Below are 141,311 nucleotides of genomic sequence, written 5' to 3'. Positions count from 1 at the left end.
AAAGCAGATCCAATAATTACTCCATACATGACTAAAGTGACCATGTTTACAGTAGCAACATGGATTATTTTCAGTAGGAACTATTTACTAGCCTAAATATAGACAACAAAGGTTTGCATTCACAATAATAACAACAGAGGGAATAGGAAGGAGATAAATTTCAGTAGATATTTATTCGAATCTACTGTAAATTGACACACCAACTGGTTGTCTTCAGGCCCCCTCACTTTTAAGAAACACTTCCTCTCCCTGGCTGAGTTTCCAACAGTCTGTCCAACACTAAACCATATCTGCTGTGAGAGGGACTCTGATTAATTTATGGATGCTGTGATGCTCTATAACATTAATAGCTCTGGACTGGTTGTGCTTTTGTGTCTGTATGCATGTATGTATGTGCGGTGTGTCGTCGTTTCCATGGCAGAGTTTCACAAAGCTTTTCATTCTTGTCTCTTTTCTCTCTTCTCGCAACACCTCCCTGCATCACAGCTTTCAGACTCCTCCGCTCCTTGTTTCTCAGCTTTTTGATTGACATGCACCAGCCTACAGCCTTCAACTGTGTCTTTTATGCCCCGTGGTTCTCTGCACTCTCTTCCCCTCTCTCTCGTTTCCATTTTTAGGATGGCTCAATGATGTATCTATCTACCATCTCTTACTTCCTCGACAAGCCAGAGTTCCCTTTTCATTCACACATATGTGACTATGAAAGCTTACAAAATCCCCTGCATTGCAGGTACAGTGCATGAATGCATGCTGAATTTTAGAGAGTTTATCACCTTATGTGTATCCTTGAGTCATTACACTTTTCTCAACTATTATACCAATTTCTCCAAAGTGCATACAGTATCTGGCATTCAGTTGTCAGAACTAGTACCCCATGTTTAAACATTAAACTCAATGACTTGAAAAGAACTGAAAAAAAAAAGACGCATCTAGGGCACCCTGACGGCTGAATGGTTTTAGGGGAGCATACACACAACAGTGTGTGATGTTGGTGGTTCAACATTTATTGCAGCTCTTCCTTGTTTCCTATCCACCTTTTGGTTAGCCAGTGGAAAATAATGCAAAATGCCCAAAAACTTAACAGAAAGGATGTATCTAGTCATGGCATTTTAACTGCAATGTGTGTTTGTGAAGAAACTAGTTTTTGTAAAAATTCACAGTGAAACAGTGAAAAAAAAACTGTCAAAGTGTTAATTAACAAAAAAGTTAACTTTGAAAAACCTGTTCAAATGTCTTTGTAGATGTTAGAATTTGTACATCTGCAGGTTTATATAATACAAAATCTTATGCCAAGAAAAATATAACACAAAATTGATTAGGATGCTAACAAAAAATACTTTTAATACTTAAATTAAGCACAAGGACTGCTCACTGCCCACACCATGGCAGCTGCCTGCCAGAAACCAAAGTCTGGGTGTAAACACAACTCAAATAACCCCGTTTGGGTTTGTTCTCATGAACAGGTGCAAGGATCACTGTCAAGTCTTGCAGTTTTCCTAAGCAAAACCCAACTCAAACAAGCCAGTTTGAGTTCTTGAGAGAGGGTTGGAGGGAAAAGATGCGTCTCTTTCAAGAAAATAAAATCATGATCATGGTTTCAGTTGCAGTGAAAATACCACAGAGCTTCCTGGACTCATGTGAAGTTCTGCAGCCAAAATTGAAGCAGCAGAGGTCGCGTAATACATCTCTATTGTCTGTGATTACATTGTCGCAAAACTATAAAATCCTGTTTTATCAAACTTTTTTTTTTCCATCCCCGTTATTTATAAAACTTAAGGTTCTTCAGAGCTACAAATGAAACTCTTTATGTGTAAAATTAATTTTTCACTTGTAATACACAGGGAAAATATGAATAAATTTTCCAATTATCAGTTGCTTGTTTCATTGCAACTTCAAAAGCATTAAGGTGTTTATGTGCCTTAAGGTGTTTTTTAATATAGTGGCAAAAGACTAATAGAAATATTTAGTGTTTTACTGGACTGGACTGGTTGTGTATTTAGTGTTTTAATTTATGTTATTTATTTATGCAGCAGTTTAATTCTTCAGGCAGACATTATAATTAGGGTCCATTTATATTGATATTTGTCACTTTATTACAGTTAATGTTAGATAATTATGTCTCTTTTATCACAATCTCTCACTATTAATTAAGACTGATGACAGACCAGAGTTTTAAATATATTTCAACCAATTTTTTTTTTTTTATATCATTCTAAAAAATGCTCATCCTTTTCATCATGAAAATAAACCTGTCTTCAGAGCACTGAACATTTGTTATTTGTCATGTCTGGTAAATATATCTACATTAATAGAATTACTTCACAGATCTCCAACACCCGGTCACTCCTACCCACCAGACTGAGGTGGGTGGAGGAAGTGTTGATGTATTTAATCATTTGTTGTTGGTCATAAATTATTGTACATTAAATCAATAAAAGAGTTGGTGACAAAAAGGAAAATATTCAGTCACCAGTCACTGTTTGCTTGCATGCAAGCAGAGATGGGGAGAAATCAATCCAGTGGGGAAAAATGTTAAACATAAAGATTATACCCAACAGAGACCCATTGCAATAAATTATAATCTGCCTATGTTGATGCAAAATGCATTCAAATAATATGGGTGCTTGTCATTGAAATTAGGAAAAATGTATTTCACCCGGGTTCTGCTACTCTACAGCGTTCATGCCAATAAAGGGCAGATTTAGAGATAGGCAACAACACACCCTCTGTCTTGTGTCCTTTCAACTTCCCAAGTTAGGGGTGGAAGACCTAATCTTTAGCTCCATCAGCAATGCGTACACAGCAATGATCTTTGTCTTTGTATCAAAGACAAAGCACAATGTGTACTGCTCTCTCCATTGGGGACTTGTAGGAAATGAACTGCTGCTACTCTCAGCTGGCTCATATTTTCCTTCATAATCACTGAGTGAATGTTCCCCCTCCCTACATTCGTGTCTTTGTCTCTCCCTTTTTGTCTCCCCTCTCTTTGTCTTCCTGCACTGAAGTGTTTGCTAATTTGCATCCCTACAAGCAAATGAGTACATGATATATAAAGTGCCTGGTAATACAACTAGACTACATTTTTGAGGGTGCTGCTCTGAATACATTCTGATAATACATTACATCATCTCAGAAATACCATTTCTATTGCTTCCTTTTTTAATGGATATTGCTAAAAGGTGCTAAACTCTACCTGTCTCTGATGGGCACCAAGTTTGCTCACAATGCTTTAGTCACATGACAGTGGTAATCCTGCTTGGGTCTGAATCAGCTCCTAAACCCTCACAGTGCAGATTAGCACAGGAAAAATAGTAGTAGGAGACTCTGTAAGTATAGGATTTCCCTGCTACCTGTTGCCATATACCTGACTACATTACATCTGTTCCTGCGCCACTCTGACCTGAGTTCCCTCATTGGCTTTGTTACAATAAAAAGGTTTTTACAATCAAATGGAAATGAGAAAGATGTGAGAGGACAACACCTAAGTGTCATCACAAAGAATTGCAACAGCCTCTGTGCAAGTGAATTCATTAAAGTCCAGCTCATAGGATACAAAATTTTACATTTTTAAGTGAATAGCCTTATCTTTTGAGATCTCCTGTTCGCGACTCTCTGCTTGCTTCCACTCTAAGGTGTCTATTTGAAATGGAGTGTTCTTGAGGAGTGAACGGAGAAAGGGAATCTCGCTTCAATTTGGTTACGATGGAGTGAAGAAAATCCTAGTTCAAAAAACTCTGTATTTTCAGTCTTCAATGACAGAAAAATATAACAAATTTGAAGCAAAGATATGTTGTTTATTTAAGGAGTGCTCATCCCACAGAACATAGGTTTTAAATTTTGTAGTTCAAGAAATAAATAAATAAGATTACACTTTTTAGAGCCCCAGGAGTGAAATTAAGTTTTACTGCAAAGGAGCAAATTTGAGAAAGTGAAAAAAAGACATACTGTATATTTCCTAAATATTAATATTTTGGTATAGAAATATCATGGCAAATTAATATACAATCAATATTAATATGTGAATATATTAATGTGAAATAAACATTATATTGTAAAATTATATTTTATAGATTATGCATAATTATTGTATCTTAAATAATGTTGATTCCTAATCAATAGTTATTATTTCAATTCAGAAGTCAATATTATAACAGAAAATATTTCTTATGAAGCAAAACAATAGAGCTCCTCAATAGTCTACACCACACCTTTGTCTGTATTCTCTCATCTCACTGCTGCTGAATGCTCTTTACATTTGTATGAAAAAATATATTTTATATGAGCAGCATGCGCCTCCGTGCCATTGTGCACACAGAAAGCGTGACCATAGTATGTAAACCTACACAAGGCAATACCTGTTGCTAACAAGCCCCTGGCTATGGCACATGGCTTACATGTTAAAAATAGAGCATCTGTCTTGTCTTGTATCCACCGATGTGCATAATTATGAGTCTTTGTGTTCTTCACATGCATGGGCAGTGAGCCCATTACCTCCATGGAAACAATAAAGGATTATGAGAAGGCGTCCACGGTAACCCGGTCTCCCTGGTAAAATGAATGTCTGTTGCTCATATCCTCTAATAATGGGTTATATTTGTAAGCCGCCTTTTCATGCCGCTGCTTATTGTCCTTCAAGAGTGAGTCACTCACCTTATTCCCTAAAGTGACACTGATCTGTTGATTTAGTGCTCCCCCTTGGGAACCATTTCAATGTTGATGTGAGTTCAGAGTTTGTATGAGATAATGAACATCCAGTTCATATATCAATCCTTGTGGAGATTCACAGCAACACCTGCATCTCTGTGTAATTTCAAAATCATTCTTAACAAGCACTTACTTCCTGCTGTAAAACAAAGATATTTAAAATTTTTAGCTTTAGAGTGGCTCCTAGGTTTATTCATATTTGGACAAAGTGCATTATTCCTAGACTTTGTGCAAAGCTAGACATCATATTTAGCGTACGTATGTGAAAATAGAATTCATCTTCTCATCTAACTCTCAGCAAAAATTGAAACAGGTATATTTCCCCAATTTATTTATTTATTTATTTTATTTGTCTGTTTTGGTGTTTTGCTACTTTTAATTTTTTTAAGTTTTAAAATATGAAAATTCTTGTGGACTCAACGTAACACACATAAACACATATATGAGTTGTCGTGCTCATTATTAAGTTAATTTAGGTTTTTTTGTTTGTCTCTGTCCATTTGTCAGATTTAAAGCCTTGCCAGTTTGTGTTTGATGAAATTAGAGATAAATATGTCAATGAGTGGCTCATATTGGCTCATTTGTCCTGGAGACAGACATGGAGTCACTGTTTCTCTCTTCACTCTTATCTTTACGAATGACAGGAGAACCACTGTCGCAGGATAAAGATCCTCGGAGATTGTTACTACTGTGTGTCTGGACTGACCCAACCCAAGACTGACCACGCACACTGTTGTGTAGAGATGGGTCTGGACATGATCGACACCATAACGTGAGCAATCATAGTTGTTGTGTCTATTATTATACAACTATGTACTTTGAGATAATGAAATTGTTCTATATTTTATGAAATCATCACTATAAGTCCATCTAATATGCTTCCAAACAGGCACTATAGAAGCTGAAAAAAAACTATAATCTCCTTTTTATTTAAAACCCAGTGCTAGGATAGGGCTGGTCATTTTCTCTCCCTGTAGTAGATGAGTCAATGATGAGAGATTTCCTTCAAGCAGGGCAAAACTGCAAATTGCAGCCTGATTAGCCATGTGTGCTGTGAGTGAATTCTAGCACTGCACATTTTGAGAGAGCAGAGCTACACTTGGCTGAAAGAAAAAGCTTTCATGGGGGGGGGGGGAAAGCTATTTTGGTGAGGTTGAAAATGCGGGTTTGCTTGTTTACACTGCATAGTTTTGAAGTGGGGAAAAAAGGACCGAAACCAAGTGAGAAATTCAGATCCAGCAAATACTAAATCAGATGCTTCCATGACTTGACTTGAAGCCTGATAACAGTTAATTAAAATTAGACACTGATTAAACATAAATGCTCAACTTAGCAGTTTCTCTTGTTAATCAGTCTATTTTGGTGTGTTAGAGCAAAAACACAGCATTTTTCAAGTGTTTGTTTCCTGTCCACCTCTTGAACAGCGTGCCACAGCAATTTACAAAGAAATGCTTGTGGTTAACTTTGACATGTTGACAAACTAAGAAAAATAAATCAGATTATAGGTTTGTCTGATCTAAATGATACATGTAGAAATCTTTGTTCAAGTCATAATGGAGTTTTTTTTTTTCTTTTTCTTTTTCATGGTTGTCTTTTTATGCATTTTCTAAATATAGATACAGAGACAGAGATGTGACTTTGCATCCTTAGTCCAACCTTCCATGTGTTCTCCCCCCTGCAGGTCAGTAGCAGAGGCCACAGAAGTCAACCTAAATATGCGTGTGGGCTTGCATACAGGTCGGGTGCTGTGTGGCGTGCTTGGCCTCAGGAAATGGCAATATGATGTTTGGTCCAATGATGTGACCCTGGCCAATGTGATGGAGGCTGGAGGACTACCTGGGTCAGTACTGGATATTTTACATAAATATCAGCCTCAACAACTATGGACATTTGATTTAAGTAATGGGTCTTCACTTATTCTCATGTTTGCAAAAGGATTTGCTCAGAACAACTTATGCCAAATGCATGTAAGTGCCACTGCTACAATGGCTATGAGACTGTGTTGTGTGTTATGCCTGACCTGTCTCTACAGGAAAGTCCACATCACCAGATCTACTCTGGAGTGCCTGAATGGAGACTATGAGGTGGAGCCTGGAAACGGCCATGAAAGGAACGCCTTCCTCCAAAAACATAAAATTGAAACCTTTTTTATAGTGCCATCTCACCGTCGGAAGGTATTGTATTGTTATCCTCTTCACAGGAACATATAAAGTAGCATGTATTTCTAGGAAAATATTTAAGATGAGAGCAATAGTTCTAAACCAGATGTAACTTAAAATGAGACTTCCTGATAGTTCTTGCCCTGAGATGAACCTTTTAATACCTAGACAGTGTACACTTTAGCTAAGCTTCTGCAGGTCATATGTTATTCCATGTCAATGGACATGCAGCTGTAACTAGATCTACAACCATCTAACCATCCTTCAAACAGAAATACAGTGTGACTACAGCATCCACCATCATATGATGGAGCTCTCACACATTTGTTGTTGAGCTGATCTCACATGCAGTAATGGATTGGAGTGGGGCTATAAAGAGAGAGAGAAAAAAAAACAGCCTGTGGCATCTATCATCTCAAATCTGCACAGAGCGACAAACATACAGAGATATGTGTGTGTGTCAGAGCAAACACATAAACATTCGCATCTCCAACAGATGTGCTACAAGCAGCTGGAGAGGGAATTTCAGTCTTGTTTCTGTAGGCCTCCTCTCCTCTCCTCTCCTCTCCTCTCCTCTCCTCTCCTCTTCTCTCCTCTCCATTTCTTGCAGCAGGTTTCATGTTATGCAAGATAAGGCTTGCACATAACTTACACAGACCCCTATGTGAACCTGTATTATCCCAGTTGCATGTATTTTTCTTTGATATGCAGGAGGCTTTGCTAATCCTCTTAATGGAGGTGATGGTTAGACTTCATCAAAGATATGGCTCGGAGAAATATGTGCCTGACTAAGCTGTGTTGGATAGGCTGCTACTCACTCTGCTATATTGTCTTCAATTACTCCATATTAGGGACACACTTGCAACATAACAAATTAAACCATATGTACAGTATATACATTTTTTACAACTTCACATGTTTAATCTGATGTTTTCTAAAATTGCTTTAGGAAAGAGAAACAAGTGCATCACAGTACTAAAACTATCAAAATCACCTAAGGGGCTGACCTACCTTATTTAAACCACACTAGTTAAATTCTTGAGCTTGATAAAAAATGATTGCATGCCTGTGTGTACATGAGCATGTGTGCACTTGCATATTGTCCAGTGCATGAGTTATAGACCCTTACATAATACATATTACTGTGTGGGGTATCATGACTTAATCCTTGTTCCCATTTCTTATCTGGTGACAGATATTCCCAGGATTGATTCTTTCGGATATAAAGCCTGCCAAAAAGATGAAGTTCAAAACTGTGTGCTACTTACTAGTGCAGCTTATGCACTGCAGGAAGATGTTCAAGGCTGAGATTCCCTTCTCCAATGTCATGAACTGCGAGGACGGTGATAAGGTATAAACTCTGTGTCTGTGTTGACATTTCTGTGTTTGTTCGTGCTGTGATTTACATAAATACACTAAAAGCTATACAAGCGTGACTGTCTAGTGTTTTCTACAACACTGAAAAATAGTGCATACTAAAGGCTTCTTTGAATTAACTGCATTTTTAAATGCTCCCAAAGGTGTCCTTATTGCTTTTGTTATCTTTGTTCATGCTCCTGTATAAGCATTGCAATATATGAGTTACAGGAACATAAGAAGTAAAATTACAATAGTACTTTTAAGGCAAATGCTCACTTTAGAACTGTGCATAATGTACATTTGTATAAAATTATGAATATGAGATTAAGCTCCACTAAAGACTGGTCCAAAAAACAACTGAGGAGCAACAACAGAGCCTGTGTTTCATATTATTAGCTAAGTTAGCCACACCCAGTTTAGGTGAAAACAATTCAAGATTCCAGGTAATTCAAAAAATGCTCTGCAAACATCTACATGACCTAGAAAATAAACAAATATATGGCGTTCACAGGAAAATGTGAGATGTGTTCAGAGTGCGCAGTCCTATCATCTGCAATAACGTCTACATGTTGCTCCTGCCAGAGATCAACATACCATTTCCCTTGCATATAGTGTCAGTGACACTGGCAATCTGGCTGAATGTCAAAGAGCTCATTTGACCTTGTGTGCCTGGAAAGAAATTCTGCAGCCTGGCAGCTGTACAATTCTTGCACCAGCTGTTTTAATCCAGATTTGCAGGTGTGTGTTTGTGTGTGTGTTGTGTGTGTGTATTCACCACAATGGCAGGTCACAATTTGGGTTAAAGTATAAGACTGAAGATTTTTCATTTATGCAATTTTTCACAAATCCCATTCAGAGACTAAAAACAATTGTGAATTTTTTGTACTCACCCTGATGTCTGTGAATATAGAACCTGGTGTAGCTTGTGTCTGTTATTAAAAGGATTGCTGCTCTGGATGACACAAAGAACTGCATCAAATACTCAGAGTAGCCATTACTTTTTACAATAAGCATGTCTTGGTATGTTTTTAATAGGTTTTGGACAACAATCCATTTTTACAGTATAGACAAATAACCTAAACCAGGCTATAAATTCACAGACATTAAGGTCAGTACAGGAAATGCAGTGCTAGCTTTAGTCTGTGTGGGGGGTTTGTGAGAAATAAAGACAAAAAAAAAATAAAAATCATGGCCTTATCGTTTAAGGTCAGGAACATGCATCTGAGGAATTAATTTATGTCAAAAAACTGTCCTCACAAATAATATAAATGTGTGTGTTTGTGCAGCACAACCAATTTTGAATAGAAGCAGACCAAAAGGGTGTTAGGTACATGCTGGAAGCTGCTTTGCTGGAATTTTGAACACTCAATTAAGCATTATCTTCCCGGTTTTAAAGTGTTGACCTCAGTAGCTGCATCCAGTGTATCTGTCTACATTACCAGTAATGACAACATCCTCACAGCAGACAGAAGGCACATTAGTATAAAACAGACAAATGGAAAAAGGTAAAGTGGCGACAGCTTAAGTCATACATGCTGTACATGTTCCACTGAATGGTTCATTTTACATTTAGACCACATGCTCTTCAACTGTGTGTGATGATATGCATTCAAGGTATGACTGAAACAATGTGAGGGACGGGGGATGAATGAATAGGATTTTATGCGCAGCACAAATGGCTGCATGATACGTCCTGTGATACGCTGAGCACAGTATGGAGCACACAGACTTTCTGCACGTCACCATGTTGCTGCCTTGTAAATAACACACATTGAGGGTATAAGGGATGGAAATCGAGAGAATGAAATCTTAGTTAGAGGGAAGAAAAAACAAATGGCCAAAAATGGTGGGAAAGAAATCAAGCAAGGAAGCAAAGATGGAAGTAAAAAAAATATATATATACACTATTATACACTAGTGAGGAAGGCATTAAGGAAGAACAGAGTATGGAAAAATACCTAGAAGCAGGGAAGGACAGAAAGAAGGAAGGAAGAAAAGAAAGAAAAGGATAAAATCAAGGAAGTCAGTGAGCTGTGCACATCTGTTTCATGTCATGAGCTCATGAACACATTGGTGGCCCTGACTCACCCTCTGCCCCTCTACTGCACCACTAAGCTGCACAATACTTCCAGTTTTCTCACTTACAGTACATGTACACATGCCCACACGCACACACCTCCCGGACACACAAAAACATCCAGTCTGCCATGTTAACTCTCTGGCTTTGCTCCAATGCACAGTGTTTTGCAAAGGTGCATCACTTTACCTGCCAAAGATACTGATACACAGCAGGTGCATTCACTAATGAAGTTAAATGTGCAGACAATGTCTTAATTTGAAAGTATAATCAGCTGCCTGGGTTTGTTGTTGACTTTTTTTCACCCTTGTTTCCAAAATGATTATACTCCAGTGATGTAGACCGCATTTCTGTTTATTTATTACGTTACTGTTTTTCAAGTTGTACTTTTTCAGTGAAAGTCTCTTCCCCCCCCTCCAGCGGAGGGCCATGCGGACAGCTCCACAGAAGCTGAGAAATCGTTCAAATGCTAACCAGGCTAACGTGATCCAGAGCAGCCCTAGAACCCGGGTCAACCGCTACATCGGCCGGCTGATCGAGGCCCGCCAGACCGAGTCAGACACAGCAGACCTCAACTTCCTCACACTCATGTATAAGTGCTCAGAGCGCGAGCAGAGGGTAAGGACGAACACAGTGAGAGGTTTTGGATGAGCTCTCTAAATGAATCTTGTCATGCAATAATGCGTTATTTACTTTAATCTGGTCTCTGTCATCACATAGTACCACCAGGTTCCTGATGAGTACTTCACCAGCGCAGTTGTCCTCTCTCTGATCCTTGCTGCCTTGTTTGGCCTTGTTTATCTTCTCATCATACCACAGTATGTACAACAGAGTCTACTGTTGTCCATTGTTTTTTCTCCTTTTCCTTTCCTCTCTCTATTTATCTATTCATCTAGTCTTTGTCTTTCTAACTAACCCTGTCAACTCCTCTCCCTTTTCCCCCCACACGCAGGGGCACAGTGGTACTAGTCCTTCTCGTCTTCTGCATCTGCTTCCTAGTAGCTTGTATCATGTACTTGCATATCACTAGGGTACAGGTAAGTGAACATGCTTTCTTACCCTTACCTTACCTGAGTAAAGATTTTTCAGCTGTTACTACTGACAGATTGGTCTTATCTGATCAGACTTTAGTCATTTCATGCTTTTGACTTTTTTTTTTTTTTTTTTTTTGCTGACCAAGAAGAAATATGTAAATGTATTTCATACAGCCTTGAAGTAATGACTGGATATTCATATAGCTTCAAGATGACTTCCTAAGCCCCTACATTGTATTTAAGCTCAGTTCTCTAGTCTATTAATTTCAGCGTTTATTGAGGTCGATGGTAGTCCTCAAAGCTTTACAGCTTTTACAGGCTCATGATTTGCTTTTTTTTTTTTTTTAATCTTTCTGTACTTTACTCACTTTACTTAGCTCATCCTACCACAATTCCTGTCTGCACATTGTTTAAATTGAAGCTGTTTCTCCACACAGCTATCAAAACATCCACACATCCAATGATAATCTTGCATATAGTAATGTGCATTATAAATGTTTTATTTAAGAAAAACCATATAATATTCCTCATGCTGTCAGTCCCCTTTATTTACTTGTTTTTGTCTTGTAGTGCTTTCCAGGGTGCCTGACCATTCAGATTCGCACTGCTCTCTGTGTTCTCATAGTGCTCTTAATCTACGCTGTGGCCCAGGCCTGTGTGGTAAGTAGTAAAGCAAAAATGACCCACTTTACTAGCTATTAGTGTTACTTTTTAAATATATTTATTAATATAGTATTAGTATCTGTGCTGTAGATAATGATGCAGCGGATTGGGAAAACATCCCAGCTAAAAAAAATTATCAGATGAGGACATACATGTTTTCAACAATATTGTCAAAACATAGACTAGATATTTTGAACAATAGTGCATACACTAATTTATTTCTGATGGACAATAAAACAGATCTTGTTTGTGTACATGTTAAAAAGGGTCCAGTACAGACAAGGCAGGCTCTGTAATAGGCTTATGATCTTTATGCTCATGTATCTTTCTGTTTGACAGGTGGGCTGTATGCCCTGGTTATGGGGTAGTGCCAACACCAACAGCTCCATCATTATCATTGATGTAGACAGTGGCGCCAACCACACCATGGCAGAGCTGCCTTGTGACGGTGCCCGCTATGCCTTTCTGTCCTGCGTGGTGGGCACACTCACCCTGGCACTTTTCCTGCGGGTCTCCTGGCTGCCAAAGATGGCTCTAATGCTCCTTCTGGGTGTGCTGTACGTTACTGTGTTGGAGCTCAGTGGCTTTCGCAAGAGTACAGGGTGAGGTTCATGACTCAACGTGACCAGAAACACCAGACTCACACAATCTTGCAAAAATATTTCAAAGCTTAATTTCCTGAAGCTACATGAGAATAACACACAGACCCTATCAGAGATTAAAGCGAGAGCCCGCTGATCCAGTTCTGATTGTGCGTCATTCAAGTATTGGAGGCTGTGACTGGCTGTGAATCTCAAGTAACAGTTTCATGTTTGATGCACAGAAGGAAGAGATAACCAGGAGTTTAGAAGAGCATTTACAGTACATTTGCTGAGATGTATGCGTGTTGAGTCCTTGCTTGTCTTCAGCCCACACACTCTTTCATTTTCCAGCCTTTGAAGCAGCACATGTGCTCATTAGTTCCAAATCAGAAGCCTGAAAGGACAATGTGGGCTGGATGACGGGAGCATGTTAGCTGTTTCAACACAGTACTGAGGGTCCTGGTCAATTTTGGAGCTCAGATCATAAATGTGCTCCTGAAAAATTATTACATTGAAATTGTTAAGTTTATTAGGATAAAGATCCATTTTGAAAAACTAATTTTATTACATTATGCATTAGTAAAAAATATCATTTTTGTATGGTCCAGACTTTTCAAGCACATTACAGTGCTTTAATTTACATAATGTTTCACAATCATGTTGGAAAGAAAGTCATGCTTTTGTTTTAACACAAAATTTTACTCATGATTGCTCACAACACTGTGGGAGGTCTATTCAACAACCCTTCTGTGTGGTCCAGTCCAGTGCTGACTTCTATGTTGGTCTATTCCACAGTGGGGGGTCCTTCCACATCCGGGGCTTTGAGCCCATCCTGTCTCTGTTGCTCTTTGTCAGTGCCCTGGCCCTCCACTCCAGGCAACTTGACCTCAAACTACGCTTGGACTTCCTGTGGGCTGTGCAGGTCAGGAAGTGTATGCCCCTATGTGCAGTGGAGGTTTATGGGCTTAAATCTCATTATCATAAATTTTAGTCAAAGTGTACTGTTGCCATTTCAGCTTTGATATGTGTAAACTATTGGTTTATCTATGCAGGAGTAGTATTTATAGGCTGCTAGCTGTCTGTTATAAGGGTAAACAACTTATTTTGTCTTGGTTTCATTTGGCAGAAGTGCAAAAATAAGTATTTTGTATCATGGAACTGAAGTGTTAAAGCAAGAGCTGAATTAAATTAAGATATTTAACCCTTTAATTAGCAGCATTAATTGCATAATGTACTCAAGTCTATTTAAAATCCAACAATGACACATACAGTAGTCCATGGTGCAAGGTTTGTGAGGGGTATTACTGACCCCATGTGGTGAAAATGTGGACCACACTAGTCCTCATGGCTGTCTGTGTATTTTGTGTGTGCTACACTTGCTATCAGGCGGAAGAGGAGAGGGACGGCATGGAGAAAGTCAAGCTAGACAACAGGAGGATTCTCTTTAACCTCCTGCCTGCACATGTGGCCCAACATTTCCTAATGTCAAACCCCAGAAACATGGTGAGCCTCACTAATAAACAGGCAAGCAGACAGACAGACAAACAGGTAGATAAAATGTCAGAAAACCCTAAGTGAAGAGCATCAGGAGTATCACAGTATACTGTTATATAGACTGTTTTTCCATTCTGTTCTCCATTAGGATCTGTACTATCAGTCCTATGCACAAGTAGGTGTCCTTTTTGCATCCATTCCAAACTTCAATGATTTCTACATCGAGCTGGATGGGAACAATATGGGAGTGGAGTGTCTGAGACTGCTGAATGAGATCATTGCTGACTTTGACGAGGTACAAAGCTGGTTTTCTTTTTCTGGACTCTGAGAATGCCCTTCTGGGACATTTAATTTGGTTTGTATTATAGTCATGTGTTTATCTGAATATCTGTTTTGCAGCTCATGGATAAGGAGTGCTACAAAGATATAGAGAAAATCAAAACTATTGGCAGTACATACATGGCAGCTGTGGGCCTTGTCCCTACCATTGGTACCAAGGTGGCATGATATTTTGTGTTGTTTCTGTTTGCAAATATGTAAATGGATGTATTGCATTAAAATTGACATAATATGAATGCTAATTTAATGCATATATAACTACTTGATCTATTTACCCTCTTCAGGCCAAAAAATCTGTTTACGACCATCTGAGCACAATCGCAGACTACGCCATTGAGATGTTTGATGTTTTAGATGAAATCAACTATCAGTCATACAACGAGTTTGTCCTGAGAGTAGGTACGTCAAACCTTATATTAAACTGTGAACCCAAAGTAAATAAGAAACCTCAGCCTGATATTGTTTAAAATGTGTGTCTATTTGTGCAGGTATTAATGTCGGTCCAGTGGTTGCAGGGGTGATTGGAGCACGGCGACCTCAATATGACATCTGGGGGAACACAGTGAATGTGGCCAGTCGCATGGACAGCACTGGAGTACCTGGGAAGATACAGGTACCTAGAGCTCCTTAAATTACATTTTAACCAAAGATAGTTTTCTTACAAGGGAAATTTGGTTTACATAGCAGATAAATAGGAAAAATAGCCCAAAAAATACTAGTGTAAATATGAAATTCATATGTCATAAATACACAAACATGCACAAACAACACATGCTACACATTTAAGTGGACCAACACAATGAATGAGGATCAACTAAGGAGTCTATATTGAGATGAAGTATAGGTTCTTCAACAGGGATATATATTCTCTCATATATTCTTCAATCTGCCAAATTCACCAAATACAAACAATCTGATCTCAAAAATGTATATATTTGTATAAATTGTAATGCAAAAGACCATCTCTTGTGTATGTATGTGTGTGTGTGTTTTTTTCCCCCCTTGCTTCCAGGAAGCATTACATAAAAAAGGGGCAGTCAAGAACTGAACTGACCTTTTTCAGTAAAGGACTCACTTTTCAGTTGGTTGATCATGGCTCACACCAGAAACCTGCTGACTCTGTAACATAATTTGAAACATGATGCAAGTGTGATGTCTACATGATTTCTACATAACCTGTCTGCCCCAACAGAAATTTGAAATTAAACATATCTGAAGTACAACATTTGCGCTCAGAATATCACAATTAAAGGTTTTGAAGAATAGACAACTTTCACCACTGGAAACACAACATATTGAATCTGACTTGGAATAAAAACTGGAAGCAGCAGGAAACAATTAGTCTGGCACTGTATAAAGTTTAAAAATATGTCAGCTAACCTAAAGTTTGGACTGCTATGTCTTAATGGATATAAATGTAAATATGTCTCCTTGTTTTGATGACACAGGTGACTGAAGAGGTCTATCGCCTACTGAATACCAACTATGACTTGGTGTGCCGTGGCAAAGTCAGTGTTAAGGGTAAAGGTGAGATGCTGACCTACTTCCTCGAAGGCAAGGTTCAGGGTGTGGGCACTGCAACCACTTCTTCAGTAGTGCGTTCTGCCAGTCTGGCACGTCGGATCCACTCCTGTGGCAAAACAAGCGTCCCGAGCAATCTAGGCAGCATTTCCTCCACTGCCAGCCTGACGGCTCATGCCAGCACGGGCAGCAACATTCAGATGAATACTGCCAACAGCAGCCAAACGACATTCCTGCCAGCATCCTGCGTGCCCACAGTGGATGAGGAGGACGAGGAGGGCATAGAGGTGACAGAGATTAAGACTGAGGCTGTGGTAGCTGTTGCAGACATAGCAGTGTAAGAAGGAAGCCAAAACTATAAACTTCCATGAAAAAAAGGAAAGCTACCCCTGGTTGGAAGTCTAGAGAAATCAGGACTGTCTAGGCATTCTCTCTAACTCCTGAGCTACTGGCGAAACCCAGAATATGCTCATTCAGGATTTGAACTGCTGGAGAAATGACACGGTGGTATGGACAATTATATTCATTTGTAGTGATTTTTAACTGCTTGCCACTCTTGGAAGACAAATGCGGAGTGAAGAAGAAAGATACTCAGAATCTGAAATCCTTATACCACATAATTACATTTGTGGTGTTCCTGGGTTCTGTCAGATCCAGGTATAATGTGCATCTTCATTTTATAAGTAGTACATATTCCATGTACAATTGATATGTGCACTGATATCCAGAAAATGACTGATCATGCTATTGCTTTTGCACTGTCTTTCTGATTATGCCAAGGATACATTGCATTATTTACAGTGTAAAATGGTGTTGGTTCTTTTTGGTGTATGTAAGCATGCATGTAATTGTGAGTGTGCGTATGCATGTGTGGTTAATTCTGAATTGTAACTAACAGCACAAAGTACTTTTTTTATACTTGGAGCTCACTGAATAAAATAGATTTTTCTGAGACATATTTACAGTTGATAGTGCATGACTTTTTAAGAGTTAACAGCCATAGTAACAGTACTCCTGTTGAACGAAAACCAAAGTATTGAGCTTTCCAGATATTCAGTTTCACTGCTTATTTTGCATCATCCTACAAGAGAAGAGGGAGAATGGGGCAGTAGGTAAAATATATTTGGTTAACCTAAGGCTTAAAAAGTGTATTTTTGCTATTTGAAGAGAGAAAATCAGAGTCCCTGAAAACATAGTGATTGTCCTAATTAATAGTGGTTTAATATAATGTTGCATGCGTTCAGTCCGTACACAAAGGTTAATTATAGGAAAAGAGAGCTCTGTTAACCTAAAGAGCAACTCCGTAATGCTGGATGAATGCTGCTATGGAAACTACTGTATTTAATGCCAAAACTGGACCAGTCACAAAGTATTAATTGCAAACCTATGATCGTTATGAATATACATGAATACAATCAAAGGAGTCGAGAAAGGCTTTTATCCACACAATACATTACTTAAGCACACGCAATAAGCACACAACCTCTACACACAACCCAGTCCTTCACTCATAACCTCTGCAAATGCTCCATGTACGTTTTCTTAGTGCAGTGTCTGGCTGCTATCGTCTTTCAGGCATACATTACTGTACCCCAGTTTTTTTTTTGCTATATTTAAGTGACACTTTTGAGTTTTCCTCAGAGAAATCAGCTTTAGCACATTTCTCAGATACACTCAGAATTGTGAGGCGCTTTAGATATCTTTATAGCCTATATCTTTATCAGTATATAAAACTTTTACTTGATCTGCAAAAGTGTAAATACATCATGTTTCAAGTTTTTGCCTTACTCAATAAGCTTAAAGTGATTGCAACCTGCCTTTTTAGATATATTCATTTTGATATGCAGATCATACTTTTTGTAAATAGCCAAATGCTGTAAACTATGTTGTATCTTGTACAGTGTAAAGTCGAGTTATTGAATATTTTGTAATAAAGACAATATTGGTGTACAAAATATCATGTGGCTATGAATGTCAGTAAACATTTTTGGCTACCAGGATGTGAAAGAAGCACTTATGTTGTTGTGGCTGACGGTGCGAATGAAGCGCTTATGGATTTTGAAGCATGTGTAATACTGTATGGGAATTTCCAACCTGAAAGAAAATATTTTCAGCTTGTTTCCCTGAACAGTAAATAATCAACAGATAACAAATATAACTTTTAGTGTGCAGTTTTCCTCTAATCTCCACTCTATAAATTTATGTCTTTTACACTGCAGTTTATGACTCTTGAAATAATAGCTTTCACTCTAGACAGCAAAATATGGCAGAAAATGACAGGTTCAGTGAAGCCAGAGGCTACAACCAGATGAATGTCACCATGTCCCAAATGCCAAATAACAGCCAAATTTGTTTTCCCAGCACTGTTGTAGTGTTTGTCTAGGGGTTTGCTCAGTGTGATCGTTAAGTCAACAAATGCCTGGCTTGCTCAACACTTTCAGTATTGAAATTATTTTATGATTTTGAATAAAATACTATACATTCTGGTCAATTATTCAGAATTTGCAATGGAGTGTAATGATGTATCCTGAAGGAGTCATTTCTTTACAGACAAAAAAAAAAAAAAAAAGCTAAACTGCAGCCGTTGTTATCACCAACATGGACATGTCCTCTAAATCCAAAGTTGACATTATGCAATAAAGGCAATCCAAGGTAAATGATGGTTCACAAACAACACTCCCCCTGGTGTCATCAGGGCTAAAAAGGGTCATGATGAGTAAATAAGGTCATGACATGCATTAATAATTACATCTACATTAGGGTAGACTTTTTAGGGAATTTTAGGGAAAAGAGAAAATAAGTTCAGAGAATGTTAAAAACTGTTTAAACCTACTAAAATATCGATTCATTGGTCACTTATTAGTGGAAAATTATACACATACCATGATTTTTGATAAAAGTCATAATTTGGCATCTTCAACTAACCAAATGAACACTACTTTTTCTATAGTCAGTGCCATAATTTTAGAAAAAAAATGACTGCAGTCTGTGACTGGAATGGATCACATTCTTTTTGTTTTTATTTTTTTTTTACTTTTTTACTCTCATATTCAGGCTAAGTGCTATTTTTTGTGCCAAGCAGTCTAAACTTTATGTGTAAATTTGGTGGAGTGCTCCTTTAATATTCTTACCATATTACAAAGCTGCTGTTCAACACAGACACATTGCATTCATAGAACCTAGTGTCCAGTGACCTCCACCTGCACCTGTCATCTGTTAAGCACTCACACCTGATCTGAATTATGAGCTAACGAAACACTGAAACTGGACCCATTACAAAAGGTCAACCAGCTGAATGGACCTTCAGCAGCAAAAAGTAGGTTTTTATCTGCTGTTTTTTTTTTAAGTACCTTAAATTTTCATGTCTGAAATAAGTCACAGTTCAAATGTCAACCATTAAACTGGCTTTCTATATCAATTCTGCTCTGTATTTGAAAACAACGTGACCGTAAATGTTGGGACAGCGGCCATACCTGGAGCCCATTCAGGAAGAGTCAGAGCAGGAAGATGAAATCGAAGGAAGCAAAACAGCAGAAGAGCAGGAGAATTTTTTGGAGACAGAGGAGGTAATGGCAGAGGACGAGAGCGAGGAAGAAGATGATGGTGCTGCACTTAGGGTTCTGAGACCTAGAAAACTGCCTCTTTTTCTGAGGCGAAAGCGTTTCCAAGAAATGCAATCAACCTTCGATCAGCTGAAGGAAATACAGAGTTTAACTGAGTCAGACCCAACCAGTCATGCCCTGGATTCAAGTGATGAAGCTACGTTGCCTGACCCACCAAGCTTAGAAAAAAAGAAGTGGCCTACTAGTGGGAATCTGAAACTAAAGGTTAGTATTTTGTGAAAGTTATATAAAAAATCTAAGATTTGACCAGACATATTTGAACAGAAAAAAAAATGTGATGCTTTGTTTTAAGATCTCCAGCCTTGGACAGCGAAAACACCAACCAGTACAGAGGACAAAGAGGGGAAAAAGTAATGAGAATATGGCTGTGAGTGGTTTATTTTAATTTCCAAAACCTCTTGCTTATAAATGTAGTTTTTTGGGGATTTTCTTTTCACCTATGTCCTCACAAATACTTCCAAACAGGGTCTGTTTCCTCCGTGGGTGGTGGACTTGATGGTCAACATTGAAGAGGCAAAAACACACCAACTGGTGTTTGAGTAACCCTCATCATCGCAGGTTTCACGAGGCAAACGTGAAATATGTCTGGCACATCAAGCAATGACCTCGCTGGTGAATACCGAATGTAGAACAAACCTGTCACAGCCAACACGCTGCTAGAGAGTAGTGTCCAAGTCCATGTGCAATGTGCAAGTCACTTTCTTTTTTGTCGTCATCAGTGGATAAACATTCGGTGCAGTCAGAATTAATACAATAAAGAATTTAGTTTCACGATGAAAACATTTGCTTCATTTTGTGTTATTGTGTTCATTTAATTACATGTCCTCATACATCAGACACATACCTAACTGTTAAACTATAGGCCTATATATATATTTTTTTGTTCACTGTTATTAATGTAAATTTCAGCTAAAACGGGCCTTTTGTCAGCTACAGGCTGAACCCATCTACCTTTTTCATAGCTGACATACTTTGATTTCAATGCCAGTGTAAAATGTTGTGTGGGTTATCAGATCTTTCTCTGCAAGCACAGCCAAACACGTAGTTGGTTGTTTAAGGGAAGAGCTTATCTCAGCTTGACTTTAGGACTGGTACAGTATGTTAGCTGCCAGATGTGACTGTGATATATTAAAATAACTATTTTTTTAAATACATTTTGAATATTTGTAGGTGAGTGTTAAATATATTTTTGGAAAAATGTACACTTGCATCATCTTTCAATACTATACACTAAAAAACAACAACAAATACTTTACCCAAATCATTAATAGTTTTCCATACAGATCTCTTTCTCAGTGGTGAAGTATCCACAAAAAGTAAAAGTAGCAACACAAAAATATTCCAAGTATTTAAATGTTACTTAAGTACCATGTTCCTCCTCCATCCCCACCACAGCCAACCAGCGCACATACTGACACTGCTGAGTCAAGCCCCAACACCAGTTGTGGTGTTTGTATCTCTCTTCAACATGTCAACACAAACACAAACACTATCACCAATGCAACAGATAACACCAGATGCACTGCAAACAGCAATTATGGAAGTATGAACGCACTGAAATTAAACACTGACTTACCACTAGAAGTGTCTACGCCTGGTCTTCCTGAAATCAAAACCCCCGATCAGCTCCATGACCCATAATCACCGGTGCTGTGGTCAGCGGCCTGGCTCAGTTTGGGCCCATACGCACAAACGACGTCATATCCCCATTAATCCTGGGCGGTGTTGTATAGATCCTGTGCTTTGCTGCACTGGGCCTTGAAGGGACCATCAGTGTTGTTTCCAGTTTGCAAATGCAGCGACAGAAGCTGCGCGTCAATGTCTTGAACAGAAAGTTAGATGTTTCCAAATGTTTCGCCCCAGTGTTTAGTTCAGTACGGTTGTTCAGTCATGTTGCGATAAGGAGGCCATCTTGGCTAGCCAGCAGCTAGCTAACAGCGTGACCAACCTCATGCTAACACGTTCATACAGAGGTGTCCAGCTGTGCTCATTCTGGCCCCTGATCTTTTTCATGAAACGTATAAGTTTAATGAAAGGACCAAGGACTGCAGGAGACTCACGTGATCTTAGATACAATCTGAATTATGTTTATTTTTTTATGTATTTTTTTATATTATAAAAATAACTACAACTATCCCATCTTCGGTGTCTGCAGTTACCATGGTTACAGGTGTTGTGACGCACAGCGCTTCATTCATATTTTGACTACACGTGTAGTTCAGTAGTAAACATCTAGAGGGAGAGTTACACGGTTGACCGCCGACATGGAGTACGACACAAAGGATATCCCTGTCAACTCTATGAATCTGTTTGAAACATTTAGGACAACACAATAGATGTAAACAGAAAATGGAAGCAGTCAAGTAGAGTACTGCATATGTAAAATGTCCACACTTTTATTCTCCTTTTATTCCCAAATCAGAGAGCTGGGTTTTATAGTTATTCCTGTCATTGTATCTAAATCCAATTTAAAATCAGCAATAGCCTGTTTTACAAATACATGTAGTCGTGTGTTATATACACAGACTATATCCTCAGCACTATATTGTTTTTCTTTATGCTGGAGCTTCATGTCCTTACCAACAATACCATCCAGGTCACTAAACAATCCTGCATTATGATAAGGTTACTCTCCATCATCTCATCTATCTGCTTAGTAAATAATCCCGATTATTTTATTGGACTTTCTTGGTTAAAGATTTTTGAATTGTGAATGGTTACAGAATTCTTTATTTTGCTCTGGTTAAGCTCATTACATCATACAAAATGAAAAGCCATAAAAGTTACATGTAGTACAAAATGTGAGTGCTGCTGTCACACCTTGAGTAAGTTGATAGTTATGTCAAATACTACACTGAGGATACAACCAATTACTATTATCTTTCTTCAGACAAACATGTTGTGATTCTAGCAGTGCCTTCCATAATGTTAGGGTTATGCAATGCTAAAGGGGAATGATCTTGTTTATCTGTCTGCCTGATAAAAGAAACCTTTACCAAAGAGACTAAAGGTACAAACAGGGTTTAAGTGTCAAAACACAATCTGTCAGCATTACATTGCAAAAGACGTGAAATTGTAACAATCACTGACAAGCATCATCTCTCATCTCATAACCTTGTATCATCTAGCATGGATGTTAAGCATTAGTTAATACTTTATTGATAAAATTCTTCAAAAAGCAATATTCATGCGATCATAAGATTTCATAACCTCAAATGTAAAGCCAAAGATCAGAAATGTGATGGTCTAAAAACAGGGTTGTTTTGATGTACAATCACTTCACTTTCCAGAGTCAATATTGACAATAGACCTTGTGAACCTGGATCTTTGTACGTCATGCAGGGTCATCAACTGTTTACAGCCGCTTTGTCCAAAATATTTTATATCTCTGGTCACTGTGTCAATTATTAACTTTGCTGGAGGCCAGATCTCCATATAAATATTGGTGGTTCGAAGAAATCACTTTAGAAGAAAAACTAGTCATACAGAGCAGTTAAGCAAAGGTGAGCATAAAACAATAGAATTATCCGAAGGCTGGAGATGATTGGATTATATGAGAAGTTGATAACAGCGGCAGTGGTGACTGTGGCTGTCATAGCTGGGGTGAAGTCATCCCCAGTGGTGGGACCGGAGCCTATCCGCTGTGTGCCCTGTACGCAGGAGAAACTAAACAACTGTCCTGCCGTCCCAGCAGACTGCCAGCAGGTACTGAGGGAGCCTGGCTGTGGTTGCTGCATGGCATGTGCTCTGGAGAAAGGAGCATCCTGTGGGGTTCACACAGCCCACTGTGGTGAGGGTCTCCGCTGTACTCCCAGGCCAGGTGAGGCCAGGCCTCTCCACGCTCTGACCAGAGGACAGGGCGTCTGCACTGAGGACCTGGGCCAAGGTATTCCAAGTTCTTCAAAGTTTTCTTATGGCTCCACTGTTATAAAATGATACATGTTAATCTCAAAGCAAATAATTTAAATAATTATTTTTACATGTACAGAGGAAACAGATGGAGTCCCTGACTACAGCTCCCTGCACTACCTGCTGGGTCTGAATCTTCCCCTTGACCACCAGGACACCGCTGAGGGCCATGAGAGCATCAAGGTCAAGATCAATGCTATCCGTAACAAACTGGTGCAACAGGTAAGAATAACGCGTACTGTGAAACAAAAATACCTTCCTTCCACAAGAGGGAGCAGTTGGTATTGAGGCACTAGAAATACTTCAATGTACATACAGGTACGTAGTTGTCACTTACTATTTTTTTTTTTTTTTTTTGGCTTTTGCGTAGGGTCCCTGTCACATTGAACTACATGCAGCACTGGACACGATAGCCAGCTCTCAACAGACACTAGGAGAGAAGTTCACAACTTTCTACCTCCCAAACTGTGACAAGCACGGCTTCTACAAGGCCAAGCAGGTCAGAACTGCAGGATTTTACACACATACACACACACAGAATTTCTCCACCTGTAGAAAGACATTCATCTTTAGCTACTGGGTGATTTTTTTTCATGTGGTTCCCATCTCTGTTGCTTACTTAGTGTGAGTCATCTCTGGTTGGACTGCCTGCTCGCTGCTGGTGTGTTTCTTCCTGGAATGGGAAGAAGATCCCAGGATCGAGTGACCTGCTCAGTGACTCAGAGTGTCATCAAGAAGTCACTTACTGAGGGGATGGATACTATTATCACTCATAAACACATTTACACATGCGCACACAATTGCATACACAAACATAGACACAAAACATACAAAATGTAAAAACCTATTTCAAAGAGGGAAATTTCCTCTCATTTTATTTGCATGACATATGTATCAAGACTTATTTATTCACTACTTGTATATTCCTGCTATCATTAACCATTTGTCATTTTTAGATTTTTTTTTATATGTTTGCCTTTTTTTCTGATTGTAAATAGGGCAACACTGTATATATCTGTGCTTCTGACTAAATAACTCCATTGCTCAAAACCACAGGTCTGCAGCTATGCCAAGCCCATTTCAGAGTCTGCAGGATCTTCTTTTTTTTTAAAAATTCATTCAAAACTGGAGCTGTGCACAGTACAAAACAACACAGCTGCTCATTCATTCAACATGTTGACATTGTTTGAATGTATCTCCATTGGCGTTTCCTCAGTGGGTATTTGGGGAAATACTTAAAGTACCACAAATATGCACACAGTGGTCAAGCACAAACATATCAGGGCCATCCAAGCCACTGTGAGGTTTGGGATGGGTTATTCTGCATGTCTACCTCTACTAGTCTTTGCAGGTCCACAGGTTTAGTAGAAAGTTGCTGGGGGCTCTTCTCAGCTTGTATTTGTTTAGAGGGTCAGTGTGGTCTTTTTTGACTTATTTTAGCATCTATTCTAATATTTATTATGATTCACTCATGTGTTTATGCTTTTGTTGTTGCGATCACATGCAGTGTACTGAATTGATTGTGGATTCTTTTTTTTTTTTGGAGAATGCTGCTATTCTATTATTGGTTTTATTGAAACAATGTATGTTTTCTAATTCTGTGAAAGTACATTCAATTAAAATATCAGTCATTATGATGGGGTTATGTTTCATTGTATTTTACTAGTGCCAAAGAAAACCTTTAGTCATGCTCCAAAAATGAAAAATTCAATACTTGGATAATTTCATTCTGCCTTTATTAAGTAAAAATAGACCTCTGAGGGTTGCATTGTACATGCAAACAGCATATTTGCAAGGCAAGTGATGAATATTATCACCAGTTAGACAAAGACCAGAGATAACAGTTTGTGGCCTTTATCCCAAAAATTCAGCTTATGCAAAGTGACAAACAGAACACCAACAACCACAGTACACATAACAGAAAATGGCCCTTTTTATTGTGGCTGGAGAGCCAGCATAAAAATTTTATATGCACAGTAGTGTTTGAGCTGCACAGTTGTGGCCAACTCCCTGAGGAGCAGCAAGTAACCGGAAAAAATGGAATTCATAGTAAGGCACTGCATGTTTACTCTGAGAGGCAAATTCAAACATACATACATTTTACGGTTGTCAGGACCACACATGTCTTTATAACAAATCATAGGCATACAAATTATGATTAAACATCACAAGCATATATACATGTGCAATGCCACTTAATTGTGCGTAAAGAGCACTCTCATCCATATGTATGACAAGTACAAATGTCTCTGTGTTTAAGAATCAGAATAAGGCCTTTGAGATAACTTCTTTACATGTATCCTCTTCTCAGAAGCTGTCCAGGTTAGGTCAGAGACAAACACCTTATAAAGAATCCAGAAAAGTACAGACTGTATCTGCAACACTGAGACTTTTTCCTCTGGGTAGTCTTCTTCTGTTCCCCTTGCTCTGCCTCAGAAAATAGGTCCCACAGGCAACAGATAGAAATAGCAAACATCCATATATCGGCTGAGCCATCTCTTGACCTCTCTCCCAATATCCTCAGTGTCTCCATTTGTTTACAATTCTTCTCGCGCTCACTCCCACCCTCCCTCCCTCCATCCTGCTCTGCTCCTATTGGCTCTCTGAGTTGTAGTATGGGGCGTCTCCTTGCTCCTTCCCATCAAAAGCTGGCAGAGGGTGTCCGTATTTGTCCACACACCAACAGAAGCCTCGCTTTCTGCCTTTGGATGGACGGCACTGAAATGAAGGAAGGGACAAGGTGAAAGCAGGGAAGAGAAATGGGGGGTGGAAGCAGCTAAGTGTGCAGTTGAATATGCAGCATTATGGGTAACAAGCCACTTTACTCAATGAAGTAGAACAGCAATAGTTAAGAGGCATTAATGGTCAGCTTGTGCTGAGTCAACGCAGCCTTGGCTATCCAGCACAATCCAGTATTTTGAGCTGCTTTTATGGTCTACCTCCTGTTATGCACACATATAGAGACCTTTAAGGTAAACAGAAACCTGGTAAAATATTTGCTTAGTCCCGTTTGTGAACAACTGAGAACCAAGATCTATTTTCAGAAGCTGGTGGCCAGTACGAATCATCTGTTGCTGATTATACCCCACAGCTCCAAATTATGGGTAGCCTACTACAAATGACTTACAGAGTCTGTGGAGCTACCCAAGGGCTGTTATTTTACTGCCAATTTTACTAAAGGTCAACCTCCACTCTAGTAAAACATGCAGCCATTCATTTCAAGTCCTTAAGCAACTATGCTGCTGCTCCAAAGAGGAATCGGAGCTGATCAGGAGGAAAGACATAATTATTTAGTTCAATATTTCAAGGGGTGTGACTGAGAGTCTAATCTGAGCTGAAATAAGGCTCTCGTGCTCTCAGATTGCTGTTGCATAGAAAGTGTAGAGGTAGAGGATCATTATGTATTCACTTTGCAAAACTCTGATCTTATCTTCACTGCATTTTGTGTGGCCACAAATGTCAGAAAAACAACTGTAGCAATCAAAAATTTAAGCACAATTTACCAAAGAAATTTATCTGTTTCCACCATGAAATCTGTCCAAAGTGGGGTTTTTTTCTCTAAAAAGACATTTACTGTTATTAAGAGCTGTAATAGGAGATGTTTTTGCTTAAAATCATGCAAACGTCCAAATTAAACTGACCAACATGAAATGTCTGCCACTCCTTCAGTGCCTGAGGGCTCGGCGCAGCATACTAACTCTATTCTACATAAACAAAGACAATGAGCCTGGCGTTGTGAGGCTGCTTATAAGATGATTGCAGGTCAAAGAGAACACTTGCATTAAGCAGGAAGGACTCCTATGTAATAAGAAAAGCTTGGCGATGCAGACTCCTAAGTGCCTCCATATGAATGCGTCAGAACCTCTCATTTATTACAACCCGATCGTGGGTGAACCATGTGAGTGTGGGGATGGCTGCAACTCTATTTCTGTGCATGCTTCTCAAAAGTCCAGCAATTATGGGGCGAGCACATCGGGTGTTGGTGGCCACCTTGACGTCTGTCTCCCTGGGAGGGTTCCCGTTATACGGCCATCGTCCCAGCCGTCAACCCCACTGGGGTTTGGCCCCTGTGATTCCTGTCTCCAGAGCCAGTGGCTAGGGTCTACCTCACTGGTGTGGTGGTGCAATGATGAGGCTCTAATAACTACCAATGAACACAGGAGGACAGCTACAAATCTGTAATTGGGCTGCAGGAGACCTAAAGTGTGAGTCACTAGACGTCAGCACTGAATCTTTATTAATGGAGCCTCTAAAAAAAGGATGCTGTTTTTGCTTATTACAAGTTGTAAACATGTTTTGCCAAATCAATTTTTAAGTAACGTTTAGGCTTTCATGAAAATGATGCAGGAATATATAACTATCATAAAGTCAGTATGAAGTGATGGGCTTTTGGATGTGCATTTTTACCTGCTTTTTCTTATAGAAGCCATTCCTGTCACAGTTTGGTATGCGGAAACCTCTGGGGTTGAGAATATTTGCAATCTTGAGGCTACTGAGAAGGCTCTCAATCTCTCTCCGACAGGGACCCTACAGATGAGGAAACACATAAGACGTTACTGTACTAGTTCCAGTACTTAAATACTTATTTCCAGCTCAAACGTAAAAAGCACTTCAACACCTTTGCAGGTAATTCCATTAACACAAGGTACTTTATTCAGCAGAGTACATGTAATGAGTTTGTAAATAAAGATGCTAAACAAAGCTGGCTCACACAGAATCACATCACACCACACTGCCCTGCTGTAATACCCAAACAATGGTGGCTGCGATATGAAAGAGGCGACAGTCTCAGATGAGAAATGAATGCATCTGACCGACTTATAGGGGCTTAACAGTTTGCCAAAGCTGCTTACAACTCTTACATTTTAGACAAAGTGGGGGATGAAGTGAATTCAAAGAGCTTAAAGAAGGAGCCAAAAGGTTTGTTCTCAAATCCAAGTACTCCAGTCACTAATCAAAGCAGCCAGTCAAAGTCCGTTACTAGTGTGTGTTCCCTTCTCAGTCCGTAGAGAAGATGAAAATAGCAGCAGGGCTTCCCAACAGGCACTCTCACATAGGCCAATCCATCATTTGTTGGCTCTCAGTACACCCGGCACGCGGACGCCTTGTGGCCAAACAACCGCCTGACCCAGGTCAGCCGCAGGGACACCGTACCCGCTCGCTGCCATGCCATTCTGCTGCTCATGATGCCTGCCAACTGTCAGCACCGCTACCCAAAACATTTCATCACCCGCAGGGGGGAGAAAAACACCAAAACACAGAGGATGAGGAGAAAAACATTCCTCCAGTGTGCACTGAAGACAGAAAAATATTGGTTGTGGTACTTACATACTCAGGCTCCTGTTTGGTCTCTAGAGAGAAGTTTTGTTGGTCTGTGATGAGTGGTCCCGGGAGCTGCTCCATTTTAAAGCTCTGGGTTTTCTTCTGCTTCTCACGTCTCAGGACTTCTGACTTGGCAGAGGAGACAAGGGGGTGAAGCGGAGGTCTCAGGGGTCCCATGGGTCTGTGAGTGCTGTATGAGGGCTGAAGAACTGAGCTGCTGGAGTTACGCTCCTTGTCTTGAGTATCAATATTCTCTGCTGAAGTTTGAGAGCAAACAACTGTTTATAAACAAACAACTAAAAAGTACAGCAGGAAATTTAAGGGAACATTTTTTTTATGTTATTCAGACACTGATTGAAGTTTTAGTATTTCATTTTTCAGAAGCATTTAGTAAAGTGATGTAAAATATATGTTTAGATTTTTCTAAAGAATTAATTGACTCAGCATGACTATTGATTCTAAATGTGCTTCCATTTTAAGCTCCTGTAGCCTTATTCATCTAATCTCAAAGTATAGTAGATTTGAAAAATCATCCTAAACTGAAAATCAACACCTAGTCAGTGATTGTGGCTTTCACACAGGATTGTGTTGTGTATTTTGGAAAAGGTGATTGCTGTTCAGTTAGAAATCCATAACCTGACACATTTTCCTAAACTGACAATAAATACTGATCCATTTCTGCTTCTAATCAATAGGTACATCCTTCTTCGTGATTAGGAATTTTATTGATTCAGTGAGTTGAATAAATAAAACACTGTGCTGTTGCATCAATATGCGCATCCATCACTGTAGCTGTTCCTAAGCTAGGAAGAACTCTGGGTTTTAAAGTGGGCAGATTTACCTGGTAGTTCATTGACTGGAGGAGTTGGTCGGTTATTAGTAGCATTTGCACAAATGCCCCGTCCCTCCAGTAGCGCCTGCAGAGGTTTCGTCTCACCGGGCTGATGCTGACAGGTCAATCCGGAGCCACATCTCCCGGTGTACACGCCGCACGGCTGGCCGAAGCTCAGAGCGCAAGTCATGCAGCAGCCGCAGCCCGGTTCGCGGACTTTCTCCGCGCAGTCCTTGGGCACAGGTTTGCACAAAAGGCGCGCTCCAACGTCGCACGGGTCGCATCTGATAACCGGTTCGACCGCACCTGACCGCCGGCTGAACGATGCCAGGACAAAAGTCATGCAAAGTGTGCGAAAACAGAAATCCATAGTGGCGTCTGAGAACATATGGCATCAATATGAAGAAGCGCAATGTTGTACTGTGGTGACTTTTCGCTGGCCAGCTTCTCTCTCATTCACATAAAGCCACCGGGCAAAACATCTCAATATATAGACCCCGGTGACTGTAGTCACACCCCCGAATGGCTTGTGGTCTGCTGATGAATTGCCTCGACGCCGTTATTCCTCCAAACCATCACCATGCTGGGGTTTTGCAGAGCAGAACAACATTTACGGTATGAACGTTTAAGATTTTTTTTGATTGAAAGGAATTTAAGAAAAAAAATCTTTGCATTAGCTGGAGTATTTAGTCAAACTCTAATTATTCTGCATACATTTAATGCAGAATAAAGCTGCCAGGCCATCACACACAGACAAATTCAAGGAAATAAGAAGCTTTCACAGAAATGTTTTTAATGTGAGGACTATTAGATCCATACACACAAGTATCCATCCAAGTTTCTGCTATACGCGATTTTAGTTGTAGGGGGCGCCAACAGAGAAACACAGAGTGTCTTTGTAATTTTTCAATGAATCAGTGACAGTTGCAGTCAGGTGGATTAAATGACCTAATCTTCCAGGGTCTATGCGTGCGTATTTTTCCTTGGTGCGTAGAGGCGCGTTTGTGTACAGTGTTTTAATAAATACATGTAACCATTTTACTTACAGTTTTGTAGTATATCTACTACTTCCTACTTCTATTTCACTCCATTTCTGTAACAGCTAGTTTGCATAATAATATTTTACATACCAAACAAATGATACTTGAAAACCCATTCTGGAGAACTGTAACTACAACAGGTTACAAAGAGTCAATGAGAAATTGCCACAAGCTTCATTCTACATGTAATTTTATAGTAAAAAGATTCAGGTTGGCCAGATGTGGGTCAGAATGTAATTCAGCTGCATGATCTTCTGCCACCAGCCTCTAACACAATCATTTCATACAAAGAATGCACCTCATGTACAGGTGTGTTTCTCACATGTACAGTAAATCAGTGGTCTCTGAACTTGTAGTTGGGACATGTGACATAACTGGGATTGTTTTGGTTATTTGTCAGTGCCATAGCATAAAGCAAGGACACGTACATGTGAGAAAATTCCTGACTAATTACATCTGTAGAATTTTTGGGTTCACAATTAATTGGTTACAGATGAGAGAGGGAATACATCAGCACAGAATGTCCAGAATACCTCAAAAGAATAACAGGAGAGGCGAGGTGTACAGTTTCTCTTTGCTTTTGAAATTTCTTGGAGGCCAGTGTCAAATCAGTTGCCAACAAGCCCTGGCGTAGTGCCGCCTGTTAACAGACAGGTCTACAGCAGAGCAGTGCTCAGCGGAATGCCAAACATTTGTTTCATATGCTGAAAAAAGTCTGCTGATTTTCCTCTCTCTCTTCTGCTCAGAGAGCTCTTTGGAAGTGTGTGTGTGTGTGGGGGGGGCTGCTCTCGGCCACCTGTGCATATTCAGCATAGCAGAGGAGAGCGTCGGGCACAGGGAGTAATGTGGTGAAGGAATGTCGTCCCGCAGAGCAACCACTCAATAAAGAGGGAGTGTGAAGAATTTGCTTTTGCACACACAGGATATTACTGTACATGTGTTCAACATAACCTGCTGTCAAAGGCTACACTGGCCAATGGCAATTGCTTGTCAAATCCTAATCTGGGACAATTTTCCACTGTTTTAAGATGGTTTAGCTTGAAGCTAAGAAAGGGGCCTGCTTTGGCAATAAACCATAAAGCTATAGGTTCTTGTTTTGAAGGGATATAAGCATTTATTTTAAGTGGCCTTTAGTATCCCTGTATTTATCATTATAACACAGTAACTTAACACAGGATCGGTTCATTGCAACAAAAGTTCTGCATATTGAAATTTATCATTTTAAAAATGCAAAGATAAAATCCCACTTGCATGTGGTCTATCTATAATTCAAAATGAAATAATAGGCTATTTTTTCTGTATTTGGTGAACTGGCCCTTTACTTAAATTTATTGTGATACAAAGTTCATTTTTGAATTGAATCGTTTGCTTCATTTGAGTTATTGAGAATTAACATTCCTTTATTACCATTCCAATACACCAATTAGCCTTCTTTTCCTTAAAAAGCAACTAAGGTCTATTATTTTGATAATATGAAATAATGCTTCTCTTGGCAGCTTCCCATATTCTGGCCCTGTTAGTGTGATTTTGTCCATGTTCAGTGGATGGTGTTACTGTACTGATGGGCAAAAACACAAGAATCTGCAGCATGGGCCAAAACTCACAGATTAAGAAGCACATAGTTTAATCAGCTGGAGGTCTGAAGAACATGTCTGGGTTATCCCGGGAGAAGGATGTTTGTATATATGTGTTTGACCTTTCAAACAACAATCAACTCTCAATCAATGGCTTTTAATGGCTTTCATGGACTTTGAGATGGCAGTGGGGGTCCGTGTGTGTCTGTGATTGTCCGTGTATGTCTGTGACTGTCCGTGTGTGTCTGTGACTGTCCGTGTGTGTCTGTGACTGTCCGTGTGTGTCTGTGACTCTGGGTAGCCACTGTATGGAGGTATGCTGCAGTAAAAGAGTTAGGGGGTGGAACTGTTCAAGAATGAGGCTGCCACAAATCACATGACATGTCTGGTACGGTCACTGTTTTTTTTCCCTCCCATAGTCTCATGACTCTCTGTCAGAGCTTTTCAAGCACCACAAATGAATTGGACACAAAGGTCTCTATTATGATTCTTATTCTACGTTGATTGGCACCCATTTGGAAGTTGTCTGATTATTAGATGGAAATTGGTGATAAAAAAGAGCAAAAACGTTAATGCAACCTTTGAAATAATTCTATGGTTAATTAATCTCAGCCTGACAAATTACAGTCCTTGGACATGGGCAGAGACCGGAGTCACTCACTCTGGGGCCAGAGTTACTGTCTCACACGTCAGCCTTTTGAACACATGTATATGTACATACATTTCCTCATATATGCAAAACCTACTGATTCTCATTCTTGCTATAATTCATTCACTCCATCACTGAGCCTTGCTATTTAAGAAATATAATAAACAAACTGTACGGAAAGCATGATTTAAATGTAAATGTCAATTCTTTAAAATGCTTCTTATTCAGTCCATAGCAATTTTCCAATCATGTTTCATTTATAATTTTTTCTTGGAGCGTTTCTGATCCACAGCAACTTCACCAGATGACTTAGATACAAATGAAAGAGACAAACCTTATTCTTGCACAGTCATGTATCATTTTTCCACTGACACACCATTACTCACAGTAAACAAAGACAAAAATCGCAGTTGTGGAAAAGAAAGTATCACTTGCAGATGCAGGCCCTACTACAGTCCATTTATTTTATAAGTGATGATGGCCTGGGATTTGAAAGCGCTGCATGCTGTAATGGAGAGAAAAGACAGGGATTTATAAACAGTAACAGTGGTCTCTGATCAGTTCACCCAACTGTTAAAAATCTACACTAGTGTCATACTTTCTCATTTTATTTGTGCCATATTTTCTACATTTTATTTCTTTTTTTCTATTCTCTTTTTATGTAATTATATGTAGTTGTTAATATGTAGTTTATTGTGGTGTTGATCTTTGTAGCTGAAACATGCAGAAAAGGTCTGACAAGTTGTTAAATTGCACTTTATATAATAAACAGCTTAAAATACATTTGAAAACCTGATATGTGGTTTTGACAAACGGGTGCTTAAAGCTCATATGTTAGGGTATTTCATTTTTAAAAAGTGTTGGCTGCCATCCCAGAATGAAATTTCTATTTTTACTCCTCAATCTTTGTTCTGCCTCTAAGCAAAGAGATGAGCCTTGTCCTTCTAATTACGTGGTTGTAAGAACGCTGCAGCTCTGGTGTGATCAAGGAATGAGATTAAATTCCGTCAGTCCAATAAACAGGGCCTCGATATTATCTACAAAATGAGCCTTAATTGGCCTCAGCCTGCTGGCAGGGACTGGTGTAAATTCGAGAAGTTTATTGGAAAGATGGTATTTGTTGAGACAGGCATACTGTGTGTGACAGAATTAATCATCGTCTGTTATGGATACTTGCCGAAGTCAGACATGTCAACACAACAGCAGCGATTATATTACAGAAGCTCATCAACTACCACCTCATGTAGATTAAGGGTTGGGAAATAAGCCTAATGCTCTTGAACAATTTCTTGTCTGTTTTTCTTTGTAATAGTTTTCCTTTATTAATGATTGTCATCATAAAAGTTAATATTAAGATATGTAAATTAATCTTGATGGGTGTGTTATTAAGTTACACAGTTCTTTCACGCTCACACATATTGTTATTATCTGTGTGAAATATTGCGTCTCCTGACATGTTCTTCTGTAGTCTAATGATGTTGCTTGGTTTTCTGGACTTGCCCCAGCTTCATTTATTTTGAGGCTACACCACACTAAATAACAGAGGAACACAGGCTTTGGGCTCCTGCAGTCACCACACCTGGGCCTTTGCTTCCTTCCTGCCCTCCCCGGGAATTCTTCACTTTCACCACCTGCAGAAATACAGCAGTGAAGGTGTAGGAGAGAGGGCCTACCCCTTTCCTCCCTCACTGACTAGTCTCTGCAATTTTATCCCTTCTGAGCACCTGTAGAGCAACCTGTCCAGGCTTGTATGGAAGTGAAATTCTCTTTCTGAACTCCCCAAATGAGACAAAGGGACATGTGTGTGTTGGAGTAGTGCATATGTACAAAGAAAGAAAGACACACGCACAGAGTCCAGGTATGTCAGCCTTATTAAAGGATGTGCTGTTGGCCCACTTTAATCTTTACTATTCTACTTTTAAACTACAGCCAGTGAAGTTAATTTGACTAATTTTGACGTCACAAAACTGCTCCACTTGTGCAGGTTCAAAGGACTTGTGTTTCTAGTGTCCTCTGGTGGTTGAACTTTTTACTGAACCTATTGTATCCTGTAATGTTACAATACGTTTTTAGCAGGGCTTGGCAGTAGTAGTAGTGTTATTTTCTTTCTAACCTCTTCACTTTCTGATTTGTATTAGGAGGTTATAACTACTGTTGGAAGACACTGAAGCTACAACCATTCATGTGAATAAAACCCCAGTTGCTGAGGCTGAGCAAGATATCCAAAATTATTATAAAGGTAATGTATATCAAATTTTCATCAAATGAAAAGAAACCCTAACTTTACAGCATCCTGTGTCTATGAGTATTTCTTTCAGTATAAATATTATAGAGCCCTAATGAAGAGCTGGCAAAAGCCCATAACCATTATAGATAGCTAAGATACACATAATCAATAACACAGTTAAGAGGAAACGAGTATAAAAGTGTTTGTTGCTGTGAAGCTACATCACCAACAAATCTCTGTGCTGTAGTGTCTGATGGTTGCTTTGCGACTGGTCTTTCCTGAATATGTCAGACTTTTTAACGGATCACCAAGATTGTGCAAATGTTTCCTTTTGTTTATTTACAGAACACATCAAACAAATAAACTGTTTGCATGAAACATGATATAATAACAGAGGGCACAATATTGGGTAAATATAAGGTACAGATAATAGGTCATGAAATAATGATAATAAATGTGTACATGACAAGTATAAGACTATCACAGAGTTTTATGGTGATATGGCTCTGCTGTCCAACATGCAAATAGTTAAAAAGAATTTTACGTCAAGACACACCTATGGGTACTCATCAGCTTATTCTTTCCCCAAGTAGACTATATTGTATATGCCATTGACAGATGACTAGATAAGTATGTCAAATACTAAATTTATTTGTGCAGTTCTAGCACTGAGCACTTTCTTTCTTCTTAGTTTTCCTCTAAGAACTAAAAACACTAATGTAATGACAGCACTGGTTTCCTCAATATAGCAGCCTGTGTTTAAAAAAATAATGACATTTAATGTACAAAATTATGTATACTAATTTTTGATACTGAAACACTGCAGTGCTGTTAGTAGACACAAAGAGGATGATTTGGCAGCTATGAACGCAGCAATCTTCTACACAAAGTACCAACATGTTTTTAACTAACTCATGTCAATATATATTAGGGTTTAATTAAAATATCTTTCTATGGTTTTTCTCATTTCATCACACACACACACAAGCACACCCACGCACAGGCTTGAATTAAAACGTTGCTAACAGCTTTATAAGTGGTCATATTCATGTACAACTTAAAAAGAACATGATTTAACAGTTTCCTAGAAGCCACATACATGCTGGACATGTGCAGACAGCTGTGTTTAAAAAAATAAAATTTGCATAGATAGATTATATTAAAAAAAAAAAAAAAAAAAAAAAAATCCTGTATCAGAAGTAGCCAGTCCAAGAGTCCAAATTATACACATTTGCCACACATTGCTGCACATTTTAAATTCCACAGGGACACTGCCTGTTGAACAGATGCAGCACAAAGGTGCTTCTGCATTGGCTACAGCTGAACAGGATGTTAATAGCTTGAATGAAGACTGTTTTGGTTAAATATTTGGAAAAAAGTTCCACGCAACAAGGTAGCTTTTTCTTGATTTGTCAATAAAAATCTTATCCATGAATAACAAAAGTAGCCTTTGTATTATGTACTTAAAATATGTTCAGAAAGAATATATCTTGCTGTATGAAATGTTACAGTTATAAAACAGCAGAAAAAGGCATATACTTCTTATGAGTTTGACATTTTCTTAGTTGGCAGTTCATTAAATAGGACAAAATAAGAAATTAAGAAGAGGGCTTATATTTTATAGCAATTAATATATGTAAATGCCCTGGTGCTGGTGACAACTGTGTATGTAACATCCAAGGTTAATGTCCAGAAAATCACCATCTTCAGCCCTTATGTTTTGTCCTTTTTTCATCCTTTCAGTCTTTATTCTTTCATGTTTGTGTTCTAGGTGAGCAGAACAGCTCTGCCCTACTTATTCTTTTGTGAGCCAATCATTACCTTGGAAACAAAGTTGACAATGGCGCTCGCTGGTTGTTCAGGGTCATGCTCTGCAAACAGGTGACATATATTGTCCATGGAGGTGCCAGTTTTCCTCGCCACAAAGCCGAAGATCCTGCAGAGAAGAAGCAAAAAACTGAATAGAAGCACTGTCGTCTGCTTCACAGTGACCACTTCCCTCTTAAAACAACTGCCTTTCTCATCATAGCAGTGTAAAGAAATAACAAAAATGTACTTACTTTGCTGAAGGGTAGCCATCTTTTCTCCACCTATATTTTGGTGTAAAAGGATAAGAGATTTGAGTTACTGTCCTATTAGAGCTGATCAAGTACACAGACTCTCCAGATTAGAACTGAAATCATAAATTTTATGTTCACAGGTCAGTTTGTTGCCTATGTATTTCCCTGCTCAACTTGCAATTATCTTGAAAACATTTTGTCATACCACACATTCTTGGAGTAATAACAGGGTTTCCTAACAGTAGCTATGATCACCACTCTAAAAACCCTTCAATGACATGTGTTCAAACTATACATTAGCAGTACTCACTTTCTATCCTGAGGGTCCAGTGCACAAAATATGACTGTATTGACATTGTAATGCCGCCTGAAGAAAAGCCTAAAAGGAAATGGAGGGGATAGTGAATATTGTGAGAAAATGTTTTTAGCAAGTACATGTAGGGTATGTATGGTGTTATTATGCCTGTGTGCTACTCACTTCCTCTGGTTGTCAGTGAGGGTGATTCCCTGGGAAGAAACTTTGAAGTGGACCACAGTGGAGGTGGGTGGCGGGTTGGCGCTCAGAGTCATACTGGTAGCTTTCTGTACTGCCTGGACGCCTGTCAGGGACTCCATCTCCACAGAGCCCAGGTACCACACATTACAGGCTGCAGCAACAGAGGTTCAAATTACACTTTCATCACACCTGCTAACTCTAGAGCAAGTCTATTCAGTGACACAGTGACCAAGTGCCAGACCATAATAACAGGAGCAGAAAAAATAGCCATGTGTGGATGCACGCATTTCCAAGTGTTACAAAATTGCATGCAAGGGCTGTGTTAGTGTTTTATGCACAACGCTATCATTGCTTTGTCATAGTGTCTATTCATAGCAAGTCATGTTAGACGCTTTATTACCTGCACCCTGTTTTAGCAGCTCAGCAGCAGAGTTGCTGACTGATTGTGAGGTATTCTCCACAACATCCTCAAGAGGATCTATGAAGGAGGAAAGCAAAAACATCAGTGAGATTATCTAGTGAAACCATAACAGCTACATAAACAAATTAAATGACTAAATTGACCAGACAGCTAGAATAGCCAGTGGCCACAAAACCTCACTAATGTTTATTTTCTGCTCTTACCAAAGGACAGGAAGAAAAAATAAGAAGTATAAAATCTCTGTGTTTGTGTGTGAATGTTTACCTCTGTCAGGTATAATAAGTTTACAGGGCAGGGCCAAGGGGGTGATTGAATGTTGGCAGACCAATGCAGTCAAGCTTCCTGTGAAATAAAAGCATTTGGAATCCAAAGTATGGTTAGATTTGATGCCTTATTGCCAGATAAACTTCTTTCTATGAGTCTTTATTAAAAGGATGACAAAATTAATATAAATGTAAAAAAGTGTGTATTTATTCAAAGTACATAGAATCAATGAAAAAGACAAACCTGCTTATTTAATTAACCATTCATGTAATCGCTCAGGCACATCAAATTTAAAAGTCTCCACACAAAAACATCAACAACATGAAACAGCCAGCTAAGGATACAGTTAGGATACAGTTACTCAGTTACCCAACAGTAGCTACTGGTAACATACACCACAGCCCAGTAGAGGACAGTGTTGTACATGAATGCTGTGGTGCAGTGTAGCCAGACAACCCAGAACTGTTGCTGTTGTAGGCACAAGGTTTTAACAGAGCAGGCACTCACCAAAATAGGGCTCATTGGGGCAACCCTTCAACCGAACCCCTTTCTGTGTACACTCAATCAGGAAGTGGCGCACTAATTCATTGGACAGATCACCTCCTGTTAGACAAAAGTAGAGATGGAAGATGCAGAAAGAGATATGAGAAAGATTAGGTTGATCACAACAGTCTGTGGTCTGTTCGAGCAAAATTGTCCTCTGTTTGATAACATAGATTTACAGCAACCTAAATAACAGCTACAAGCATTTATCTCAGTACAACACGTAATTTCCCAGCCTTGAAGAGTTACATAAAACATATTAAATTGCTACATTCAATCTCTCAAGAGATTAATGGGATTATGATTCAACAGAAGTGTCTCTGAGGGGGCAGGAGGAGTCTACGTGAGGAATGTCTCAACACAAAGGCTTGGAGAAAGGCCCGCTCCTTAAGGTGGGTTGGGTTTCACACTTATAAGAAACCACAATGCCCTAAGCTGAAAGTGTGGAGATGGACCGTGTCATGATGTCACCACAGGTGCCCTTGGACTGCAGAGAGGTGAAAGCAAACAAAAGGATGGGTCTGAGTACGGGATAAAATGAAAGGGCTGAAAGCTGTGGTGGGCTGGTAGAAATGGGTATAAAGATATTCTTTGTTCCCTCATGTTGTTGTTTTTCTTTTATAAAATATACTTTATAACTAGTCCAAGTTGTTTGTGTCATGCATTGTGTAAGATCAAATGTTCTATGGCCATTTTATGAATAAGATAACATGCTGTGTGTATCTCTACCATCCCTCAATCAGCCTTTGTTTTCATACTGAACCATGGCCAGAGAATGTTATGTGGGACATGGAGCTTCCCAGGAAAAGGCCCTGGGATCAGGCTTTTGGACCCAGCACATCTTTTGTTATGGAATGAAACATTAGCTGTACACCTAAGACTATCAGGCAGTAGGGGGCTGATTGGCTTCATCATGATGATGCCCAGGAGAAAAACACAGTGAAGAGCTCTTACACATAAACAGAGGAGGGTACTCTCATATTCCAGTAAAAAGGTGAGTACAGTGGGCTGTAACTGTAGCTGGCTTTGTGTGGGATTCAGTGATGTATGATTCACATGAATTCTAGTAAAGCAATCCCTAAAAATCTTTACTGTGAAAATTGAAAGAACACCTCTCAGCATTTAAGGACAAACACATTTAATACATATTTTATTCTTTTCTGAGAATCAGATGAACATACCAGTTCTGTGCATTAAATACGAAAATGAAGGATGTTGTTAGATTAGCATAAAGATTTAAAGATGGGAAAAAAACTTTAGAAGTATAGGTAGGAATATTTTTCACTTTGGACAAAGTTCGTGCTTAAACTGTTTCTACTATTCTTTTTTTCAATCCTCATCCACATGTATTGTACCTTTCTTGGTCTGTTGGAGAACGGAGGGTGGGGGTGTGGCCACCTTCATTGCCAGTCCATAGGCCCCTTTGAAGGAGTGACTGTCCCTTACAATGAAGCAACCAGGCTCCTTGTCTTTCAGGATTGAGATGGCTGAGGGAAGAGAAACATGGGAAGCTGCTCTAAAGGTCTGCAGAAATGTTTCTTTTCTTTTATTTCTTTGGAACAAAAGCAGATAGTGGAAACCAACCTTGATCCCTTGAGATATCTGGTTTGTACCAGAATTTTGATGTGTCCTGCACAAATTTTACTGTAACCTGCTTGCTTGCAAGAACATCTGGAAAACACAAAATAATTAGCTAAAACTGCTATAGCACCATTCATATGTATGAATGTGTGTGTGTGTGTGTGTGTGTGTGTGCTAATGAACTAACTGAAACCAGTAAGATTATTAGCTTCTCTAGGAGACCTTAACATACCTGGCAGAGGTGAGGCCATGCCTGGCATCTGAACTGACAAGTCAGGTAAGACATTGGGGAAGGGAATACTCAGGGAGCTGCCACTGTGGGGGCTCGAGAACCCACTGAGGGCTGGAGATGCTGTTCCCAGCGAATGCTCCCGCTCCCCATCCGAAGCCCTCTTCTTCTCAGGCAGAAGTGGGGGCTGCATCCGAGACTGATTCTGCCCATCAATGCCGTTCAAAAGATCCCTGTCCATGCCTCCATTTCCCAGTACAGAAGAAGTGGAATTTGGACAGTCAGTGCTGTAGCCAAGACCAGAGTCTTCCTGCTCATCAAAGCTCTGAGCAGGACTGCGGCTTAAAGCGTAGTGAACCATACGGCTCCGCTGGCTGCTTCGAGGAGAGCTGTGGGCGTTGGGGGCAGGGTGGATATGGGTGTGGTGCAGAGGAGGGGAATGGTGGCCATAGTCCAGTGACATTGAGTGTGGTGGTGGTTGTCTGACAGAGGTGTAGCTACCTAGAGAGGAGTGGCGGCTCAGGATGGGATGCTCTGGCCAGGACTGGTTCACAGATGAGCTTTAGTTAAGAAAAAAAAAAAAAGGTCATAAACATATATAGCAAATTATGTTACTTCCATAAAGATTTGTAGACTTTAAATTAATATGAAAAAACTGCTATTGCTGTAGCTGAGAATTCACACTAATTATTACGTGTCGCTTTTCAGTGGTAAAAATGGTTAATGTTGCTTTAGGTTTTTGTATTAGTCTCATCTTTACCTGTCTGATTGCTGAAGGGTCCCAGCAATGGAGGCAGAGTGTGTAGTAGTTAGTGTCCTGTGGCAGTTGATGGAGGAGTCTGGCAAAGCTTCAACTCCAACATGACTGATCATCTCTGAGTATCCTCGGGGCTCTGTAGGAGCGAGAAATTGAAATATTTAGACTGATTCAAGTACACATTCACCGTTAGATTAGAGCTGCTTTTGTTTTAAATGGTGCAAAGATGAACAAAAATATATAAATACACTTATTCTAAAACATAAGGGGAATTCTAAGATAAGATAACAAAACTTTTATTTGTCCCACAATGGGGAAATTGCATTGTTTCAACAGCAAATACAAATACACAGCAGAGTGCCAAAAGTACCCAAGATATGAGATAAATAAGGAATTAAAAATATTAAAACAAATACTAAGTGGAATAAAATTTTAAAGCTACAAAAACTATAAGTGTGTACAATATGTGCCTATGGGTATGTACAGTAGCCTATATGGACATTGAAATTCTAAATAAATTTAAGGAAAAAAAAAAAAGCAACAAACTGTAACAAGCAGGACTCAAAAAAATGGCCACAGAAAATGGAAAATATCCCTCAGGAAAGAGTTCTTGGTTCCTTAAAGTAACAAACTATCAATATTGGAATTGAAATTAAATTTAAAAAAGTCCACGTGGCCTGAACCCAACCGTCAGTCAATATAAAACCAATCAGTCACGCATGCCACAACCCACAGAGTCCACAAATCAGACTGCAGCTAGAAATTAAAATGCCTTTGACACAGTTATGAAAAAGTATCATCAGAATCAGTTATAGTCTGGCGCCACGGACAGCCCTATATTCAAAAGCCCATGTTTTCTCTGGGTTACTTTTAGTAAGAGGTGCAAAGCTGAATGAACTGTTGGTTTATTCCTTGTTTCTTGGTGCTGGTTTCTTCCTGTTCTTGTTTCATTCTGTGTACACACAAAGACACTTTCATTGGGGAATAAAATTTCTTTGGGTCATGCTTCCTGTCCTACAGTCACCATGGAGATGGTGCATGACTAAATGTGGTGATTCTTGCCTGGAAGTATCAGGTAGAAAGAAGCACAGCACAGGCACTGCTTCCAGGCCATACTACCTTTAGACATACTGTGGATCTCTAGGAAAACAAGTCAGTACGAGTCACAGTAAAATGAAAATGAAAATACAAGTTAGGTTCATGGAAACTTTATCCATATGTGGGTTTGTTCCTGACGTAAAATGCTTCAGAGAGAGAGATGATAGTTCTGTGATTAATATTGAGTTAACAATAGAAGGAAAAACATGAATTTGGAATTTATATCCAAGTCCACAAATGCTGTTTTTACAGAGTTCTATAAAAGCACAACTTTTTCCCCTCTCTGAACAATCTTACAGCCAGGGTGTGTTCCAGCTCAGATAAACACCACAGAGAAAAAAAAAAAACAAAACAAAACATCCACACAAAAAGAAACAAAAAGGCCTTAGTTTTAATTTTAAAAAAAAACAACACTGCTATGTCTAAAACAGTCTCCTCTCTGAGCTGTGACCACACAGACATTCTCTAAAAAACCAAACAAAAAGGGCAAAGACTGGTTAGGAATCTCCCTGCTTTTGCATTTATGAGACGTCTTTGTTTTCGGTCCCTGTCTAAAAAAAAACAAACAAAAAAAACACTAAAATGCCACAAACAACAATGTCACCATTATTAAGTAAAGCGAGAGGGACCTGAAATAATTCTGTTGTAATGAGACAGCGGACCCAAACAGGCATTCAGTGGGCAGACGGGACAGAAGAACTCCCATTCACTCTGTGTCTGTGTCACTCACTATCTTTAATTGGTTCAGAGGGAAAACACAAGTAAATTAAAAGAAGAATAAGGGCAATGTAAAATATGTTTCCACAAACAAAGTGGTCTTAAAGATTTTTGTTCTTCATAGCAGTTCAGTCATCTGTTTAACTTCCTCTAATGAGGTGCCTCAAATCCACAGTCTTAGAAAAATGTCTGTATTTTTAGATCACAATGGAATGACATTTCTCTACTTTAAATACATGCTGTCAAATTAGAATTACAATTGTTTTTATATACTGCTGGTCTGTTTTCCAGCATCTATTCTGCTGAGTTCTGTGTCACCAAGAAAGCTTACTTTTTTCTTTTAGACTGAAGAATTTTCATAACAGCTTCATGTGATGCTCCATTTTCCTGTAATAATGAATTCTGGTCATATTTTGATGAGATCTGAACCTACCATGGTCTGTTCTGTAGCCTCCATAAGACTGCATACCAAGAGATGGCATTTGCCTGGGGTGAATCAGTTCTGACATATTTTTCACTGAAAACAGAAAGAAAACAAAGGCAAGGGCATTGGATTAGACGTAGCGATAATAGATGGTTCGAAATGCATCCAAAAATAATTACACCAACAAAAGAAATTGCATTTACCATAAGGTGTAGGTGGAGAGATGGGGAAGGAGGGAGTAGGTGGAGTCATGTCACTCCTGGACTCAATTGCACTGTCCATGTCCAGGCTTTGGGCCCTGTAGTCAGCACTGTCACTCCTGTACAGCATGGGATGCTGGAAAACACACACACAAAATATATAGTATTCTGTATAGTATTTCATGACATATTCATACAAGCACTGCACAGCTGCACAGATGCTGCATTTACCTGGGACTGCGGCACACAGGGAGAGTACGTCCGCTGGCTTTTGTATTCTTCTGCCCCACTCCACCCAGAATTACAAAAGCCCGGGTGATCTGTGACATCACTTTCTTGGTGACTCAGACTCCGTGTGACACCCACCTGCTCCTCACTGGACTGGACAGCTGGACACACACAGGTGGACAGTAACAGGCAAGTCAAGTATGAACAGATTAACAGGCATCTCTTATTTAAAAAACAAAAAAAAACAAAAACACTTCATTAAAAAAAAACTTGAAAGGGATAATAACATTTTTCTAACAGTGTACATGTATTTTCTTTTAGTTAAGATACTACTAATATATCTGTTAAACTGAAATAAAGCAGACTATAATACAGTTGAAAAAGATGATGTAAACAACTGAACTCTGGTGGCTACTTTTATTACTTCTTTCTGTAAAATGTTTGGAATTGATGCAACTCTATTTTGGTCAGTCCATAAAGTCAGATGACCACATTGCTAACCCCAGGGTATAGCCAGAGGACAACTGAGGAATCCCAGGGGTGTAGTTGATGGGCTGGAGGGTGCGAAGTATGTAGCTGGGGAGGAAATCAGCACCAAGGTGTTAATTTGAACCCTCCCAGTGAGCTACAGCCTCTCAGCCTTGAAGAATGTTAATGGTGCAGAAGTGCTAATGCCCAGGATCATTACTCATTTTGTCAGGGATGAGTATGGATGACACAGATTGTGTCATGCATACTTGACATTGCTCCTTCATGTATGCATCACTGCAAGTTTTTTCTCTTTAATCACAGACGTGTCAGATTTTGTATATCTGTTTTTTCAGATCCAGAAAATGTATGTTTTCCACCCTTAAATTCCCTAAAACTTGTATTTATATATTGCAATATACATCTATATGAAAATGTTACATATATTATTATATCAAATTTGTATACATTGCAATTTTATGCACTACGTGCAACCATACCCAAGAGTAAGACTGTGTCATACATTAAATTAACGTCCTAAAAACGTAATAATAATTGTATTGTTCTTTTGGGTCTGGGGTCAAAATCGTGTTTAAAAATAGACCACCTTAAACACAATACAAATAGAACTTTTTGTTTTAGCACATTTCTGCAGCAGCCTTCATTTTGGCCTCATCATCCCCCAGTATCTGTCACCTCTCATCAGTTGCTTTCTGTCAGCCATTGTTTCCATAAATTCTGTAACCTTCCTGCTTCATCTATCTCTTCTCATTTAATTCACCTCCTTAAGACACCAATGGGTGTTTAAGTGAACTGAAAAGAGGGGAATTTTTGACAGAATGGTGAAAAGTTAGTAGAAAATGATAAGAAATTGTGGCTACATGCAAGAGTACAAGCAGGAAAATCATACCTTGTCTAGTTGCATAGGTATTAAATACAAAGTAAAGTCAAAAAGCAGCTATTTGGAATACATAAAATATTTATTAAATAGAATTTACTCATAAATAACTTCTGCTCCAATTTATGTTATAAAACTGAACGAATCTAAGCCACAGATCCTATCATCAGTATAAACTAATTAAGGTCTACATGAAAAACAAACAATACATTATTTACTACAGGGCATTTGCAAAGACAGAGCCTTTGCTGTTTGCTGTTTGTTTCTTGGAATGCTCTTTTGTGTAGATGATATGCACAGACAGGTATGCCTTTCAAATCGAATGAAAAAACCTTTGCCTGCGGGCTCACTTGTTCTTCGTTTGGAAATTCCTCAGGCCTCCCTATCTTGTGCCCCTTTGCAATCATACATACACGCTGGAGGTGATTCACGCACTGACAGCTTTCTGCATTTCTCTGCCTCACTGGGTTTCAGCTAAAAAATAATAGGGTAATGCTATTGAACTTAGTTTGACTATTGTGGTGTTAAATGTACTGAACTTCATTATCTGTAAAACTGATTTTGTCACACTGGAAAGAAAGGATCAGAAGTCTTATGAGATAAAAAAAAAATAATGAAAAGTTGCCTGTTTTTCTGATTAAATTCAGCCCCATTGTAGCTACATGTAAAACAAACTCAGCATAGATAGTGGAATACTGTTATCTAGAAATATGCATTAAATCTTACAGCTTGCAGTAGCAGTAATTTATGCAAGTTCTTTTTCAGTGTTTCAAGATCATAGACTGCATCTTTACATATGGAGTAATAAGGATACCATCCATTAAAGATGACTAACAAAAGAAAGAAGTCATGTATGTGTTATACATGCTTATGCTTACAACTTTGTATCCAACAGTAAGGTGTCAGTCCATGGAAAAGTTGGGGAAACAATTCTGAGGTCCCTGGTTTTATAACTGCCTGTATTCTCAGTATGCAATCTCTATAATCAAACATTGCGAGACAGCAATGTTCAGAAAGGTCGATGACAGCTCCTCTCCTTCTCTTCATGTACCGCACTGATCCTGTAGTCAGATAGCTCTACAGACAAGTCTGGACGGAGAGCCTTCCTCAGAAACGTACTGAAAACATCTCAAAACCTGGCAAGAACCCTGCTATTTCTGCCACTAAAACATGCTAGTTGGGAGATGGAGAGAAGGTGCGCTTTGTTAAATGTGTAGTGAAGAAAAGCCGATGCTGTTGGAGAACTAACCTTTACAAATATTCTCAGTTGATTTATTAAAGTTGTACTTTATTATTTTATTAGTTGCCATATTTACTAGACATATCTAGGAAAAGACAAATTCTAGTTTCATACTGTACACTACATCATCACCACCACCACTGACTATCTTACCTGTCTGCTGTGTGTTTGCTGCATTATTATCGTTGAATCTGAGATTGATGCCATTTGAGCATTTGCTGACTGAGCCGTTTACGTGCGTGACGTTCTTCTTGGTGGAGCTGCTATGGCTCGATACTGGCACGAATGTAGGATCCAGGTCCATTATCAGCTGATTGAGCTGGTCAATGGAGTTGTCAATATCCATTGTTAAAGATTTGAACTCCTCGTCTCGTTTGTTGTTATTGTTTATTGTTGCTTGCTCCCTGTGTGGCACTGTGTTTCTCAGGACATTGACTGTTGTGTCTCTAGTAGGGCCCTGTGGGTCAGCGGTTAGGCCTGCTTTGGGTGAACAGCTCGCCTGTTTGTTCCCTGGGTACCTTTCTGTATCGTTTCCATTCTCCGTTATATAGCTAAACTGTTGTGCAGCAACCATCTGCTGCTGGCGAACCCAGGACTGTGTGGAATAGCTTCCCTGTCTGTACACATGCTGCTTGGGCATGGGAGCACTACTCGGATTAGAGGAAGCAACTGAGTTGCTCCTGGAGCTCAAAAAGCCACTTCTAGCCTCAGCATAGGCTCTCTCATACTCCTCCATGGAAGGGGGAGCAGGATGGTGAAGGTGGTGCTGGCTTTGGTTCTGCTGCTCCTCTCCTCCAGGACTCCCAAAGCCATCAGACAGCAAGGAATTCTGGCTGCTCTTGTGGCAGGAGGATGACAAGGTCCCTAAGCTGTCCACGCTGTGGAGATCATGGCCTGTAATTACCTCATCATCCAGAATGTCAGTTTCCCTCTCTCTAGGACGAGTGTCTCCATTGATGTGCACTTGAGCTGGGACCATCTGTTGGATGCCCACCCTAGGGCCTTGATCATTCATTTCCTCCGGTGAGGGGTCCTCAAGCCCAAAGCCACTCAGTAGGCGCTTCAGCTGAACCTTTTCCTGCTGGCTGGGGCCCTGGTTAGCCTTGACAGTGGTAGTGGTGGCAGTGGTGATCGGTGTGGGTCTGTCTGCCCACAGGGAAGTGCTAGACAGGCCAGAGTCACTGCTGACAGAGAGGGCGTGGTCACTGTGGTCAGGGCTGGAGGTAGTTGTGCGGGCCCCTCGACCCAGCGTGGCCTCTCCTCCACTGGGGTTCTTCTTGTTAGCTGCTTTGTCCTGGATTAGGCCTTGAGAACGTGGTGCTGCAAAATAGAAGAGATGCAGCGCTTCATACAGTCAGCTGGTGTTGGGCACACATACACACAGAGACACAGGGACTCACGACAAACACATATGGCAGACAAGCACAGACAAAGCAAGACCCTGTTAATATGTGGTCATGTCACCGCACAAACTCCATCATTTGGTGATTGACAAAGCTCAAGACTAACAATCACACCTGGCAACATTCCTGACAATACAAATATAGATAACTAAAACATTCTATTTAAATCTCTTTTTGATGTTCGTATCAAAGTTTATTTGAAGCATCTTGAAACTTGTAACAATGTCTCTCTCTCCCATGAAGCCACTAGGTGAAGGTTATGATGAAGATATCCACACCAGACGAGGTGTTCCTCATGCTCAGGTAATATAAGAGATGTTATGTCATTTGTATACCACTACAAGAGACAGACGACTGTGGATTTTCAGTCTGACCCCTGCATTCCTCACCCTGCTGTGATTAAGCCACCCTACTCCCTCTTACCTACCCCTTGACCCCCAACATATGTGCAAACAATCTCGTTAATCCTCAGAAGTAAAAGAAAAATCACAGAGGGCAATTAATTTGCGAGGCAAGGTTAAACCCATCACAAGATTGACAAAAAAAAAAAAAAAAACCAAAAGAAAAACTCAAGTTCAGCCTTGTTAGACTTACGTGAAATAAGCCTGGAGAAGAATTCCAAATGCACGTGAGCAGCAGAAGTAAAACTGCTGTTTCCTTGTCACTCTCTCTTTGCCTCAACAAAAGAGAGCTGGAACATGACTCCTATACTTCTCCCTCTCGGCATCTACTGCCTTTCAGTAAAACTATGACCGGGGGACCTGAATACCAGACACGCATGATAAAAGGCCCCCCTCCCTCTCCTCCTCTTAAGACAGCTCGTGTATGTATGGCTCGCCCTCTCGGCTCACACAAACACTCCAGTGGAACCTTCATCTGGCCTTGAGCAGCCTCAGCTCAGGCCTCAATGCAGGTCAGTTCCACGGGGAGTTTTCCAACAAATCCCCCTTGTAATGTTCCTTCTGGCAAGGTGCAAGGAGGTTTTAAGACTGATGTTTCCTCTTTCCCTTAACGCTGGCCATCATTTCAGTTTTACTGTCACCCCTGTCATCATTCTGCCTCTTTCTTTTTTCCTCCCCCTCATGTGCACCTATTTTTTTTTAAGGGAAAAAAAGAAGTCTTACCTTTAACACCTCACGTAGGTAAGCCCACAAGACAATCCTCATCTTTGGTAAAACAAGACTTAAAGAAGAGAAGAGGCCACACAGACACACAGAAGCGGACATTGCTGTGATTATGGTTAGGGTCAAATCAAGAGAGTTCGAATAAGTTGCCCCGCTTTCTTTCTCTGCAGAGAAGGTGAGAGTGTTTGCACTCCATGCAAGGGGGGGACCTTGAGATCTCCAAATAAGGGCAGAGGAATGTAAACAAGTAGGGTGGAGTTTAAGGTTGGGGGCGGAGTGGAGGAAAGCAGTAACCCGACCTCTTGCCCTGAATTAGGGGACTACCCCACTGGGAAGACAAGGGGGTAAGAAAAAGAGGGGAAGATTGAAAGAGAGAGGGCGGCCCGGAGAGGATCAGAGAATGAAAACAACATTCCTGCAGCCCCAGACTTTTTCACTCTGTAAAAAGACACTGTTTAATTAAAGGAATCCTTGCCTTCTACTTGGCGCTCTTGGCAATTTTCATGTAAAGTGGCAGCCAAGTTGTTTTTCTCTCACTCTTGTGTGTCATGAAATTACATGCCTGCCATCCTCATGTAGGAGATCGCCACGAAACAGATGTGCTCTAAGCTCAATTACAGGGTTCAACAATTGTTTTAAAAAAACAGTTTTACCTCTTGAATTATAGTGACATAAATTAATCCATGAATGGTTAATCAAATATGCTCTTAGCTTTTTTACTAATCAAAATCCGTCAAACGATTAGTATGCAACATTCATAATGTTGGTTGATGTGGTATGTGCAGTCCCTGAATAATCCACCAATTAAAGTACAGAGAGTGGTGAGACGACCTAAACAGTTCCTCTGGCTGCTCGTATCACAGGAGGAGGTCCGGTTGTGTATGGCCATGCAATTACCCAACCCTTTCCATTCCTTCTCACTTACTACCATCCATCACCTCCGGAATGCCAAAACCATGACTCGAAAGCATAATGATGATCATCATTCTCATTTTCTTCCACCCAACCTTTTACATGTATGTCCAATTTGTAGATGATATCACTCTATAAATCTTGTGTATAGTTACAGAACACTTGAGCTCTGAAGTGCTATGTTAAATTTAAAATTGTGCCATATGTGTAAAATAACTGTCCAAAATGTCTACATATACTATTTTGCTGACACTAAATAATGTATGAGGTTAGTTATGGCGTTACTTCACTGATGCATTTTGGTTTCATTTTTGATATTTATGTAACACGTAATATATGAAATTAATCTTTTTTTACATTATTACTTAGTATGAGGTGGTAATATTCTCATACAGAAAATGATGTGCCTATTACATAGTTTAGCTGCAAAACATTCAAAACTCTTTAACTTAAATCTTTTTGTGAAACACCAGTAACGTTGGAATCTTTGGATGTTAACAGTCATGAGATATTTTTGATTTGATTTGCTCCCATACAGTAGCAGTAATGTACTTGTGGCCAGTCTATGGACTTGGCATGTATTGCTGGAAATTTAAATAATCAATGTTTAAGGCTCCTTGTTTATGACTCTTTGGTCTGTGGGAACCCAGACCAGATAGCTTCCATTTATGCGTAATATTACTATAGATAACCAATGTAGGTATAAATAGTAATAGATGTTCTGTTAGTATTTATAGCTACATTGGTAAAGCAGGTAGAAAAGATACATACGCACCATGACATGTAACACCTTATAATCAATAAATCACAACTTGTTCATAAGATAAGTGTACACTCTCCACTAACAGTGTCTAATAGTTATAAGTTACGCAAAATATGCAAATATCTTGCATATGAGGGAAAGTATTTTCAGTGCACATGAAATCAGTGTATGGTCCTTAGAAAAATTACAATTACTAAAATAAGCATGTTATACAATATAACTGTAGAAAGTTTTCAACTAAATAATATTTTTACCAGGAAGCCTCTAATACCAGTGGTATCTTGTGACTCTGTAAGCAGCTGGAGACTTTCTGTTTGACATTACCTTCTAGATAATTACTTTACTAATGTTTCAAACATTCTGTTACGTAAGTGTTTTGGGATTGGGAACACATTATTTCTGTGTCTCCTCAAAACAGTTTCACTGGGCTATACAGGTTCATTTCTCACAGACATTTTTCGGACAGAAAGTGTAGTTTTATGGTTTGGAGAGTTCATACACAAATATATAATAGCCCTTATAAATAGATATAGGGATATAAATATAGAGATATAAATAGAGTTGTAAATAAATAAATGTATATTTTATATGTAGGTTGCTGGTCATTCATTCCTTTATAATTTTCAACTAGAGTATGTATAGTTGTGTAGTATTTTAGTATAGAAGCATTTATTGTGGTCATATTTACACTAGAAGTACTTCTAAAGTCAGTTAGAGTGTGTTTTCCAGGTAGCAAATATACCAGCATATCTGATGGAGAAGACCAGAAACATGGCCCTCAGTGTGTTTGGTGGTTTATAGGAAGTTGATACTGAACTGAAAGATGGTGCACAGAGTTTGGCATAATATGTACTCTTTAATTCACACATAGGGATAAACACACACTTGCACTGGTGACTGAAGAAGTAATTGAAGTAAATTAGGTTTTCTTTTCACAATCTTAGCACTACAGTGGCAAAAGTTTCTTAGACTTCCTCCTCCTGACTAGCCTTTGAGTGACAGCCTCAGAGTCTTCCAGAGGCCTGGTGGTAAGTAGATGTAGAATTTCAACAAAGCTCCCAGTCTTCCCTCTGAGATGTAGTGTTTACATGAGAAAACAAGGTTGTAAATATCCCACATGAATGCTTTGGAGTAAAAGCAAGAGATAAAATCACTTCTTTGTTGATGTCTTTGTTTTGCTTTGATGGATTCTTAAATTTGAGTGGTTGCTCTTTCATTGCATTCCCTGAGGTGTGCATAAAAGACGTGTTGTGGTATTTTAAAGAAAAACAAAAAAAGGCAGCTCATTTTAATCAAGCTGCTTATAAAAGCACTCAATGAATACTGGGAAAGGGTGGAACTACGTTTTAATGCAACCACCACCACGTCGCTCTATTCTGGGAGGTTGTTGTGAATTCTGTGGTTGAGTGGAGAGCAACAACCACAGCTAGGACAGGACGCCCTGACAAAGTGGCTCTGAGCCTGAGACTGTGTGTGTGAGAGAGTGGGATGGTTAAAGCTTGCCTATTCATTTGATGGAACAAGAAAATAGAAATCGCTTGAGAACTAACTGCTATTCCTTTGAACCCAGAATTCCCTGCATACTACAACGCTCAGAAACAAAAACACCGCTTGTCATACCCATACTGCAACCTTATGATTTCTTACACCAAGGTAAACTGTAGCTTCCATCTCCTTTCGTCACCATAACAAAAGCTGTTTCCACAGGGCTTGTCTGCCTGCCTTTTAAATCCCACTCTTGAGTAATAATTCCTGCTACCGACCATTGCAACATAAACCAAGCTAGTGGTGACTGTGTGTGCATGTTAATGCAATCACACTGCACTCCCACAGTAACATGAAGCACAGGACCTGTCAAGGCTGTATTACTCCCCTGAGAGAAAAAGAGAGTTTGTGTCTGTGTGTTTATGTAAGTGAGAAACAGAAAACATTGAATACCAGAAAAGTAATAGCAAGAGAAAGGTAGGAGAGGGGAGACCTACATTTAATGCCTGAATAACACCCTAAGCATATATCTTCCATCCATAAAACAGCCACTGATATTTTTGCTCAGATAACCTCTGATTCATTAGGCAGATCCCTTTTTTAAAATGATATACACATAATAAGCTTTGTGAGTCATGTAGTAACAGTACCTTCACCATCACAGATGTTCTGGTAGGAGTCCCAGCGGGTCAGAGGATCTGCTGTGTTGTAGTCCACAGTAACATCTGCCCCATTTTGCCACCTGTTGGCTCCTGGATCCAAAAATAACACTATTGTAGGTACTATATCAGGGTTTTTATTCTACACTAAACAGTGAGTAGAACCAAGTACTGTTAATCATAATGTTATTGTAAGGTCCTGCAGGAACATAAGTTAGGATTTGACAGAGGAGCATATTTCTGAATAGATACTTAGGATTGGGCAATAATTTGATATTTCATACTTTCAGTGCAATAGTATCTCAATACTATGATTCCCGGACAAGAAGTAGAAAAAACAGGTAACCTGGCTTGGTCCTTACAGAAAAGGCAATTAGTCATTATAGTATTTCATTTTTTGTAAATTAAACAAATCAGAACGTGTTAACTGTAACTGTCAGAGATAGTGGTAGAGTTTTTTTTTTTACCTTGCAGAGCCAGGCTAAGTGCTTCCAGTTGTTTTGCTTTGCTAAACTAATTATATCTTGGCTGTAGATTCATATTTACCAAGCAGCCTTGAGAGTGATATCCATCATTTTATCTAGCTCTCAGCAAAGAAGCAAATAGGCAGACTATTCCTTAGAAAACAGCATCAGCAAATCCTGGGCTAAATAACGCCCAGATTTCAAAGTTAATATTTTACAGTTTTTACTGTCCATACTTTTGAAATCAAGCCAGCATCGCATTGTTGGGGGACAACAATGACTGGAAATATCCCATTTTTGATCAAACAGACCAGCATTTATCCAAAGACTAACAAACATATCAGCCTGATGCTAGCTGATTTTTTTTTTATCATGTTATTGAAACATAAAGGGTTGTTATATTTAGGAAATGTGCTTAGTAAATACACACAGACATACACAGACCCACACAATATAGCTTCACTCCCATCGGGCTCTGGGGCAGCACATGCTGTGTTTCTTTACTACTCTGTCAGCACACACTTCACACTACATTTCCCCTCTGCAGAATTCCACATCGCTTCTCACTAGGGGGCAGAGGGGGAGGAACAGAGCACAGGACAGTGTGAAGAAAAAAGCCCTGTGCCCGCTTTCCCAACTACACTTCCCTATAGCAAATTTGGGAAAAGCTGAAGAGTTAGCAATCTACCTGGTATCTTCTCTGGTCCCTCGGAGAACACCAGCTCCACTTTACCATAATCTGGAAATCTGGGATCTGGAATGTAAGCAAACAGGAATGCTGTGAGTGTGACCACTTAGAAAGATGAATGGTGCTGTTTGTGAATAGGGTTCTCTCAGTACATGTAACTTGTTTGGGAAAACAAGATTATTGGTCTCAAAGTGCCAAGTCTAAATTAAGTCCAGACTGAGCCTTGCAGATGCTGGTGGAGCAGATCAGTTGCTGTAAGCTGCTGGCAGGTTCAGACGTGCTCTCATGTTTTTTCAGTTCTACCTTTGTTGGCATTCTCCATGTCCTCCTTTTCATACATCAGGTTGTAGCCCTGTACTGCTCCCGTGTGGAACTGCAGCCGAAAAATAACTTCACGCTCGGAAGTTAGGTCATTTTTGTGATAGCATTTAATCTGCAAATAAAAACACACACCTTTTATGAGTACTATGTCAGTATTGATATCATAAAGCCTATCTATAATGCTATCTTGTTTGTTTTCCTACCATGATGTCGCCTTTTAGAAGCTGGGCAGGCTCCAGGGTGATGCACACATGTTCTCTGTGGCCTGGACCAATATGGCTTTAACAAAGACAGATAAAAGTAGGACAGAGTTTGGAACCAATCACTACTATTTACAGAAAGCAGTAACAAAGCATTGAAATAAGCTAAACAGAAAATTAATGTGAAGTATTTTAACATTCTTTGAAGTGCATGTGTAAATTACTTACTAGATTCCAGATGAGTAAACTGCTTGCATTCCCTGGTAAACCTTGATGTATGGGTGACATACTGAAAATATATAAATGAATGAATATTTAAAAATGGACTGATACAAGTGGACTGATAACATGACTTCAGGTAGTCTGTAAGACAATTTATTCATGATTAGAATCTCAGATTGTTATAAGCTGTTGATGTGAGAAGGGGATTTCAACTCCGTGACGAAAGCCTTTGAAATAAAATTAGTGAAAACAGCAATTTACAAGCAAAGATGTATGAATTCCCATGGTTTTTCCTGGGAATCTATAAAGGCGTTTTTCTCTCTTCTGTTTATGGGTCTGAGCATGCATGCATGTGTATTGGAAAAAGAGAAAGATGTAAAGTACAGATAAGTCTCCATCTTGTTTACTGCTCCAACTCTGATGTGGTTGTGTCTGGATTCTTTTATACCATTGTGGTACTAGCTGCTGCAGCTGTGTATAGTGGTAAACAATAAGAGTTCAACCTCCATTGGCGTCGAAGTTTGGTATCCCATGAATAATGACGCAGTGCAGGAATAAGGGGGAGGCATTGATCTTCATGGATCCACTTAGAAGACTGTTGAGGATCCAGACATACCTGACATGAGAAATTACAGAAAAAGTGGTCAAAATCTGTGCAAAAGAGGTTGCAATATTCTTTTTCACTTGTCAGTAGAGTGAGTTTAGGCTCCACAAATGCTAGATGTTTCATTTCCAATAACTGATGAAACTATCTAATTTGTTTAATCTATAAAAGCAGCAAAGTGGAAAAAAACAGCAATTTCTGGTTTTAAAGGAATTAATGATAATTCAATGGCTGCAAGCAGTGACATCCTGAAGCCTTTGCTGCACATTGCTGAACATATTGACAACACTCCAGGACACAACATATAAAATATCAACCAGTGAGTGTTACAGGTGCTGTAGGCTGATTTTGTTACCTTGGCACAGGCTAGTTGTGTTGGTCTCTTTTCAGTCTCAGTGCTAAACACAGCTAGCTATTTCCTGGATGAAGCTTCATAGATAGCATTCAAATGTAACAATTTCCCATTTAATTTTTAACATGAAAGCAAATTTGCATATTTTCCAAATGTTGAAACAAATTTTTAATGACAACATTCAAATTGAAGGATGTTTTGGCTTCTTTTGTTCAATAATAAAAGGATTTGTGTAGAAAAAATGTTAATATTCAGTCATATTTTGCAAAAAATATGATTTGTATCACATCAGGACTAGTATTGAGAAATGTAGACGTTTTATTTTCCACCCATGTTGTTGCTGTAAAGATTTATCTCAGATAAACAGGTGGACAAGTCAGCTTGGAGAGACTATAACAAAACAAACTGGAGAAATCACTTCTGCCTAAAAGCCATCTGTGTGAGCGATGATGACGCACAGTGATACACAGGGTTAGTATTACACCAGGTCACCAAGGGGCCCCATTTTCAATACAATAATCAAGTCTTTTCAGTGAAAACAATACCAGGACACTCAAAGTCTTGTATTGAATCTGGTGTCTTTGGATTTAAATGTGGTTGAAGGGAGATATGGGCAAACAAACACACCAGGCCAACGAAACAGGGTTAGATATATGTTACTATAAAGAAGGGTGTGCTTATGTTTTGGGTCTTACCGTTTCTGTGAGGGTGTCATCAGGGCTGACACCTTATCATCATAATATTTCCTCATGGCAAAGCGGTCCAATGCCTGATCAGCACTTTGAGGGAGACAGAGAGACACATTAAACACTTTAGGTAATTATGACTCAAGGGACAGATTACATTCTGCTGCACTCTAATTGAATGGTGGTAACTGACTTAAATTAGGAGAGCACACACACACACACACACACACACACACACACACACACACATATATATGCATAATGGACAAGAGTGAAAGTAACCAGCGAGACGAGGGATTCCAGCAGAGAGGAAAAGAATGACAGCCTTAAGTAAACACTCAGGGGGAGAGGAGGACAGAGAGAGGCCACAGTGTGTGCACAGCTCGGCTATTCACACAGACCTAAAACCAACAGGCGCTGGAGCCTTTTCACCTCAGCTATGTTTCTCTAGTGCTGTCCCTCTACCTCAGCTGTCCTCTGAATCTATTCCATTGTAAATCCGTGTCATTGTTCTCCTATCGGTTCCTCCTCTTTTTGCCCTGTCTTTCACATTTACCTTACCGGCCCAGTCTCCCCCAGCTGAACACAAACACTAAGAAAAGCAGAGATTGGATAAGTCGAAGGCCGATGTGTGCTTGTGCTACAGTGACTGCTGTGTGCACGAAGGAGCTACAGCAGTGTCATAACATCAGGCCATCTCACTAAACGTTTGCTGTAAAGCACCAGCCTCCCTGAATCTGTCTGACTGACAATAGTTAGAAAATAAGAATCAGTTTCCTTCATAATGAATAGATTTCATGAAACATACACCGTGCCCAGAAGCTATTACATGTTTGGAAGTTGATTCATGCAATTCAATACAGGGTGATTCACAGTGTAAGTTGTGCGGTTTTCTTTGAATAGAAAGAGGTAACTTTTATTTGACTCATTTTCTGAATCACCTTAACCATGATTTAAAAAAGGCAAATAAATCAGAAGTGGTTAAGCAGTGACATTGCTTGTGGTCTACAAAATGAGTCTCCATGGATTGCTGTGGCTTGTTGTTGTCGTTATAGCTTGCTGACAATGGTGAGTGGGCACACGTGTAATGATAAATTCTGACATCATCATTTACAAAAATAACGTCAAAATGGTGACACACTGCAGTGGTTACCTGGCTGATACATCGGTAAAATGCACAAATGATGAAATGACAACACCAATTCGACCTTTGCCGCCCTAAAAAAAAAAAAAAGAGAGAGAGAGAGGACAGGAGATGATTCACTACACAAACTATTGCTTACTCTGTTTTCTAAGCCACAGAAATGCATGTTTTTCATCCATCCTCCTACTTTGAATGGTGGGATCCTACATAAACACATTTTCTGCTAAAGATAGAACAGTTTTGTTATTTCACACAGGAGGTTTCTGTTTAAGTATGAAACAGACAGTCCGCGTCTTATTTTAAAACAGACCTGATGAACTGTGAATCTTTCCTTTCAGAGAGTAAATGATAAACTTGATTCAACACAGCTTGTACATGCTCACCCTGCAGTGTATAACCACCACATGTAGAGGGTCAGCATTGAGCCAGTTCTCCATTGCCTTACAGATGGTGCAGATCTTATCCAAAGGTGGAGCATGCAGGTCTGGCCAACCTGTGTCCAGGGTCTACAAAAATACATTACACTACTGTAAACAGATACACTATCTCTTTACACAACTACCGGTCACATCATTTGTCCTTACACATTATCAATCGATAATATACACCATGGGGGATACCCAAACATTAATTTTGTAAGTGAAATACATTGTGTTTTGTTTTTTTTACAGACTGACTTACATTAATATCTGAGTTTATTATGTTGCACTGGTTTGAAAATCACATAGACCTACCTTAGGGTTCATTTTAGAGAGCTCCTGTCTTCTTTCTGACAGGTTGATAATCTAAAAAGAACACACAATAACCTCTGTAACTTAAGAAGAACACAGAAGTCTGTAACTAAGAATTTCTCTTGCACCTTTGCTTTACTGCTGATTCTTAACATTACCATGATCAAAAGATGAACTAAGCACTCTGAGATCAATACTTTTAGTCAATATCTCATGAAAGCCCATCAGCCCAGACATCAATATAGTGTGAACTTTGACACTTGTCTACAGCACATTTCAAGGTGACACAGCGAGCAACACATGACCAAGCACTGACCAGGTAATTATCTGCATGCTTGGACTTGAGCATTCGTGTGACATCTTTCAGGTTGTGAGAGTAGATCTCCTCTGAGCAACCCCTGGGGAAGGACATGGCGATGACGCGTTCTGTGATATAAGTGAGGTCCAGTTCATATTCCTCCTCCATCCTGAATCTTGGCACCTCCTGTTAAAAATATGAAAACAGAGAAGCTGTTGGATAATATCATTCAGTTACCTCCCACTATTACTACTCTAAGCAGATGACTTTGCTTAAGTCAGTATTTAATGGTCAAAGTCCTCAGCAAATTTGTCCAAAGGGTCCAAGACAGCTTTAGCGAATGATCTCAAACCCAGATTGTATGACAGACGGTGTCCTGTTTGCAGCGCAACAGTCAACAGTATGTGTGTATAAAGAGGACATCTAAGATTTATCTGTACTGCAAAAAGAGATACAGCACAGTGCTATGAAATGGGTGAGTATCAGCAATATCTTGTGACCAAAGCCACAATGACACACACACACACCCAAAACTTTCAAAGAATGCCAGCTGAAACCAGTTACTGTAAATCCCTGAGCGATGGTGTGTCCCTGTGACCTCATGGCCATGAACATCCTGCTGCAGTGGTCCACCCTCCACCACACAAAACCCACAGACACAACACTTATGTTCTTATCTAGATATCTAGACATCACTATATTCTCTGGGTTGGTTGTCAGCCAGAGATCTGCTTCCTGCTGCCAACACAAGCACTAACACGACTAATACATTTATCAATAAATCAATTGACAACAAATTGTTTGCATCTTTCATCAAGTGAACATGCCAAACATTTGTTTCTAACCTGTGTTTACTTTACTAATTGTGGCAGTTTGCTACCTTACTCTGTCTTTATGTGATTGTAAACAAATACTAATGTTTTGGACTTTTGAGTCAACAAAACTGTGGCTAAGGTTTTCATAACGTTTCTGACATTTTCCAAAAATCCCATAAAAAGTATGATTATATTCACAACTGGAAATGTTGGTCTCATGACTACATTATTTATTCAGAATTTTATTTCAGTTTAATTCTGATTGGTGGCTTATTTAGTGCTGTCTGTCTTAGTTTAGGAGCATTTGTAAAAGATCAATCTGGCTATTTCAGACATTACACAAGCACATACGCCAACAAACAGAAACACATTCATTAAGTCGCCAAAGCTATTGTGATCCTTTTTGGTTGACATTGCTTGTGATCAAATGATTCACAGCCAAGAATGTGTCCCATCAATTAGGTTTGCAGTGACTGCAGGCTACAGGCCAACACTTTGTAGGGGGTGGGCAAAGAGGGAGCCATAAAATCAGGGACAGTGCAGCGACAGCTTAAACTAGTCGTCAGAGCGGAATGAAAGGGGCCATGTGTATGAAGAGGTCATCACTCAGGGAAATGGAGCTTTTGTGGATGTGTGTTGGTGGAAGGGGTGGGCACGGGGGGAGAGAGGTCCTCAGGGATTGTTGGAACTAATGGTGGGGCAGTTAGTCTATTTCCCTTGAGACTCTGACGAAAAACTGTTGACTAATGAGAAATTAATGAACACGTTGGTCAGTAGCTTGGCTCTCATATCTCCAGGGCAGGGTCACGAGAAAAAGGCTTAGTAATGTTCTGGAAGTGTCAAGGAGCTGTGCTAAATAAGAGATGGGAAGGGTATCGAACCAATAATTATTTTTTCTATGTGACCCAAGAGTGCTAAATTCATTTGGTACAACGACCCTGAGTTTAAAAGAAATTCTTTGACCTTTCGAGGAGCACACGCATTTGCTTTTTTAACCCATTACAGCTTCTAGTTACTTTAATTAAAAGTCAAACATGTCCCCAGAGTTCCTAATAAAATAAATCATAAAACTTCTGAGAACTTGAGGCTTTGCTGTTTTTTATATGAATTTTTCATGCGTAGCGTCGCAGCAATATTCTTTTCCCCCTATTATTTCTCACTTCTCCTAGTCATCATTCAAACCAACATGAACAACTTGTCCCAGCACGCACTAAAGATTATTGGTCTTTAATTTGCACTGACTGCTTTTGTTCCTGGTTTGAGGCGCAGCATTAGCTCACAAAGGCATAAGCAGTGCCAAGGAACTCAAATCCCGAGCCCACCCATGGCACTGTGAGAGCAAAGCTGGTAGAGGAGTGGGGTAGGCAGAGAGAGTAGTCGCAAAAACGGGTTGCCAGATCTTCTGTGAACAAGCTGCAACAGGTTTACTAAGGTCAGGATGTTGGGGGATTAGGGTGTGTCTGGCTCCCCCAGCTCCCACCCCTGCAGGTAAGAGCTTGACTAGGATGCGTGGGTGCTGTCAGCCAGGTTCACACATGCATGACCATCACTTCGGACCAGCTCCAAATGCCTTTCTTTCAATTACCCTGAACGACACTGAAAATAAATTAATCAACCATTTATGAATTCTAAAAATGTCGGGAAGACGAAGTAAGAAGCCATAACAAGACGCTGAGATGAAGCCAACTTCTGTTTCAAGAGCCAAACCCCTCACCTGGCCCACATTATATGGAATATTCCATTTTATACAAGCAGGTGAACCACTAGATCAAAGAAGGAGGCATCATGACATAAACCACAGACAGAAATGTCTCAAAATCCAGACATCAGCTAGTCAGCCCTTAAAGGCTAAATCACAGCCTAGCTGTGTGAACAGTTACCTCATTGCTGTTTTCATTTTTGAGTCCACTGTGCTGACAACAGTTGGCAAAAACTTTGCATACTTGTCTATCGCAAGACTCCAGGTTGAGCCACGGCAACCAAATCTATTTATGTGAAAGTTTATTTGTGTGTGATTAGTTGCTACATGTCCACAGACTCCAGACTATGTTTTCCACCGTACAGTCATCACCATGTTGACTGCTTTACATATTTGCACAGTCCAGTAGAAAAATTGCTGTTTATACAAATACCCTTCGCCATACGAAGGAAGAAAGGGAAGAATCCAACCTTCAGGAACAATATATATTATTTGAGAAACAGCTATTATTTTTATTAACATATTTTTTAATTCTTATTGTGATAATTCTTAAAATCTGACTATTTAAAATGTAGAAATATGACAAATCCTGTTACCAAAATCAAGCACTTCAAAGCACATAAGTATCATATTTTATAACATGAAGCAGAAATGTCCAATATCCTCCAAATATGGGAGAAGTTCCAACCATTAAATTTTAGATCTATCAGATAAAAGACCTAAATCTACTTAAACAATTAACCCATATTTAAACACACAGGCTGCAAATTATTTAGAGAATCTAAGTGTTTTTACACCAATTAAATAACATAAAACATCCACAAATATTAAGCCTGCGCACATACGAAAGCAATCAAGACACCCCTTCTCCCTTTCAATTAAACTTAAGTGCTGTTTTTGGCTCGAACTTCAGGTTTATGAATGACATGTTGTGGCAGCAGCCTCCATTTTGTGTCAACTGAAATTATGTGTCTGAAATGAAAAATGGGTGCATCAATATTTATCTCTAATACATGAAAACACTTTTCTAAATACCAGGAATCCTCTTGTTGCTCCACAGCTTAGGGTCAATGTGGGGTGATAAAGCTCATCCAACCCAGCATGTAGAAACTGGCTCTGTTTTGCACCTATGGAAAATGCAGCTACACAGATGGTGGGTGTGCTAGTGCCTCCTTGGGAGACGCTGGACAGATTAATGATCGCCTAGGCTGTTTGTCTGCAAACCTGAGTAACACCTAAAGTGTCATAAAGGCTTCAGGAAGTCTGGCCGCTGTGGGCAAATGCTTCAAACAAGTACTTTGCTTTTTTTTTTTTTTTTTTTTTTGCTTTAAGTATTTTTCATAAATTTAGCAACATTTCTTACTTCAATTCTTTTGTTCACGAAGCACATGAAAAGAACTATTCATGCCTGTTTAACGCGTCATCAGATGGTAAGAGTGGCATAACCAGATTTCTTTCTTGCCCTTGTCCTCTGGCTGCAGCTCCCCGTCGGTATTTAGCATTCACATCTAACAGCCATTTAATAACTTTGATACCATCGGCTTCAATGTACCACTGTATTCATAATTGGCCAGAGCATGGCACATACTGCGGGATAACAGGTCCACAGCGGCATAACATGCTGGTTTAAAGGGCCACAGTTTGTTCTGACCCTTTCCTGTCAGGGGCTCTATATGTTTACGCTGTGGCTTTGACATCCATTAGTTGCTGGAGAATTGAAATAAACAAAGGCATTAGAACTACTGAAAAAAAAAAAAAAAAAAAAAATGCCATGAACCATGAAGATCCATGAGCTGAGTATTTTTAGTGCGTTTATTTTATATCCCTGGAACTCAAACATGTATTTGTGCTACATTTTCATGAGATATTTTGACAGGAATAAAAATGACAACCCTGGCTCTGAGCAAATCTGTGCACCCTTAAAGGCTCTTAAAGTACTCCCTAATTACCGTTTTCTTTCCCAAGGTCATAGTGGAATGCGTTCCAAAATGGATTACGCTCCCACTCTCGCTCTTCCATTCTCTCTCTTTTTCCTTCCCCTCTTTCTTGCCATTCTTGCCCCTTAATTGCTTTCATTCTCCCTCCTTCTCGGGGTCTCCTTCTCTCTTTTTAATGGCTTACACATGTCAGCCAAGTGGCCGTGGCACTGCTGTGACAAAGAGAAATGCCCCAGTGCTCCATCCAGTGCTGTTCCTCCCAGGGTTAGATCACAGTGCTCCGCATACATTACACAACCCCAGCCTTCTGCCAACCACCTGTCCAAACCACATTATCAAGATCCTCATTTATCTGTTGCTCTACCTGCCTTTAGTAATTGCCGCCTGTTATCAGTGACAAAAAAAAAAAAAAAAAAAAACACGAGTTTCTGATGCACATTTTATTTACTTTGAGGGGCAGACATTGTTCACACCGCTCTGACCTCAGCATTGACCCATCAACAAAACCGATAATTGCCAGTTGAAAAATGTTTCTCCTGTCTTGCCTGGTTTATAATTAAAACTCATCTTGAAAGAGTTTCGCCTGCAAATCCTGCAGAACAACCTGCATGGTTTGTGTTGACTGAAAGTAAGGTGTGCAGGACAGGGTAAATGCTGGTTTGTGTCTGACTTCCAAGCAGGGAAAGGGAGGGACTGATGTTCAGGTGAAGGGGCCTGTAGCTGCTGTGACGTAAGGACGCTTGTACATGTCATCAACAATGGCTGCCTAAGAAGCATAGACCCTAAGGCCACAAATACCACGCAGCAGCTGTAGTTCAAAGAAAAAAAAAAAAAAAACCCATACTCCCTCTATTTGTTTGTCTCCAACTTTTTATCCATCAGCCGATGAGCCCAAACAGGCCTGTTGCTTTTGGACCTCTACAGACTACTAGTTGCAAGTTTTTCACAAGAAGAGGCCCGTATGTTTCACATTATAAAAGGTCTGCAGTACAAGACAGACCTCAAAATTAAGGAACCCCCAAATTCTATTCACTGCAAATCACAATTCATTGAGGAAGACATTTGAAAGCAAAAAGAACCAAAGATGTCAGACCAAGCTTTGGGGAGTTCAATTCAAAGGCTTTCAGATCACACATAAAACACACACATCACATCACATGCTCAGTTTGAATGACTCCCTTCTCTGTCTTCAGGGTCCTGCTGGAAGAGCTGGAGCACGCGCGCGCGCGCACACGCGCGCACACACACACACACACACACACACACAAACACACACACACACAAACACACACACACCAGGTTTTAGCAGGACTCAAAGCCAAAGTAAATACAGAGCAGTGGCCTGTTTTGCACTTTGAATAAATGGACAAACTCAATGAAATGTGACTGGGCAAAGGGCTAAAGAGAAGGGGGAAGGTAGTGAAAGGTACTCCTGTATGTGGAAGGACTAATCCTGCTTTTTAAAGTACTGTCCAGAACGACTTGAAAACCCGCCCTGCTAATGATTGACCGTGGAAAAGTTCAGACACCGTGCCTTACCTTTTCAAACTGGGAGCGAATACTTTGATTCTTCTTTATTCCCCCCTGTGCTGTCCTTTGTCGGCCTGAGAAAGACCGGGATAAAGTCCTGAATCAAAGAGCCCTCAGCCCGTCATAGAGGCTCAGCGCAGCCAGAGCAGCTCATTCTCCTCTGCTGGAATGTCTGTGCTCTCAGACTGACCACAGGCGCTTCTCTTAGCTCACTTTGCCCCAGCTGGAGCCGGTGCTCTCCTTATTTATTGGGATCAAATGGAAGCCCTTGCTCGGTTCCTGAACCGCCGCAGCGAGTCCTGCTGCTGTTGCTGCTCAGCTGCCCCCCCCCAGCACACTTCCTCCAGTACAGGCAGCCGCTGCAGCCGCCGCACAAGTCCTGGCATGGGTTAGTCCTCCCACCGCTTCGCTGGGGCCGTCTCCCCTTGTTCCCTCCCTCTTCTACGCTGCCTCCCCTCCCTGTGGCCTCCTCCCTCCGCCGCTGTCATGCCCCAGACTGCCACTTCCTCCATCCTACCCCAGACAGGACCCGCAAAAACTCCACCATAAGTTGAGACTGGACAGATCATAAAAGTAGCTTCCTGAAGGTCCACAATTTTATCATAAAAATAAATAAAATGATTTAATAACGATATATATATAAGGCATCAATCATAAAATACAATTGTATAAGTTAGTGAAGATATTATGTTGTTTTTTTCTGCATATTCTATAGTTCACCTAAAACAAATGTGATCTATAATATAAAATCTTTTTTATTACATTTATGTTAACTTGGTATGTTAAACTCATGGTTTATTCTGTGTGAAAGCACATATATCATGGCATTACGTTCTGGGTTTGGTTTTACACAGTAAAACGTTAAAGATATCACAAGGCTTCTTCATATGTTGCATCGTTTGACATGTTCAGGCACTGAAATAAGCTGATTTATTCTTGGTTACACACTTGACTTTTTGGTACAGTGAAATAATGTCCCTATGTGAGACCACCACCTTTTTAGTTACAAGAAATTAAAACTACATACAACATTAAAATCTCAGGTCTTAGGAGGATGCCTATGTTTTTTTATATACTGTATGTGGGCAGAGACAACAGTCAAGCTGGGTTCATTAGAATAAAATTGACAGCAATTTATTAAAATGGTGGTGTTTTATTAGTCAGGTTAACTTTAGGGAAACTCAATTGAGAATTTGTGTTTTTGCATTTTTGCTTTTGTGTCAATTAGATAATCTCAACTATAAGAACTCATGTACTGCTTGTATTTTTTAATATGTCACTACAGTCCTGATAATATAATGCTAGAACTCTCCAGTGTTTTCCAACTTCTGTTATAATGTCAAGTGTGCTATAAGGGCTCAAATGCTTGCCATTACACTTTTGCATGACAGCACCATCCATAGGTAAGAGTGGATACTGCTTTTGATACAAGGGTGTATTGTGTATCAGCTTCTCCTAAAAGACAAAACTGTTCCAGCTTAAAATAAAATGCAAGGACATCAAGCTAGTGAATTAATACATGAACTTTATTTTTTAATTGCTTGCATAACATTTCAGTGGCAAGGAGTACTCATAGTTGATCATTAGTGGTCACATTAGTTTCAAAAGCTACACCTCAGCATTTGCAATTAACAAAAATGTATTTCTCTAAAAACTAAAAGAAAACATATATGTCAAGCTGTAATAAACTAACAAGCAAAAATAAGTTGGCGTGAATGAATATAAGGTTAAGCTTATTTTAGTATAACAAAATGCAACATATATAAAAATGAGTTATGACAAGTATTCTCATTTAAAAGCTATGCTTTAGAACAAGATAATGGTTTAAGCATGTTTTCATATTGAAACCAAGTCACCAAAGACTGCAAACCATCAAAACACCTAAATGAATTAAAGATCATATTCAGCGCTTAAACAATGCTCCCAAAATCTCATAGCAGAAAAACTTTTAGAAAACTATTTTTAAAAAATCAAACTGCATAGGAATTGCTGATCACAACTAGTCTAATTGCATTCATTTTCTATGCTTTATATTAAGAGAAAGTGCTGGAGCTGTATGCGCTGTAGGAGTAAGTAGAGGAGTAATCCACACTGCCTCTACGGGATCCACTCCTGGAACCAGCTCTGGACCCAGAGCGAGATCCTGGGTTAGAGATATTGTAAGGGCTGCTGATTCCCTTAGTGGACACTGATGAAGCCTGTAGCATCTTCATGCCATTGCTTTCCTCAACCATGCAGCTGTCCATGGCTTCCTTGTAGGAGATCTTCAGTTTTGTCTTTGGACAGGTCAGGTTCTTCTGGTGGTTCCGTGTATCCTGTAGTTTCTGGGCCGCTTGACCATCTAGCCACCCTCTACGGATAGCCTCTTCAATGCTGACGCGACACCCAGTGCCAGGCTCAATCAGTCCTCCTGTCAGGTACTGGAACTCCAAAAATCTCTGACCTGCATCATAAGGTAGCCATGTCTCTTTTACTGCCTCTGCTGCAGACATTCTTCTTTTAATCTTAACATCTTCAAATCCAACATAGGCTTTCTGGGAAGGTTTCAGCTTATTAGCCATACTTTCATCAATGATACTCTGATGGACGGCATCCTGCAGTAAAAGCCTCTCGCCAGTAGCAGGGTTGATAATACCACCTGTGCATGCCTGGGCCTCTAGCAGCCTCTGTGCTGTAATAGTGTCAAGTATACCTCTTCGCAGCGCTTCAGAAATAGTTATCTTCTCCAAGGTTTCTGTGTCAAATATGGCTGCCACAGGGCTCTGGTCATCAAACATCTCTGCGGGAGAGACAGTAATAGAGATACTGCTAAAGCGTTTACGAACAGTGGGGGATGATGGCGTGGCCTGAGTGGGGCTGCTGCAGGTGACCATGTCATCAACATTGCTGGTGGCAATGTTCATCTCGGTGCTACTGGTTTTGCTGATAATTTGGTCAGCAAACTGGGTTAAGCTTAGCTTTCCAGCACGATACTGGTCCAAAGACCTCTGGTCAATAACACCACGTGCCAGGCAGTCCTGGATGTCATACTGAGTTCCTGTTTTCCTATCCACTATTACCAGACGTGCAGAGCCATCTGACCCTGTGATAGTTATTTCTTCCCATTCACACTCCTGCTCTGACAGGTCCAGGAACGTGTCATAGTCAATTAGCTCCCGGTGATAGGCCTCTCTCACTGACATCTCCAGCCCAGTGTCTGGATCAACAATCACAACCCGCCTCTTACGGAGAACATTGGTACGGCTATCGTGTGACTTTTGAGGTTTCCTCTTGTCTTTAAGTGGCAGGAGTATGAGTCCTGTTTTGGCATCTGTGATGCATCTATCCTTCAGCTGAAGATAAGTCAGGTTCTCCTTGGTATTAGGGTCAAAGAAACCTTTTGTGTCATCTCCTTCATAAGTTAGAATCTCATTCATCTTCTCATCAAAATATCCCCTTTTATAGGCAACAGAGACATCAATACGGTGGCTCTCTTTTGGATCAATAATCCCTCCACTGGCAATCTGGGCTTCAAGCAGACGGATTCCGTGACCTTTTTCAATAAGATCTTTCTCAATAGCCTGGAAGAGGGAGATTGTCTTTCCTGTGGATGGGTCTATGTATCCAGTCACTGCCTTCTCTGCAGACAACAGCTTATTCTTAAACTCTTTACCTATGAGACATCTTTTTGAAGCTTCATCAACTGTCAAGAACACATTGTTGACTGGATCAACAATAAAGCCAGAAGCAGCCTGAGCCTCAAGAAGCTCCAGGGTGGTTCCTCTCATGAGAAGACCTTCCTTCATTGCTTGATAGAAAGGCATGATTCGGTCATTGGCCTCATCATAGATACCGGCAATGCAAGTTGAGCCATAAAGGTAGGACTTCAGCTTGTTTTCAATGTCTTTGCTGGTGAGCTTGCCCTGGTTGAGCTTCATCAAGTCAGTTTCATCCAGAAGTTCAGAGTTGACTAGCTCTGTGAGAGAGACTTCTCCACGGAGACCTTTAATTGTCACAGATTTTTCTGGACCTTGGAGCAAAAGCAAGCCAGAAACAGGTTCTACTGCACACTTCTTCCTAAGGTCATCATAGCATATCTTTTCTCCAGTTGATGGATCCACGTAGCAGGCAGGTTTTTTGTTTAAAGCCCTATAGAGCTCCTCATCAATAAGGTTGCGATCCAAGGCCAGATCTTTTGGAAGGAACACACTCAGAACAGGATCCAGAATGCCTCCAACAGAGTCTTGAGCCTGTAGCAAGCGGATGGCTGTATCTTTGGCTATGCGACCCTGTTTGTAAACCTGACCCACAGATAAAACTTTTCCAGTGAGTGGATCTTTGAAGCCTGTGCTAGCTGCTTCAGCTCTCAGCAAGGTCTCTTTGTCTTCAGAATCTACAATTCCTCTGGAACAAGCACTACCAACATGCATCTTCTCATTAAATGTAGGGTCCAATATGTAGCCTGTTGCTGCTTGAGCTTCCAGAAGCATGAGGGAACTCTCTGGGCTCAGAAGATTCTTGTTTTTTGATTCACTGAATGGCATTTTTCCTTGAGTACTCGTGGTCATGCCAGCAATAATGCCAGTACCCTTTAGATTGCGCTGAATGTCCACAGCTACCTCATGCACTGTTTTCTGTCCCTTTAGGAGCTGGTCTAGCGTGGCTTTAGTGATTATACCACAGTCGCAAAGTTGGTGGGCTGTGACTTTGTGGCGCACCCCATCAAAAACCAGCTTGGAGGGATCAATTGTTGAAGCTTCATCTGTCTGGGTCTGCCTGCTCAGAGTGCTGGCTCTCTGCCGCAGCCTCTGTAACTCTTTCTCTAAGGCTTCTTTCTTGAGAGCCAGGTCTGATGCCTCCTTTGCAGACATCAACAGCTGACTTTTGTACCTCTCCTCAACAATCTTTAGCTCCCTCATGAGCCTCTCAATCTCACTCTTTAGAGAGAGCCTCTCACGATCAGCCTTGTCTCTGTCTAATTCATACTGCCTAATCTTGCTGTCTTTCAGCTCATACTGGCTCTTCATATTGTTGAAATCCTTGAGGATGGAACTATTTTCATCCTGCAGCCGCTGTTTGTTGCGGAGCTCAGTCTCTAGTGTGAGTTTGATGCGGCTGAGCTCCTCTTCAAGGCGCTGCAGACGGTTCTTGTCCTGATCCTGCAGTTTAAGCTTGGCCATCAAACTGTCCTTCTCCAGCATCAGCTCACTGTATTGGCTTTGGGACTGATGCACCATGATAGATGTCTGTGGAGAGATAAAAGAACCCACTGTTATGTCTATGTAAAATCATTTTGCTCATATGCAAAACAACACAGCTCATAAATTAATGCACATGGTGTGCACATTAATATTATTATGAGTATGTTGTATTGTAAGAGCCAATCAACACTGTAACTGTGACTGATGACTCGTGATGCCACAATCCAATCACATGTCCTTCAGTTGTCATTACTGTTGAAGTATCTGATATTATACATGTATACAAAGATGGTACACAGACTGTCAACAGCTGTTAGTATGCAGTGTTTAATAAAGTGACTGTTATTATAGCACGATTAAAGGGGTGTATAATATGCATAGTCAGAAAAAAATAATTGTAAGTAACTAAACTTTGTGCAAAACGTCTTAAAAGTCATTTTGAGTATTGTCAAATATAGCAGGGATACGTTAAAAACAAGTTCAGTCCTAGTGCATCTATAACCATTCATGCAAATCAATGAAAAAAATTAGTTGAATTATGTGAAGATGTTCCTTCAATGCAATCAAAAATACCTCAATCGATTGCTTTTGGAATTTGTCTAGTTCCAGTTTAAGCTTTTCTCTCTCCTTGGTCAGGTCATTGATGAGAATCTGGAGCTCTGCTGTCTTCTTTTTGCTACTCTGAAGCTGGACGTTTAAGGCTGAGATCTGATTGGCACTTTCTCCATCAATAGTTTCTTTGCTAAGCTTCAGTTCATCTCTCTCCTGTCTAACTGTCCTTAGCTCCTCCTCCAATCTCAGTCTCTCTTTCGTCAGGTTTTGTGTCATAGTCTTCAGCTTGTCAATCTCTGTAGTGTACTCGTTAAGTTGCCGGCTCTTCTCCTCAATGGTCTTGTACAGGTTTTCATTACGTTGGTTGAGTTCAGAAATTCGGCCCTCTTCCAGCTGTAGCTTCTGTTTCAGTGTTCTCAGCTCAGATGTCAGAGCTGCCAGTTCCTCCTTGGTGATTTTATGCTCCCGCAGGCTCTTGTCCAGAGCCTCCTGCAGGGTCCTGAGGTCCTGCTCGTATTTTTTTCCAGAGTTAGAGGCCTCTAGCTGAATAGATTTAAGGGTAGTAATTGTGGTAGTGTGCTCTCTGCAGGTATTTGTCATCCTTTCCAACTCAGTCTCCATTCTCTTTCTACGTGTGAACTCTTCTTGGTTTGCCTTCTTTTGCTTCTCCAACTCAGCCTCCTTTTGATCCAGGGAGGATTGCAATTCCCGGACACGGCTCTGGAGCCTGGCGGAACTCTGTTCAGTCTTAGTTTTTTCACTGGTTTGCTTTGTCAGCTCTACTTGAGTGATGCGAATCTCTTGTTCCAACATTTTAAGCTTATTAACTGCTTCCAGATAGGTGGTGTTTTTTGCCTTAAGCTCTGCCTCTGCCTGTTTCAGGTGACTGATTTCCAATTCCAGAGCTCTCCTCTTCTTCCCTTCTTCATCAAGGTTAAATGTTAGCAAGCTGATCTGCCGGGACTTTTCCTGGTTGAGTTTGGTGGCTTCCTTTAATTGGAGCTCATCCTCTCCTCTCTGCTGCCTGAGAGATCTCAGTTGCACCTCCAGTTCACTGCGTATTCTTGCCTCTTGTGTCACTGAGGCCCTCTGCTGGTTGGCCTCCTGCTCTGCTCTGCTTTTCTGCTCTTCAGTGTGAGCAATGGACAGCCTCAGTCTCCTCAGCTCTTCCTCTACATCTCTCTTCTCAGCACTGAGCCTGTCAATTTGGAGTCTCAGCTCTGCTGTGTCCTCTTCTTTCTGTTGTGAGGCTTTCAGGATTGTGGTCTTGGTAACATGGATCTTTGTCTCATATGTCTGCTTAAGCTGATTAATCTCCTGGGTGCACTGTGTTCTTACCTTAGAGGTTTCTGATTCAGCATTTCGTCGACGTGCCGCCTCCTCATCCAGCAATATCTTCAGCCTCTCTAGTTCACGTTCCTTGTCCTTCACAGCCTTTTCTAAGTCAATCTTGGACCAGTTAAGCTCTTCCAGTTCTTTCTGTCGGCGGCGAACTGCTGCCTCATACTCTTCTTGTTGGCTGGTATAACGCTCTTCTGCCAGTCTTCTTTTCCTCTTTTCCTCTTCCAGCTGGTATTTAATGCGGGTCACCTGGTCATTAAGATCTTGAAGTTGGTTGTGTGTGCTGTCCAGAGTCTCCCTGGCAGCATTAGCTTGCATTGCTGTGGTTCTCTTCACTTCCTCCATAGAGATGAGCTGATCTTTTGACTGAGTAAGCTCCAGCTTGTAGCGGGCCAAATGATCCTCTAAACTCTTGTTTTTCTGATTACGATCTTGGAGATCCTCTCTCAGACGCCTCAGTTCCTCCTCCAGCAACTCAATCTTGGTGTTCCTGATCTGAGGAGAACACCAACATTCACATTATTAAACATTTTTAAATTGATCTTATGTTCATCACACTAATTATTTTAGAAACATACTAATGAGGAATCAACAAATCCAATACTCACCTTCAACTCTTCCATGTTCTTCAGCAGCTCACCTAGGAATTTGTAGTAATCACCAGAGCGGGTAAGTAGTTCTATGTAGTGGGACTGGATGTCCGAGGCCTGATGGAGTTAAAATTAGTGGATGATTACTGATGTCAAATGTTCAGGTCTTTTGAGTATCATTCAAGTATTAAATTAAGGGATTAACCTTTAAATTGATATTATTTCATGATCTTGTAATGCAAAGGTCTAAATGACATTCAATAAAAATCTAATAATCACTTAAATGTATGCTAAGTAGTATAATTTTGATTAGGCTGCCAAATGAGTGTTAATAATATGTAAAATAAAACTTGGTGGGTGTGACTTATTGGAGAGTCAGTTCTCATACCTCTTGTCTGACCACAGTAGCCGGTGACTGCAGCATTGTTCTCTTAATAGGAATATTAAGCAGAGTTTCCAAGCCTGAACTGTAGGAAGCCAGCTGCAGCTCATAGTCCTGCAAACACACAACAAGGCAAACTTCATTGTTTTGCACCATACTTGTTTGTGCAGTCTTGGTTGTGTCTGTGTCTGTGAAAATATTTTAAACTGAATGAAGACGGAACACATTAAATGACCGCTAACCTTTATGGAGCCAGCACAGGTGTCTGCATTTTTCTGCACATCTTCTACCTTCTCCTTCTTTCCTTTAATTTCAGTGTGAAGTGCCTGTGTAGTGAGAAAAAAAAAAAAACAAGGCATTAAATTCACTGATTATCCAGGTGCTCTTCTTCTAAGACATCCAGTACTTTACTAGACAAGAATTCTAATTATTACAAGCTGTAAGTCCACAAAACCATTTTTCAATTCATTTTCACATGTTCCACAAATGCATCTGAAGTGTAAATTGTGGATATTTTGCATCAGGAATTAAGTCAGTCCAGTTGGAATATTGTTTTCTGTTGACATAAACAAGGAAAGACATGCCTTCTGTTGACTGAGGTGGTCTGTTAGGGTCTGAATGTCACCCAGCTTAACCGTCTGAAGGGTATCCTGACGCTTCCTGGCATTGTCTATCCACTGTTCCAGGGAAGTGCTGCTCTGTTGATAATGTTTCAACTGTTTCTCCTGCTTCTCCAAGTCCCACACTCTGAGGAGGAAAGCGTGGGAGGCAGAGGAAGGGATGAAAGGATATTTTTAGTGTTGTTACCAGCAATGATGAAATGAGGATGTGGAGAAATATTTGCAGGTACTGTAGAATTGTGTGCATATATGCAGACTGATCCTTCTATACCTGCTTTCAATCTGGGTTTGGATGCGGCGCCAGCGATCACACAGCTGACCCACAAGGTCTGTGTACTTGACCAAGTCCACATCACACTTGTGGAAGGACTCAGAGATTTGACTATTCCAGTGCACTGCTTTAGCCAGTTCAGTCTCCATAGCTTGCAGCAGGTCTCGTTTTTGATCTAAATCACTCTTCATTTGCTTGAATAGAGAATTGTAAAAATAAATAAATGATTTTCAACTTTGTACGTTAAAAGAGTTTGCATTTCTTGAAAATCAAACTCAAGGGACAACCGTTTTAACTAAACAGGTAAAATATGTCTAACCTTTAGTGCACTTCTCTGGTTTTCTACCTCCCGGAGGTCCAGCGAGGTGGTCTCTTTCTCTGTCAGCCGGGCTTCATGGACTTTAATTATATCCTCAGCCTGGAGAATGTTCTGAAGCAAAACCTTAAGTGCCGACAGTCTATTGAAAACACACAGTTATTATGTTAAATGTAATGAGAGGATAAGTAATGTTTCTCTGTGTGTTGCTTCACATTCTGGTCCCAGCAATTTATTTTGTGCATTTTTTACTCAAACACGGAGGAATAAATAAAAAGGTGCTGTAATTAGATTAAATTATTGTACCTCTGAAAGTAGGCTGAGTAGAGACCCTGCAGGCCTCCCAGTTTTTGGTTGATGATTTCCAGTTCAGATCGGAGGAACTTGGCTTGCTCAGAATCAGCAGGTACTCCTTCCAGCTGCTTTATAATCCGTTCCCTTAGGTGCAGATACTCATCATGAATGGAATCCAAGTCTTGGTGCACCGTCTGGAAATCAATGATACATTTATCTTTTTATCTGTTTTACAAATAGCACTTACTGAAATTAATTGTGGCAACTTTTGATTTTGATATTTGGTTTGGTAGCAAAAAAAAAACAAAACAAAAAACTGGTTACATACCTGCAGCCTCTGGATGTGCATCAAGCACTCATGCACACTGTTGTCCCCAAAAGGAACATGGAGGTGACTCGTGAGACCAGACTCAGCCAACTCCAGCCTGCGTCGAATTTCTTGCAAACTACTGAGCAGGTTGAGGCTGAGGGTAGAACTGGGTCGGGGAGGCTGGATAGTGGACCCGGTGGTCTTAGAAACAGGAACTTTGGAGATTTCCTCTTTAGATGGTTCAGGCTTCACCTCTTCTTCCCCTTTACTGGCTGGTAGATAATACAGAGAATATCAATTTGTAGTGAAAGAACTAACATTATTTTTCCAAATTCAGTGAACTGACAATTTAGGGATAAGGTAACATCATTTCACACTTACTGTAAGTAGGCAGCTGGACAATCAGTGTATCATAGTGACTCTGCGCTTTATCAAAGTGGCCCTGGATAGTTTTCTTGTCATCTTCTCCAAACATCTCAGAACCTTGACTGCTACGTACAAACTCTTGGTAATGAGTCTCCATACTTTTGATAATACGGCGGTACTCCTCAGGGCGCATCTTAGACAGCTGCCGGACAATGGAGAGAATGTCAGGTCAAGCAAAAGACAAAAAGCTCGAAAACTATGGCACATAGTGTGTAAGATAACATGTAAGCTGAATGTACTTCAGCTTTGCTTTAGGTATGAAAAGATAACTTATTATTGTAAACCTCTTAGTTTTTAAAGTAAAGCTATGAAGAACTGCATTCTGTGTGACAGCTTTACCATGTTGAGAGTGAGAGAGTTGATGTAGTTGATGTCTTTGAGACAATACTGCCATGAGATAAGACTCTTGATGTTGATGTAGAGCTGATTCCAAATGCTCATGATGGCTTCATAATACTGCTCATTCCTAGAAAACAGAACAAGCCAATCAATCCTGTGTAAAGTTCAGCAGTAGGCATAAAGATTAAATAACTACAGAGCAAAACTGGATAATATGTCAGCATATACTGCCTTTCATTTGATTTAAAATGTGTGAGATCTCAAATGTTGTACAGTAATATTTCATTGTTCCTCTTTAAGGTGAAAAAAGACCAAAAAGAAAATGTGTTGAATAGGGTCAACAAAATACATATTTCTAAGACAAAAGGCTATTTTCATAGTTCCTGGAAACATAATGTCCAACTCTGCATCCAATATGAACACTAACATTACAGTTCAATATTATTCAAACCCAATATAGATAATGAGATTTGAAATGCTATATTTGAAAAGGATTTTTAAGGCCCTGTTTGATCATATTCCCATCTGCTTAATATTTCTCACTTGGCGGCGACGCCGATGCTGAGCGGGTTTGGTGGGGGGATGAGCAGACACACAGAGGGAATCAGCATGTCCAGACCTCCAGGTCCTGTCACGAGCCACTTGCTGCGCTGTGAGTTGTCTTTCAGGATGCCCTCGTTCCCTTTTAAAATCCCTTTCTGAAGTACAAAACAGAATGTTCAATTATAGGACACACTGAAATTATAATTGTGATCTTTCACTTCTGTGCTGTTGTGCATGTGTCTGACAGAGAGCATACGGTATATCCTACCTGGTCTTGTTTAAAGTCACATAAGGCCTGGACTATGACAGGGCTGGTGCTCTTCTCCTCTGGGTTGCGAGGCTTCAGCCTGATAATGGTCTTAGATTTGTTGACCAGACTTTGGACCTGCAACCTATTCTCCATGATTCGCTCCCTCTCTTTCTGTGAACATACAAAAATAAAATATGCCTTGTTAACTAGACCCTTTGACACTGTAACTATGAGGAGTAACATTTTATTTAAACATCCTAACATTTCCACATACATTCAGAAGCCTTCCATTCTGTCCAAGGTGGATTATCCAGTAATATGCAAATTCTTAACTCTCAGGTCACTCAACAGTAGTTGAGAGATAATTAAGAGATAATGATACCTCTAGATTTTTCAGGAGTTCAGTGAGGCTATCCAGTGGGGTGTTCTTGTCACAGCTGAATTTGGTTCGGATAGTCTCATGCTCTTTCTGCAACTTTGAATAGGTGTCACTGGCGTCCTTGAAAAACTGAAAATGAAAGCAAAAAGCTTTGATCAGCGTTCACATGAAAACACAGAGAGATCCATTTTCATAAGAGCAAGAGCAGTACTGAGCTCTTACTTGGCTGTAGGCAGCATTCTCCTTCAAATGAACATGAATACATTTGGTGATCTGGAGGAGCCAGCTCCACTGGGTCTGTAAGGTGTCCATGTAGGCCTGTGGATGCACAGACAGTATAAAACCAGCAAATAGTTTCTTTAGCCTATTGCGATAAGAACAAAATCTAGAGAAAAAACAACATACTTCAATCTTATCTGAAGCAGGATGGTTGTTGTTTAGAAGCCCATCTGCTTTCACTTTCAACTTGTTTAGCTCCTTCTCCTTCTCCTCCAGCTCTCTCATCAGCGTCTGTCAGAAAACCACAAAGTAAGAAAGCCAAAAGGCCACAAAACACAAAAAAATATTATGGAGCACATAAACTAAGACAGAAAAATCTAACCAGGGTGAAAGAAGAGTTCATTCAAAGGTCCTTACCGAGTAGCTCTCTTGCTTCTTGGGGATGTACTGGTCTATGTTCTTGTCTCCCCAGTCAAATACCAGCTCCTCCTCCTCTTTCTCATTCACCCACATGATGGCTCTAAAGATCTCCTCAATGATGTTCTGAAGGTCCCGCAGTTGACTTATGCGGTTGTGAGACATTTTCTAAAGCAAACATGAGATAATTTTATGAACAGGATCAGAAAGAAGTAATGCTGATCATGCACACTGTGGCTGATTTTGGAACTTTTGAAAAAGAGTTCAGTTCTACCTGCAGACTGTCCCACTCTTGTTCCAGGATGGTGAGGTTGTATTTGTCACCTCTCATATTCTAAAAAGGCAGATTTTGATTAATTTTAAATAATATTTCAAATTTTTTTGAAGCCTGAGACAGAGATGACTATAAATAATAAAAACATTGTGTCCAACAGTCCAAATTAAAAGAGCATCTAAGTGTACCTCAGTCAAGAAAAAAAATACTTACCAGCTCATCTCTGGCACGGTCTACTTCCAGGTTTCTTTGGATGGAACTGTGGGTTTTGTTGTGGTTCATGATTTGCTTTTCTATAGTTTCAGAGTCCTCTCCCCATGGAGCTGTCTCAATCATACGCTACAAATGCAAAATCACTTTATTACACTTTGAAATACATTAACTGCTGAAAAATAAACTTATATTGAAGGAAATTAACAGATTTTATTGAATACCACAATATATGTGTTTATGATATCATGCTATATTCAATGCTATGGCTGTAGTAAAGATTTACAGCATCAGAATGGTGTATGTCAAAATTAATCAAAATAAACTACAGATTATTGTAATGGAGGAACTCTGCAACCAATGCAAAGGTGTAGCTTTTCTGCGTATATTTGGACAGCTATGGAGCTCTATAGCACAGGAGGAATAAGTTATATCAGGCTTTGGCTGCACAGGCAAAGCTTTTCAGATTTTTTATTTCTGATAATTTAAAAAATGGACTAATCTAATTAAAAAAATCTTCTAATTAAAAATCTTCTATTATTCTGACCTTAAAGATATGTCTTTCCCATCTGCGCCCTCTAGGTGTCACCATGTCATCATGGCAGCCGTTGTCAAACAGGAAACTATTCCAACTATTCCCCCCCTTGTTCCCCTTGTTCAAAGCTCTCAGCTTAGATAAGAGCTCGGCCGGCAAACCAACCACAACCACTCTCTGGTCTTGCATTTTTTTCTTTCTTCTTTCTTAAGGCCTTTGTTCTCTCACCACTCCCTTTTCCTTCATGACTGCTTGGCTGAAGCTACACACGACATGTTGTTGGTGCGGCCTGGCTCTCTGTAGTACAGCTAGTCTATAGTCTACAGACTCAGCAGTCATAAATTAAAGTGTAGATACAATGGTTAATAGCTTGACCAGCTGCACATAAAACCAGTGACTTACAATGGCAGTAGTAACTCACACAGTGACATCTTTTCAATTTAGGAGTTTTATAAAAGTCAGTATCTTCATGGCTGTGGGGGAGGGGTAGTGGAATGAATAGCAAAATATACACGGGTGAGGCTGGACGTGGTGACAGAATGACAGGGTGTGGTGTAGGTTGGGGAGGTTGGGAAGGTTGGGGAGGTAGAGTTTAAGGAGGCGTTTTCCCATGAGCATGTCAAAGATCATCTGAACTTTACTGTCCCACAACAACTGACTCAGTGGAGAGTGTCAGATTTCACACTCCTTTACTTCTACTTTTCTTTTTGCCTCCACAGCGTCTTTATCTGCCTCCCTCTTCCTTGCTCTGTCTCTTCCTACATTCCTCTGTCTCTCTCTCTATTTCTCAAATGGCGGAACTCTTTCCTCTTCTTTGTTTCAATCCTTCTGCACCTCTTTTGGCCTCTTTCACTCATGGATCAGGTTCTGCAACTGTGTCCAGATGGTTTCAGTTACAGGAGGTCACAATAGGTGATAAGGTAAGTGCACCACTGACTCCTGCCTTTGCATAAAACACTGTGCACACTAATGCACCCATACAGAGGCCACCGCACAAATTGATTAAAAGCTGTTGGAACAAAGTTCAAGTTTTACCAACGGATTTGTGGGTGGTATTATCACTGAATGCATCAGGCAGGTATGCTGGTCACGGTTCAACATCATTTAATACATGTAAATTATTACTAAAAAAATAATTCTACGTATTACTAAAGGTTTTGTTTTTTGTATGTACTGCGTTAACAGTTTTTGAAGATTTTGGAGCTGCTAAAAACAGACCTATTAATATTACTCATATTGTGTTGTGTTGTACCAATGAGGATTCTTATTGTGATACTGATTTTAACTATATCACTGATATTTGGTGTGTGTGTTTTTTTAATTGTATTCTTGAATGTCTCTGCAGTATGAAGAGCTTACCTTCTGTTGAGCAATCCAGGCCACGGCATCATTAAAGAGCCTGCCCCCCTCGAGGGAGCCCACACTGCCCCTGTTATGTCTTATGGTCATACCACCGTGTTGTTGCTGCTGGATAGCTGCATGCAGGCTCTGTAACTGATCTACACTGTGGGGTTGTACAAAAAAGGAAAATACTTTGTGAATGTTCCAGGAACAGAGTGATCTCAAATAGCTCAGCTGGGCAAATACAGCTGAATGAGCAGCAGGTATTAAACTCTTCAGTGTTTCTTTCTCTCTGTAAGGTTTGGTTCAACTCTAAAAATGAACTTCAACATGTTATTCCTACATAGCGCCACCTACCCATGTTACTCTGCAGGCAGGATTACCCAAAACTGTAAACACAGTCATGAATAAGCCTGTTCAAATGCAAACACGGAAAGCAGTCACACAGACTCATAATGTACACCTGCACTTTGCAAAGACACACACACACACTCCGTCTTGTCTTACCTTCTGAAGACATCATTAGGTATACGCATTTGCTGCATCTCTCTGCCACAGAGCTTCAACTGCTCCAGTGTTTCTCCCGCCATGAGCAACAACTTCTCAACCTCCACAGCTGAACCTCCCTATAAGATCAAGAGAACAGACACTGAACTGCTGCCAAATTATACTTAGATGTGGCTGATGGAACAGGTTGCTTTTCAAGTCACGTCCTGTCATTTCATGTCAGTTGTTTTGAGTGCACTCCACAGTCAAACTGAGCAGGTATCATCTTGTTAATCTATTAGTTACTGTCCTACTGTTGGAGGCTAAAACAAACAAATAATGATGAGTTATGCTGAGAGTAATCTGTGTGTCATACTTACACCCTGCACCATCATCTTTGCTTTTTGCAGGTAATCTTGACACTGGCTGGTCAGGAACAGAGATTTATGCTGAAGAGCCTGTGGACTGAAAATAAAACATAACAATATTATTGAAAAACTAAAAAGACATTAGTGTATTTTATTGTTATTATGTTGTTTGTTACACGCACACAGCAACTTCTGTAGTGTTGCTGATTATAGTGGAATATTGTTATATATAACTTTCTCTCTTGCAGCTCACACGCACTTATAGCACTGCAGGTAACATCCCATAATTTACTTCAGCCTTTATTCTCCATGTGTTAAGACATTTATTGACTTTGCACATTGCATGACGCCATTTTTACAGTGTTAAACACTAACTCCCAAAATGAATGATAGTGAGTAAAAGGGGTGTGCGCTGTATTTCCTCTACTGTGATTACGAATATTGAGCAACAAATGAGTGACCCACCTAGAATTACTTAGACTGACGTTACGTAAAGAAACACTTCACAGGAAAGAGGTCAAGCCGCAGGATGCATTTGGACAGTTTAAGTGTAAGAAAAACCCCCGCTCTGTGTTCTTCTAGGAACAATTAGTTCTATTTAATTATAACATAACTTTTACGTTCTACTAGAATCAGCTCGACGACTCTTCTCACGTTTAATGCGAAAGCAAAATTCAAGCAGTCTAAAACACCCAAACTCGGTCTGATCCCTTTATATTCTTCAAAGATCCTCATGAGTTTGTTTTTTATGATTCGAATTTTAATTTTTCACTAGTTTTGTGTTTTAGTAAGAGTCTGGTTCTTCTACATTTATGGACAATGCCCTGCTGTCAGACACATATATACACAACAGGTGATTTTCTCTTACCTCATTCCAAAACCTCCGCCCCCAGCCATGCTGACCTGCACCTTCTGTCCACCGACCCCGTGCACGGAGGACCTGGAGGTGGTGTACATGTATGCGGTGTCCCCTGCTTGGTATTCTCCCTGGAAGCCGTTTCCACTGAGAAACACGTCGTTTCTATAACCTGGACTCGCCAAATCCTGTCGCGAATGACTTCTCTGGCCCATGCTGGCCAGTTTTGAATTGGAGCCATAGTGACTCATTTTTAAAAATGTTTTACTGAGCTGATTTTTGCTTACAGGAAGTTTTTGCAGTCGTTGTTTTGTGCTGTCCAAACAGCGGACCGACCTTGCGCCTCTCCCCTCCCCGTCTCCAGTTGCGCAGATAATGGTGTGTCTGGTGTGAATAGACGGAAGCTGGTTGCTTTTGGATTGGATAGAAACCACACCTTGTTGTGTTTACGAAACACTCCTGCAAACCTTAGCCCGTGTGGGAAGACGGCATTCTGCAGAGTCCGTGGAAGGTTATGTTGCAATCACAACTTTGACAGCTCGGTTGTATCATGAAGAACTAGAGTCAAACAGGCGGTTAACTTTCTGTGACTGACACTGAGCTCGGGGGAGTGACTACTTTGCCATTACCTTAACAGCCTTTCTTGTTAGAGCAAACAAAACTGTGTGTAGTGTGTGTGATCTCTGTTGTTTTATGACTGGTTTACTATATATTATTTGCTCAACTCCAAAAAAAATTCAATTTCTACGTCTTTTTCCTTCTGTGTGTGTGTGTGTGTGTGTGTGTGTGTGCACATCTTTCTGTGGTTGTGTGGATATTATGGCCGGTCCTCACTACTTCAAATGGTTTTTGGGTTGGGGTTAGAATTAGGTTGAGGTTAGGGTCTAAACTCTAGAGTATGCATTATATCTATGAGTGTCCTCACAACTATAGTGAGACACGACTGTGTGTGTCATCCAAAGGACAAAGGACATCTGCTGAAATGAACTTTTTCACAGTAAACACTAACATATTTGCAGTGCTGTTGAGTTTTCCCTAAAATAAATAAATACATAGAATAAAATCCATTCCTCATTTTGCTGAATGTGCCCTGCCTTTATGTGTTGCACATCTTCTCTTTTCACAAATCTGGATATGCTACCTGGACTAGTCCAGGATAGACAGAACACCTTATCTGGATTTTTGTATATTGTGAGAAATGAACACAAATCTGCACACAGGTAGTCAGCAACCATTAGAATTATTCATAACAGACTTTTAATAACCAGGTTTCCCAATCATCCATCATCTACAGCTTATACTGGCACATCCAGTGTCGTGTGGTGGTTGGGGCCAATCCTATAGCTGACATTAGATGAGAGGTGGAGTACACCCTGAACAGATCGACCAAGTTTGTCATATTCCAAGTAAACGCCATATCCTGAATATCATCAAAACCTGGATACTAATGTTTATCAACATGGAGTTAATTAACTAAACACCAGTAAATTTCTCCAGAATTTTCATTCTTCCTTTTTCATTCTGTCATAGCTTCAGGGCTGGTACAGTCATTTAAAATCTGGCTAGTGAAAGTGCCAAACCTAGCTAACAATAATTAAAGAACACAGCAGCCAACATGGTTAATTACAGCTGGAATGAGTCGATACAGTGGCTGCACAAAGAATTTGTCATCATGGGTTCAACAGGTTAAAAGGAGGACTTTTGAGTTCAGTGGTTTGCATAGTTGCTTGAAGCTGACAACAACCAGCCAACATCAGTCTTGCAGAAATAGATTCGCTCACAGTAAATGCAATTTTTTTTTTTTTTACTTTTTACATTCCCCTTTTTATATCTGTCCTTTACCGTCACATTCTAATTCACACATTTCTATGCACATACAACACATCGCAAGTAGGTGTGGCTGAGCTTGAAAAGTGAAAGGGAGTGAGAAAGAAAAGTAGACAGAGTAGGGAGGGTCACAAATACCTAGTATCAGTGTGAGGTTGTGTTGAAAAAGTGGTGGAGAATAAATTATTGTCGGCAGAATAAACAATAAACCAGAGCGTGATTTTATTTGATTGCACAGATATGTTAAATGAGAAAAACAGAAAAGGGAGAAAATCCTAGTGATGAAATAACATAATAAATAAAGCCACGGAAATAAGAAATACAATAACTTTAATACTTGGGTTTTTACGTATGATCTCAAAATGAAGCGTACAGCTTTTCTTGACTGAAGGAGGAAACAATAGCTGACTTAGTGGTCAGACGTACTGCATTGTGCCCTCTGGTGTTTTAGCCCCAAGCTATTGTACACACATCACTAATTCACTATCTCATACAGAAGTGTGAGAACACAGAGAAGGAGAGAGGCAGGAGGAGGAGGAGGAGGAAAGGCACGGTAATGGCTATGAAGTGAACCGATGACTTCAAGGAACCAACGCCCTAAACAGGAATTTTCCAACCATTGTGGCATTACTATCTATGTCTCTGCCACATCCAAACTTTTTACATGCAAGCAAACTTGGCACAGCTTGTCTGTACTGAACATGTGTATTAATGCAGTAATTAATTTTACTTTGCAATATTACAATTTTGTGAAAAGTCAGTCTCAAACATTAAACACATCCACTGAAAGACACACCCTACATTTTTTCTACGAAGCTCAGGTAGGTTTGTCTTACATGATTGCTTTTTTTTCTTTTTTTAAACTCTTAGAACATGTTTTCCAAACAAAAGACACTGCAAGACTGAACTTGTGCATTTTTGCTTCTAAGAGCAGCTCTTATTCCAAAAGAAATGGCCTGAATAGTGTGACAGTGAACCTCTCTGTAATATGTAATGAAGATTAATTGTAACTAGTCCATTAATCATAAACTGTCTAACAGAAAAGGATTGGCCTTATTATATTAAAACCTTAGTTAGTCATCGAAAATTATTTTCTATGATTGTTGCACAGGGTTTGTTTTACAGTTATCCTTCTGGAAAATAAGATTTTTTTCTTGGAAATTTATGGAGTTATGGTAGAAAGACACTAGGACAGCCTGAATCTATACAGAAGAACTGCAGCAGCTTCTCCAAGGTGCTGCTAAGTACCAGCAGAAACTGTGTGCAGGTCAAACCAGAGAGAACCGCTGCTAGTTTAAGTGCAAATGGAGGTGCTGCAAATACTAAATAGATTTAGGTTTGGTTCCCTTTACTGCACATTGTATGAAGTTAACTGGCAAATTAAAAATTATTTATGTAATGTATTTTATTTTAAAAGCATCACCTGTGTGTTTTACACAGGAAATATTGAGGAGAAAGTATAAGGTTGGCTATCTCTCCAGCTTGGCTTGTTATAAATATTTAACTTGATGTTTGTTTTCTGTGTTCAAACCAAGGGTTAATTTGTCACTCACACCTATTACCCACAGCAAACTGACATCTGGAATATAAAAGTAAAAGTCATGTCTGACTTAATGTCTGCCTTAATGAGAATGAAATATGAATAACATAAACCCCAGATTAATGTTCGTCAACAGACTGTTGATGTCTAGTGAGTCACAGTGACTGTAAGACCCGGTGACACTCAGACACACATATCATTTCCAGAAACTCACTGTGACATCATTCACACAGTCTGCAGTGAAAAAATGTTGGACACCTGTGTTATCAGTTCACAGTTCCTGTGTTAGGATCCAGGATACCGGGCAGCTTGTTAACATAAACATGATTTTCTGAATCACATCTGATAAAGAAATGTAGTACAGACAAATGCATTCAAAACCTTAAAACTAGAGGCTTCACAAATGGTATATAAAAGACTTGGATATAGCCTAGGACTTTAGCTGCAACTAAGGAAAAAGCTAACTAAAAAAAAAAAAAAACATACTAAAGAAATACTTGTCATGAATAAAAATTTCCCATCTATGTTTAATTAGCCAACAGAAACACTTTCTTGAGCCTTTTTTACTTTCTAAATTATTAGACCTGCATTTTCAGTAACATTTATCTATACAAAAGTGTTTCATAATTTAAAACAATTTTGTTTCTGAATTTTTTTTAAAATTTAAATTATTTTATTTTCCCATTACAAATTTAGCAGTTTAGTACATAAAATATCAGATGTTGTTGATAAAAACCCAGCATATAGAACTGATATCTTTGTAACTTTAATATGTACACAGCTGCAATTACAGAGGTCATGACCTTAGTCCTTAACTGGGCTGCTGAGCTTTAAAAAAAAACAACTTTTCTTGCCTTTATTCTTCTGCAATATTTTCTATTATCTATAAGCAGATTACCCAAAGGCTTTTACAGTATTTGTGTAGTGGTATGTATATCTCTGTACAGTTGTGTGCAGTCCATAACCATGGTAAATAATTGTTGTTTTCTTTATCTATCTGTGGACATTTACCCAAAAGTAATAAATCACACAACAACGCACTTGACTATCTTTTGGACTTTGAAACCAAAAAGCACTAAAAGTATCACATTTCACAATATTACATTGGTCTTCCATGGAAGGATGAGTTGTTTCATCACCATATAGTAGAAATCTTTTGAGTAGGATTAAGAGTGTTAATTCATATATACACTGTTATCAGAAAAAGATAACAGTCTTTGTGTGTTTCCACAGCAGAACAGTTTTGAATTATACACTGCAGAGTAAATGCTCTGGCACACCTCTGGATTTTATGCTGTTTTAAACCTCATGTATAACCAGCTGGTCTAGGACACAAACACAGACACAGACACAGACAGAGCAATGCTCACATGTGCATGCAACCAGTAAGATGATTCATAGCATCGCATAGGGCGGCTCCTGGACACACCTGCATTAGTTGCTAGGGAGGGTAACAAGTGAGTTTAAATGATAACAAACAGCTTAGAGAGATAGTGTGGCGGCACCACGTTCACCTGGTTTCTGTTGGCACACAGCCATGCAATATTCTCTGTACGCACTATTGTGTGGATGAGAACCGATGAAGATAAAATGGACCAAGTCATTAGCATTTTATTAATGTTACTTGTCAGACAACAGAAAAAAAACAAAAGAAGAAAGTAAAGTCCTTTTCATTTTTCAAAGAAAATGTATAATTAATTCTTTAATTGTTGTATTGCACATTTAATGATAACATTTATATATTTAACTGCTTCATTTAACACAAATATATTTTCATTTAATTACTGAAAATCCTAAACATGTTTAGTGAAGCCAGAGAAGTCCCACCAGGTGATTTTAGAAGTTTGGAGAATTTTAGGCAACAGATGCTGCACTGACAAAAAAAAAGCATTGCTGTTACTCTAGTTTGTCTGCAGGGGTCATCAGTGTGTAACAAAACACAAGACTATGCTGCAGGAGAGTCATGGCCCTCAGTAATCCTACTTTAACTCACCTACACTGTAAAAGTGGAAAACACTTTGACAGATAAATAGAAAATCGGCATTTGGTGTTTCTAAGACCTGAAACTGAACATTATACTGCTGAGTGAATGTGTACTTTCGCCCTCTTTGGTCTCCTCTCTCCTTATGCTTTTATTTACTCTGTTAAATAAACTCACAGTGGGATAAGGGGTCTTTTTGGTGTCACTCTGAATAGGTAGCATCAATTCTTTTGCAAAAAAAGAAGCAACAATCCTTAAAAGTATAGTTTTTCAAACATTAAAATGTAAAATAAGATGTGTACAAACGCTACAACTGTAGGCTAGTTAAATTAAATGACATCACTTGATCTTACTTAGAAATGAACTGTGCATGATGTTTTACCTCAAATCAATAGAAAAGTCTGTAGTAGCACATTTTGGCCAGGAGGGTGAAGCATTGCTACACATACATGCTAGAATTAAAGTGGGGACTCCTGTCACAAGGGCTGATAAATACAGTCTATCAAACTAGCGGGTGTGAATCAAACCCGGCGGTGGGCCACCCTGGGCCACCCATGTTCCTTGAGGGCTCTCCCTCTCTGACTGACTGAACACAATCGATCCAGGTGATCAGCAGTTGGAAAACAAGCATGACAGTAGCCCTGGAGGACCATGGGGGGCTTACCAACCTGAACTAGCCACCATGACAATTGTCCAATTCATCCAGTCCCCATAAAAACATTGAATCTTTAAAATCCATGAAATCTGAGTGATCATGTGATCATATAAAAACAAAATGTGTGAATAACTTTAGTTTTGTGACATATGTCTTTATTCTATTCTCATTAACTCATCGATTCTAATTTGTGTATTATAAAAAGAAAACATGATAAGAATTTGGGTAAAATGTGGGAAAGCAACTGTAAGATGTTAAACTAATAAATGATCTTATTTGACACTGATCAAACTTTTGTTGATTAACGTGCAGCAGAGCTGGTAATAGAAAATAATGTGCTGTTGCTATGAACAATGGCACCACTTGAATAGGGCATGCTCTCTAATGGGGCAGACTTTATAAATGATTAATAAGTTGAAGCTTTAAACATCAATAATAAAATATTTAAGAGGGGAAAGTTTTGAGTTGCCAGGTTTGTGAATATATCAGATGGCTGGTGTGTATGATCTAACAGACTCCTGTCTTTTGAGGTTTTTTTTTTTAGACAATTAGCAACATCTCTGGGTGTTTTGATCTTCATTTGGAAAGAGCTGAAGAACCTCTAGAACAAAATCTACTTATTAATTTATTTAGTTTTACCAAATCAAACCTAATGGAGGCGGAAAAAATCCTTTGTGGACGTTTTGGCTCATGGCCTGAAATATTTAAGTCTGACACTCACCAGTAGCCTTCACTTTCAATAGGTCAGACTCAAACTTTGAAGGAACAGATAAATAATGAAACAACAATAATAATCTTATTACACTGTAATACCACATAGGTTTATTCATAAACACGAGGCATTATCTCCTGTATTCGGGATTTTTTATTTGATCTTTATTTAGTTTTTTTTTTAATTTGCTGGCATTTCTAGAAGTGATATGTTTGTTAGCAATAAAAACGGGCGGGGACAGAGCTAGCCCCCCGCCCGCCTCCCTCTGATTGGACATCTGCACTGTACATTTAAAATGTTTTCTTTATTATGTATATATGTTTCCCTTTGCAATTTCTTTGGAAGGCTACTATGTCATCTGTAATTTCTGAAAGCCCCAGGTCTAATTTAAGCTACTGGCTCATGTGATTTTCTTAGGAAAAATGTTTGGGATCTCTTAGAAAACAGGAGCAGAAAAACCGGTTGTTTCGATTTCATCCTGCCATGTAATAATATGCACATAACGTGGTAACGAAAATATCCTCTACAGAAAGAGGATACAGGAGTGTGTTCGCCTGTAAAAATCGAAAAAGGTAGCTCACTGGTGTTTATTTACTGAACACAGTAAAATATTAGGCTGTAGGAACAATAATATTGTTGTTTTCAATTTTTTTCTTTATCACTAGTTGACTTGGTCTTGTCCTTTCTGCTGCCGGTGGATAGGTGGCCATGTTGGAGTAGAGTCACAGCCTTTATTCAGGGCAGGTGTGTTACCTGTGGATCCCTCAGGAAGAACTTCCTGGGGCTCCCCTGCCACAGCCGACCGACAAGGACACAATGAATCCGTCGACGGAAAAAGATCATGAAGGTGTTTCCTCGCTGTCATTCCCTTAGTCAGCTGCAAAACCCGCCTTTGTTTGGGAGCTTGAGCCTTCAGTCAGTGCCGCACGGGTTTAAGAGGCAGGCGGAGGGAAGTGCTTCCTGATAATAGAGAGGTGCGTCTTATTTCCATTCCAGTGATTGACTGCGCACGGCTTTCACCGCCGGAGCTGGGGGCACTGACGCATTGTGGAGTCGACAGGGGGTAGCACTGCAACCCCGGCTTCGCTACACAACGTAGGCATCTATCGCCGAGACCGCGATGGCCGTGGTGCAGCTCGACACGGAGGACCACCAACCGGAGAACGGCTTCGTGTCTCCCGAAACCACGTCCCCGGGGCTGCTGACACGCATCGACGGGTCTGTTCTGCCGTTTCTCGGGGGATTTGGGAAATACCAGAAACAGCTGATCGTGCTGACATGGATTCCGGCGCTATTTATTGGATTCAGCCAGTTCTCTGATAATTTCCTCCTTGCTCAGCCAAACAACACATGCATCCAGCCTTTGGCAAACCACAGTCGCCACACTACGAGTCATTCCTCGTTGTTAGACAGTCCAAAAAATATCACTGCGCGACCGGCTTATATGTATGCCAATGGAACTCACGGCGCCCATAACGACACGGCCGACATGCAGTGTAGGTGCAGTGCGTGGACATTCGAGCTGCACACAGGACTTGTGCAGAACGTGGTCACCAAGGTAAGCCGCCCGTCCTAAGGATGGATATCCCATCCAGCTCATTGTGTTATGTATCTATGAATCCCCGCTACGTTATAGAAATATTCCGGTACTTATCAACGCTACACCCATCCTCTAAATATCACTGTCACGCAGCAGCACAATCATGTGAATATAAAAGTCTGTTTAAACAGCTTTTGCATAGTGGCTGTGTGGATTATGTCTCCATTGTTGCGTCCAAGGCGTGCAGTCCTCCACAGTGGGCAGACAGCACTGAGTCATTTGTATTCTGTAAGGATTCACAGAGCCACTCACAGTGGTCTTCAGGATTGTGCAGGCCAGAGCTGTGTATAGAGCTGACACTGGGTCATGTCAGCAGCAGAGACTGGTACACATGGGGCAAAACAGCAGTCAGGGCTGGTGGAATTTGCCGGTAGTGGAAATAATAGATATGGAGCCTTTCATTTGGAGTAAAGGTCACTAGTGCTCTCTCTAGAATAATGCAACCCCATCCCTGACCAAACATCAGCAGCCCAATCATTGCCCTGCTCAAACACCACTGATATTCTTCTACCTTTTATTAAGGGCGCTTTTAGTGTGCCTGACTCTCAGTAGTTTATACCTCCTATCACATACCCACAATATTAGGATATTCCTGTCAGTGCAGGCCAAGCTGAGGAGGCATTATAGGCCCGCAGACATCACAGTTGATCTGCTACGTGGAGGAGGAAAGGTTTTATATCTCATTATACCTCTCAGCTCTCCTCCAGCTATGGATGATATATGCTTATATCAAGATATCAAGTTTTGTTTCAGTGAGGGGAGAAAAGCATGAAACATAAATCCACAAGACTCTTTGAGTAAACCTAACATTAATATAGATGGTCTAACTGGGGGGGTGGGATGGGTCTGACTCTTAAGAGAAAATAATCATTTTGGTCAAAGCGCCAGTAAAGAGAGAATTAATATATTCAACAATCAGCTTTGCTCATAAGTCTAAAATGTTGACACACCCTTTAACAATCTCACACATCCCTGAGAGCACGGTACATTGCATCTGATCTGCAGCATCTTCACCTCTGATGAGTTTGGCATGAAAGACATAATCAAAAGGCTCATCAGGAAGAGTTTGATCTAGAACAGGGGTTTTGACGTCTGCCTGTGCTGTAAGAGGAAGCTGTGACACCCTGCGTTTGCTTCCAGTGTGATGCCAACAGCACGTCAACTCGTGACAGAAAAAGTCCTTATTTAAATCAACAAAATGAGCTGGGGGACGCTTTAAGACTTGATTTCATTAACTGTGCACAGGGTGTTCAGGGTGGGGTTGGCTGAACTGAGGCCATCCTGATAAACACTTTAAAACATTTTTTTGAATTAACAGGCGCATTCGAAACCTGCAGCTGAGTATGAACTCATGCATGAGGAAAATCGATTGGGTGGATCTTTATTACTAACAGTCAAACAATGTCTGTCCTCTATGAAAGCGCTGCTGTAAGACCACTGTCTTCGCTCATACTAGCAGGTACTAATAGTCGTGCTGTGTGTCTTTACTCAAATAGTGCACGTCATGTTGACACCACTGCAGATCAGTGACAGGCCTGAGCAGTTGGCAAAAGGGCCTGGCATCACTTGTCTTCCCTGGCCACATGCAGTCCACACTCTGACGGGATTCTCGTCAGGAGAGCATGAATCAGATGGCATGAAGATGAACCACAATGGAACCAGAAGTGAGCGCAATTGAATCATGCACTTGTTGTTGGCGTTGTCTCTTTGGACAACCTGCCCCTTTTCTAAGGCCCCTTTTTTCCACCACAGCACAGACACAAGGATGTGACACTACAGCAGGAAATGTTGACTTGGCATTTTTTCCTGCGTCTGAATTGCACAGGCATAACTGAACATGACTAGACTCAGCTATCAGTGACACTTGATGCCTGAAAAGCAAAGCAGAGTGCCAACACTGATGAAAGGCTGTTGTGTCCCATCCTACTCCATTAACTCCTATCACACCCAGTTAATAAATAAATAAAAGTTTTATGTTTCACTGTGTGCCACTTAGGTTTTGTCTCTGGAATTGGTAGCGCAGGAAGATGTCCTGGCTCATTTCTTTTCCTCAGGAGGTCACAGAAAGAAGGCTCTGATGGAGGCGGTGGAGGTCGAGGTGGTGGTGAAGGATCCAAAGTGGTTAATGTGGAGACCCATACTAATTGAGTCAAAGCTCTCCTCTGGGTCCATCTTAATTGGACTGAGCCTTAGAAATGAGAATGTATCATGACTCAGAGACAGATAGAGTCTCTCTGCAACCTTCCCTGCTTAGCCCCCATTGAGATGGATAGCAGCTGCACACATTATCCAAAAGAGTGACCCGAGAGCCTCCTCAGAGTAAAGTAAACCTCTGTGCTGATTTCCTATCAAAGTTTGGTTCTTGCATCAGATGCATATGATGGTCAGGGATGGATGATGATTTTCAAATCTCAACTGAATTTAGGTTTCCCCTCTTATTGTACTCCATCGGAAAATGACATTTCAGCTGGTGCAAAAAATCTGACACAACTAACAATATAACTAACTAACAATAATATAACTAACTAACAATAATAACTATTTTTAACCTGCAACACAGAATTATTTTTGTTTGCTAAGTCACATGGTAAAGAAACATCATTTACACGTTCCCATAGTCCAAACTAATGTTTTCAAAGTATTTCTTTTTTTTTTTCTGACCGTCAGTCAAAAAGATACTCCATTTAAAATGATATTTCCAATGATTTGTCGGTTGTTAAATTGCTGTAGATCCGTTTTCTCTTGATTGTTGAACTGGAACGATTTGTCTACGCACTGATTAGACAATCAGGAAAATAATTAGCAGCCATTCTGATAATTAATTGAAAAAAGCTTCAAAGCTTTCAAAGCAAAAAATGCGAAGAATTCTGTATTTTTCAGTTTCTGTGCAATAAGACAACAATACAATTGTGAAGCTTGTCATTTTTTCTCATATGCATCTTTTAAAATGGTGGTAAGAGAGAACATTTGAATGTGTTATCACGGGCGTTGCTCCAGCGCTTCATGAATAATAATACATGGTCCAGTTAATTAGTATGACAGTGCCTTTTTTTGAATTATTTGCTCTGAATGTAGGTCAGAGTATACTATATGACAAAGACAGTATGTTGTAAAAACACTTTAGTGGGTACACCCAGACTCAGTTATCTGTGCTGGAGGTTGCACACCCATAGATCTGAAAGATGATACTATAGTCGAACACCCATGTGGGCCTCTCTGCTCTGTGTCCCCTTGATCCTGTTTACCCAGCTGGTTGGGTCCTTTCACAGACCTCAGATCAGTGTGGAACACTTTGAAATCGTCTCAGCTGTCGAAAGGCAATGACCCCACTGCAGATACCCAGTTAGCACACAATGGCAGCCACTCACAGCTTCAGCTGGGAGGAAGGACACTTGTGTGACCAAAAGATAAAGTTCTGCTGAGGCTCTATGCATGTGTGTGACAAGAGTGCATGCTGCAGGCTTGTTTCTGATAAGTGCTGTTTTGTAACAGGGATGGGGGAGCATTGTGGGGGGTATGACCCTTGGCCAGAGTGCAAGTTTGTTTGTAGGATTGCGTGATGGAATTCAGGTTGTAGGGGTGTTAATGGGTTGAATTGAGGGGGTTATGGTTCTTGACTCTCTTGATTGCTGCTTGCAGGAAAATATTATCGCCACCTTGTCAGACACGTTAGTGTTTTTCATCTGTTATGCATTATAGTCCGGCTTCTGCAATAGTATGACGGCTATGTGACATCTATATGATATAAATTTTACTCTGTGGCAGGTCCCTCAGCCTACATCTCTAACATCAGATATTTATGTATTGTTTCCTTCTTTAACGCCAAACCTCAGTGGAAAGTGAAATATGTGTAATGTAGTTTTATCTTTTTGCCCTCCCAGCCTTCCTTTTACATCACTTTTATTATCTTTTTCCCTCAGCTCAGCTGTCACCACATTATAAGATTTCAAGCCTTCAGTGAGGCAGTGGTGCTAAAACTTGCACTTGGAAGCACAAAGAGTCTGATAACCACAGTGATGGTCTGTTGCTAGGCAGTAACTATGCAGCAGTCTCTCCATGTGTTTTCTGCCATCTCCTTACACCTGCTTTTAAGAAATCTCTCCCTCCCCTTTTTAGCCTATCATTTCCAGTTCTCTTTATTCTTAGCATTTCTCTCCATCTCTTTTTATAATCTGTTTCTGCATTGTATAATCTTTGTTCCTCCTTCATCCTGTTTTCCTCCATCTCCCTCCCTCCCTTCCTCCTCACCTGCTCCCCTTTCTTTTAAACCCCCTTCCCACTCATCACTTTGTAGTTCATCAAGTGCAGAAATGTGCAGCTGTAGTCAAGAGCGTCTTCATCTGAGCTAATGAGACTCGCTGGTGTAGCCTCATCACTGGTGGCCAGTCATTTGAGAGAGGTCGACAGACACCCTGGGGATTTTAACTGATTTGCTCTTGGCCCTTCCCTGTTATGCATTTTCTGTCAGCTAATAACCCGGCTCTCCACACTGACTCCTATTCATTACTCCCAAATGAGCAAGACAATAGCAAGGGAGCAACAGACAGAAATAATAGAGGTATAGCAAACGAGCTGCATGGATTTGACTCAAGCTCGCACCGAATCATATTCTGATGGGATCCCTGTGCTCTGCCACAGCTAAAAGTCTGTCCATATTTTTTACACCCATGCTAATGGCGGTGTAATGCCAATTAATTATTGTGTATGAGCTCGGTCAGGGTGTTGGCCTGGAGGAAATCCTGGTTAATAATACATGCAAAAATGGCAGATGCTTTTAAATAAAGCGCATTAATGATAGTTTAGCAATCAAACCCAACCAGGCTCTGTTCATTTCAGCAGAAACTAATACTTGTGAGACACTACTGCTTTGTCTGAGGCATGTGATGTGAGAATGCTGACACTTTTTGGTATTTTACATTGGTCATTTCTCCGTAGTCACCCTCAGATGTCTGTTCTGCACAGTCACCAAGCTGTCATCTAGTCCTGCAGTGCTAGTCCCTGAGTAATTACAGACCTATGTCACTGTGTCACTGTATGCGCTGTTTTGTCACAGTCCCAATAGAAGGCAGTTTCAGTTTTTTTTTTTTTTTTTTTTTGAACACCAATGGGTTTGCAGTGATTGCACAACAGGAACTTGTTTGCCTCCCTCTGTCTTTTTCTCTGCTGACACCAATACTGAAACCACGAATGAGTGGCATGCCTGGATCATGTGATGGGTGACTGTGGGTAATCCTGGAGCGTTCCATTTGGAACAGGTCACTATGGTAGAGGTTAAGGGAGGTTAGAGCTCTTTAAAAAAATGAAAGAACAAACTATACTCTGAAATTGAAGGCATGAAATAAATATAAATGTATTATGATCTGTTTTCTTAAATTGCTTATACTGAAACTGACATCAGTGTTGTTTCCGATATGTTCTACACCTGCACTGTGCACCACCACACCCCTGTCTACTGTTTCTTGCCACTAGTGTCAGCACAGACAGCTGGGAGGCATATGTTGCCAGAAAGATAACTAATATCCACCTCCCCTCTAAAGTTCAGCTTCTGTTACAGTTATGCAGAATCAACTACTAGGATTATTAAGTATTATTGTCACTGGGAGTTAAAGTTGCAAGTTCAAGTAGATTATTTCTTTTTTGGGGTAGTCCTTGCTTGTGTTGTACACAAAGTGTATGTGTCACAACTTGTCAGGGAATGTCAGGGCATGCCTGATTAATGCTAAAATAGGCACACACTGAATAGATTGCACTCTAGGAAACACCGTGGCTTCCCCTTGGGGGGAAGCAATTTAGACAGCAAAGAAAATGAGCAGATGTAGATTCACCTGTAATATGTCATCTCAGCACACTGAAGAACTTACAAACGTAAGCAGTAGTTTAATTCCCAAGGTGTGAAATGCATAATGTAGGATTTGCATAAACACCAATGACTCAGTTTGACAGTTCACACAGTTTACTGATACTTGCATAATCACAATTTTTAAAACTACTAATTTTTGTGATGAATTAGTTATCGATTGAGGGAATAGTAGTTTGATCAAAAAAAAAAAGTTTAGAGATGTACTATCTTTGCGAACCAGCAAATACCTTTGGTATAAAATGATGTCTGGAATAATTAACAAATGAAAGGTAACTGTTGGTGAATGGTGATAAGGTTTTCTAAAAAAGGTAGACCTATTGGAGAGCTATAGTCACTAGATAGATAGATAGATAGATAGATTATTATTTTTAATCCCCAAAGGGAAATTCAAGACAACATTTGTTGAACTTTAGAAAATTATGTATTTATCTTTCACTGTAACTATTTCTTTTAACCAGCATACATTTCTTGGAAATAATGCCTGTGTTTATTTGTGTCTACAGTGGAGTCTGGTATGTGACTCAGCATGGAAAGTCCATATTGCAAAGTTTTCTCTGTTGGTGGGATCAATCTTCGGATACCTGGTATTTGGAATCCTTGCTGACTGGTAAGATTTTTACAAGTCTTATTGGCATGTAGAATTAAAAGCTTTTTTCCAGCATTCTTCCACGTTTGTTTTTATTTTTTGCCTCACTTTGTAGGTTTGGCCGCCACCCAGTGCTGATAATATCGGTGCTGTTCATGCTGGTGTTTGGTCTGACTGTAGCCTTCTCAGTCAATGTCCCCATGTTCAGCACCCTGCGCTTCTTTGAGGGCTTCTGCCTGGCAGGGATCACCCTATCTCTTTACGTCCTCAGTAAGTCTCTACCCATTGACTAAAAGCTCTGTGCTAAGTCTCCATGTTGTGAGCCCTGCCATCGTTATTATTGTTGCTGATCTTTTCAGGTTTGCCACTGTGGTACAGCACAAAGGCTGTGCAGTTAATGACTACAGTATAATGATAACAGATTTACAATCCAAAATCTGCTTTAGTTTTCTCACAGAAGTAAACGAAAGCAGACTTTCTATTCTAAGCCAGTGACTGTTGAATTATGCAGGCTGAAGCGACAACTTTCATTAGCATATTGCACCTGTAGTTTGTGGCTTGGGTGAAAACAGCCTCCAGCTTTTACTTTTCAAAGTTGCCGGCTGGCTCGTGTTAAACACAAACAATATGAGGTAAGGCTAACAGTTCACAGACAAAGAGTCATCATTTTCCAAGATGAAATTAATATATTTAGCATGCATAGTAATTTTGGATATATTTGGCTGCAATTGCTGCTGGTAAAGATCAACAAATCCAATAAAGAGCAGGACAGAGTCTACCAAAACCACTGCTAACATTTGCAGCTGATGTCACAGTAAACAAAGACACTGTTTAATCTATTCAAAGTGTTTTGTTTTTCGGTTTTGGAAAGATTAAAAAAAGTACAGAGCAGTAGAGCTTAGAGCCCTGTCTGTACTGGTTTAGTATGTTGAGAAATCAGCTGACAGACCTGCTATTCTTGATTGAATAATTAGTGTGCAGAAATGACTAATGACCCTTGATTTAATTTATTCTCTCAAATTGGTAGTTTGTGTTCTAACGCTGAATTTTTTGGGGGGTTAAAATGAGGGTTCCTGGTTTTAATGATTCTGCTCACATAAAGGTACAGACAGGAAACAGCCATACCAGTAATGCAGTAACAGACTTTGGGGCCTATACTATGGCATATTGGTAGTGTAGTTACCCGCATGTCAAACTGGTTTGTTTGGGAGTTGGCTATTTGTCTAGGAAGTAAGAGCAGCTTTTCTTGCACTTGCATTGTGAGTGTTCAGAATTGTAAGGTGCAGGTTTCCTTGGTAAGACTGAGTAAATACATAAACCCATTACTTATCATCTGCATAAAATTGTATTTTAATTAGATTGTCATTTCAAAATATTCTGATTTACAAATATAACCAGAAGTTTAAAGATACTTTCATCTTAGTTCAATTCTTTCAAATCATTATACCTTTCTTACTTATAAAAGTATATAACTTTGTCCATAATACTTCCTCGTAACCTCCAAATTAAAAAACCTATTACACTTTAATACTTGTCTCCAGCTGAAGGTGGCATTCAAGAAGAGTAATTGTGTCGTAATGACATTGTAACGTTTATTAAACTGAATGCCGTTGTGGGGATAAATTCTCATTACTGAGAAACTGCATCCTTATCCTTGGAGTGAACTTGTTAATTTTCAATTAGATTCAACTACCAGGTCTTCCCTGCGATTTGCAATTGCAGCATTGCTGCTGATCAATGATCTAATAATGATGGAAAGGGTTGAGGGTGGTGTAGTTATATGTCTTCATTATAGTTTCACCTATCACTGCAGGAAGAGTCAGTCGAGTAATATTTATGGAGGTGACTCCTGTCTTTGATGTGATTTCTCTCCACACACTAAAAGCTTAAATAATTTGTTATGCTGTAACCATGTTGCACTAGTTTCAAAGAATGTGAGGGAAGGGACTTTTTGATAGCATCCTCAGAATTGGCCTTGCAGTCGATGCACATTGTGGTCTCTGTGATGGATCCTTAAGAGCCTTTTTGGCCACAGTAATCGACTAGTGCAGAGGGAGGTAACAAAAGTGGAGGTAAGGGAAGATGAGCGGGAGGAAGGGAGAATGTAAGGGTGAGATGATGAATGATGGGGCCCTCAGCGTCCTTGTCGTTCTAATTTACTCCACAGTGTATACCTTGAAAAGCTTTGTTGCTCTCCCAAAATAGAAGGCCCATTTAGTCTGCTCCCAGGACAATGGAAAAATGGTGGGACAGAATGAGGTACAAGCATAGAGTTAGACTGTATAGTATAGTATACTATATATATACTATATATAGTATAGTCTACTATAGGATGGCAATGTTTATCAAATTTAAATGAACATGACATCAGCATCCTTTCTTGTCTATAGACAAATTCTAAATTTTGTGAGAGACGCAAATTTTGGTTTCCCCATTTATTTCCTTCTCATTACTTTGTCATTATCCTTTTTTAGTTTTAACTTATTTTATTTTTCTCAGTTTCTACTTTTTAAGGCTGATTTTACTGGCTTACTTTTCCCTCTTGTGCTGCACCATCCTCTCCTCTATTTTTACATTCTTTGCATTTTCCATCCTACCATAAAGTCAGAGATTTATGAAACTGCACTACAGTGATTGCAGATTAAATTAAATGTCTCGAAGAATCTGTTGTAATTTTATGCTGTAAGTGTTCTTTTCTTTATTGCATTATGAATTAAACCCCAGGACCAGGATTGTGGAGTCTGGTTCAATCAATCCATTTGTACCAAAAGCAAACACAGGCAATAATTATAATTCAGCAATTGGGCACAGTCCTGTTATCAAATCAGTTGATTATTTTTATACTGCATTGTTGTTGCAGCGTTTCCCATTTCATTATTCATAAAATAATAACTAATTTCCACGCATAGGCTGGTTTATTGTTTATACTAGACAATTGTGTTTATGAATGTTTGGAAATGATAGTTCTGAGGAGTTTGCTGCAGTATTGTACATTAAACATGATTTGAACAAGGCTGAAATTTTGAGCAGAGTCATATGTTTGAGTTTTGCATATTTGTATAGGTTTTATGTTGCTACTCTGCCACCGTTGTTTCATATCACGTGTGGTCTCTGTCATTATTTACATTTTTATTTGCACATATTTACCCTGCAGATACTCCTCTGATGCGCAGGAACACTTTTGTTCAGTAACACATTCCTAGAGAATAGCAGTTGTTTTACTTCAAGGCATTCTGTTTTGGGTATTTATTAGATTCACACAGGCAAAGAGTTTCTAAGTTAGTATCTGTTGTATCCTTGACACTGTATCAGTTCTATGACATTTCTACATGTAACATAAATCACATGATCCTCTTTTGTGATTCGTTTTGCTTCACTCTGCTTACACAGGAAAGTCAGAGCCAAATCCCAGCTTCATTTGTGTTTGTACTAGAGACGTTACACTAATCCAGTCTTTCTCATCCATCTGTGAGTAATTAGGTCTTAGTTCATGCATCATACAGAGGCTAGGTGCTATCATTTCAGTCTAGAAAATAGCTATATAATAATTGTGATCCTTCTGTTTGGTTTGCAATATTTTTACAAGTGTGAGTGGTAACAGAGGAATCAGAAAACCACAACTTCCTTGATCCCCCTTTTTATTACTGCACTGTGCCCTGGAGTCATAAATCCGGAAGTCTTTTGAGTGTTCATGAAATGTGTGATATGTGTGAAACAATTTGTGCACAACTACTGCCTGTTCCACCTGGATGGTCAGTTGAACTCCAGCCAGCTGTAGGGCCCAACATGACTGATATGATATGTGACACTTACACAGCTCCTGACGCTAACAGCCACAGAACAAAAGAGAAACAGGATTTGGTATGGTTGTTTTGGTGGAGGGAATTGGGAACCAGCAACTTGTATGATGAGGGAAATCAGTAGAAACTAAGAAGAAGTGGAAATTGCTAAGTTTCAAAGGCAGATTTTACACCTCTAAGGAGTGCTAGACTAAGACAGTGTGAGACAAATACACTAGCACCTGAAGTGAAAATAAAGTGTTTCTGTGTATTAACATTAAGCCTTTTACTGTCTAAACTTTGCTAATGCAGCTCTCTACAACAATCTACAGTATGTTAGCCCCAAACTACAGCAGTAGTATAGTAAAGCAAAGCAGCTATAGAAAGTTATCTGATGCAGCGCTGTTATTTATATTCCCATGGTCCATCAGTCTATGCAATTCTTGCCATGCCAGGTAAGGCTTAATAGTGCCTATACCTCAGCATCACAGGGCTGCTCACTAATGCATTTTTTTTAAAGTAACCTCCTGCCCCCTCTACAGCCCTGACCCCCCACCTCCTGCCCCTTCATATCAGCTAGCTGAGTCATACTAGCTGGCTGCCCTGGGTGTTTGTGTGAGAATTTTATGATCAGCTTGAGATGAGTGCATTGTGTACTGGGGCAGTAGGCCAGAGCTTTGTTTGTACAGCACACATTTGCTATGATCAGCTGTTTTTCTAAGAAAAATTATTTTTGCTCTTAAATATTTGTTTCCAGCAAAAATTAGTTTAGGAGTATTATTAGAGGGACTGAAGTATCAAAGTATATCATTTTGTGAGTATATGCTCTGACTTAATGTCTTTCACCCTACACCTTTAATTTCCTGACAGCAACTACTAAATGTTTTTAAGAGGCAGGATGTTTACTTTGAGAAGTCCATGTAATTGCCTTAGAGTAAAGAGGAAATGTCTGAACTCATCTAAGTGAAGTACTTGCTCACTTTCCATGCCTGAATTAGTGGTGGCATGACAGAACATGCCATGGGTGTGTTGAAGAGAAGCCTTGTAGAGACTCAGTATGTAGTCATATACCGAAAGAGATGGAGAAACAGAGAAGTGCACAAAGATGACAGGCCACATGAGTCTTTCTGAGATGCTGTTTTTAAACTAGCCATGGAGTATTTCTTAATATCTGATATACTGGTCCAGTAAAAAAATGTTCAAGTTTTTCAAGAATTTTGTCACTGCTTATGGATATTTCTTAATGTTTGGCAGAGACGTTTCTGTCTAATCCAGAAATGCAGGTTGACCTTATGTCAGTAAGTATTGTTTCCTGGGGAGAAAACAACACATCATCACATAATAATGTCAGCACATAATGTTGCTGCTGAGACACCCAGACACTCAGACTGCATTGATTGTGCGGTTACTCTTTGATGTTACTCCATTGCTAAATGTACTTGACTAGTATGGGTGGTGATCAAGTACACACATGCAAAGAGAAGTCTACACTTTAAAGGGAACACAGAGAAGGGAAGGACATGTGCAATAATGATACAGTGGATTTCAGAAAGTATTCAGAACCCTAGATTTAATTTCAAGTAATACAATTGCCATTTTTCAACCCTCACTCAAATAAAGTGAAAATATATTTTTTGGAAATTAGTGCAAAAATTAAAAGGAGCTGACAATTTTCTTTTTCCAATATCAATGGAATAAATGGAATAGCTTCACTTGTTCAAAACAGTTTGTGTTAAAGATGTTTTAAGTATATCAAAGTTATAATTTGACTGCCCTTAATGCTAGCGAGTTAGTTATTACATTAGTTCTGTAAGGACACTGTTCAAGGTTTTAACTATTCATTACAATAATAATATGCAGTTCAGCTAGGTAGTTTCACGCTTCTCATGTGATGCATAGGAACATATCCAGTCAAGCTTGACAATTCATGGAAGTTGGCAATTCTGAATATTTATTTTGTTTGCTGTTAATATTCAGCTTGTAAGAGAAAACATATCAAACACAATAAGGATATTTCAGAACATTCTCTCTGTTTTCCCTAAGGAATCACACTGAGCATGCAAAACCAAAACCAAACCCTTGGTCATGTGTCCTCTCACCTGATCTGTCCTTTATGAGAGCTTATGTATACAGTCATGTGCGTTCCCTAGCTATCTGATGTTAGCTGATGATTTACTGCTGTAGCTGTATGCTGTTTTGTCAGTTTAACTCAGGTAGGCCAGTCTTGTCCTCTTGACTGTTCCTGAGTTGCCTATAATGAGATGTTGTCTCTCTGCGGTGCCCTACTCTTCCCACAGGCGTTAATCTCTCTGCACACAGATGAGGCGCAAAGGGCAACGGGGAAAGATGGAAGCTCTGTGTGTATTCATCTCTACAGATGGCTGTCTTTGTGTCAATGTCAAATTTCTATTTGTTGGTACAGTCTGGCTGACACCTTTGTTTACCTGCCTCCTCTCTTTACCTGTCTTGTTCTTTCTCTGTGTGTATGCCATTGATGGATATCGCTCAGTCTGGCCTGTCCTGAGTTGTGTGTACCCGATCTGGACTCTAAAAAGAGAAGTTTTTTCTTTTCCACCATATGGCTCTAACTCTCTGAGGACCGCAGCCAGGTCTGTCTCTAACCACTGCAGGGGGGATTGTGCTGCCATCAGATGGACCATTCTAAGACAACTTTTATTTAGTGTTTGAGTGTTAAGAACGGTCTACAAGGCATGATTAAATGTACAGACAAGCAGAGTGGGACATACATTGTGGACTGTGTGCAGAGTGCAAATGCTTTATAATCATTTTATGATATTTTCCAACATACACAGATTGAACAATTCTAATTCTTTCCCCCATCTCCTGTAGCAGGCTCCGGATAAATAGGTGAAGGTGCGGACTGAGTGTTTTTTTTTTCCCTTTGTTCGCAGAGTTAAAGTTCCATTTTGTGCAGAGTTAGCATTTCTAATTGCTCAACAGACTTCCCCTCCTAACACATTAGAGTACATATACATGCCCCAACACTTATTTTCTTTTTTTTTCACAGGGTGAACTAATGGCCATGCGTGTATTTTCAACTCTTGTTCTTTGTTAGAGACAAATCAAGCTTTATCACGCCATCATTCCTGAGTGCAGTCAAATCAGCCTGGTCAACCTTTGCACTACCATTTTATGAGTGTAAAAAGTAATGTATGCTGTTGTGGTTCTGCTTTGCTCAGGTTAATGAATCTGTTGTGTTAATTCTGGGACTGGGAGTCTTATATTTGTGTCGAAGTTTAAGCCGTTCAGTAATCGCTCTATTCCTGTTTCCTGACAGCTTGGTATTGTGCTGATCTTTTTGTCTGTGGGTAGGATGGGGCGGAGTGGTTCAGACATTCAGCCATACTTACATGCACTCTTATAGTGGTGTCTTACGGTTTGACTGGTGAGAGTTTCAGAAAAAAACAGATCAAAGGACAGTGCCTGTGGCTAGTCTGCATTTTTTTGCAGCACTAGATAAGAAACTAATCAATGTGTGTGACCTTATTCATAGTCAATACCCCCTATTCAGTCCTTGCATAACGGGATGGTCCCGCAAGATATTTGTATGCTATCAAAATCAGCCTACATACTGTATAAACAAAGACAAAAGAAAAAAAATACTGTGGAATTTCCCTCCCATTCTTTTATTTAGCAGAGTAATTTTAAAGAAACTGCAGTTTGTTCTTGCCAGAGTGCACCCAGATTTTCAATAATCTATGTTCAGTGGGATCTTATCATTGCACCAATTAAAAACCAATGTCATGAGCACAGAACACTCTACTTGTGCTTTTAACTGACCTGAGAAAGGCCTTGAACATTGCAAAGCGTCATGCTCTATAACTCACTGGCTTTCTGCTGTAGTTTAGTGGGTGATTAGATTCTACTGAAATATAAAGGCTACCTTAAAAGCAATGCCTTCCACTCACAGAGACTTTCTTGATTTTGTGAGGATTAAACTGAGCTGTGCACACCCCCCCCCCCCCCACCCTCGTACAGTTTGATTTCTTTGACTATTTGGTCACTATGTTCCTCTCAGAATGCAATTTGCCTTGCCAAAAATCTCTTCCACAGTAATTCTAAGCAAAGACCAAGGTTTGAAGGGTAGTAATCAGGGAAAGACTGTTTGCTGACAATGCTTCACTGTCCTGTAACTTATTGGAAGCACTTATCAATAGCCTTGGACATACCCGAATAAAGGTGAACAGTTTATAAGTGAGACTATGAGCATCCAACAGAAAAAGGGGAGATTTTGGAGTGATGTGCTAAGGCTTTGCTATCTTTTAACTGAAGTTGAAACACAGCTGAAGAATGGCAACTGCAGTAAAGTGCCCTTATGCTTTGACCTGTTATAGCTTCAAACAGGCCTGTATTTCCAGGTCCTTATGCCATAAAAATGAATCACAGTAAACAAACGTCTATTATCTTTCAACACAGAGAAATGTCCCATTATCCTGTTATCATTAACTGTACCCAAGAGAATGAGTGGCCAGGATTGGGATGTGAATTAATGGCACCTCATATCACCAGTAAAAGGTCATAACCTTACCCTGTGGGTTGGGTGGTTGGAGCGAGTGCCGTAAGTGGTCAACCCATCTCTTTCAGCTGTAAAACAATGGGTCTCCTTGACAGAGCTGTGTACATGACACAAGGCTAGTGAGCAACTCTGGTACCAGACAGTGTGATTCATTTAGTTGTTTTGCAGAAGTCAGCAAACAAGCCAAAGCTTCTTTCAGGATTATCATCACCATTAGCATTATTAGCTTAATCACTGTTGATTTCGTTTCAAGTCCAGTCTGTACATGTCTGTATTTTTAACAGCTTGTATGTAGGCATGATTGTATCCCACTTACGTTGTCATTGTCATTATGTTGTATTAGTTTGATTAGTTTTGATATTAGTTAGATTAGTTAACTCTCAGGTTTATGTCAGTAGGACACAGGCTGCAGCAGGGCATTGTGGAAAATGCTGATCTAGGGGGTTGTGGAGGATTAGTGTCAGCAAGAGTAAGGATCTCAGGCTTTCTTTCCTTTCCATAACCTCTGTCCCTCATAGTAAAGTCTAAATCTAAACACTGTTGCTTCATATTTTATGTACATCCTTATTGCCATATTAATGGTTATTATAACATGGTGTGTACTGCTTTATGTGTGTATGTTAGCGTGTGATTTTCACAGCTCACCATACGACGTACTTTTCCTGTCACAACGGTGTTGCCTGTGCCCTGGACACAATACTTTACGCACAACCAAAGAATTCAGATCCCATACAGTCCATAACCAGTGAACCATCACTTTTCTCCCATGCAGCACACAGAAGAAGTCTCGAGGTTAGCTGGTTCAAACTCAGCAGGTCTTGCACCCATTGCCCTGCTCTCCACTCATTGGCTTTGTCATTCCAGCTGTGATAGTGTCTGTGAACACAGAGCATTATTCATGTCCTCAGAAGGGGGCAAGCCCTAATTGAAATTCTGGTCTTTTTCAGTGGAATGAAATAGGGTCGCTGACACCCACTGTATTATGCTGGTCCTGTCACCTTGAAAGACCCATCTAGAGAGTGTTCACATTCCTGGAAAGTAGAAAAGAGCCGTTAGTTAAAAAAAGTGATGTATGACACAAAGGATTCAAAGAAACTGGATTTTGGCAATAACATAATAGCAGCATTACAGTAGTATTCACTTTCTGTGGTTTGATGTGAACCCATCTGTACAATGCAGTAACTAAAGGGCTGGACTGTCTGTGGTTGCCTGCTGCCAGTGTGGCGTGCATGCTAATGACTGGGTGAATGAATCGGTGCCATTCTGATAGTGGAGAGAAATGAGTACAAGGAAGCTTTTTCTAGTTAGTTCACTCTCACAGCAGCTTACTGTTTTGGACTGTCTACAGTCTTTGAACAACAACTGCACATGGTGATTTATTGCCTTTATTTAATGTCTTAAATGCGTAGCGCTAAAAGCAGCTTATGTGTTTTTTTATTTTCACACTCAAAAAAGAATCAATGTGTGGTAGACACATTGATTCTTTTTTGATTAAACTGTAAGGATAAAAAATATCTGAAATTTTTGAAAAAACTAAAAAACCCTTTAGAGTTTCCCTGAGCCTAAGGTGACATCTCTAAATTGCTTTTTTTCCATCTAACAGTCTGAAACCTAAAGAGATTTATTTATATTGCTAAAAACAGAAAAACAGGAAATGCTCCCATTCTAGAAGCTGAGACCAGCAAAAATGGCCTAAAAAGTCTCCTCTCAGCATGAGGAGAAATAAGATTGGTGTTCTGTTTAGATAAACACTCCTGGTATCACATAGATAGTAAACTTGAATGTGGCATTCCCATTTTGTGTCCTTGTGTCTTTGTCCCTAAAGACAACCTAATAACACCCTCACTATCATTTTCTCTGCCAGGGATCGAGCTGTGCCTGCCAGGATGGCGTTTTTCCATGACCATGGTGGCCAGTTTTGTGGTGCTGGGCGGACAGCTGTTGATGCCTGGGGTGGCGTACCTCTGTCGTGACTGGCAAGTGCTCCAAGCTGTCATTATCTGCCCCCTGCTGCTGATGCTTTCTTACATCTGGTAAGGAGAAGACCTGAGCATCTGCTGCACTTTGGCCTAGAAAAAGGTGGTGAAATTTTATAATCTAAACAAAACCTTTTTAAGCCAAAGATACTGTTGTATATGCTAATGTATATGGTTTAAACCAAGAACTGAAGAGTCGTGCCTCCAAGGACATTTTCCAGCAGTAAATCCCCAGCTGAATTAAATTGAATGTCTTTTCATTAACTCATTTGCAGTCACCTCTACTGCGACTGCACTCTCTTTTGTAAAGATCAGGCAGTAAATACTCATGTATCCACTTCCATTTATTCTGCTGTGATGCTCAGTGCTCCACAGCACTGCCGATGAGTACGAAATCAGGAGAAAGAAAATCTAAGAATACAGAATTTACCAGAGTTTCAAAGACGTTGGCTGTCTTCCATGATGTACCTCATAAACAAAGGGGGTTTCCACTCAGATGGTACTCCACAGCTCTAATCAGATCAAACATCAGTATTGTTGATATGATGCACTACAATCAGTGCAGGGCTCAGATGGGGTTTGATGGGATTTCCACAGCAGGATGACGACACAGTGCAGGAGGCATAGAACAGTTTGCTCATCTGTGGAAACAGCAACAAACCACAACATTGCAAGATCACCAATCTTGCACATTTACTTGCATAGACATCCATTTCAGAGAAATTTTAACTACCTGAGGAATGTGGCATTGTTTAGCTGACTATCTTCAGATAGACATTTTTCCGCAAGTAGAAGCCTAACTGCAGCATATTGTAATGCAACCACCGGATAACAGCGCGTGGCAAATGAAAGCAGAAGCAGGGATAGCAGCGGCTGCAATGATGCATTTATTTGTTGTTCCTAATCTGCAGACATCAAGTTTAAGTTATTTTGAGACAGTATTACATGTAAATGGTGGGTGACACGGCATTGGACGGATTTCCTCTTTAGGATACACAGATTAACAAAAAACAGATTAATTCTGCTGTCCCTATGTATGGGATATTTCAATCATCCTTTAGAAAGTAAGCGTTATTTCATTTTGAGTCATTTTTCATTTCTTATTAACAAGAACATCTCTTGTCTTTTTGACAGGATCTTCCCTGAGTCACTGCGTTGGCTGCTGGCCACGCAGCAATACTGCCGCTCCAAGTGGATCATGGGACATATAGCTAAGAAAAATCAAGTCAATATGGAGCTTGACACGGAAAACATCCTCACTGGTAACAAATGCACTGACTGTAATTTTACAGAAATCAACAATAAAAGGCTGGATTTTATATTTTGTTTATTCTTTATTGAAGGGTAGGGTGTGTGTTGTTTTTCCCAGCTGTGTTTTTCTAAATACACCAGATTGACAAGGTTTTTTTCTATTTCCTCTCTTGTCACCATAGTAACAGACCACTCCAGAGGTGGTACTGGGTGTTCAACATTACGATACAATGCGCCAGCACATTCCTTAATTTTATTATAGCTTAGGCGAGTTGACATGGTGTACAGGTGGCAGATGAGCAGATAATTAATGCTTATTTTCTGTGTTTTGGAGACCTGTCAGAGGCAAAGAGCATAGTCAGATGCTATAGTAGATTGTTTTTGTAATACAGTGCTATTTACTGAGGTATATGTTTTGGCCTGCCATTGATTACTACAGTTATCAGTATTTCAATAAATACATAAATAAACAAATCTAGTGAAACAGTGCCACTGCTGGGAAAAGGCTCAAAGAAGAACCACTTAGTGTGAAACCACCTGCAGTGTTTTAGAAGTCAGTTTGCTGATGCAGCACTGAGAAAAGTACATGGCCGTAGAGATTAATTTGTCCTTTCTTGCTTTTATTTGAACTAGCTATCACCAGCTCTTCCAGTAATATTTCCTACTTTTAAATGCTCAGTAGCCGAGTGGTAACTTAATCTACTTATTGCTGCTATAGAAGAGGAGTTGATGAATGTTTTCAAGCATGGAGACATAACAAATGCATGTGTGACTCCTGAGCAATGATGTGGTCATCTTTGAAGTAAGTGGAATGATTTGCTTAGACTTCAGTAGAAATTGTCTTACTCAGATGTTTGTAGCTCAGCCAGGGTATCACTGGAAAGCTTGAGTGAAACAGCCAGAGATAACCTTGAGGCGGTAGTGTGGAATGCTGCCACATGCCTGAGTCGACGTCAGTATACAGTACCGCAAAGCAGAGGTGTGTTTCCTTGGAAACCTGTAGTCCGATACCAAAACATCCACAGTGTGGTGTGTCACGTATCACCAAAAGCTCAGTAGGTGTTGCCCTAACAGAACCCACTCCTGTTCCCTTCTAAGCATTGACATGCCTGTCTCAAAACAGCAGCAGAGCAATCACATGGAGTGAAACATGCGCATTAAAAATACATGTGGAAATTTCCAGGGTTGCAATAAATCAGGGGCATCCTAGTTTGACTGTTTGAGAACCTAGCTGTCTGTTGCAACTGCAGCTTTACTAGTGCTGTAACAGCAGATTGACATCAGGAATTAGTGTTAAAGTTTACAGACATGGAACAGGAATTGAAGTTGGTTGCACTTTCACATTTATTTGGCTACTATTCTCATATTTCTAATTTATTAATATTTTTTGTTGTAAAATGCAAACATGCAAATAGAAATAGAAATAAATACATTTTATACGCTGCAGGTTTTGGTATTTTTGACCTTTATATTTCTGTAAAGTATTTTTGTGGTAGTCTGTTTATTTTATATAATTACCATGTCAAATTGTATATTTTTAAGGTTATTGCAGACAGTATTGTATTTTTTATTTAAAAAAGAATATAAGTACAAATATTAGAGGTTTTTGCATTTTGTGTATAATAGTTTATACAGTATTTTATCATTTGCATTGCAGACACTGACTTAGATTGCAAATAGAAAATGCATCTGTATAGATCTGATTACTTGTAGCTATGCTGTAACATAAGAATGATAAGACTAAAAATTTATGCTGCATTTATACAGTGACCAAGTGTCAAAACCAAGTGTTCCACTTTAGACTATTCAAAATAACAAGCCTTTGCAATGGTAAACCTAATAATTTTTTATGCTATCTAATTTTTATACTGCGATCACCCTAAAAAATCTCAGAAATCACACACTATGAGTCAGATTCTAATATTAACATGTTCGTCTGTTTCCAGAACTGCAGAGATCTCTTCAAAAGAAACCCAAAAAAACATGCATTGTTAAAATGGTTGGGACAAGAAACCTATGGAAGAATATTGTTGTGCTCTGCGTCAACTCGTAAGTGTTTGTCTAATGTATTAGAGGTCATAGAACTGTTTAGACATTACATATGTGTCAAGTTTTAATGTGTGTAGGAGGATCTGAGAACAGAGTGGGGGAAAAAGGGAAACGTGTGTGCAAGTTTTATGTTTGTGTAGGGCGAGGCAATGCCAGTCAGATGCGCCATTTTGATGCCACTATTAACCTGGAGGCTCGATACAGCATTGATCAGTGGCCCTCGGTGCTTTAATCCTTCAATATTTGCACTGCACTTCTTTTTCCATCTCTACTGGGATCTTGCCTCTCCTCTGTATCCAAGCCTTTCTCTATATCTAGGCACACCCAGCTTTAGCTCTTCTTCAGCTCATGGTGTCCCTGACTCCTGGAGTCAGCATAAATTTTACATGAGCTGTGTCCTTATGAAACATTAGACAACAATGAAAGAGGGCGTGCGTGTTTGCTCGTCTTCTTTGTGTATGCTTGTGGGGTGTGAGCTTTGTGTGTGTCAGTAAGTCGGTGTTTACCTGTGTGCAATTTTCTGAGACGCTTTGAGATGAAAACAAACATCATGAAATTGAATTGTTCCTTTTTATCTTATCTCACTGATATACCTCATCTTTTAGATTTGCTTGTATCTGTTTTCTCTGCTCTTGTTTATCTTATCCCATTGTGTATATCATTTTAAATTTTTTTTGTTAACCCCAAACTTTTTTCCCCCACACGTTTACTATATTTACCCAACATCTTCTGTCCATCATCCTCTAATTTAGACACTGTAGTTTCTGATTTGTTTTTTTTACCTCACTACTTTCCCCTCTAAATGTTCTTTACTCAGGTTAACAGGCTATGGGATCCACCACTGTTTTGCCCGCAGCATGATGGATCCTGAAGCAGAGGAAACCACCATGTTCCATAACTTCTATGCAGACTATTACACCATGGCTGGCATCGCTGTGGCGTCCTGCTTGGCACTGTGCCCAGCGGTGGGCCTGATGGGCAGAAGGGGTGGCCTTCTTATGTTCATGATAATCACTGCCCTAGCATCACTGCTGCAACTGGGCCTGCTCAACTGTGAGTACTTTATAAAGAACACATGTCCTGCTCATTCTTGAAAGATGATACCACTCTTATGTAGTGTTGTCTGAATATCAGCACTCAGTCGGAAAGTTTGGGGGCAGTCGTGGCCTAATGGATAGAGAGTTGGACTTGTAACCCGAAACTTGCAGGTTTGAATCTCAGGAATTGTCGGTGGGGCGGAGTGAATAGCTCTCTCCACCTTCAATACCACGACTGAGGTGAGACCTTTGAGCAAGGCAACGAACCCTCAATTGCTCCACTGCCCACTGTGTGTGTTCACGGCGTGTGTGTTCACTGCTGTGTGTGTGCACTGGGTGGTAATGCAATTTCCCCATTGTGGGACTAATAAGGATAATAACTTAACACCTCTATAACGTGGGATTTAAATCATGACATCCATCAGTGGCCTTCTGTAAAAGTTAAAGCTAGTTTAGCAACAAAAATTAGGATATTTTTAAATCATCAGTCATGAATGATATTCTATGCATTTGAAACATCCTGATAGATTTAGTGCTTTGATCACAATCCACCATAACATAGTGACATAGTAACAAAGTGACTAAAATTCATCAGTGTTGCTTATTACAAAAACTGGAACATGTGATTGGGATTAAAGGAACAGTGCTAAATTGGTTTAAATGTTATTTATCAGACAGATTCCAAAGATTCCAAAATTTAGTTATGGAGTTCCACAAGGTTTTGTACTAGGACCAATTTTCGTCATCTTATACATGCTTCCTTTAGGCAATATTATTAGGATACTATGTTTGTTTTACAACTATCTGCCTAAATAATTAATTCCAGGCAAATTAAAAAGTAATAGAACGAGTTATTGCAGTGTTGTTTTACATAGGTGAATACTTTTGTGTGATATAATGCATGAGTGAAATAAAATTTATTGGATTCTTTTATGAAAGACTTTTCACTATGATTTTAATATCGTAAATACTCTATATTCTAGTTATTTACATAATGTTGAAATTCTGAGTCTATACACACATGCAGTAAATGTGTGTACAAGCTTTGGTAGTTTTAGTTGTTTTTAATCAAGTAGTCTAAACACTAGATTTACACACGTCTGTTTTAGTCAAACTTACCAAGATGATCAAAACAGTACAGAAGTCTGTTTATTCTCTAAATGAGCGGGAATTAATGTTTAACCTGAGTCAACACATCAAGGTTATGCTCACATTGTGTTGTAACACTGTGTTGACAAGCTTTGCTCAACATATGTACATGCTTGTGTTTTTAATGACTGGATTGAATTGATTTTCTGAGCGCACATGTTTTACTATCTCTGTCTTTCTCCTCAAGTGCTCGGGAAGTACAGCTACCACCTGAATATAGGTATGATCATCTCTTTGTTTGTGTTACGTCTGATAAAACTGATAAATAATCAAGTACCTTTGATTAGATGTTTTTCCACTATCATATCTATTATCCTCACATTCTTTCAAAGTGCAAATTGGATTGTCTTATGTTGTGACCAATCACATTAGGTTCTGCTGCATGCACTATTTCATTAGATATACAAGTCCTACAGACACTTAATGAAGTCCCACATGTATTTATGGTTAATTTTTCACTTATTTATTGTCTTCATGTTGAAGATGGTAAGCCTCTCTGTTATTGAGCTATGAATCATCAACACCAGCCTTCCCTCACTGTTTTCCTTTGGTTATTCATGTCTTTATTCTGGCCACACTAATCGAACAACAGCTGATCACACAACATTCTCTTCTGATCCTTTCTGTGTTTTTACACTTCAACTTGTCTTATTCATAAAAAAATGAAGATGGGTTGCATTCAGACCATCAAATCTTTGGATAAAAAGTGTTCTTCTCTATGCAAGCCTGTTCCTCAGCAAGTAATCAAAATAAGCATTAGTTCTTGGAAAGTGTAACATTTTATTTAACCAAGGTTTATCAGCACCTCATGGTTCTGAAACTCATAGCTGGAAATCTTAACAAATGGAATTTTCCTGCCTATAATGTTTTCATGCCACTTGTTAAAAAACAACCTCACAGCTAGGAATACAGTTACTCATTATGGCCTTTTTTGCTTCCATATCAAAATCATTATTGAAAGATATAGCATTATGACTAATCAACATGAACTGGACTGTTACTGACTACTCTTACTACAGACTACTTATTAGTTATACTACAAGACTTTGTACTTCTCTTTGGGGATTAATAAATTTTATCCAATCTCTCCACCCAGTGTTCCTCCCTTCTTGAAAAGAATCTGTGGCTCTGAAAAGCTGACTGAACCTTTATACTCTTTGTACTGAGTGCAAATTGTCATGCACTTCTGTGTCCTGCTTTGTTTGCAGATAGCTCAGGTACACTGAATAAGAACTTCTCCATTGCCTTCTCCATCATCGGCATGTTTTCCTCCCATGCAGTCAGTAACCTGAGCATCTTCTTCTGTGCTGAGATTACACCCACTGTTATCAGGTAAGCAGCTCATTAAAAAATATATACATACATACATGTATATATACTTTTACTTATATAATAAGTTTGTGTAGTGGAATTATATCAATTTACAAGTAATGAGTACAAGTACTGTTCACAGTAGTATTATTAGCCTAACTTGCCTGTAATTCAGTTAAAACTGTAGTTGGATTCCATCACGCAACATGTTCTTGCAGATGGATTAGTTGCTTCACGTCCTGTTAAACGAGGGTATGAAATCATTGAACCGCTGCAAACAACAGACTCTCAAATGTAATCTACATCTTGTTCAAATTAGCCATCCCCTCTGAGAATATATGACACAGCACTGGATGTTCATTATCTGAAGTTATGTAAGGGGAGTTCTGCTGACAGTGCTTGATGGACGCCATCTGGTGGTGAACATGTTGGAGTGGCAGGAGAGGAAAGGGGACTGCATGAGTATGTTTGGTGGTACTGCAGCACTCTCTGCTGCTGTTTGATAAAATGGCAGTGAAACAACAGAAATGTACAGGACGAATAATACTCCATCTTTATAAATGATTTATTTGATAGTTATTCAGCAAAACACTTAGATTATGATTCACTATGTTTCAAGTAAACTTAGTTTTCCCTTTTATGTGATTTGTATCATGTGTTTAGGTATGGGTGGTCTTAAATCCTAAACCTGACCTTGTGATAATGTTTTCTGTCTACCCACAGGGGTGGTGGTCTGGGTCTGGTCCTAGCCAGCGCTGGCTTTGGCATGCTGACTGCACCTATTATGGAACTCCACAATCAGAAGGGTTATTTCCTTCACCACATTATCTTTGCCTGCTGCACTCTCATCTGCATCATCTGCATTCTCCTGCTGCCTGAGACACGCTACCAGCCCCTCCCTGAGACCCTGGCTGACGGCGAGAGCTACACTCGTCAACCTCTCCTTCCCCCGAGGAAACCTGGAGAACAGCGCCTCTTGCTGGCCCAGTCAGAGAGCAGCAGGGACTACACCAGAGTGCATGACACACCACTCCATGAGGCAGCAGCCACTGCAGTCTCCACCATGGGCTCCACCGCCTCTTCAGCTATTGATTTGACTGCGCCGTCAGTTGGGGAATTTTCTCCTCCTATGTTGATGGAGGTGCACACTGGCAAACCTGAGCCTAAAGGATCCAATGGTCACTCACTGACACCTTTATCCACAATCCCTATAACAGCACTAGATAAAGACAGCATCATACATGCCAGTAAAGAGCACCTGCTGTCTTCCACTCCTTTACACAAAGCCCCCTGCATCACAGATCCGCTTTTAGTCAAAGCTGAAATACCCCCAGTGATAGTATCGAATTCTGATGAGCCCTTGTCAAACACTGGTCCTTCTCCTACAAAAGAGTCAGCTACTACCCCTGCCCCTTCACTGGACTCTTGCACTACCCCTGTCCCTCAAAGGGTGCCTGCCTCCTCATTGATCTGCACCACACCCATCATCGAACCCCTGCCAACCTCTACATTAGAATCCCCAGAGCCCCTGTGTAATGACACTAATGATATCTCCCTGAAAGATATCCCCTCCCCTTCTCCATCTATGCATGACAGTCTGCCTACATCCCCTTCTCCCTCTCAAGCTCCTATCACAGATTGCAACATTTCCACTGACCTTCCAATCTCTGACATTCCCATCCAATTAGAAATACTAGATGAATCTACACCTCCTCCTTCAAGTAGAGACTCCCAGCAACAGTTAGACTCTACCTCTCCTTGTGTTAATGTTATACCTCCTTGTTCCCCTACTCCAAGTAGCCCAGTCACTGTTTCCCCATCACCCACTCCCCCTCCACCTACTGACTCAGTCCATGTACCCTCAGAAGACACTTCCTCCCCAGCTGGCACAGATAAGGTCAGCACGATCCTCCCTGTCACAGACATTGGGCACAACTCCGCTCCACAACCCACCCCTCTGACTGTCACAGACGTTAAACCAGATTCAGCTTCTTGCCCCATCTTAGATTCAGAGCCAACAAAAATCATGGATTTGGGCTCAACAGAAGCAACAGCTCCATCTCTAATGGACTGCACTGTCTCCTCCCCTATAGACACTGGTGTCCTCTATATCAGGGACAGTTCCAGCACAGAAAACAACACTCTCAAAGATGCACCATCATCTTGATTCAGTGTTGCAACCAGGAAAAGAAGCTTTACTGTTTCATCGGGAAGCAGCCCATGCCACATGAATACCTGAGTAGAAGGGGGGGGGGGGGCAACAACTGCTCAGACTTCAGGTACTTAGTGAAGACTGTTGCCACTTGAAGTGTAGATGTGTCTTACAGAGCTGCTGTTTGTTTCTCAATGCCCCTCCCCCACCCCCTGCATTTAGCCAATAAATGAGACCATGCAACCAAGTGAGAGCCAGAGGCTGGTTTGTGACAATGTGACAGTATCTCCTACTCTTTTGAATGTCACTGGAAATCACCAGCCTATAAACTACTTTGATGTAAATGAATGGGAAATCAGTCTGTCATTTTAAAAGACTAAAACTATACCCACAATCACTGAGATGTGATATCAGGACTGGTGAGAAATGCAATGATGCTTAAAAACAAATTAAGAAAAAAAATCAAATCACTGGTACTTTTGCTGAAATGAAATGTCTGTCTAACATATTTGTATAAAAGTATCACCTGTGTGGACAAGAAGATCTGAATGTTACAAAGAACTTTTTGATGTTAAAGAGGTAAATGATCCAAATTGGAGTGATTTTTTTTTTTTTTTTTTTTTTTTTTTTTAATGAAATGCCAAAACTACTCTGACCAAAATTAAATGTAGACACAGTGCCAAACATTAGTTTCGAAACAGCATTTGCCTGTTCAGGAAAATACTGTTTCTTACAGTCCCCTGTCACAGAACATATGTGGATTAATGTGAATCAGGTGAACCCCATTTCAAATCTCAGATATACAAATGAAATACTTGAATTATTTCTTAAATTAGTAAGACTGAAAGCGGCATCACCACTTGGTGAATTGAGAGATGAGATTGAGCTAAACTGCTTTTGTCCAAATGTGGCTTGTTGTATGGACAGTGATATTAGTGGAAAAAAATGACCCATATTTTGTTGGTCTGAAAAAAACTTTTATTTTTCCAGTTGTTTCACTCAATGAAATTTATGGTATGCAAATGCTTTTATTTGTAATTGTGATATTGTAAGTAAATGCGTACCTAGTTGTTGAGCTTGATTCTTTTTTTTTGTTTTGTTTTGTTTTTAAGGTATTATTTGAAATAATCTCTCATGGCGTGCCCTTGTTGTACAAAGCTATACTTCGTTCTTACAGTATTTGTGACACCTCAGTGTGGTGGCACCTTTACTTATTGCGGTGGGGGCAAAGCATGAAAATAATTGTGAATGTGTCAGCAAAACAAACTAGCAAACCTTAAAAAAGACACAAAAGCTATTTTTTTGAGATGAAATCAATGGATGACAAAATGTTTGTGAGTGTCAACTGTCACAACATCACTAACCTTGTGTGTTTTCCAATTCTGGCATTAATGTAATTCTATGTATGTATGTCATTGAATTTTCAAAGTCACACACTCAACTAGGTTTACATTAAAAATGCAATACTTCATGCATTTCTCACAATGACATTTTAAATTACAGGTTAGATCCTTAAATATAAATGGATTAATCAATTCATATTCTTAAATTGACAGACTCCTAACTTAAAGAGTCACTTTTTTTCTTTTATTTTTTTTCCAAAGCCCATGTCCCTCTGTGGACAGCATTGTACTTGACTACTTAAGTGTGTGTGTAACCTGACAGTTGTAGTTGTTTCATGCATTGGAAGTCTAAGGAAGATGTGTGATTACAGATAGATCACTGTTTACAGCAATCCACATAATAATAATAATAATAAATAATAATAATCACACTGTACTGTAAAACCTTAGAGCCAACTGAATGATATCTTGTCATTTCAGACGTGATAAAACTCTCTCACAGTATATCATATAACAAGTCATTTATCCAGGGAGTATTGTGATCTGTTAAGGTGTCATTCAGCAGTCAAAGACAGAGCCAGGCAAAAGATCTTCTGTTATTCTCACTATCTTGGGGGTACGCTGTAGAAAGCAACTAAAACTTTCTTTCTTTATCCAATTCGAATTGTGTCGTATAATTAAGCAAACCTGCCTGTGGGTGTTTTTCTTAAACGCAACTTGAATCAAAATATAAGAGCTCTATTTTTGATTGAATCAGGATGATCTTCAAGTCAACGAAACTTCCATTTATTAAAAGACCCATATGAATGTTTGATGTCTAACAAACATATGGCATGCTGCTAAGTTTCAAAGCACAAAGCCCTGAAATCATGTGATATTGAATTTGGAGGAGCTTGGCGTCTTGACACACAAAAAAAAAGGGAAATGGAGTGGTGTTTTGAATACAATAAAGAAATTAATAGTTACACATGAACTTTTGCAATATACCCACATGCAATTTACTTTGTTAAACAGGGTGTTGACAATATGGATTTATTAAGGAATTTTTTTTGGGTGTCTGCAGTAAAAAGCGACTTGACTGCAGTGATCAGTAGCTTCACATTAGTCCTCGTCTGTAAGTGTTGGTCTCTCTGTCTTAGTTTGTGTAGCCTAATGCAGAAATTGAACTGTGTATCACCAAAACCCTACGCAACAGCAATGTAAAGACAATGACACAGCACAAATACAACCAGTCTTCTTGGAGATCTGTTGCTTCCAATTTTGCAGTTTCCATGCAGCTACGTCACTGTGCTGATGGGACTTGTTACATCAGTCTTAGTACACATTTACTGACTTAATTTGGAGTAAAATTAACATAAAAAACGGTGAAAGCAGTCCAAAGCAATTTTAACACCAGCGACAGAAAAGACTGACATACGCTCACTGGTGGAAGAGCAAAAAGAAGAAAGGGTTATGCCTTTGTAAATAGTAAATATGTGGAAAACAGGTTTGATTACATGAAGGATCAATATGGATGGGTGAATAGTTTTGAACTTGGCTCAGTTCACCATTCAGGTTTTGCTTCTCTCAAATGTGCATCTTATAATCTTGTGATGGGAGACTTGAATGAATGTAAAAACCATGGATTGTACCATTTATAATTTCCAATTGTTTGGTTTAATTTGTGTTAATTTTAACAGACATAATGCACTTGTATATAAGCCATACCTGTTGTTAAAATAAACCACTATTTATTGATCAGCTGTGGATCTGACTCACTCATTCATTCTCTAACAGCGTTTCATGGATTTTACTAAAAGTTGATCTCAAGCAAAGACACATTCACATATTTTCACTGTTGGCTGGAGGTACTGGAACTAAAGATACTCTTTCTGTCTTACACTCCCTCCCATGATTTAATCCAATAGGATTTCGAAATCAGATGCAGCCTTAGGCCATTGGGGGCCCTGAACGTTTATAGTGTGGTCAATTCCAAATGTGTTCCAAATAATGAGGTCATGCTAGAAATTCAGTGAGGATGTACTTGGGCACAGAGCAACTTCGAAATCAACAAAGATATTTCAATTCATCCCAAGGGGAAAATGAATGTCTGTGCCAAACTTAAGGCCAAGCCATTCAGTAGTCATTTAGATATTTAGCTTAAAGGCACTAATATCTTGGGATCGCCATATTTATTTGGGTTTATACTTTGGGGGCACAATGTTTGCGTAAAATTTAATCTTTCCCTATTTCATTGCAATAATTTCAGTCTCTGGACCGTCAAGATTGAAACTACCATCCCATGAGTCAAAGTACTGGGGGAAACCCTGCCTACTAGAGTTTTGAAATTCCACTTGACATGATTACATGATGTGATAGTTCATAGGCTATACTTTAACAAATGTGTTCAACCAAAGAAGTACAAATTAACCATGGCCACAGACATACTAGTTGGTTTCTGGGTGTATTTGGGCGAGGGCTTAATACCCACAGCTCATTTTTGCCCCTTGATCTACTGGCAAGTAAATTTGGGGTTGCAGCATTTTCCCTGCATTTCCTTTCTTCACACAAAACATGCAAATATTAAAGTTTATAGTGGGGGTTAAGATGCCTGATCAAAACATATTCAATCAGTGTCTGAAACGACCTGCTCAGCTTACTGTTTGAACATTTAATTCACTCAACACATGTTGGAGACTTCAGTAATACCCTGATCAAATCTGGCATTTCCTGGGAGAAAAAGAGTTGCTTAGACGCTAAAGAGAAACCAGAACGGGGTAACATTTCCTCTGCAGGGACCGGACAGGGTGATGTCAGGAGCATGATGCGGCATGATCCTCAGGTCCACTGCATCAAACCGGGACGCTCCTATTGGCTGACGGGGATACTGGGATGCTGCGCACTATGCTACGTCATTTGATCAGCAGCAGTTTATCTATCTCGCCGGCCCAGCACTAACACCCCTAGAAATGAGGCAAGTTCTGATTTTGAGAAACACAGCGGCAAGAGACTGAAGACTGGACGCCGGCGAAGTAAAGACAAGACGCTCTCTGCCCGTATCTGCAGCTCATCATGAGGGAAATCGTTCACATCCAGGCTGGGCAGTGTGGAAACCAGATTGGAGCAAAGGTATGAATATTGTGATTTCATTTAGGAAGGGGAACAATTAGCCGGATCATCGCAATTTTAATGCGTGTTATTTTCCAAGATTTTTTTTTTTTGTGCTGAATCATTCAACAGATTCCAGTCTTTACTCAGCATAACTAGTTTAACGTTTTTTGAGCAAGGAAATGAATGAATATATCTTTAAAATCTGAAATATAGATTAATAATAGGTTAATAATGTGCAGTTTGGTCGTTGGGGCTTTGGTCGGGGGGGGACAGGGTGAGCTGTAATATGCATGTCATCGCGTCGCCAAGCAGATGCGCAGTAACTAGAATAAGGCCTGGATCACATGTTTTGTTGTTAAAGGACCTTCAATAATCGAAGCTGATGTTATTGTTTGTGTCATCAGTTCTGGGAGGTGATAAGCGACGAGCATGGCATCGATCCCACTGGTAGCTACCAAGGTGACAGTGACCTGCAGCTGGAGAGGATAAATGTGTACTACAATGAGGCATCAGGTAAAAATAAAATAAAATAAACTAAAATAAAATCCAAAGCCTGTTTTAAATTAGCCAAATATTTACATCTGAATAACTCATCCCTACATAAAGCTTTGTTTACATTGCTCATTAACCTTGCATGGCCCCTGGCTACACTCATTTGAATACCACATGCTCATGTTACTAATTTAACTGCAAGGAGGGAAAGTAGGTCCTGCCATGAGTAGAGGGAAAAATTAGGACAATGAACCTGCTAAAATCTCTCTCTCTCTCTCTACCTCTACCTCTCTCTGTTTCTCTCTAAAGGGAGTACAGGTATCTGCAGTCTCTGTATAGCTGACCTGAACTGGCTGCACCTTGGTCTCATCTCAGTATCAGATTTTATTGGCATGGTGAAGGTCATTCCAAATGCATGCTGTGCTGTTGCTCACAGCTGCTGTGCATGAAGTCAAACAGTACCTGGTGCAATAATCATAAAACACTAATGTAGCTCCAGGATTTCAGCTTTTGGACTGACAAGTCAGTACAGCCTTCAATCTACATATCCTCAGGATTGAAATCCACTCAGCTGCTTTGACTAAAGGAAAAGTCTGCAGAGGAAGCCACATTGCATTATTCACTACAATTGTCTACTCCTATCCAATTTCCTAGCAGCAGGCATTATTAATTAATTGTTTCCATGTTGCATGCTGGCACCGGTGTCACCTATGTGTCACTGCTGCATACAGACTTATCAATTTCTGAAGAGAAAGTTAGATTTTTATGGAGGCGAGTAACATTAAGGATAAGAAAAAAAAGAGCATTAATAGGGGGTGATCACATCTTTGACTGAATAGACTCTGCAGAGATCAGCACTTTGAAAGCGTTGCAGGTCTAGAATAAGCAGTACAGCATGCTGCAGCAGCTTGCTTGCAAAAGCATGACAGACAGGGTGGAGTGAAGTGCAAGAGACAAACGATAGAAGACACTATGCAGTCAACTATCCAGCTTGTTGGACTGGTTGTAGTATCTTTTAAACAATAGGCTATTTATCCTGTTGGAACAATATTCTTACTATGTAGAAAATATTAACTTAAAATAGAGTCAAATCTTTCCCATGGGTCTTTAGAAATGTTCTGACATTATACACTCTGAGACTGTCGGTATCTTACTCCTCCCTTCCATCTATTATGTCTTCCTATTCTTCTATCCTTTGTTTTTACATCCAAAGGCAGCAAATTTGTCCCCCGGGCCATTCTGGTGGACCTGGAGCCAGGAACCATGGACTCAGTTCGCTCTGGTCCATTTGGACAGCTATTCAGGCCTGACAACTTTGTCTTTGGTGAGTGGCCATCACTCAGTCAGAATCAACTGCATATATAACACAGCATGTGTGTATGTCAGCAAGCGCTGACATATCCTATAAAGCTGTGCTTATCACAGTATATTCCAGCACAAAGCCTCTGCAGCCTCTCAGCATTGTGCCAGCAGTGTGATGCATTGTCCATGTGCAGCTGTGTCTGACTGAGACAGCTCTAATCATGACTCAGCGAAAAAAGAAAGAAAAAATCCGCTAGGAGATGCTGATGCAGTGCTGAGCAGAAGTGAGGATACAGGGGCTAAAAACTGCATCACATGATGACTCTCCACTTCTCCTTACCAGCAGACACACAAACACTTTATGAAAATATATATGTAATCAATGTAATTAAGCCTAAACCAAAAATTATAGGTGCCTAGTTATATCTTTTACCATGTCGAAATCTTATAAAAGCTACAAAACAAATGTATATTTAATAATGTCTATGTATATGTTTTATAATGTATAACTCCAAGTGTTTGGTGCTTTCCAATACAGCATGTATTATAAAGAGTTCTGATGAATACGCTGCGAGGAATGGCTTTATTGATGCGTAATAAATAATGTATCAATGCTATATAGTAATAAGACATTTGATACAACAGCATTTGGTTGCCAGGTTGTAAACACAAGGAGCTTGCAGTCATGCTAGTGGTTCGGCAAAGCTGTACTGAGCCGCTGCTTTGAGCTAAATGTCCACATAGTAACACGATAAAGACAGTGTTTCCATACTAAGGTTTAGTAGATGTAATCTTTGACAAAGTACATTTAAGGAGAATGTCTTCCTGTCATTTACTTTCAGGTGCCTGGGTATAAAACAAACTTTTGGTTTTTAATTCAACATGGATGTCTGTGCTCCATTGTAGACCATCCAATAGTTGTTGAGACATTGCATGTAAAATCACATAACCTTGTAGTGTCACCAAATCAAAAGTCAGGGTTCAACAAAGTTATGTTTTTCCAGCATAATCTATCTTTATATTACATCGGACAGGTCAAAGTGGAGCAGGAAATAACTGGGCCAAGGGTCACTACACCGAGGGAGCTGAGCTGGTGGACTCTGTACTGGATGTGGTGAGGAAGGAGTCTGAGAACTGTGATTGCCTCCAGGGCTTTCAGCTCACCCACTCACTGGGTGGAGGTACAGGCTCAGGGATGGGCACACTGCTCATCAGCAAGATCCGTGAGGAGTACCCTGACCGGATCATGAATACCTTCAGCGTCATGCCTTCCCCAAAGGTGTCTGACACTGTGGTGGAGCCCTACAACGCCACTCTCTCTGTTCACCAGCTAGTGGAAAACACAGATGAGACCTTCAGCATTGATAACGAGGCTTTGTACGATATCTGCTTCCGCACACTGAAGCTGACCACGCCCACCTATGGAGACCTCAACCACCTTGTATCAGCTACGATGAGCGGGGTGACCACCTGTCTCCGCTTCCCTGGCCAACTCAATGCTGACCTCCGCAAACTAGCTGTCAACATGGTGCCCTTCCCACGCTTGCACTTCTTCATGCCAGGCTTTGCGCCTCTGACAAGCCGTGGCAGTCAGCAGTATCGTGCCCTCTCTGTGCCAGAGCTAACACAGCAAATGTTCGATGCCAAGAACATGATGGCAGCTTGTGACCCTCGTCATGGACGCTACCTCACTGTGGCAGCCATCTTCCGTGGCCGTATGTCAATGAAGGAGGTGGATGAGCAGATGTTGAGTGTGCAGAACAAGAACAGCAGCTACTTTGTTGAATGGATTCCAAACAATGTCAAGACTGCTGTTTGCGACATCCCTCCCCGTGGTCTCAAGATGTCTGCCACCTTCATTGGCAACAGCACAGCCATCCAGGAGCTGTTCAGGAGGATCTCCGAACAGTTCACGGCCATGTTTCGTCGCAAGGCCTTCCTCCACTGGTACACTGGGGAGGGAATGGATGAGATGGAGTTCACTGAAGCTGAAAGCAACATGAATGACCTGGTGTCTGAGTATCAGCAGTACCAGGATGCAACAGCTGATGAGATGGGGGAATATGAAGAAGATGAAATTGAAGATGAGGAGGAAGCCCGCCATGATGTTCGCCACTGATTATAAAACCTTCATTTGATATCCTCAGTGTTCCAGTCCCTCCAAATAGCAATTGTTGGACAGTGCAGCGAGATCATAAGAAGCACGCTAGAGATGCAGATGTTCAACTACATGTTGCAGTGTGAAGTTCATGATGAAATACAGCTGTTTAGCAAAAACTACACTGCATATAGATACAGCTTATACTAATTAAGGTCATAAGTGGTGTGAGAATTTAAACATATGCGAATACTATAGCGTTTGGTTTTCCAAGTCATGCATTGCCGGTCACAAAGGAAGTACTTGTCCTAAATACAGTTTTGTAATATTTACCTCCAATTGCATTTGCTGTCTCAATTCTCAAATAAAAGGTCCAGTCTCGTCATTACTTGATATCATGTTTTTATTCGATAGTATGACACATGACTGTTTTGGGTCTTGTTATGGGATTATAATTGCAGTGGAGCATGCTGGCTGTGTTATGCACCAGTATACCTTTTTTCTAGATATATTTAGTGTCTTTAAGATGACAGCCTATAAAAATTGGAGCAATAAATACGTAGCACATTAATAAACGTAAGAAAGAAATGACTTAAATAATGTGTGGTTTGAATTTTGTGAAAACATGAAAACAGTAAATTTTGTGAAATCTTGCTCTACTGCGTTACAATGTATATAAAATGCAGACTGTCATGTCCAAGAAACCAGGGATGAACCTATTAACAGTAAAAACTAGTGCTCAAAAAATGCAAAGAAAGTGATATGAGAATTTGAAAGCACACATTAATCACTGTCAGTTTAAGAATGTAATGCACACCACAGTGACATGGTGAAACTTGCTGATATGATGTTTGGCCTCATAACGAGTCACTTATTCATAGAAAGGCTGTAAGACAATGTGTTAGTTTGAAATATGTTGCACGTCTTGCCACTCCCAGTCAATGCGGTAAAAGCAAGAATCTTCTGACTGTTGACGGAACGTCTGCTTTAACATGACTGAACTGCATGACTGCCAAAATGCATTATGCATTTTTTTTTTACCTTGAGATAGAGGGAAGAAATTACACTTTCCAATAGGTCATTACTATCAAATCATGTTTTTGACCGCAGACAAAGCAAATATAAATTTTAAAATATCTTAAAGAAAAGATAAGATGGTAAAGTGAGTGAGGAAAGAAGAAAGCAATCTTTGAAGAGAACTGTGTTATTGGTCCATTACAAGCTGTCAGTCAGTAAATCAGTAAAGCTGAAAAATATTTTGAATTTCAGGTCATGTCACTTTTCAGGTCATTTTTCCTCTTAGATGTCAGACCTGTAGAAAGGTTAATTGACAAAACTGCTCATTGTGGTTTGGAATGCTATGTTTACTTAAAGCCTTTTGGCAGTCAACAGCTTGGAACATCTGGTCTGTGTCCCATTGTGGACTACAACCATCATTCTACAAATCATCACTTCACAAACGAAACTCACCTTGGATGAATGCTTCACCCACAGAGACTTTGATTTAGATAGTTCAATCCTTGTTCGAACTTTGGCTTGAGGGAATTAAATAACAGACTAAATAATTTAGATAGATCAACAAGCAAACCAGGTTAAAAGTTGAAGACAGTTTGAAAGTTATCACCAATAACAGCATGGAGAATGTGTTCCAAGTCACATCCCAAAAACAGAACAAAACATACATGCATGCACAGGCGCACACACACACAACACCTGTTTAGTCACTGTAATTATACCAACAAGCTATAGTGTTTAGTCAACATGTGTAGTACCATTCTGTTTGTTAAAAAAGCAAAATCTACCATTATAATAGAACATAAGAAAGCACATAGTTGTAATTCAATAATAACATGTTCAATAGTAACAACTGAGGTGTGCTTTACCCCCCCCCCAGACAGCTGTGATTGTCTATGTTTTATCATGATGGTCAGAACAAAACCTCTACAGTCAGCCAGGTCTTTAATATAAGTTATATCTCAGGACAAATAAATCCATACCTGGATAAGGTACAGTTGTTTCCCAAAGGGATTCAGGAACACATGTTTAAACTGAATGCTATGTGTTTTATATTCTTATTGCTGCAAAGGATAACCTGATTTCTCCTTTCTACTCTTTACAGATTACAGTAGAGGCAGGCAACCCATGTTTCTCATGGGCCAACGCCCTGCTTGTTTCCCAGCTATCCCTGCCCTACCCATTGTTGTTTACCTGGATCAAATGTGTTCAGTTAATCAGAAGCTGGAAGATACCAATTCATTTTGTCTTTCCCAACTCCACCCTCATCTGAGATGGTATCTTCCGTTGACTGAACACACTTGATCCAGGTAATCAACAGTGGGAAAAGCAGGGATTGTTGGAAAACAAGCAAGGACGGGAGTTGCCCACCTCTGGTTTACAGGAAGCATGACCAGTTTTTGCTAATCACCAAAAATTAAACTTAAATGAAAATTCATATCCATTCTAAATTGCCATGCCGTGTGGGAGCAAAAATATATGTTTAACCTGTCCTTGTTTCCATGTTTTGCCTAAGACATGTGCGTTAAGGCTGTAGGCCAGGAATGGATTTCACCATTCAGTAGAAAGGCCTGTTCCTCTGTATTCTGTTAAATGTCACTATAGTGAAAAAAGCAGGTATGTGAATTTTTTATTTGATTTTATTGTAAGATGAGGTACAAAACTTAAAAAAGGAAAACATCTTAATTCTCCTGCAGCTCAACTATTGAACTACATTTTTATACAGTACATTAAAAATTAGAGATGAAAATACATGTATCCCAATTGCAAGAACAGAAATATGTTCCACCAGCTGTTTTCAGTGTTTAGCAAGCTAATCCTTGATTACTCCTCCCATCTAAATTAGGTTACCATTACACGCAAACACACATGTAAAACATGTAATAAAAACCCCCAACATATTAAAAGTCTATTCAGTAATTATGGCACAATATACATTTGTAAAAAAAAAAAAAATAATAAAAAAAAAAAAAATAGGGCTATCATATTGTTGTAAGCCATTTTAATAGCATTAGCGCTTAGATCTTTTGGAGTTAACAGTTTACTTGAAAAGCACAACATGGAAAACCCACACATATTATAATAAGTGCAACAATACAACAGAAATATGGGTGAGGTTCTCTCTCCTTTGGTTGATAGTATATAATGACTATGTTATATACTGCTGAAATGAATGTGATCCTCTCTTGGTGCATTAAATCATTCAAACACTGTTCCTCTGCAGGTGCTCCTTTAATCACAGTGCAAACAGCATTTATGTTGCATGCATTCGACTAATAGCTGCTTATTAGCTACAGCATAACACAGTTCAACAATCTAAAGTCATAAGAACAGCATGGCTAAAGCTAAACTATTACAAAATATACAACAGGTATCTTTAGAATCACACCACACTAACAAATACAGTACTCATAGCACTGAATCTGTTGTTCAAAGGCTGTCTGGATAAATGCAACGTGGTACTAGCTTCAGTAGCTTTATCTTTGTGATGTCTCTGCCTCAGTAACTTTTGGATTAGTCATTTCAACAGGAGTTCTAAAATTTTCAAAAAACAAGCAGGTTCTGAAAATGGTCCTGTTCATGTTATTAGCTGTTCTTACCAAAAGGAGCAATAGGTAAGTGAGTGCTCTCAGTCTAACTGTAGAACTTTATTGATCCATACCAGTGACAGTAGTATTTGTTGCCAAATGTCTCAGGGCCACACACATACCCATTACTGGTTTAAAGACTAAATGTTCACACTAGCTGTCTGATGTAACAAGCTATAATTTCCTTAACCTTGTAAAGGTGAACTACATGTTTTGTGTATCTCCTTGCTTTTTTTAGTGGGCCATGGCTGCATCTGAGGCGATATAATTGCTTGGTAAGTTTGATTGTAGCTGTTGATTGGCTCCAAAATGTAGCCGAGAATCGTAAAAGCCAGACACGATCAGTGTAGAGACAGAAATTCCTGCATCCATTGACTCAGTCACCAGAGACTTGTAGTTTTTGTTTCAGAGGTAAGCATACACTATGGGTTTGACTCTTCCAGTTCAGTTTTTTATTTTGACTAGTTAATGTAGGGAAGTCATACTGGTTAGATAGCTGAACGAAATACAGTGCTTTTCTAGAGTTTGCCAAGGTCATGTAGTCAGTAGCTCATATTAAATACTATGAGCAGTAGTGCAACAGTATGACTAGAGAAGGACATCCGGTATTGTACCTTAAGGTTAAGCAGACTAAACTATGTGGCATTTGTAAATATGCTAAACAAATGGGTTGCTTTAAGCTCTTCACAGCAAGGCTAAATATTTCTCTCAGTGACTGAAACCTTCTTACGTTGCACAACCACTTTCTGGCTCCCTTGCAACTTGGGTGTGGCTGTCAGTGCAGTGTTCTCAGATGATCCTTCAGAACTATGTGAACCCAGTGAAAAACCCTGAGTGCTAATCTGCACACCTTGACCTCTGAATCCAAAGCCCTGCTCTGTAAGCCCCTGTCCTGTCTGAACTAACCCCTGTGATATGTGCTGACCTTGCTCTCCAACCGAGGACCCATTTTCCACCACCAATACCTGTCTGGACCTGGAGATAGTTCCTTGTGGAAGCCCTTGTGCTACCTGCCCTGGTATGCCACCAATCCCTACCTGCCTATCCACAAGTACCACACCCTGAGAGCCCGGGAGGCCACCAACCTGTACCAGCCCCTGACTTACACCAACTTGGCCCACTTGACTGACTGACTGCTGAGTGCCCCCTGCCACAAGCACCACTTGGGGTTTGGGCTCAACTACATACATGGGTGTGGCAGCATAGTACATAGTAGGCTGCTGTATGAGGAGTGTCTGACTAGGAATCACCATCTTGTCCTGAACATGTACCTTGGGAACAGTTGGTGTACCCTGCATTCTCTCAGTGATTTGCTCCTCTTTGATGATGGTGGAGGATCCAGCCACTACATTGGGGGTGTTGAGGGTGTTGATGTTGACACGGTCCCTGTCACTGAGTGTTTCTGTGTGAGTATGGACATGTGTGTGGGTGGAGGGCCTGACTGGAGAGACAGAAATTCCTGCATCCAGAGACTCAGTCACCAATGTTGATCCCTGACAAATCTCAGCAAGTGTTTTGAATTTAGGCCCAAGGTCATTGAGGAATGCAAGATCATTGTCATTTTCAAGTAGACTACAGCAACCTACAGAACCTACAGGGGATCCGTGACCCTCATAGTCATAGACCAGGAACCCATCCTTCACCTGGGACTGTTGTGCAGCATGGCCTGATTTCTGCAAAGAAATACAATCAGAATATATGTATGGGACTTCAAAATCATAGACATTTTACTTTTGTCAGTATAATACAGCTTATACTTGTCCATACTTGCTATTTACCACCATCCAAATCTACCCTTCTGTTAAAATTAATATAGCTGTTTGACTTACACTTGAATAGTACTCCTCCAGAAAAAGATCGGATAGAGCCATCCCATCAAAGACTCCAGCTCCGTATTGGGAGAAGAGATACTCTTGTCCAGTTGCTATCCCTGCACCCTCTTGCCCAGTGACATGTTTGTATTGATTGTATATATTCATATTCGCTGCTGTGAAAGTGGATGTGTTTGCAGCACCGCCTAAGGCTGCTCCTCCTCCTGCTGCTCCAAATTCAGCCAATCCTCCTGAGGAGCCCTTTGCCCCAAAGGTGTTTACATTCTTTCCCCCATCAACTTCCAAGGGAACATGTAGAAGAGGAACTTCCTGTGTGAAAAATGTGAGATCCCATTAGAGATGCAACAGCAATGAACAATCTGTCAGAGGTAAAAATATATCATTATATAAGATCCATTCATAACACTGAGCCAACCCAGGTACCTTGTCTTCTCCCTGTCCTTCAGTGTGATATGAAATCAACTGTTGTTTTGTATCAAATGGAATGGCCTTGAAATCTCCTAAAGCTGCTGTACCTCCACACAGGCAGAACAGAAGCAGCAGGGGCACCACTGAAAAAAAACACACATTTGACTCTACATCAGAAGGAATTCTTCGAATGGTACACTGGTCAGTCAGGTTCAATGATCAAACTGCAAATCAGTTACTTTGAAACAAAAAAGGGATTTAACTCACTGAAAAAACTGAAATAAACAAATGTGTAATGCACGCAGGAGCCATGATCTGATTCTTTCATAACTCCCAGTGACTCATTTATTCTAGCCATTAAATCTCCCTATGCATGCTACAACATGTCAGGTTAGGCAACCTTGTCTGGGAAAGTTATTAATCTTACCAACATATCAGTGATAACTGGAAAAGACAAGAGATCTTTAAAAATGTACTCACACAGCAGTAGCAGCAGTCCCAGGAGCAGAAGTAAGACACCCGCAGCCCCAAAACCTGCCGTTGATGTACGGCGTGACATGCAGGTTTTAGTGTTTTCATCGCAAGTACACACAATAACGTCCATCATCTGAATATCAGCACATGATTTTCCTTGCTGGTCCTTGACCTCCACTGCCACTTTGTAGTTGCCTGGCCACAAGTTGGCTTGGTCTCGCAGAATGGCTGTGGTTTCTGAATAATAATAATAAAATATTCCTGATAAAGTGTTTCTGCAGTTTAAACTGTGAATATGTAGCAACAGTGTTTGTAATATGCTTCATATGGCCTTACCGTTAAGATGCTCCACTGTCCATTTCCCCTTGCTGCTCTCCTGAATCACTGTGAACTCAAATGGTGCTGAATTGGGAAACGTGTCTTCGTCTACGGCAGTGGCATAGATCACATTATCCTCGAGGCACATGGTGTGAGTTTTAGTGGTCAGTCTTGGACAGTGATCATTATAGTCCTCCACCTGAATGGCTATGGTGCCTGTGGCAGTTTTTGAGGGACTGTCTGAAAGTCAATTAAAAGAAAAATTAGCATTAACATGTACACCAGAAACATCATCTCCATACAGGATTAATGATGCCAAACATATTTAGAGGACTCACCATTGTTGATGCATATAATTTCAGCATAATATGTTCCATTGACCAAGAACTTGGATTCTCTGTCAGGCAGTTTATTCAGCTTGATATCTGCTGTTTTCTCATCAATAATCAACCAGTTGTCATCATCACGAATTTTTGCATACCTGAAAATTCAAACATATGAGGACAAGAAACTAAGTAAAATATAAAAATTCTGACAGAAAAATATGTGTCTATGTATTGGCTGTTTAGTAATCTTTAATGCAGGTAGGTGTTCGTACCTTACGTTGGTGGCTTTCTGTCGTGTGTCACTGTCTATAGCAGAGTAAGTGGTGATGACTTTGTTGATGGAATGAGAAGCGTGGTCCTCAGACAGAGTCACCACTTTGACGTTTGGTTGGAAACGAGGGCCTTCTTTCTGATTAAGCACATTGATTTTAATAGGGTACGTTTTTGATGTTAAGGGCCCTGTTGCAGACCCACTGCCAAAATTGTACGCCGCTTTATTGGAAACTGCCACTTCCAGGTTGAGCACCTTTAATTCCTCATAGTCCAGGGCCTGCAGATTCAAGGATAACACACAGGTTATGAAGCTTCTACAGGTAATGATACTCTGCTTGCTGAATCACAGTCTGTCGTTCACTGCATATATTCAGTCTGTTAAAATGTGACTAGACTCTTACCTTGTTAATCATGATAATTCCTTCGTTGGTCTGAGAGTCAGTAGTGATAGTGAAGTAGCCTGCCTCATTTCCTGAAACTATTTTGTAAACGGCCAGCCAGTTGTCAGTATGAATCAGATCCTTGTCAATGGCTTTGATCCTCATCACTTCCATATTGACAGTGTTTTCCTCCACACTCCCCTCATACTGGGAATGAAGCACACAACAACAAATGTATTATAACAGTTACTGTCAAACATTACTAAAAACAAAATAAATCAATATAAAGTTTTGCTTGTGGTAATAGGATCACACCTACCACTTCTTTTTCCAGGGTTGGAATATTGTCATTTATATCCAGAATTTTGATCTGAATTTCTCCGGTTCCTGTGTTTCCTTCCGTTTGTCCATTCATGTCATTTCCTTTAATGATCAACTTATATGTATCCTTTGTCTAAAAAAATAGATAAGAGATACAATGCACTGATTAATGCATTCTAGTTTATACTGTCCTATAAAGCTTCTTGTTTCTGTCCTGATTTTCTGCTAAATATAGGTGAAAATGTGAAAAGAAAATGTTTTTTTTTTTCCATAGACTGTGATCCAAACATTAAAAGGGCTTATATTTATGATACAGAACCTATTTATATTGTGTGGTTATATCTATTTGACATATCCATACAAATCATCAACATGGTGCATGACTTTTCCTATGTACCAAAATAAGAGCTAGTGGCAAATGTATGTTTGTTATGAGCTGCATGTTTTTGCACTAATTACAACTATCAGAGTCTAGATGATGAAATTCAATAATCTTAAGAGGTCAGTAAAGTGCCTCACCTCCCTGTCTAGAGTGTTCCGACGAACCATGACCTCTCCAGTCTCAGAGTTGATTAAGAACATCCCAGGTACATTACTCTGCTCCACAATGCTATAGAAAATCTTGGAGTGGGATGTGTCCTCTTGATCAGCATCAGTGGCTATCACTTTCATGACAGTGGTACCTAGCAATCACCAACACAAATTAAATGATACAGCTGATTTAGCAAGGGTAAAAATACATTTGTTTTCCTGAGCCATATTCCAAATATACTGCAGATACCTGACGCGCTAGATTCATTGACATATCCGATTTGGTTTGCTTTAATGACTGGTGGGCAGTCGTTCTCATCCTCAACCGTAATTTTAAGGTCAATATCTTTTTCAGCCTTGGTCCCATCTTGGTATTTTGCCACACCTTTTAACTACAGGTAAAGACATCAGAGCTACTTTACAACTTAAGTACATTAACTTAGAAACAATGCATATAATTGCTCGCTCTTACATAGTAGAAGGCAATCTCCTCTCGGTCCAGAATAGAAGTGACTCTCACAAAACCAGTCCTAGGGTCAACATAAAATCTGTTGACAGGGGGCTGGTCAGCACCATGCCCTGTTAAAGAATATATTATCGTCGTATAGTTCGACTTATCAGAACGAATCTGTAAAACACAAATACAGAAATATAAAAGAAACCCATCTAACAACGGAAAGTGGAAAGATAAGATATTTACAGCTAGAGTTTAATCATTTTTACTGCATCGTGTGAGTCATAATTTTAAATGACTGCCCAGTGTGACATGAACTACACTGGCAACCTAACCTACTTTCACTCTGATGAGAATGACCACACACACGTGCGGTACCGTGTTAGCAAAACCAATATTAAATTTACAATAACAAACAAACACTTTACAATTAAAACATCAAATAACATCTAGCTGACTGAAACTAGACAAGCTTCAACAAAGGTCAAAAATCACAAATCACAAATCAAACAAAGGTGTGTGCATCAAAACATCTGAACAAAGATGTATTCATTGTCATGTACAGTTTCTCAGATGACTCATCGTGCGTAAGGAAATTTGCCATTGCTGTCACCTTTAAAAATATAATGAGGGCCTGAGGTAAAACTAGTGAGGTGGACAATGCAATCAATTTACTCCATAATTGTAAAATTATTTTAAGGAATGAAAAGTACCCACTTTGGCAATGCTGTCCCAACCGGTGTAATCATTGTTTTCCTTCAACTTTCTGGGAGCAATGATCCATTCTCTTTTCTGTCTATGTAACAATGGTCCATTTCCTTCTGTCTGCACAGAAACAGGCTGCAGGTAAACAAAGAGGAAGGAAAGAGCTGTTATTATTAATGTGTAATAACTACCAAAAAAAATGTTTGTTTTTTTTAAATCATGTGATATGGAATTACACATTAACATTTACACGTTTTTCTTCTTTTTACATCATGAGAAAGGCTCATTTGAGGATCTCAGAGGGGGACTTTTACATTCCGTTTGAAGGGAGGAAGTCCGATTATAGAACATCCAGGTAAATGGGACATTTCAATTCTCTTTTATACTTGATGAACTATTTCACATTTGACCATGGCTCCCTGCTCACGGTTGCACTTGATCGAAACTTGCCTAAGTTTGTTTTCCCCCATAGTAAATATTTATAGTAAGTGAGGAAAAGTTGCGCAGGAGGAAATAGAGCTTTTCCGTGTCCCAGCGACCACAAAGCTGGAGAGTAAATACGGAGACTGCGCCTTCACTTTTTCTTTTGAATCTTCAACAGCAAACCCGACCTAACAAGACCAGTCAGGTCACAGCACTGGAGAAGAGCCCCACCTGTTAAAATGTCCGCTATTCCACAAACACTAACTAACTTCTAACATGTTACACGTAATCAGTCCACTTACCGATAAGAAGAACGCCAACAGTAAAAGGCTGAATTTCAGCAGCAGAGCCATCGGATCGAAAAATATAAACTCTTGAGTCCTCCTGGTGAAGTGAAAATCCCGGCAATCCTCGGAGTATCGCTGGTTTCGTACAGACTTCGACCCCCTCGGAGGGTGGGAAGAATTGTTACAGCGATAGGCGGGTCCTCTCTCAGTGTGATTGCTCACAAGCTACTGCTGATAACAGCAGAAGGGAGGTGGTTATGCACTTTGTGTATTTTTTAACATTTTTTGATGGAGTCTATTATATTTAGCTGAGACAAAAAATGTAAGAAAACACCCAGAACTGATGACTGAATGCGGCCAAACCAGTCAGGCATTCTTTTTTTCTTGAATATGGAGTGACAATCTGTGACACAATGTTTTTGTGCATCCAAACCAATGTTTAGTAAAAAGATAACTTTTAAACATACTGCTTATTTGTGATTACCAGCCTATTGTGTGTCCAACTTTAGTCATTGGTTTGTCACTCATTTGTGCAATTTCACCTCCATTTGTGAAATTCCCAAAGAGTGCGCCCCTGTTTCTGAGTTCACCACTCCTAAATGTACAGCTGCACACTGGATGGATTGTGTGTGCATGTAGGCGTTGGTGAGTGTGTTTTGCAGAGAAGCACACAGGAGGAAAAGAAAAAAAAAGAAAAGAAAAAAGGTGACTGGCAAGATACAGGAAACTACCGCCCTATGTTCAACGGTGTGTTAGAAACTGAATGATCAATTTAATTTTTCTTGATAAGGCCATTTGTTTTTGTAGTGGAACAATTACGTATTTCAGAGCTGCATTCATATTTCGCTGGAACACAGTGAGATCTTTTTGAGCAATAATTCTTCATTAAGAGAGTGTGGTTTGGATGGAACCATTTGATGCATGACAAATGATTTAAAAATATGGACAACAAAGAGACAGAAGGTAAGACAAGAAACAATTCCACTTAGTCTGAAGGATTTTTTTTTAACTATACTACTGTAGTCTCTGTAACTATTTTCACAAAGACTGGGCAGAGATAATTCAAATTTTACAAAACCAGTAAACATTTTTAACATTTCTCATTTATTCTAAAAGTATGACCAGGCATGTCCTATGAGTGTGTGGGCAACCCACGTTTTTTAAGAGTCCCTGTCCCTTTTATTTTCCAGCTAGGCCTGGATCAGGTGTGTTCAGTCAGTAAGAGCTAGACGATACCATCTCAGATGAGGGTGGAGTGGGGGAAAACTAAATTGGTATCCTCCAGCATCTGATTGAATGAACACACCTGAGCCATATAATCAGCAGTGGCCTTCGAGGAACATGGGTTATCCACCCCTGTCATATGAGCTGAGTGTATCATATTTCTTTCCAGACTGACTGACAAAATTACTTCTGGAGGATCTAAGTCCTGTCAACATTCCAGTGTTCTCTAAGTTACTGCTTAGACCATCCTGATCAACAATAAATTGATTAATTGTTTGGCTTATTCTAGTTGTCAGTGCATCATCTGACAACTGTCATGATGCACTGTTATTACAAATTCCAGATTAATAATCAGGCAGCTATTAGTCACATCATTCTCTAAAAAAACCCCACCAGTTAGCGACTTGTCTCACTCAAATACCAACACCTCAAACATTACGTAAATTATCCAGCCTGTCCTTCATTTGGCATTCAGCCAAAGGGCGCGGACAGATGGGCAGATTAGATATTCTAGCTGCAATCTGAAAACTTTCTTATCTCAGGGACATTAATGTTGCTGTCATACACCAAACAACTGGATTTGTTCCAGCGATTACACAATTTAAATGCATTAAAAAATCTGGTATAGTTCCGTCATTTATGATACATCCTGACACCACATACAGTTTGTTGTCATCATGCTTGTGTTTTGCTTAGAGCTTCATTTCACAACATCATGGATACACTTTGTGTAACACCTGGGAAGGTAATAATACAAAAAAGACCACACCACAAGACCAACCACACATTGCCACTACATTGTACAATTAGTTCAAAGTTTGATCAAACATAAGGCTCAACAGTATTCCAGAGAAACAATGCTTTAGTTATTTACGGCATCTAAACCACCTCTGTTGTGACTAATTTAACCACAGCAAACCACAGTGAGTGGACATGTGGGAGCAAATGTTCAGACAGAGTCAACAGTAGAATAAGCAGAACCATTACTTGTTTATGATTATTTGTCATCTTATACTCTCTACACACACACACACACACACACAGTTCAACGATAAATTGCTTTCACTGCAGCTTAATAGCTTGGGAGGGACACAGGAGGGAATGTTACAGAGTCTGGCTTGCATTTACTTGCACTTAAAGGCCCAGCCCTAAGCCCGTTCATTATGTCCACGCCCATGACTCACAGTAACTCACTCTTCCTGACATTTTTCTCACCTTTCCTGTTGCTGTCTCAGTTCCCACTGTGTTTTTAAACAAGCCTATACCCCAGTACAGAAAAATCCAAATGGCACATGCTTTCAGGACACAGGCCCAGTGTCGCTGGCACTGACCGCTCTTGTTTTTATCAGCATTTTATAAGATAGTGAGCGTGGCGCTGTGGTAGCTCAAGCCTCTCCCCCATCAGGCTTCATTCACAGCTCACATTCCTGTGGTGCAAAGTGAGGATCCCAGCACTGTTCCTCCTACCAGAAAGCTACAGAGCAGCCACAGAGCAGAGAGGAGGGGATTTGGAAGAGGTTTCTCAAAAACAAACACTCTTGAAAAACAGGCACACAAGCAAACAATTCATTGGTATCTTATCTCAAGAGTAAATACAAAAAAAAAAGAGATATTTCAGGAGCACCTGCTCAGCTTGGATACAAACCACGATTCTTTTAAGACATTTTTGGTGCTTCTGTAATCACAAGTATCTCAACTATAACTCAACCATGGGAAATTATATGGTGTCTAAATTTCAACATCTTCAAATTGATAACAGGTTTTGCTTTAGGTGCAAGAAGATTAGGGCACTGTTTCCCCCTGCTGGTGGAAAATAAAAATGTTTTTGCGAAGTCCTGCAAACTGTTGAGCACAATAGAAGCACGAGACTGAACACACACCACAGGTTTGTGTCCTGTTCCTGCCAGGGAGGTTGAGCCTTGGGTGGGGCAGCCAAGGTGTGTCTGTCTGCCTTGACTTTGCGCCAGCGACACAAACCTCAGTGAAGTCTGTCTGCCCGTCCGCACTGACAACACAAGCTCAAGAAGAGGCGACTTTCTTCGTTTAAAGCGACACAAACTCCATCATCTCTCACTCGGAACGAGTCGCCTTCCGCGGAGTCCTGCTTCCTCCTACGGACCAGGGGCAAGGTCCAGCAAAAGTTCCCAAAAAAATGGCGAATGTTTTAATTTTCAACATCGTCTTGATGATGGTAAGTTCTTCCAGTGGTTTTTTTTTCCCGGGACTAAAACGAAAGTCTGCATGTATCAGTAATGTAACCTTACTTCACTGTAACCATCGTGTTATGCTCTTTTTCAAACGAGTCTCAACACTGTAATGTAAAGATAATGATATTGTGAAGGGTCGCTGTTCAAGTGGACACTTTTATCAATATGAGGGGGTTTTATTGGAGTTGAGCTTATTGTGGGGACTGACTGTACGAACGACTCTTTGCTACAGGTCCTGCCTTGTGTAGAGACGTGTTTTATCCCGAACTCTCTCTACATAATTGTGCCTCAAACAATTCCGGTTGGATACGAAGTCACAAAAGGTAGACATGTCATTATATAATAATTAATTATTAACTTCTCTGGTTTGACCCATTACACCTGCACTTCTCTCTTGTGTTGGCTTCTTTTTTTTTATATGCCCCCCCATCCACTCCCGTTCACTCTTTCCCTTTGTCGGTTTTCAGTTGAAGTTGCGGATTGTGACGCAAAGTCAATGCATTTAACGCTGAAGGACCCGAGTTTTAAAATAAAGAGAAACGGGGCGATAGTAGCTTCAGCTCCGGTTCCTGTGTCAGCCGAGGGGCGGACATTTTCTGTGTGGGTTCAGGACAACAGTGGGCCCGCGAGTGAGATGGAAGTTCACCTCGTCCACAGCAGCCGGCAGGAGAGAGAGGTGAGTGTTACAGCCGCTTCATAGCTCAGAAAGGTGACGGACCTGGTGGTTTGTCTTTTATTTTACTTTACTGACCTGTGTGCGTGTCACAGCACCCACTCCAAGGTCTCCTGAAGCGCACCAAAAGAAAATGGAGGCCATCACCCTTCAACGTTCTAGAGAATGATAAGGGGCCTTTTCCAAAAGAGATTGATACGGTAAATCTAATCTTTTCTCACTTATTCTGTTTTGATTCACACACCCAGAAATTCTTATGACCTGACTTCAAAGCAGATTGTTAGGAATCTGCTTTAAGATATAATGGAGTCACGTTTTGTATGGCAAGCTGGAAGAGTTCACAGATGGTTTTTGAATGTCATAATTTTTTTTTTTTTTTTTTAACCATGTGTGAATTTATGTATTTTCTATTGTAGATCGTGTCAGATTCTTCAGCCTCGCGCAATGTGTACTACACACTCACAGGACCTGGTTATAACGAGTATCCAGTGGGAGTGTTCAGTTATAACACTGTTACTGGGATGTTGTCTGTGACCAAAGCAATTGATCGTGAGGAGTTCCCTAGCTTCACAGTGAGTGAAAAGTGCTACAACAAACAGTTATTTTCCTTATTAATAAAACGTCTTGTGTAATTATATGTATGTATAAACTGGCAGGAAAGGCCATCACAATTTCCTGTTATGTCCAAATTGCTTCCTCTCTCCAATGAACAGTCCAAATTTATGATTTTTGCCTGAAGTATTACTAAATCACACTGAAAATAAGTAACTTCTTTGCAGTTTTTTGTATTTGTGTGTGTTAACATTATTAAAACTTTTTTTTCTTCCAGTTAACAGCCAGAGTTTTTGACCAAAAAACACATGAGGAGACTGACCTACCACTGCCTGTCCATATACTAATAGATGACGTGAATGACAATGCTCCACAATTCGTAGGCCAACTGCAGTTCACTGTGTTAGAGCACAGCAACGGAGGTGAGGAACATGAAATACAAGCCAGTAATCCTGCAGTAACTGACTTTCAGTGTGACTGACAATAAACTTGATGATGTTTTGCACCATAGGGACAATAGTAGGGCTGGTGAACACCACAGACAGAGACGATCCAAAAACTGATCATGTCAAGGTCAGGTATTCTCTCTTAAGTGGGTCTGACCTGTTTGCCATCCACCCAGAGACGGGTGTCATCACCACACGAACTAACACCCTGGACAGAGAGGTGAGCTCTTCCATCATCTTAATAATTTACACAGAAATAGAGCACAGAAATGAGTATGATAAAAATGCTTTATATTGGTATTTTGATTTGATAAAACTTGTTAATCGCTACAATTGATCACAATTGTTTTTAAGGCAAAAGACACATATCTGGTGACAATACAAATCAAAGATAAGTATGGTGCAGACACCGGTCTACAGAATACAGGAACAGCGACCATTACTCTTGGTGATATCAATGACAACCCACCGACTTTCACCAAAGCGTCTGTAAGTTGTCAGCAGTTATTTAAAAAAAATCTTAGACAAGTTTAAAATGTTTCATGACAATTAAAAAAAACAAAAACAAGATCATTTCTTTTGTTTTCTTTTAGTATGAAGCCAGTGTCCCTGAAAATGAAAGTGAGAAACTTATCCTGAGAATTCCCGTTGAAGACAAGGATTTAATAAACACCCCAAACTGGATTTCTAAATTTATCATCACTAAAGGAAATGAAAATGGAAATTTCAGGATTGATACTGACCCCAAAACAAATGAGGGGCTTTTGTACGTCACAAAGGTAAATAAGACTTTGTATCATTAATTATGAAATTAGTAGTAGTAGTACAACTACGACACACTGTGGATGTTGATATTGTATGAAAAGTCCATAATATAGCAAAACAACACAAATTACACTCCTTGTTTTTTCTAGCCCTTAGATTATGAGAAGAACAAAAATGTAAATCTTGAGATTATGGCACGCAATGAAGCTGAGCTGCGTGGCACCAGTGCCAAGTGGTTGTCTGTCCCTGTGAACGTCAATGTCTTAAATGTTGACGAAGGTCCAGAATTCACAGCTCCTACTGTCTGGTTCACTGTCAAAGAGAACACACCAAATGGCACAGTCATAGGAACCTACACAGCTATAGATCCTGAGACCAAGAGCAGCAATGGCATCAAGTAAGTAAACCTATATACATTTGTCTTAAATAAATCAAATTTCCTCAGGTTTATGTTATTTCTTTTAAACACTGGAGAACAGAGTTTGTTGAACAAAGGAATATGCTATTAATACAAAAATGCTTTTTCCTCTGTCTTGCAGGTATTACAAGACCCAAGACCCAGCCTTCTGGATCAATGTCGACAGAAATACGGGAGAGCTGAAGGTTGCTAACACAATCGACAGGGAGTCATCATTTGTCCAGAATGGACTTTACAACATCACCATGAAGGCCGTTGATGCTAGTAAGTTTCTTCTAAATGCTGTTCACTTAGCCTTCGTCTCCATGGACTCCACAGAGAAAATAGCACACGCTCAAGTATAGCTCATATTCCTTCATACATGTTCTCCTGACTGAATAGACATAGCACTGACTCACTGTCTCTGCTATCCATCATGCTGTCACCAAGTAAAATGTAGTTTGGGAAAGATGTTGAATCTAATGACAGATGACATGTACTGATGCCTTTATTGGTATTCTTAAACCAGCCAAAGGTAATTAAGAACTGCTCCACCCTCCCCAGTATCTATCTGAACAAAGCAGCACCTTTGCCCTGGCTTTGTTTTACCTGAGAAAACTTGTCGACAAGATCTAAGGTGACTAGTCATATGCAGTGACTCACACTTCTCTAGTGTGATGATGAAATTTGGGCTGTGATCCCAGATGCTTGTCAGAATTTGAATATTCCAGATAACCGACACCCAAGTGCTGCCAGAATGTCACCAATAAGGTCTATCATGTTTGTTCTTGGGACCAACATTTCCATACTTGTTTTGTGCTAAAATGAATCTCATGTCTTATTTCAGCATCCAAGACAGGCACAGGAACAGTTGTCATTCAGGTGGAGGATCTCAACGATAACATTCCAGTGATCCCTGGTAGTGAGATGGTGCTATGTGAGAAGGAAGGAGGTCTTGGCTCTGTGGTGCTTGTGGCTGAAGACAAAGACCAGCCTCCCTTTTCTTCCCCATTCACCTTCAGTTTGCCACCTGACAACGATGGCAAATGGACTGTGACAAGACTCAATGGTAGGTGGCCACATTTAACACATTTGATTCTTCTTGGTCTAATGGACAAA

General features: G+C 39.9%; 9 protein-coding genes across 14 annotated transcripts in view; 5 read left to right on the top strand and 4 right to left on the bottom strand.

Annotated features, from left to right (window-relative positions):
- Positions 1-16,272, top strand: part of LOC113134309 (adenylate cyclase type 1-like) — a 29,126-nt gene extending 12,854 nt beyond the window's left edge. The window contains exons 5-20 of the mRNA XM_026313616.2: positions 5,349-5,476; positions 6,386-6,544; positions 6,737-6,878; positions 8,059-8,214; positions 10,720-10,917; positions 11,020-11,117; positions 11,252-11,336; positions 11,904-11,993; positions 12,336-12,598; positions 13,373-13,499; positions 13,964-14,125; positions 14,220-14,366; positions 14,471-14,569; positions 14,695-14,809; positions 14,899-15,023; positions 15,859-16,272. Of these exons, the coding sequence (XP_026169401.1) occupies positions 5,349-5,476; positions 6,386-6,544; positions 6,737-6,878; positions 8,059-8,214; positions 10,720-10,917; positions 11,020-11,117; positions 11,252-11,336; positions 11,904-11,993; positions 12,336-12,598; positions 13,373-13,499; positions 13,964-14,125; positions 14,220-14,366; positions 14,471-14,569; positions 14,695-14,809; positions 14,899-15,023; positions 15,859-16,272 (2,508 nt within the window). The remainder of the gene's footprint in view (positions 1-5,348; positions 5,477-6,385; positions 6,545-6,736; positions 6,879-8,058; positions 8,215-10,719; positions 10,918-11,019; positions 11,118-11,251; positions 11,337-11,903; positions 11,994-12,335; positions 12,599-13,372; positions 13,500-13,963; positions 14,126-14,219; positions 14,367-14,470; positions 14,570-14,694; positions 14,810-14,898; positions 15,024-15,858) is intronic.
- Positions 16,273-23,041: 6,769 nt separating this feature from the next.
- On the top strand, positions 23,042-25,010 carry LOC113134287 (insulin-like growth factor-binding protein 1). Its single transcript, XM_026313581.1, has 4 exons — positions 23,042-23,440; positions 23,543-23,685; positions 23,834-23,962; positions 24,087-25,010. The coding sequence occupies exons 1-4, from the start codon at positions 23,095-23,097 to the stop codon at positions 24,210-24,212; spliced, it is 744 nt and encodes a 247-aa protein (XP_026169366.1). The 5' UTR covers positions 23,042-23,094; the 3' UTR covers positions 24,213-25,010.
- Positions 25,011-25,255: 245 nt separating this feature from the next.
- On the bottom strand, positions 25,256-30,060 carry LOC113134406 (insulin-like growth factor-binding protein 3). The gene is made up of 4 exons (XM_026313786.1): positions 29,627-30,060; positions 28,792-29,042; positions 27,871-27,990; positions 25,256-26,181 (listed from the first exon to the last, which is right to left on the bottom strand). The coding sequence occupies exons 1-4, from the start codon at positions 30,003-30,005 to the stop codon at positions 26,056-26,058; spliced, it is 876 nt and encodes a 291-aa protein (XP_026169571.1). The 5' UTR covers positions 30,006-30,060; the 3' UTR covers positions 25,256-26,055.
- Positions 30,061-33,256: 3,196 nt separating this feature from the next.
- Positions 33,257-65,158, bottom strand: tns3 (tensin 3). Of its 2 annotated transcripts, XM_026313335.1 has the most exons (28): positions 64,778-65,158; positions 58,806-58,973; positions 58,493-58,543; positions 58,142-58,264; positions 57,768-57,832; positions 56,624-56,707; positions 55,476-55,588; positions 54,979-55,039; positions 54,754-54,829; positions 54,533-54,662; positions 54,230-54,295; positions 53,069-53,170; positions 46,885-48,051; positions 44,129-44,286; positions 43,901-44,033; positions 43,707-43,790; positions 41,462-41,594; positions 40,705-41,261; positions 40,476-40,562; positions 40,247-40,378; positions 38,856-38,951; positions 38,349-38,426; positions 38,064-38,141; positions 37,646-37,814; positions 37,478-37,546; positions 37,168-37,197; positions 36,929-37,043; positions 33,257-33,385 (listed from the first exon to the last, which is right to left on the bottom strand). In XM_026313335.1, the coding sequence occupies exons 2-28, from the start codon at positions 58,953-58,955 to the stop codon at positions 33,341-33,343; spliced, it is 4,152 nt and encodes a 1,383-aa protein (XP_026169120.1). In that variant the 5' UTR covers positions 58,956-58,973; positions 64,778-65,158; the 3' UTR covers positions 33,257-33,340. The 2 variants fall into 2 exon arrangements, with proteins under 2 accessions (XP_026169120.1, XP_026169121.1); XM_026313336.1 differs by lacking the exon at positions 46,885-48,051.
- A 1,115-nt stretch (positions 65,159-66,273) lies between these two features.
- On the bottom strand, positions 66,274-81,829 carry dspa (desmoplakin a). Of its 3 annotated transcripts, none has more exons than XM_026312832.1 (24): positions 81,280-81,829; positions 80,424-80,508; positions 80,065-80,183; positions 79,576-79,720; positions 77,685-77,810; positions 77,472-77,531; positions 77,198-77,365; positions 76,967-77,071; positions 76,784-76,879; positions 76,565-76,690; positions 76,201-76,353; positions 75,933-76,087; positions 75,390-75,516; positions 75,003-75,192; positions 74,643-74,887; positions 74,327-74,508; positions 74,024-74,162; positions 73,705-73,898; positions 73,398-73,560; positions 73,056-73,139; positions 72,820-72,927; positions 72,450-72,548; positions 70,522-72,336; positions 66,274-69,993 (listed from the first exon to the last, which is right to left on the bottom strand). In XM_026312832.1, exons 1-24 carry the CDS (start codon positions 81,516-81,518, stop codon positions 66,802-66,804), a joined length of 8,115 nt encoding a protein of 2,704 aa, XP_026168617.1. In that variant the 5' UTR covers positions 81,519-81,829; the 3' UTR covers positions 66,274-66,801. The 3 variants fall into 3 exon arrangements, with proteins under 3 accessions (XP_026168617.1, XP_026168616.1, XP_026168618.1); XM_026312831.1 differs by having other exon boundaries at positions 74,643-74,896; positions 75,006-75,192; positions 81,280-81,828; XM_026312833.1 differs by having other exon boundaries at positions 71,839-72,336; positions 74,643-74,896; positions 75,006-75,192; positions 81,280-81,828.
- Positions 81,830-88,663: 6,834 nt separating this feature from the next.
- Positions 88,664-118,346, top strand: LOC113134330 (solute carrier family 22 member 23-like). Of its 2 annotated transcripts, none has more exons than XM_026313650.2 (10): positions 88,664-89,540; positions 95,946-96,049; positions 96,144-96,298; positions 106,209-106,377; positions 107,455-107,582; positions 109,518-109,620; positions 110,438-110,673; positions 111,994-112,026; positions 113,015-113,138; positions 113,841-118,346. In XM_026313650.2, exons 1-10 carry the CDS (start codon positions 89,103-89,105, stop codon positions 115,282-115,284), a joined length of 2,934 nt encoding a protein of 977 aa, XP_026169435.1. In that variant the 5' UTR covers positions 88,664-89,102; the 3' UTR covers positions 115,285-118,346. The 2 variants fall into 2 exon arrangements, with proteins under 2 accessions (XP_026169435.1, XP_026169436.1); XM_026313651.1 differs by lacking the exon at positions 88,664-89,540 and adding an exon at positions 91,018-91,246.
- Positions 118,347-119,547: 1,201 nt separating this feature from the next.
- LOC113134926 (tubulin beta-2A chain-like) lies at positions 119,548-123,878 on the top strand. Of its 2 annotated transcripts, XM_026314521.1 has the most exons (5): positions 119,548-119,720; positions 120,107-120,215; positions 120,504-120,512; positions 121,408-121,518; positions 122,531-123,878. In XM_026314521.1, exons 1-5 carry the CDS (start codon positions 119,664-119,666, stop codon positions 123,613-123,615), a joined length of 1,371 nt encoding a protein of 456 aa, XP_026170306.1. In that variant the 5' UTR covers positions 119,548-119,663; the 3' UTR covers positions 123,616-123,878. The 2 variants fall into 2 exon arrangements, with proteins under 2 accessions (XP_026170306.1, XP_026170307.1); XM_026314522.1 differs by lacking the exon at positions 120,504-120,512.
- Positions 123,879-126,230: 2,352 nt separating this feature from the next.
- On the bottom strand, positions 126,231-134,112 carry LOC113134502 (desmoglein-2-like). Its single transcript, XM_026313908.2, has 14 exons — positions 133,944-134,112; positions 133,231-133,353; positions 132,532-132,687; positions 132,310-132,451; positions 132,048-132,211; positions 131,527-131,661; positions 131,229-131,414; positions 130,827-131,104; positions 130,567-130,709; positions 130,247-130,468; positions 129,917-130,147; positions 129,452-129,579; positions 129,026-129,337; positions 126,231-128,869 (listed from the first exon to the last, which is right to left on the bottom strand). The coding sequence occupies exons 1-14, from the start codon at positions 133,992-133,994 to the stop codon at positions 127,892-127,894; spliced, it is 3,249 nt and encodes a 1,082-aa protein (XP_026169693.1). The 5' UTR covers positions 133,995-134,112; the 3' UTR covers positions 126,231-127,891.
- A 1,120-nt stretch (positions 134,113-135,232) lies between these two features.
- Positions 135,233-141,311, top strand: part of dsc2l (desmocollin 2 like) — a 9,281-nt gene continuing 3,202 nt past the window's right edge. Inside the window, exons 1-12 of the mRNA XM_026314188.2 lie at positions 135,233-137,343; positions 137,592-137,682; positions 137,827-138,035; positions 138,128-138,232; positions 138,449-138,604; positions 138,862-139,006; positions 139,096-139,250; positions 139,385-139,519; positions 139,624-139,809; positions 139,945-140,192; positions 140,335-140,477; positions 141,040-141,261. Of these exons, the coding sequence (XP_026169973.1) occupies positions 137,305-137,343; positions 137,592-137,682; positions 137,827-138,035; positions 138,128-138,232; positions 138,449-138,604; positions 138,862-139,006; positions 139,096-139,250; positions 139,385-139,519; positions 139,624-139,809; positions 139,945-140,192; positions 140,335-140,477; positions 141,040-141,261 (1,834 nt within the window). The 5' untranslated portion in view covers positions 135,233-137,304. The remainder of the gene's footprint in view (positions 137,344-137,591; positions 137,683-137,826; positions 138,036-138,127; positions 138,233-138,448; positions 138,605-138,861; positions 139,007-139,095; positions 139,251-139,384; positions 139,520-139,623; positions 139,810-139,944; positions 140,193-140,334; positions 140,478-141,039; positions 141,262-141,311) is intronic.

The sequence above is a fragment of the Mastacembelus armatus genome, chromosome 17, assembly GCF_900324485.2.
Source record: "Mastacembelus armatus chromosome 17, fMasArm1.2, whole genome shotgun sequence".
NCBI classification, from domain to species: Eukaryota; Metazoa; Chordata; class Actinopteri; order Synbranchiformes; family Mastacembelidae; genus Mastacembelus; species Mastacembelus armatus.
Note: the sequence above shows the minus strand (reverse complement) of the source record. Positions and strands in the feature narration are given on the sequence as shown.

What these genes read in the sequence shown, in the direction of transcription:
- LOC113134287 (XM_026313581.1), top strand. Translation starts at nt 23,095, where the DNA reads ATGATTGGATTATATGAGAAGTTGATAACAGCGGCAGTGGTGACTGTG. An exon ending in CACTGAGGACCTGGGCCAAG is followed by an intron (nt 23,441 to 23,542) that starts GTATTCCAAGTT and finishes TTACATGTACAG; the next exon opens with AGGAAACAGATGGAGTCCCT. An exon ending in GTAACAAACTGGTGCAACAG is followed by an intron (nt 23,686 to 23,833) that starts GTAAGAATAACG and finishes GCTTTTGCGTAG; the next exon opens with GGTCCCTGTCACATTGAACT.
- LOC113134406 (XM_026313786.1), bottom strand. Translation starts at nt 30,005, where the DNA reads ATGTTCTCAGACGCCACTATGGATTTCTGTTTTCGCACACTTTGCATG. An exon ending in TCCAGTCAATGAACTACCAG is followed by an intron (nt 29,043 to 29,626) that starts GTAAATCTGCCC and finishes CTCAAACTTCAG; the next exon opens with CAGAGAATATTGATACTCAA. An exon ending in CCAAACAGGAGCCTGAGTAT is followed by an intron (nt 27,991 to 28,791) that starts GTAAGTACCACA and finishes CCTCATCTGTAG; the next exon opens with GGTCCCTGTCGGAGAGAGAT.
- tns3 (XM_026313335.1), bottom strand. Translation starts at nt 58,955, where the DNA reads ATGGAGGAGGAATATGAACTGGACCTCACTTATATCACAGAACGCGTC. An exon ending in CATGGAGAATGCCAACAAAG is followed by an intron (nt 54,296 to 54,532) that starts GTAGAACTGAAA and finishes CTTACATTCCAG; the next exon opens with ATCCCAGATTTCCAGATTAT. An exon ending in CTCTCCACCTACACCTTATG is followed by an intron (nt 43,791 to 43,900) that starts GTAAATGCAATT and finishes TTCTGTTTTCAG; the next exon opens with TGAAAAATATGTCAGAACTG.
- dspa (XM_026312831.1), bottom strand. Translation starts at nt 81,518, where the DNA reads ATGAGTCACTATGGCTCCAATTCAAAACTGGCCAGCATGGGCCAGAGA. An exon ending in TGCACATCCAGAGGCTGCAG is followed by an intron (nt 74,509 to 74,642) that starts GTATGTAACCAG and finishes ATTGATTTCCAG; the next exon opens with ACGGTGCACCAAGACTTGGA. An exon ending in TACTCAGCCTACTTTCAGAG is followed by an intron (nt 74,163 to 74,326) that starts GTACAATAATTT and finishes TGTTTTCAATAG; the next exon opens with ACTGTCGGCACTTAAGGTTT.
- LOC113134330 (XM_026313650.2), top strand. Translation starts at nt 89,103, where the DNA reads ATGGCCGTGGTGCAGCTCGACACGGAGGACCACCAACCGGAGAACGGC. An exon ending in TGCAGAACGTGGTCACCAAG is followed by an intron (nt 89,541 to 95,945) that starts GTAAGCCGCCCG and finishes TTGTGTCTACAG; the next exon opens with TGGAGTCTGGTATGTGACTC. An exon ending in CAGCTACCACCTGAATATAG is followed by an intron (nt 112,027 to 113,014) that starts GTATGATCATCT and finishes CTTTGTTTGCAG; the next exon opens with ATAGCTCAGGTACACTGAAT.
- LOC113134926 (XM_026314521.1), top strand. Translation starts at nt 119,664, where the DNA reads ATGAGGGAAATCGTTCACATCCAGGCTGGGCAGTGTGGAAACCAGATT. An exon ending in GAAACCAGATTGGAGCAAAG is followed by an intron (nt 119,721 to 120,106) that starts GTATGAATATTG and finishes TTGTGTCATCAG; the next exon opens with TTCTGGGAGGTGATAAGCGA. An exon ending in GCCTGACAACTTTGTCTTTG is followed by an intron (nt 121,519 to 122,530) that starts GTGAGTGGCCAT and finishes TACATCGGACAG; the next exon opens with GTCAAAGTGGAGCAGGAAAT.
- LOC113134502 (XM_026313908.2), bottom strand. Translation starts at nt 133,994, where the DNA reads ATGGCTCTGCTGCTGAAATTCAGCCTTTTACTGTTGGCGTTCTTCTTA. An exon ending in AGGAGATTGCCTTCTACTAT is followed by an intron (nt 132,452 to 132,531) that starts GTAAGAGCGAGC and finishes CTTTACCTGTAG; the next exon opens with TTAAAAGGTGTGGCAAAATA. An exon ending in CAGAAAGCCACCAACGTAAG is followed by an intron (nt 130,710 to 130,826) that starts GTACGAACACCT and finishes TTGAATTTTCAG; the next exon opens with GTATGCAAAAATTCGTGATG.